Source organism: Sciurus vulgaris (assembly GCF_902686455.1).
Source record: "Sciurus vulgaris genome assembly, chromosome: 5".
NCBI lineage: Eukaryota > Metazoa > Chordata > Mammalia > Rodentia > Sciuridae > Sciurus > Sciurus vulgaris.
The window spans coordinates 123,441,155-123,585,333 of record NC_136465.1 but is presented as its reverse complement, the minus strand read 5'-3'; the positions used below and the strand labels follow the sequence as shown (position 1 = coordinate 123,585,333).

Below are 144,179 nucleotides of genomic sequence, written 5' to 3'. Positions count from 1 at the left end.
CTTCAGTGCTGAGCTTCTATAGTGTAGACAGCCTCTCCACTCCATGTCTTGCATTGTGCATGTGACTTGTCAAATCACATATTCTTGTAGTACAGGTGCTTTCTTCAGCAACCAGTTCCTGCAGTGTATGGACCTCAGCAGTGCATGCTGGCCAGCATCTTTCCCTAGTTCGCATCTTGGATAATTGCCTAGGTTTATAGTGATAAGACACTTCCAGAGTATAGTGTGGAATAAGAGTGGTAAAAATGATCATTGGAAGCTAAAAAGAAGTTTATTTCCTAGAGACTCCAGAGAAACCCTAATTTTAGACTTCAAGTCTTCAGAATTGTGACAGAATAAATTTTTGTTATTTAAGCCACCCATTTTGATAATTTATTACAACCATCTTAGGAAACTAACTCAGAGGAGAGCCTCCTCAATTGATAAAAATTATCTACTGAAACCTACAGATAACAGCATACTTAATGATAAATATAAGAAGAAAAACATAAATAGATTTGAATAAAAAGATTTTAAATTAAGTCAGAGTCAAAAGATAAACAAGAGAAGGCAAAAGGATTTTAAAACTAATAAGAAGAGATCTATGCTTATATTATATAGATAATCCAGAAATTCATAAAATAAGTAAAAACTTGAATAGGTTTTTCTTGTTATTGTTTAAGTGATAAAAGTCAAATGTTAATGTTAATGTGGGGCAAAAGATTTCAAAAATCTCTGATGCGCATGTGAAATTGTAGAGCTTTCTGAGGAAGTAAACTGGAAAACCAATTAAAATATGAGCATATGTCTCTAGAAATTGTCAATGTCTTTGGTAGTTTCTATTTTGTTGGAATACAGATTTTCAAAGTAGCTTCTCATTATGTTCTGTATCTCAGTGGTGTCTGTCATGATATTTCCTTTTTCATCATGAATTTTAGTAATTTGAGCTTTCTCTCTCCTTCTATTTGCTAGTGTGGCTAAGGGTTTGTCTATTTTGTTTACTTTCTCAAAGAACCAACTTTTTGTTTTGTCAATTTTTTGAATTGTTTCTTTTGTTTCAATTTCATTGATTCCAGCTCTGATTTTAATTATTTCCTGTCTTCTACTACTTTTGCTGTTATTCTGTTCTTCTTTTTCTAGGGCTTTGAGCTGTAATGTTAGGTCATTTAGTTGTTGATTTTTCATTCTTTTCTTGAATGCCCTCCATGCAATAAATTTTCCTCTTAGTACCACTTTCATAGTGTCTCAGAGATTTTGATATGTTGTATTGTCGTTCTCATTGACCTCTAAGAATTTTTTTTATCTCCACCCTGATGTTTTCTGTTATCCATGTTTCATTCAATAGCATATTATTTAGTCTCCAGGTGTTGGAATAATTTCTGTTTTTTATTTTGTCATTGATTTCTACTCTCAGTCCATTATGATCTGATAGAACACAAGGCAATATCTCTATTTTTTTGCATTTCCTAAGGGCTGCTTTGTGGAATAACATATGGTCTATTTTCGAGAAGGTTCCATGTGCTGCTGAGAAGAAAGTGAATCTGCTCATTGATGGATGGAATATTCTGTATATGTCTATTAAGTCTAGGTTATTGATTGTGTTATTGAGTTCTATGGTTTCTTTGTTTGGTTTTTGATTGGAAGATCTATCTAGTGATGACAGCAATGTGTTAAAGTCATGCAGAATTATTGTGTTGTGGTCTATGTGATTCCTGAAATTGAGAAGGATTTGTTTGATGTACAGGCATGGACCATTGATTGGGGCATAAATATTTACTATCATTATGTCTTCCTGATTTATGGTTCCCTTAAGCAGTATGAAATGTCCTTCTTTATCCCTTCTGACTAACTTTGGCTTGAAGTCCACTTTATCTGATATAAGGATGCAAACCCCCACTTTTTTACTGAGTCCATGTGTGTGGTAGTTTTTTTCCCATCCTTTCACCTTTAGTCTGTGGATGTCTTTTTCCATGAGATGAGTCTCTTGCAGGCAGCATACTGTTGGGTCTTTCTTTTTAATCCATTCTGCCAGTCTGTGTCTTTTGATTGATGAGTTTAGGCCATTAAAGTTCAGGGTTATTATTGAGATATGATTAGTATTCCCAGTCATTTGGCTTATTTTTGGTTTTTAAGTTGGCTTGGTTTCTCCTTTGAGTGGTTTTCTCTCTAAGGTAGTTCCTCCCTTTGCTGACCTCCATTGTTGTTTTTCATTTCCTCCTCATGGAATATTTTGTTGAGAACATTCTGTAGTGCAGGCTTTCTATTTGTAAATTGTTTTAACTTTTGTTTATCATGGAAGGATTTTATTTCATCTTCAAATCTGAAGGTTAGTTTTGCTGGGTATAGGATTCTTGGTTGGCAACCATGTTCTTTCAGAGCTTGAAATATGTTATTTGTTTGGATCATTTTCTTCCCTTGTTTTTTCATGTTGTTCATGTATCTTCCCCTCTAGCAGTGCAGATCTGGGGTATTGCAGATTCCCCCCTGCAGGCTTATAGTGGCCCTATAGGTTTCCAAAACCTTTTCTTTAAGGGGAGATCAATATTAGAAGTGCCCAATTCAGACGCTATGCAATCCTAGACTAAATAGCCCCTATGAGGACATTAACAATATTGCCGTAATAAACAGAATGAGTTCAAATATTATCTTCAGTATAACAAACAGATTTGCAAGAAGGTCTGCAGTTTCTAATGGAGGACAAAGAGGATGCAGAGGAATGTAGGATGTAGCTGTTAATGGGATAAGAAAAGAATATACAGAAGTTCTAGAAAATAGAAAGGGTAAGAGTATAATCAGACGAAATGGGATGTTAGCACGTAGAAAGGGAGAAAGAGACTCTGAGGGAACAGGTATACAGAAGGAAAAGAAAGCAAGGAAAGTAAAGAAATAAAAACTTAAAATTTTTCAATAAGGAGAAAAAGAAAATCTACACTATAACAATCTTATAGTATTCAAACCTCCCCGTCTTTAGTACCCTGATGCATGAAAGGTAGTGATGGGAGAGAGGCAGTTTTCATGTCTACTTCTATCTTGATCCAGGAGGACATACACATTTTAAACAGATCAATATCAAGCAATGAAATAGAAGAAGCCATTAAAAACCTACCATCCAAGAAAAGCCCAGGACCAGATGGATTCTCAGCCAAGTTCTACAAGACCTTCAAAGAAGAACTCATTCAAATACTTCTCAAAGTGTTCCAGGAAATAGAAAAGGAGGATACACTACCAAACTCATTCTATGAAGCTAATATTGCCCTCATAACCAAACCAGGAAAAGACACATCAAGGAAAGAAAATTTTAGACCAATATCCTTGGTGAATATAGATGCAAAGATCCTTAACAAAATATTGGCAAACCGTATCCAAAAACATATTAAGAAAATTGTGCACCATGATCAAGTGGGGTTCATTCCTGGAATGCAAGGATGGTTCAACATCCATAAATCAATAAACGTAATCCATCATGTCAATAGATTTAAGAATAAGAATCATATGGTTATTTCAATTGATGCAGAAAAAGCGTTTGAAAAATACAACACCCCTTCATGCTCAAAACACTAGAAAAAATAGGGATAGTAGGAACATACCTGAACATTGTAAAGGCTATTTATGCTAAGCCCATGACCAACATCATTCTTAATGGAGAAAAAACTGAAACCATTCTCTTTAAAAATAGGAACAAGACAGGGATGTCCTCTTTCACCACTTCTATTCAACTTTGTCCTTGAAACTCTAGCCAGAGCAATTAGACAGACTAAAGAAATTAAAGGGATACAAATAGGAAAAGAGGAACTCAAGCTGTCACTATTTGCTGATGACTTGATTCTATATTTAGAGGATCCAAAAACCTCCTCCAGAAAACTTCTAGACCTCATCAATGAATTCAACAAAATTGCAGGCTATAAAATCAACACTCATAAATCTAAAGCCGTTTTTATACACAAGCAATGAAACAGCTGAAAGGGAAATGAGGAAAACAACTCCATTTGCAATCGCCTCAAAAAAAAAAAAAATACTTGGGAATCAATCTAACCAGAGTTGAATGAGCTCTACAGTGAAAACTACAAAACATGGAAGAAAGAAATTAAGAAAGACCTTAGAAGATGGAAAGATCTCCCATGTCCTTTGATAGGCAGAATTAATATTGTCAAATTGGCCATACTGCCAAAAGTGCTATACAGATTCAATGCAATTCCAATTAAGATCCCAATGATGTACCTTACAGAAATAGAGAAAGCAATCCTGAAATTCATCTGAAAGAATAAGAAACCCAGAAAAGCTAAAGCAATCCTTAGTAGGAAGAGTGAAGCAGAGGGTATCGCAATATCAGATCTTCAACTATACTACAAAGCAATAATAACAAAAACAGCATGGTATTGGCACCAAAATAGACAGGTAGATCAATGGTACAGAATAGAGGACATGGACACAAACCCAAATAAATACAATTTTCTCATACTAGACAATGGGGCCAAAAACATCCAATGGAGAAAAGATAGCCTATTCAACAAATGGTGCTGGGAAAACTGGAAATCGACAAGCAGCAGAATGAAACTAAACCCCTATCTCTCACCCTGCACAAAACTCAACTCAAAATGGATCAAGGACCTTAGAATCAGACCAGAGACCCTTCATCTTACAGAAGAAAAAATAAGTCCAAATCTTCAACATGTTGGCTTAGGATCAGACTTCCTTAACATAACTCCCATAGCACAAGAAATAAAAGCAAGAATCAATAACTGAGATAGATTCACACTAAAAAGCTTTCTCTCAACAAAGGAAACTATCAGCAATGTGAAAAGAGAACCTACAGAGTGGGAGAAAATCTTTGCCACTCATACTTCCGATAGAGCACTCATTTCTAGAATATATAATGACCTCAGAAAACTCTACACCAGAGTTGCAAATAATCCAATCAACAAATGGGCTAAGGATATGAACAGATACTCCACAGAAGATCTACAAGCAATCAACAAACATGAAAAAATGTTCAACATCACTAGTAATAATAGAAATGCAAATCAAAACTACCCTAAGATTCTATCCAATTCTAATCCACCCAATTAGAATGGCGATTATCAAGAATACAAGCAATGATAGGTGTTGGAGAGGATGTGGGGAAAAAAGTACACTCATACATTGCTGGTGGGGTTGCAAATTAGTGCAGCCACTCTGGAAAGCAGTATGGAGATTCCTTAGAAAACTTGGAATGGACCCAACATTTGACCCAGCTATCCCACTCCTTGGCCTATACCCAAAGGACTTAAAATCAGCATACTACAGAGATACAGCCACATCAATGTTCATAGCTGCTTAATTCACATTAGCCAGATTGTGGAACCAACCTAGATGCCCCTCAATTGATGAATGGATAAAGAATCTGTGGTATATATACACAATGGAATATTTCTCAGCCATAAAGAATAATAAAATTATGGCATTTGCAGGCAAATGGATGAAATTGGAGAATATCATGCTAAGTGAGTTAAGCCAATCTCAAAATACCAAAGGACAAATGATCTCAAAGATAAGCGGATGATGGTACATAATGGGGGATGGAAGGGGGGAATAATGGAGGAAGGAGGGACTGTTTAGAGGGAAAAGAGGGGAGGGAGGGTGGGGGGGGAGGGAAAAATAACAGAATGAATCAAATGCCATTACCTTGTATAGATGTATGATTGCACAAATGTTATGCTTTTACTTCATGTACAAACAGAAACAACATGTATCCCATTTGTTTACAATAAAAATAAATTAAAAAATAAAAAAAAATGCTAAAAAAAAATGAGTAAATGAGTTAATGTAGGCAAAACACCTACCATGATACAGGCTCACTGCTGACCCAAATGCTGAGTTCCTGTGAGTTAGAGGAAGGCTCTCCTTACTTGAGGGAAGACATTGCATGATCTAGAAAACCATCCACACCTGTCCCTTGATGGAGTGCTCGTCCTTGGGTGTGATAATAGTTCCCAGTTTAAATTCAAGGAATTGAGGTGGTTCTAGAAATCAAACTTTAAACTAGAGGTCAGAGCATGAGTCCCATGAGGAATCAGGAGAAGCTGCTGCTGCTGCTGCAGAACCCCTTGAAAAACAAAGACAAAAACGAAAAAATATGAAAAGCTACATCTCCTAAACTTATTCAACATACTACTCCATATTGTATGCAGTTTCAGATAATGGACATACATTTTGTGCAATCACAATACACTGTGTAAGCCTAAAAAACACATTCAAAATATAAATGTACCATGAAATAGTTAATTGCATACTAATATATGGTATTAAAATTAAAAGTAGGTAGCTTACCGAAATGAATGTGTCAGAGTAGTAACATAACATGGAAACAAATGAGCAAAAAAGAAGACCCTGAAATAACAATAAAATAAAACAAACAGTCCAATGTCATAGCATTTTTATTTGCTATATTGATTTTTTCCTTGATATATATAACTTTTTAGTTTGATGTGATCAAACTTTTTATTTATTTATTTATTTTTTGGTTCCTGTGTTTTTATTTTAGGTCATAGCAAAAATAATTTTTTTAACAAAAATATCATTTAGATCTTTTCCTACATTTTCTTCTATTGGTTTTTATGGCATCAGGTCTTACCTATAAATCTTTAATTCTTCTTTTTTTTTTGTTTGATACTGGGAATTGAACTGAGAGGTGCTTAACCACTGAGTCCACACTGCCAGCTTATTTTGTATTTTATTTTGAGACAGGGACTCACTGAGTTACTTTAGGGCCTCAACAAAGTTGCTGAGACTGACTTTGAACTCATGATCCTCCTACCTCAGCCTCTGGAAGCAGCTGGGATTACAGGTTGTGTGCCACTGTGCCCAAACTTTAATATCATTTTGAGTTGATTTTTGTATATAATGTGAGATAAGGGTCTACTTCATTCTCTAAATGTGGACTTTGAGTTTTTCCAACAGCAGTGTTATGGTTTGGATATGTAAGTTCCCTCAAAACTTCTGTTAATGCAGGAATATTCAGAGGTAAAATGATTACGTGATCTGTGACCAATTAGTCCATCCTAGTTTGAATGGACTAATGGGATGGTAACTATAGGGAGGTAGGGCTGGATAGAGGAAGCTGGTTACTAGAGATATGCCTTGAAGGGTTGTTCTTCCTGTGGCTCCTTTCCTCCACTCACTCTCTACTTCATTGCTACCATGAAGGAAACAGCTTTCCTCCACTGGGCCCTTACGCCATGATGTATTGCTTTGCCTTGGGCTAAGAGTAGTAGAGTTGGCCATCTATGGACCAAGACCTCTATAACTGTGAGTCCCAAATAAAATTTTCCTTCTTTAGTTATTCTTGTTGAATATTTTAGTCCACAGCAATGCAAATTTAACTAAAACAATCACTTAGTGAAGATACCAAAATTATTAGCATGAAGAAACAAACTATGGGATGGTAGAAAAGTATTTCCAAACCCTACACCTGACAAGAAATTAAACTCTCAAATATATAAAGAACTCAAACAATTTAACAGCAAGAAAATAAATAGCATAATTTAAAGAGATGAATAAAAGGTAACATGCACAAGGAAATGTGGATGAAAGGGACTCTTTGCATATTGTTGGTGTTAATATAAATTAGTACAACCTTTTTGGAAATCACTGACGAACTTCCTCAAAAAATTAAAAATAGAACTATTGTATGATCTAGCCAACCATTACTGGGTATATATCTAAGGATATAAAATCAGTACATTTTAGAACATCTGCTTTCCATACCCTATTGCGGTACTATTCACAAAATCAAGAAATGGAAACAACCTAAGTGTCCATCAACTAATGAATGAATAAAGAAAACATGGTACATATTCACAATGGCATACTATTCAGTCATTAAAAAAAAAAACCAAAAAACAAATACTGGCATTTTCAGGAACCAGAAGTTTTTATATTAAATGAAATTTAAAAAATAAATACTGAATGATCTTATTTATATGTGAAATCTAAAAATAGTTAATATCATTAAAGTTGAGTGTAGACTATTGTTACCAGAGGCATATATCTGTTGATTACTCGTACATTTTCTTCTGTGAAGTGTCTGCTCAATTCCTTAGCCCATTTATTGATTGGGTTATTTGTATTCTTGGTGTAAAGTTTTTTGAGTTCTTTATAAATTCTGGAGATTAGTATTCTATCTGAAGTGCGTGTGGTAAAGATTTTCTCCCACTCTGTATGTTCTCTCTTGACATTGTTGATTGTTTCCTTTGCTGAGAAAAATCTTTTTAGTTTGAATCTATCCTGTTTATTGATTCTTGCTTTTATTTCTTGTACTTTCAGTGTCTTGTTAAGGAAGTCTGGTCCTTAGTCAACATGATGAAGATTTGGACCTACTTTTACTTCTATTTGGTTCAGGGTCTCTGGTCTAATTTCTAGGTCCTTGATCCATTTTGAGTTGAGTTTTGTGCAGGGTGAGAAAGGGGTTTAATTTCATTTTGCTGCATGTGGATTTCCAGTTTTCCCAGCACCATTTGTTGAAGAGGATATCTTTTCTCCATTGTATGTTTTTTGTCAACTTTGTCTAGTATGAGATAGCTGTGTTTATATGAGTTTGTCTCTGTGTCTTCTAGTCTGAATTTTGCTCAGAATGTTCAGCAGTGCAGGCTTTCTATTTGTAAATTCTTCTAACTTTTGTTTATCATGGAAGGCTTTTATTTTGTCATCAAATCCAAAGATTAGTTTTGTTGGTTATAAAATTCTTGGTAGGCAAGCATGTTCTTTCAAAGCTTGAAATATGTTGTTCTAGGCCCTCCTAGTTTTAGGGTCTATGCTGAGAAATCTGTTATCTGCATTGATTTCCCCCTATATTTAATCTTATACTTTTTCCTCACAGCCTTTTTAAAATTCTATCTTTATTTTGTATGTTGGGGATTTTCATTATAATGGGCCTTGATGTGGATCTGTTGTAATTTGTACATTTGGTGTCTTGTAACCTTCTTGTACTTGATTTACCCATTCATTCTTCAGTTTGGGGAAATTTTTTGGTATTATTTCATTGAATAGATTTTGCATTCCTTTGGTTTGTATCTCTGTGCTTTACTTAATCCCAAAATTCTTAAATTTTTTTGATGTTTTCCTATAATTCTTGGGGTTTTTGTTGATGATTCTTATCTTCTCTGTGTGGTCAATTTCATTTTCAAGATTAAATATTTTGTATTCATTGTCTGAGGTTCTGTCTTCCAAATGATCTAGTCTGTTGGTGAAGCTTTCTATTGAGTTTTTAATTTAGTCGATTGTTTCCTTCGTTTCAAGGATTTCTGTTTATTTATTTATTTATTTATTTGTTTTCAGAATCTCTATCTCTTTACTGAAATTGTCTTTTGCTTCCTGCATTTGCTCTTATAACTATTTATTGAAGTGATCATCCATTACCTGCATTTACTGTCTTATATCATCTTTTACTTCATGGGTCATTTTGATTATGTACATTCCAAACTCCCTTTCTGACATTTCTTCTACCATGCTGTTGATGGATTCTATTCATACAGTATCTTGGTTGTTTTGGACCCTTTCTTCCCTTGTTTTTTCATGTTGTTCATGTATCTTCCCCTCTAGCAGTGCAGATCTGAGGTATTACAGTTTCCCCCTATAGCTCTATAGTGTCCCTGCAGGTTTCCAATACCTCACCTTAAAGTGGGAGATCAATATTAGCAGCACACAATACAAGTAATATGCAGTCTTAAACCAAATACCCCTACTAAGATGTTATCAGTATTGTCGTAATAAACAGAGATGATGAGTTTGATTATTATCTACGAAATAAACAAATAGGTTTGCAATAATGTCTACACTTTCTAATGGTGGACAAGAGAATGGGAGGGGTGTAGGATGTGATGTTAAGAAGAAGTGTATATAGAAGTACTAGATCATGAAAAGTGTTAGCAGAATCCAAAGAAGTTGGTTGTTAGCAGGAGAAAAGGGAGAAAGAGACTCTGAGGAAATAGATAAATAAGAGTAAAATAGAGCAAGAAAAATTTTTAAAATAACAAATTATAATAAAAAACTACAACACAACTGTAATATACTTTTCAAACCTCCCAGTCTTAAGTAGCCTGATGCATGACAGGTACTTGACACTGAGCTTTTAGTCTTCAGCAGGTGTCTCAGGATGGCAGTTACCCTAACTAAAGATGGTGGTGTTGGATTAGAGATGATTGAAGATGACAGCAGAAGCATCCCCATGCATTGGTAGATGGGGAGCTATAGGAAATGCTGAGTCCACATGGACAGGCTGGGCTGGGCTGGCACTGGAGTTCCCAGGAGCAGGCTAGGTTGCTCAATATTTTTTATCTAATTTAAACATTATACAATACATCTATTTACTGAAACATGGTACCACATAAAAATGTATATTTTTATGTTTTATATATCATTTAAATTAATTTAAATTTTAGAATATAAAAATATAAAAAGGGGGTAAAGACACAAATAGATATTTCTAAAAAATAAATACATGTGGTCAATAGGTATGTGAAAATATGTTTAAAGTTGTAACCACTAGGGAAATACATACAAATCAAAATAACTGTAAAATGTCACCTCAAACTTGTTAGAATAACTTTTATCAAAGGGTTCAAAGATAAATGTTGTCAAGGATGTAGAAAAAGTGAACCCTTGTACACTACTGATGGAAATGAAAATTGTGTTATTTTTATTATGGGAAAAAGAAATGGAAGTTCCTCCATGAATTAAAAATAGAATTAGCACATGATCTACAATCCCAATGCTAGGTCTTTATACAAAGAAAATAAATTCCTATATCAAGGAGCTATCCATACTCTCGCTCTCATTGTTGTAATATTTACAATAGTCAAGGTACCAAATCAACTAAATATCTATCAACAGAAGGAGTGAAAAAATGTGATATATATATTATATGTGATAAATTAATATGTGTGTGTGTGTGTATACATACATACAATGGAATGCTCTATAGCCAATAAAAATTAAATTTTTTCATTAGTGAAAACAATGATGAACCTGGAAAATGTTATTTAAACAAAATAACCTAAACACAGAAACACAAATACCATATGATCTCACTTACAAGTGTAGCCTAAAACAGTTGTTGAGCCAATTGAAGTAGAGAGTAGAATGGTTATTATAGCCTGAGGTATACTGGGGATATGTTGGTGAAAAATACAAAATTTCAAACAGGAAGAATAAGTTCAAGATACCTGTTGACTATAGTTATTAACAACAAGTACACTTGAAAATTGCCCAGAGTAGTTTTTAAGTGTTTTCAGTATAAATCAATAATAATTGCATGCGGTAATACATATTAAAATTAGCATGATTTTGTTGTTGCACATTGTACATATTTCAAAACATCATGTGGTATGCCATAAATCTATATAAATCTAATTTGTTGATTAAAAATAAAGACAGCAAAAAATGATAGATTTAATTGTAAATGTGCAATATAAATTTAAGAATATTCTGGAAAATAATCAGAACTAAAAATCCTAGGTAAAAGACTGATAAATAATATGATTAATTAATTTTGATTGATTAGTGGATTGTAAGTTACCTTTTCTTGACTATTTGAGGATATTCTTAACCGGTGGGAGAATTTTAATGTCAAATTTTTCTATTGTATTGCATTAAATTTAGAGTTTATAAAGGTTTATTTATGGTCAAATTCTTAAAATCTTTAGACAAAATGAATGAGAATTTTAACTATAAAAGAAGAAATTTAACCTTATATATAAACATTTATATACATGTAAATTTAGGTATAATATATAAATGATTAATATTAAGTAAAGAAAGATAATGTGGCCTTTTGTGGGAGACATGCTTAGCTCTGCAAAAGTTAAGTACTCTCTGCTGAGATATATCAAAGAGAAATAACATTGGATGGAGTTAGACTTTATTCAAGTCTTTTGCAATAGGGGAGAGAAATTGAACACAACCCCATATAGAAAAGAGTAGTTGAAGATTTAGGACCAATCTGCAGGGATAGAGAGTCAGTTGAAGAAAAATTGCTAAGAGGAATTTGGTTAGGTATCAAGTATGGGGATGGTTTTGATCAACTGGATTGGTAGGATTCTTGCTGAACTGAGTTCCTCACGACAATTTGGTAGGCTAAGGATGAGACCTGGTAAAGAAGGAGATTAGAAAAGCCTGACTAAGGTTAAAAAAACTACAACAAAAGGGAGGCCTGTCAGTCCCTCCTACTTTTTAAGCCAAGAGGAGACAACATTATTCTTTCTGAACATTGTAAGTTCATTTCTTGTTCAGTCACCTTTTATTCATTCAGGACCTGCTGAACCATCTGTTGGGACTTGGTGTCAGCATAGGGTACTTTGTGAATGGTGCAAGCAATCAGAAAATGAGAGGAATTTCTATCAGGATTAAAAAAAAAAATCAGAAAGATTAATAGGTGGATCATACTAAAAGTCAGTTTATGAGTTCTGAGAGCAATAATTTAAGATTTCTAGATGTTGAGATAAGATCACCATGAAGTGAAGACAGTAGAGATAATTTCACAGAATTCTCAACTTTTAGTTTGGATATTTTTGATAATGGCATAGACATCAGAGAGATTCCAGTGAGATTATTAATATTCACAGTTATGTCCTGATTCTGAATACAGAAAATGAAGGAATATCAGTGAAAGTTTTGAGTAGCTCATGCAGCAGAAGCTCTAGATACAAAGGTTGTCCATACATGGTCTTCTTTGATGAGGAGTCCATTGAAATTTATATTTTCATCCAACTTCAGCTCACAGAATGTTTTCCAATTCTGGGGAAAAAGACCAGTAACAAGACAATATAGAGTCCCAATAAGAATCTAGACAGTCAATTTTATCTTTCAGGGATGCCAAATCAGGAAAGCAGGAGAAAAACTGGTTTGGAAAGTTGCAGGCAGAAATTAAAGGGAATTAGAACAATTGAAAATTTAGTAAGGATTGACAAAACATGCATGACAAGAAGTTCCAGTCAATTCAAAGGTAGGTCATAAAAAAATATACAGAGAAGGTAAAGTAACTAAGAGAACGCAAAAACTGGAATCTGATAACAATTCAGAGTGTACTATAATTTTCTGCTGAAACACAAAATTTATTTCTACAGTCACTTTCATCATTATACTAAAAATAATGGAAGTGAGATTATTCTTGCTTACAAAATAAATCTTAGAACATTTTATTGACCTGCTCATACTCCTATGTTAAGAAAGAAAGGTAATTGACCACATAGGCCTTTTATAATTTTTCAAAAAGTTTTTTTTAAGTTTAAAATTAGTTATATATGACAGGGGAAGGCACTTTGAAACATCATATATAATGGAGTATAATTTCTCATTTTTCAGGTTATACATGATATGGAATCTCACTGGTCATATAGTTATATATGTACATGGGGTAATAATGTCTGATTCATTCTACTCTCCATCTTACCCCCATGCTCCCTCCCCTCCCTTCACTGACCTCCACCTAATCTAAAGTAACTCTATTCCTCCCTAGCCTGCTCCCTCCGCATTGTGAATTAGCATCCACATATCAGAGAAAACATTCAGCTTTTGGTCTTTTGGGATTGGCTTATTTTGCTTAGCATGATATTCTTTAGTTCCATCCATTTACTGGCAAATGCCATAATTTCATTCTTCTTTAAGGCTAAGTAATATTGCATCATTCACATACCTATCACATTTTTTTATCCATTCATCTGTTGAAGGACACCATGGTTGATTCCATAGTTTAGCTATTGTGAGTTAAGCTGCTATAAACATCGATGTGGTTGCATCACTGTCATATGTTTATTTTAAGTCCTTTGTGTATAAACCTAGGAGTGGGATAGCTGGGACAAATGGTGGGTCTATTCCAAGTTTTCTGAGGAAACTCTCTATTACTTTCCAGAGTGATTGCACCAATTTGCAATTCCACCAGCAATATATGAGTGTACCTTTTTTCCCACATCCTCACCAACAGTTATTGTTATTCTTGATAAGTGCCATTCTGACCAGAATCTTGATTTGCATTTCTCTAATTGCTAAAGATGTTGAGCATTTTTCATAAATTTGTTGATCAGTTGTATTTCTTTTGTGAAGTGTCTGTTCAGTTTCTTAGCCTTTTTATTGATTGGGTTGATTGTGTTTTTTGGTGTTTTTGGAATTCTTTATGCATCCTGGAGATTAATGCTCTATCTGATGTGGGTGTGGTAAAGATTTTCCTGTAGGCTCTCTTTACAATATGATTGTTTCTTTTGCTGAGAAGAAGCTTTTTAGTTTAAATCCACCCATAAAATTTTCATTGTAGACATGTTTTACCACTTTTGTTAGATCGATTCCTAAGTATTTTATGTTTTTTGAAGCTAATGTAAATGGAGTAGTTTTCCTAATTTCTTTTTCAATAGATTCATCACTGATGTGTAGGAACATGCTGATTTATGGGTGTTGATTTTATATCCTGCTACTTGGCTGACTTCATTTATAATTTTTAGAAGTTTTCTGATGGGATTTTTTGGCTCTTCTAAACAGAGAATGGTGTCACCAGCAAATGGCGATACTTTGAGTTCTTCTTTTTCTATTCATATCCCTTTAATTTATTTCTCCTGTCTAATTGCTCTACCTGGAGTTTCAAGGATGATGTTGAGTAAAAGTGGTGAAAAAGGACATCCTTGCCTTGTTCCAGTTTTTAGAGGGAATGCTTTCACTTTTTCTCCATTTAGAATGATGTTGGCCTTGAGTTTAGCATATATTGCTTTCTTGACGTTGAGGTAAGTTTGTACTATCCATAAATTTTCTAGTGTTTTGAACACGAAGCGGTGCTGCATTTTGTCAAATGCCTTTTCTGCATCTATTGAGGTGACCATATGATTCTTGTTTTTAAGTCTATTGATGTGATGAATTATGTTTATTGATTTCTGTGTATTGAACCAAACTCGCATCCCTTGGATGAACCCTACTTAATTATGGTTCACTATCTTTTTAATATGTTTTTGTATGTGATTTGCCAGAATTTCATTGAGAATTTTTGTGTCTATGTTCATCAGAGATATTGGCCTGAAGTTTTCTTTCTTCAATATGTCTTTGTCTGGTTTTACTATCAGGGTGATATTAGCTTCTTAGGATGGGTTTGGAAGGGTTCCCTCCTTTTCTAGTTCATGAAATACTTTGAGGAGATTTTGTGTTAATTTTTTTTTGAAGGTCTTGCAGAACTTGGTTGAGAATCTGTCTGGTCCTGGACTTTACTTGATTCATGTTTTCTATTTCATTACTTGAAATTGATCTGTTTAAATCATGTATGTCCTCCTGATTCAGTTTGCATAGAGCTTATGTCTCTAGAAATTGGTCAATGTCTTCAAGGTTTTCTATTTTTGGAATATAAATTTTCAATATAGCTTCTAACTATCTACTGTATTTCAGTCATGTCTGTTGTATTATTTTCATCACATATTAGTAATTTGAGTTTTCTCTCTTTTCCTCTTTGTTAGCGTGACTAGGGATTTTTCAATTTTATTTATTTTTTCAAAGAACCAACTTTTTATTTTGTTATTTTTTTGAATTCTTTGGTTCCAGTTTCATTGAGTTCAGCTCTGATTTTAATTCTGTCCTGTCTTCTGCTCTTTTGGTGTTGATTTGTTTTTCTTTTTCTAGAGCTTCGAGTCATAATGTTAGGTCTTTTGTTGACTTTTGATTCTTTTAATAAATGAGCTCAATGCAATTAACTTTCCTCTTAGCTCTACCTTCATTGTTTCCCAGAGATTTTGATATGTTGTAGCACTATTCTCATTTATCTTTAAGGATTTTTAAATTTTATCTCTAATTTCTTTCTATCCAGTCATCATTCAATAGCTTATTATTTAGTCTCCGTGTGTTACAGTAGCTTCTAGTTTTTTATTCTATTATTGATTTCTAATTTCATTCTCTTATGATCTGATAGGATGCAGGGTATTATATCTATTTTTTGTATTTGCTTTATGGCATAAGATGGTTTATCACAGAGAAAGATTCATGTGCTGCTAAGAAGAAAATGTATTTGATCATTGATGGATGAAATAGTCTATATATGTTTGTTAAGCCCAAATTATTGATCATATTATTTAGATCTGGATTTTCTTTGTTAGGTTTTATTTGGAAGGTCTATGCAGTGGTGAGAGAAATGTGTTAAAGTATCCCATATTATTGTGTTGTGATCTATTTGATTCTTGAAGTTGAGAAGGATTTGTTTGATGTACATAGATGCTAAATTGTTTAGGGAACAAATATTTATGGTTGTTTCGTCTTGTTGATGTATAATTCCCTTAAGTAGTAGGAAATGTCATTCTTTGTCCCTTCTGATTAGCTTTTGCTTGAAGTCTACTTTATGTAATATGAGGATAGAAACTCCTACTTGTTTACACAATTCATGTGGGTTATATATTTTATCCCCATCCTTCCACCATCAGTCTGAGAATGTCTTTGCCTATAAGATGAGTCTCTTGCAGAGAGCATATTGTTGGGTCTTGTTTTTTAATCCAATCTGCCAGTCTGTGTCTTATTGATGAGTTTAGGCTGTTAGCATTCAAAGTTATTATTGAGACAATGTTTGTGTTTCCAGTCATTTTTGTTTATTTCTGGTTTTTATTTGAATTAGTTTCTTATTTGATCAGCTATTCCTTTAGTGTTGCTCCTCTCTTTGCTGATTTTCACTTTTTTTCTCACTTAATCCTCATGGAATATTTTGCTAAGAATGTTCTGTAGTGCAGGCTTTCTAGTTGTGAATTCTTTTAACTTTTATTTACCATAGAAGTTTTTATTTCATTTTCAAATCTGAAACTTAATTTTGCTGGATATAAAATTCTTGGTTGGCATCCCTTTTCTTTCAGAGTTTGAAATATATTATTCTAGGAGCTCCTGGATTTGTGGGTCTTGGTTGAAAAATCTGTTGCTATTCAAATTGGTTTCCCTCTATATGTATTTTTTTCTTTTCTCTCACAGCCTTTAAGTTTTATCTTTATTTTCTGTGTTAGTCACTTTCATTATAATGTGTCTCGGTGTGGGTCTGCTGCAATTTTGCACATTTGGGGTTCTGTAAGTATCTTGTATTTGATTTTCAATTTTATTTTTTAGGTTGGGAAATTATCTGACATTATATCATTGAAAAAATTGTGCATTCCTTTGGTTTGTATTTCTGTTCCAACATCTATCCTCATAACTCTTAAATTTGATCTTTTTATTTTACCCCATAATTCTTGGATGTTCTGTTCATAGTTTTTTACCATCTTCTCTTCATGGTGGACTCTATTTTCAAGATTATATATTTTGTCTTCATTGCCTGAGGTTCTGTCTTCTAAGTGGTCTAGTCTGTTGGTGATGCTTTCTATTGATTTTATAATTTGGTTTATTGATTCCTTTATTTTGAGGATGTCTGCTTTTGTTTTTCAGAGTCTCTCCTTATTTAAGAGATCTTTTACTTCCTGTTTTTTCTTTCATTTCACTCCTTATACAACCTTTACTTTGCAGATCAGTTTAACCATATACATTCTAAACTACTTCTCAGACATTTTTCTACTGTGAACTCTGTCATTGGAACATCTTGATTTGTTTGGGGTACTTTATTCCCTTATTTTTTCATTTTGTTTGTGTGTTTTCCCATATAGAAGTATGGATCTAAATAAGTACAAATTCTACTGTGTAGACTTATAATGTCCCTGAAGGTTTGCAGCACTTTGCCTTTCGGGGGTGGGGACACCAACATCAACAGGACCCAATGCAAACAATACACAGCCCCAAACCTACTGCATCCTATCAAGATTTCCACTGTTTTCTTGCCATAAACAGAAACAATGAGTTCAATTACTGTCCACACTATACACAGTAAATTTTCTAAAAGAGTTCATGATTCCAAAAGTTGGACAAAGGGAGAGCAGAAGCAGTGCAGGAAATTATGTTTATGAGGGAGTAGGAGAGAAGCTAGAAGCAAGTCTATAATAAGTTCGGAAGAGGAATTGACAGAGTGGTAGAAAAGATAGAGAATCCATGAAAACAGATAAGCAAAAGGATAACTATATAAATAAAAAAATAAAAATATAAGAGTACACAAGAAAACTGCAAAATACCATTCACATACCACAGTCCTCAACAAACTGATGCATGAAAAATACCCAGGCCCTAAAAGGGTAGAGATGCTAGACAAGAGAAAAAAAAAAAATATTTAAAAACAAACAAAAAACTCAATGGAAAACTGAACAACTGTTTGCTTCAGAGTTCAAAGTTTTCTCAGTTCTGTCTCCAATTCTTCGTGGGATTGCTAGACCCAGACTGGCCCACACAGACCCAGTCACTATCACACGGATCTGGGTCAGATACATCAGGCTTGGCCACAAGATCTCAATGCTGTTCCAATTTGCAGACAGATGACCAGGGATGCACTCACATGGAAAAGAAGCTGCAAGATGGCAGTCACCCGCACTCCAACAGGAGTCACCAGTGCTCCCAACAGCACTCCCAGATGCAGCAAACTCTGCAGGCACTATGACACTGAAGCTCTAGGCCAGTGTCCCCAGACAGAGGTGGTTGTTCCCCAAGATGGCTGTGATGACAAACCAGCTGACACCCTGGTCCTCCAGGGGCTGGCCAGTGTCCCAAGATGGAGGCAGCCACGTGTAACCAAACCTGCCGGCACTCTGGCAGTGGACCTTTGGGCTGCAGCAGTAGAGGGTCAGCAGCAGCAGGCAATGGGTTGTCAGCAGTGACATCCAGAGAACCCACTGGCAACAATAGCACCAGTGGTAGTGGTATCAGGAAAGAAGACCTCCAGGTGATGGTGGGAATGACATCTGTCTGTGGTAACGGTGCAGGAAGCAACTGCTCCTGGAGAGAGGACCTCCAGGTGATGGTACCATTGGCATCAGGGGAACTTTAAATTTTTTTTCTTTTGATGTAAGTCTTTATAAGAGAGCTCAGATTTGATGTTTAAAAGTCTCTTGAGACTAGAAAGGAATACTCAAAGCTTACTACCAGACTTCACCTGCACTACTTATAAAGTTGGGTGAATTTCTCTTTTCTCAAGGTTCCTAAAATAGTCTGAGAATCTTCAGTCTGTCAAGAAGTGATCTTCCTTACTCATCTGTAATTCTGGGCACCATAACCTGGAAACTGGACTGGTTTCCCAAGATGGATTTGTAAGCATTAACTTCATATAACTAATGTTAGCTCCTTAAAATGATTTATCCATATCTGATTTCATGCATCATTATCAAATATGACATCCCAGTCAAGGTATTGATTAGTAATCATTTTCTCAGTTATCTCCTCTTATCAAGAGGATAGAGTCTTATTGATCCTATATAAATAAGAATACTCCATTTGAATTTTGGAGGGATTAAGCATGAAGGAGGCAAACACCTCCAACAAAGAAAAAGAGTTAAACTATGCTATAGGGCACATGGACTTAGCAGACATAGAATATTCATCCAACAACTGCAGAATGTACATTCTTTTCATCAACACATGAATAATTCTCTATAATAGACTGTATAGTAGGCTAAAAACAAATCTCAACCAATTAAAAAACTGAAATCACATCACAAATATTTTCTGACCACAATTGAATCAAACTGGAAATCAATGACAAAAGACACTTTTGAAATTATAAAATGCATGGAAGTTAAATAACATGCTACTGATTAAATGAGACATTGTAGAAAATAAAAAAAATAAAAGTTTTTGAAATAAATAATGGAAACAAAACATATTAAAACCTGTAAAATATAGAAGAAGCTGTAACAAGATTGAAGTTTATAAGTGCCTAATAGAAATAAAATGAATGAATGAATGATTTCAAACACACAAGTTAATGATGCATCTGAAGAACAAACTTAACCCAAAATTAGTAGAAGAAAAGAAGCAACAATGAGCAGAGCAGAAATAAATAAAATGGACACTAAAAGTGCATAGGACAAATAAAGAGTTCGTTTCTTGCAAAGATACATAATTTGACAAAACTTTAGATAGGAAAACCAAGGGAGGGAAGGAAAACCCAAATAAATAAAATTAGAGATAGAAAAGGGACCATTACAAAGAATACCACATAAATACATCCATTAAGGTTTATTGAGAAAAAATTATGCACCAAAAAATTGGAAATTTTAGAATAAATTGATGTATTTTTGGACACATAACTTACAAAAACTGAAAAGTGAGAACATTAAAAAAAAAGAACCCTGAAAAAAAAAAAAGTTATGTTAATGAATTAGTAATAAAAAAAAGTTTTCCAACAAAGAAAAACTCAGAATCTTGTGTTTTTATTGCAGAATCCTACCTAAATTTTAAGAAAGAATTAACCCAGTTCTTCTCAAACTATTGTAAACATCAGATGGGGAGAAATTCTTCCAAATCATTTTATAAAACCAGCATCACCCTGAAAACAAACCCAGAGAAAGATATGACAAAATTTACATAAGGGAATATAACAAAATAGAAAGATGTTACCCAATATCCTTGATGAATACAGATGCAAAAATCCCAACAAAAATAAAAATGAATCAAATTAAATGGTACATCAAAAAGATCATTGATCAAGAAAAATTGAGATTTATCCAAGAGATGCAAGGATGGTTCACCATGTGCAAATCAATAAATGTAATATACCACATCAAAAGAAAGGACAGGAATATATGTGTCAAAATCAAAAAAGAAAAGCATTCAATAAAATTCAACATTTCTTCATGATTAAAAAATGTGAACAAATTAGGTATAGATAGATTGTATCTCCACATAATAAAGACTCTATAAATAAATTCACATCCAACATCTTACTGAATGGGTAAAAACTGAAAGCATTTCTTCTAAGATCTGAAACAAGACAAGGTTGTCTACTCTTACCACTCTTATTCAACATAGTACTGAATGTGTTAGCCAGATTAAATTGTCAAAGGAAAAAAAATATCAAAGTCATACAGATAGAAAAGAAGTTCAATTGCTCATGTTTTCAGGTAATATGATTCTACATGTAAAAAACTAAATATTACACCAAAAGACATTTAGAACTGATGACTGAATTCAGTAAAGTTGTATGATAAATATCAACATACCAAAACCAGTGTCATTTTTATACACATATCATGAATCAGCTGAGAAAGAACTCATGAAAGCAATCCCATTCACAATAGATACAAATATAAATCTATAAAGTAAAATAAAATACCTAAGAATAAATTTAACTGAATAAGTAAAAATTTTACGATAAAAACTGTAAAACAATGAAGAGAAATTGAAGAAACAAAAATATGAAGACTTTGCATGCTAATGCATCGGAAAATTAATATTGCTAAATTGTCCATACTATACAAAGTGATTTACAGATGTAATGCAATCTCTACCAAAACTAGATAAAATAATCCTAATTTCATTTGTAAACACAAAAGATTCCAAATAACCAAAGCAATCTGGAGCAAAAAGAAAAAGCTAGAGGCATCGCGATTCTAGATCTCAAGACATGCTATATGACTATAGCATTGCAAACAGCATAAAATATGACACATAAACTCATAGAAAAAAAACAGAACCTCAAAAGTATACTTATGCATCTCTAGTCCTCCAGTCTACAGACATTTTTTATATTTTAGCACCAGGGATTGAATCCAGGGGCCTTTTACCATTGAGCCACATCCCTGGCCCTTTTCAGTATTTCATTTAGAGACAGGGCCTCACTGAGTTAATTAGGGTCTTGCTAAGTTGGTGCGCCTGGTTTTAAACTTGTGATTCTCCTGCCTCAGTCTCCTGGAATGACAGGTGTGCACCACTGGCACCTGGCTCCAGTCTACTGACTTAACAATGTGATCAAAAATATAGATTAGAGAAAGGACAGCCTCTTTAATAATGGTGATTCAATACTGAATGTCCACAAACTGAAGAACGAAACTTGACCTTATTACTCACACAATAAAAAATCAGCTCAAAATGGATCAAAGATCTAAACATAATACCTGAAACTACAAAACTATTAGAAGAAAATATATGGGAACATTTTAAGACATCAGTATTGGCAATTTTTTTTTATATAAGTCATCAAAAGTGCAAGTAACAGAAAAAAACAATTGACAATATATCAAAGTGGGAAATTTCTAACAGAACAGAAAATACAGAAAATAACAGAACAGAAAATAATCAACAGAGTTGAGAAAAGCAACAGAGTGGGATAAATGTTTTGCAAATTATTCATCTGAAAAAGGATTAATACTCAAAATACAATGGAAGTAAAAACTCAAAACTAAAATATTTCAATTAAAAATGTTCAATTGGGGCTGGGGATATAGCTCAGTTGGAAGAGTGCTTGCCTCACTTGTACAAGACCCTGGGTTCAATCCCCAGCAACACAAAGACGAAAAAAAAAAAAAAAATCAATTGATTGAATAGATATTTCTCAGAGAGGGATTAAAATACCTAACAAATTTAGGAAAAATGTTAAATGTTAATATTATTAGCTATTAGGAAAATGCAAATCAAATAACAATATTATCTCATCCCTTTTAGAAAGAATTTTATCAAAAAGACAAAAAAAGCATAGTTTTTGATAAAGATGTAGGAAAAAAGGGAAGGAACTCTTATACATCAATGGAGAGAAGATAAATATAGCCATTATGGTGAGACTATGTAAGTTTCTTTTCTTTTGGTGCTAGAGATTGCACTCAGGATTGCTTTACCATCATAATGTTCCCACCCCTTTTTATTTTTTTTTTATTTTGAGACAAAGTCTTGCTAAATTACTGAGGCTTACCTCAAATTTGTGATCTTCCTGGTTCAGCCTCCAAGTTTCACAAGTACAGGCTTCACCCTGTGAATTTTTTCAAACTACTAAAAGTATATCTACCATGTGTTTCAGCTATGCCACTTTTGGGTATTATATACAAAAGAAAGAAAATAACTAGTAAAGATACCTTTACTCTCATGTTTATTATAGCACCATTCACAATAACTAAAATATGAAATAAACCTAGAGGTCCATCAAAGAACAAGTGGATAAAAATATATTATATATGAACAATGGACTATTATTCAGTCATAAAAATATAATGATAGCCTATCATTTGCAACAAGATGGATGCAATTGTAGGAATATGTTAAAGAAAATAAGGCAGACAAAGAAAGATAAAATATAACATATTCTTTCTCATAAGTGTAACCTGCAGCATTGAATCTGAATGTATATTAGTGATTGCTAGAATCCCAAAAATGTAGAAGGAAGGGAAGATAGTGGGACTATCTATCTTGGTTATACAGAAGGAATAATTCTACAGCAAAATAACCGTAGTTCAAATAAACTATCATATATTGTATAATTAACTAAAAGAGAGGATCTCAAAGTTTTCAAACATAAGGTAAAGATGAGATGGAAAAATTAATTATCCTGATTTGATAAGCACACATTGTATTTGTGTATAGAAATAATTACACTGTATACCATAAACATGTAAAATTATCATGTGCAAATCAGAACTTAATTAAAATGTTTAATAAAAGAGCCAAATTATACAAATTTAAAAAGTGCTAATAAGCATGAATACTATTTAAGACCTTAACAATGAATGCAACTTAATAAAAATATTCTGTTTACAACAAAGTTATAGGTATTACTAATATTATTGCCTGTTTCCTCCATTCATAACTGAAGGAATGCTAAATTTTGGTAAGGGATTAGTAAAAATAAAGGTATTTTTTTTCCATCCAAAAAAGTAAATGTTCCACTTCTATTTAAAAAAGATTAATCTATTAAATTGTTGTAAATTATGAATGGCTTCAGAGCAAAGAGAATGGAACTATTCATATCCATAAAACAGACCAAAACCTCTGTTATATTCCAAACAAAAGCCATAATCATCCTTCATTAGTGCATTCACTCCTATGTGATTAATTCTTATGTTGCTGAATCTTGGGTTGTCAGTTTCGTGGGACTATCGGTTTCTCCACTAGAGTTCTGAAAATCACAATTCAGTTCAGTTGGTTTCATCAGAAGCCTATGCCCCAGCACGCCTGCCACAGCCATTTACATGATTCTCTGGGAAAGTGTCTTTTTTTTTTTTTTTTTTTGAGCGCTCTGGCCAATATCTAATTGTAAAAGCTTTCAGGGAAGCATTAGTGTAAAACAAGACAAAACAAAACCTATCTGTAGATGCCAAAAATTTAAAATGGCCATGATTAAAGATTTGGTGACAGTTCAGTATAGAAACAATGCAACTGAAAAGAGAATTTGACTGTTTGGCATATGTTATTTTTAAATAATAACTGGAATTATGACTGATCAATGCACTGTTTGTCTAGTGGATAAAGTGGCATGGGGACACATCATGGACAGTGAAGACGTGATATATTTCTAGAAGCTTCATACAATTTCTGAAATATTTACCTTTGTAACATTTGACCAACATGAACAAAGTGAAGGAATGGTTTGACATCTCTCTTTGATAACAGTTTTTATGCAATTAAGTATAGTGAGTGGACCTAATTTTAAACATTTCCCTTTAAGCTGAGAAAAATAAATCCTTTGAGATTTTCAAGTAAATTTGTTGTGACTTCAAAGACTTTTGCATTCTCGCTCTCTTTCCATCTTCCATTCCCTCTTGCTTGACTTTCCACCGTAACCATACATCACAAAAGCCCTCACCAGATGCTCTCGTACTTTGCAGCATTCAGAACCATGAGCCAAATAGGCTTCTGTAGGCTCTGAAAATTACCCCATCCCTGGTATTCTGTTCTAGCAGCAGAAAATGGACTAAAACAGGAAATATCACAAATTATTCCAATAAGATAAAGAATCTGTTCTCTAGGTAGGTTACTCAGAACATATTTTAAAAATTTTAAGTTTTTATTAAGAGCTGATCTACTAGTCTAAGAAAATTTTGTCTTTTTGTTGTTGTTGTTGTTGTTGTTGTTTTTATGTAACAGGGATTGAACTCAGGGGCACTCAACTACTGAGCCCATCCCCAAACCTTTTTGTATTTTATTTAGAGGCAGTCTCTCACTGAATTGCTTAGCCCCCTGCCATTGCTGAGGCTGGCTTTGGACCTCACAATCCTCCTGCCTCAGCCTCCCAAGCTGCTGAGATTACAGTCATGTGCCACCTTTCCCAGCGAAAATTTTGTCATTTTGATACAAGAAGAATCAAACTTCAGTTTTACTCAGTGTATTAGTGAAACCAAATCAAACTTCAGTTTTACTCAGTGTATTGGTGAAACCAAAGTTTTGAGATGAAACTCCATTCTCTGCTTCTGCTGGTAGGTGGGTCTGCACAAGCTGCAGGCCTCTGTAGATTAGAAGTGTTGAAACTCTAAATGGCAGACCATGTACTCTGTAGATGTTCAGAGACGGGTTTGCTGAGGGTGAGGACGAAGGATGCCAACCCTATCTAGCCTCACCCAGAGCGCTTACCCAGGCATCGGAGATGGAGCTCTGAAGGCACGGATCTAATTTTATTTAGGGTCTCTCAGGACATATATAGACACATTATCCAATCAGGTTAACATGCTTGTTAAAGTCTAACAGAGTCAGCCTATAGGTGAACTATAGGTCGACGGTCCAAGTAGTGTAAACAAACCAAGCATGCTAAGCAATTCTGCCCAGCAACAGGTCTGAGACAAAGCACTGGGGGAATGGGAAGCTCCAGTACACAGCATGAGGCAAGGCAGCTTGGGTGAGCTCACATCACAGCTTTCTGTGATGCATGTCAGAACAAAGCCTCCCCTCAGCTCAAACTCAGCCTCAACAGCTACAAAGACCTTCATTCCATGGTGAGTCTTTACCATTACCTCAGTTTCTCCATCCAGATTGTTTGGCTTACTTAGAACATGGTGTCAGTGACTGCTGTCAGATAAGCTTGAGGAATGTTCCCTGCATTACTCCAGTGTTGTAGCAGACCCCAGCAACTCAATTTGTTCTTTGAGGGTTCTTGTCTCACGAATTTGAGGAATGAAATCTACAGACGTGGATAAGTGAGTGTAGAAGGATTTGTTCAAGAGTAGAAACAGGAACAGAACTGTCTCAAGGCAAGAGGATCTTGTTAGCATGTTTTCTCCATTCACATGTCTAGGGGTTAATATAGCACTTGGGTCACTGTGATGGATACAAGCTTATGCTAATTAGTTTTGGAAACTACTAATGCTATTGGTCAACTCTCCAGTCCCGACATCCATTCAGATCTCCCCCACTTATTTTCTGGGAGCAGATCAGGAAGCACAAGGTTGAGGTTATGGGATGGGGCTGTGTGGAGGGGCTTCTGCAGCACGTGTCTGTACTGTGCATAGGCTTAGCCTCTTAAGGACGAAAGGTCATTGCACCTTGGTTCTGGCTCGCTGTGCCTGTATGGCAGGCTGTACATGGCTGCTGGCCGAACTTGCTGCCTGTACTCCTACCTACTCCAATGACCATTGGGTTGCTCCACCTTGCTCTGCTGCCATTTCTTGGCAGGGACCAGTAGGCTAGCTGGTGGTGCAGAAGGGCAGGGCGAGTCATGTCATTACTGACATGAAAGGTAATTTTTAAAAAAACATTATACATAAACCCCCCAGTTATTGAGTCTTAACTAATTTTGTCCTTGCAACCTAATCCTCCTTTTCCACCAATTTTCTATGTACATTCACCTTTCGATCTACATTTTTTTTCTTTCTCATTGTGAAAAAACCAGTCATTTTACGTAAGGACAAAATTATTTTCTTTAAAATATAAAACACGTCCTTGCATACCTTGTATAACTTTAATAATGGTTTAATTTTATTAAAATTAAATTACAATTTTTATGACTTCAAATGAGTAGCTATAATAGATGCTTATTTGATTAGTAAACCCCAGTAGATAAAAAGATAAATTTTATAATACTTAATACTAATAACTCAGAAAACATGCTTGTTTTTATTAAACCCACAATATTAAATTAGTGCTACTGCCAACTATTTACTGAAATTGTATTGTTATTTGAAAAATAGTTCTATTATTTATTATAAAAACACTTTTTTTCTATATTGGAAATATTATGAAGTTAATTCTTAAAAATTTCTGAGTTTTTTGCATATTTAATTTATGTAAGAATGTATTTATCTCTAAGCCAATGAACATAGAGTTCCCTTACAAAATAAAATATCTCATATTCTTATTGTGTTAGCTTCTCTTGCTGTGATGATGAATTACCTAAATTAAGTAACTTTAAGGAGGACAGTTTTATTATGGCTCTTAGTTTCAGAGATTTCAGCCCATAGTTGTCTCACTCTGTTGCTTTTGGGCTTATAAGGAGGCAGAACATCATGGTGGGCAGCCTGTGGTGAAGCAAACTGCTCAGCCCATGGTATCTATGAAACAAAGAGAGAGAAAAGAAGGAGTCAGAGTCTGAATGTCCACTTCAAAGGCACATTCTCAATGACCTAGCTTTCTTCCACTAGTATCCACCTCCTAAAGATTCCATTGCCTCCTACCAGCATCATGGTCATGCAACCATGTCTTTAGCCTGTGGGCCTTTGGATGATGTTTAAGATCAAACCATAAAACAAATGCTTAAACACATAGACACCAAAAACTTTCACTCTAAAACTTTAGCCCTGAGTCAGACATAAGCACAATAACATAAATAGCTCACTGGTTTATAAAAGAGTTAGTTCCACTTTATATTTTTATCCAAATTATGTTTTTGGAAGAAGTGGTGAGTTAAAGTTATCTGCTCATTATGAAGGCTAAAGCTCTCTATATTTGTGGAGGAGATTTTCAACTTTTCTGTTATGTAATCATATAGAGGCTATAGACTGCATGTTGAGTGAGGAATCAAGGTTTTAACAATTTGGCATCCAGGTGTCTCCAAAGCCCATGTGAATAGATAAAAAAACTCAGTCTATTTATAATTAGCCTTTTCATCCCCTGGCAGTTGCTTTTGAGATCCCTGAGTTCCTTGAAAGCCCCATATGGAACAGGAATATAAACTTAATTTAGTATAGGGAGCTGAGGGACTGAAGTGGGAAGGGAGAAGCGTCGGTGGATGGAGGAAAGGAATAGATAGAGACTTTGAGGGAGAACATATCAAAGAATTTCATGGACTGAAGGCAATATAGAAGATGGTTATTAGGGGGAGGAGAAGGAGGAAGAGCAAGAGGAAAAATGGAGATGATGGGAAAGCTGACATCTTAGATGAGCTAGTACAGGAAGATCTCAAATTTTTCAAAGAGACCATTGAAGCTCTATGTTATCTTTAGTAAAACCATAGCAGCAGGGGGAGGAAGCAGAGGGTTAGAGACAAAGTAGTTGACCTCATTGGAGGACCTTCCCCAATGCTCCTTTGGTCTGGACCTGCCCCTGACTTCCTCACTCAGCATCTTGCTCTGGCTGCCTATGGCCCTCTATGTCTTCCTCAACCTCCCCTCTCAGAGGATACCCTGATTACTGTTGGGAGTTAGGATGATGACTGCTCTTGCTAATTCAGACTGACAAGGGTGTCATAGGAGTAACTGGAATAATCTTCTGAGGAAAATCTAGTGCAGGTGGGGAACAGCAGGCTGATCCAGAGGCTAATACTGATAATATGTATCAGTGGGTCTGTCAATGGGTCCATGGTAGAAGCCTGAGGATTGTTCACTGGGAGTTCCATTTGTAACCCATCTGAAGTTTTATTGCTTCTATATGAGAGGATACAAAGCAAATAAGCAAAACCATAATGCAAGAACCAAAAAGGAGAATAAGCACCAATGCTTCTTCCAAGGGCCCAAGAAGAGGCAGAGGGGATTCATCCTTTAACCTGATTCCAAAAAGTCTGAGCTCATTCTCCTTTCAGAGAGTGGAGCTATATATATATAGCTTGCATATATATTTTGTTGATATCTTCTACCTGTGAGCTGGTATTAATATAAGTGCAACATGTTTTATTTATCACAGCACAAATTCCCCCTTGTTTTGCTAAGAGATCATCTAAGGTTAGTTAATGATCCATCACCACGTCTGCTAAGCTGTGGAGTGATTCATCAAGATTTTCTAAGGCTGCTTTAGTATGACTAGCTAAGTCAGTCAATTCATTGTAAGGTTAGCTAGTGTGGTCCCATGGTAAGTGAAGCCTTCCCATGGAGCTAAAATTCCTATTGCCCCTGTAACAGTAGCCAGAATAACTAGTGCTCTCTTGCATTGACAGGGAGCAGGAGACTAGGTTGGGGAATTATATATACTGAGATGAAAAGGAGCAACTTGCCCTAAGCCTCACTCTCCCTGACACCATACATTGTCCAGGTAATAAAATAAGTGGATTGTGTAGGAATTCCCAGGGTTTCCATACACCCAAACTGAGGAATGGGGAGCTTTGAGGGACAAGGGTTTGGTACCATTAAGTAACTGAATTCCAGAAACCCATCCTGCTGAGACAATTAGGACCAGTTTTTAGTTGGGAACATATGTGGATGACCAGGTAAATTTTTTATAAAATTTAGATTTACCTGCCTTTCATTTGACTGTGACTACATGCTTTTGCCACATAGCGTTGCAGTTATTAGGTGTGGCAACATGAGGTCCTGCAGGATCAGAAAGATTCCAGATGCATAAATGGGTTAGAGTGGCAGTACAATTTTTGGAGGAATAGCTCTAACTGTAGAATTCCCATACTGGTTTTAGTTTACCTCTAGAACAAGTCCAGCATTTGGTCTGGTTGCAAAAAAATTAGTTATGTGAATAAGGCATGTTGTGTCAATGATAAGGATTTACATTAACAGACAAAATTGGCTTTATTTGTCCCAGAAACCAGGTGCCCAACAAGGGTGTTTGTGTGTGTGTGTGTATGTGTGTGTGTGTGTGTGTTCTTAGTAATTGGACAGCAAGTGATGTCCAATTAACAATGAGGTGAGAGAGGTTTACAGGAGCAACTACAAAACATGTGTCCTCATAAGAGAGATTTTGGTATTATAGCTGACATGAGCTAAGATTTTCTACACTGCCTACAATTTGGGAGAAGGTGATTATCTTATTGTTTTCCCAGGTGGATTGTGGAACCAAAGGGAACAGCAACAACATCTAGTAAAACATGATTATAGCATTGAGGATAATATGTCCAGCAGCGTTGCCAGTAAATGACTAGGCCCACAGCACCCAAATAGTTAATAGCCAGGAAATCCTCCTTTATAATCTAAGGAACTGGTTACATTTAATCCAAGAGCAAGAAACAGGGCCATTGATAGTATAATGAAAAGACAAAAAGGATTAAACAAATCCCCTACTGTGCTTAAAGAGAAACTTGAGATCTTCTATAGGTTTGCAGATCTAGTGATCAGTAGGAGTCTCCATGGTGGTCTCAGTTGGAGGTCTCTAGGCCTTGAGGTGGGTATGTTGTATCCAAGAGTCTTGTCCTGCTATAGAAGCTGCTAGAGGAGTGGGCATGATTATACAATAGGGACCCTCCAGGTTGGGAATGTATAATCCCTTGTTTGGAGATCTTGTTTTTATTAAGACAAGATCTCCGGGACAAAACAGCACAGTTCCTTGACAGCCTTCTGCTTGGAGACTATCAGATCTCTGTGAGAATTTGTTAAAGTTTAGCCAAATTATTTACATGGGAAATCAAATGGGAAGTCTCAGAATTCAAAAGGAAATTGTTAGATAAAAATGGGTGTCATACAGGGAATCAGACGGAGTTAGACACGATTGGCCAGGAGTATTTCTAAGTCCCAGCAGAGTCAGGGGCAAGAGTTTAACCCATGAAATCCTAGTCTCCTGAAGAGTTTTTTTCTTGCCTAAGGAAAGAGGTCTCTGTGAACAATGTAGATGAAATTTAATTCCTACAGCTTGAGAGAGTTTCTGTGTTACTTCTGCTTTAAAAGCAGGTCCATTATCACTTTGAAGATCAAACTGAAGAATGATTTCCTAAAGTAGAACTTTCACAACTTTGATAGCCTTTTCAGATCTGCAAGGAAAGGCTTCTACCCATCTGGTGGATGTATCCACCAGAACAAGAAGATACTTTGAATTTGGTCTCCCAGGCACATGGGTAAAGTCTAACTGCCAGTCTTCTCTGCGATAACTACCTGTTCTTTAATGTCTGGGAGGGTGGGAACATTTATTAGGGAGATTAACCCCGTTGGTAGATTTCACAACTTTGGAAAATCTGTTGGACTGTGTCCTTTAAGCTTTTTTCTGAAAACAGTTTTTGCATTAAAAGTATTGTATCTTCCCCAACCGTAGAGGTGATGGAGATACTTTAAACCTTTCTTTGGGATGCTTGGGAAAGTAAAGAATATTCTCAGGAGAAACCCACCATTCTCTATGATCTAATTGGTATACTTGGGTTACAACCTGCTAAACTTCTTCCATTGAGTACTGGGGGTATTCAGAGGACAGAAACAAATTTTCCCATAGGAATGGGGTAATTATGGAACCCTATAAAAAGCTGCCTTGGCTGCTACATACATAGCCTTATTTTCTTTAGCTATTGTGTCTTCTCCTTTCTCATATCCAGGACAATGGATAACTGCTATCTGAGAGGGCAGGAAGATTGTCTCTAGGAGATGAACAATCTCCTTGGCATGCTTAACAGAAGTGTCTGTAGTAGTAAGCAATCCTTGGTCTTTCCAGATAGCTGCATGAGCATAAAGTAAATATGCTTTTCTTAAAAGCATATTTAGGATCAGTGTATATATTGACCCTCTTATTCTTGGAAAGTTTGAGTACCCAGATGAGGCCAACTGATTCTGTCAGAGGAGCACAGGTATTAGTAGAAAGTGGTCCTGATTCAAGAACCACAAAATCTGTCACTGTAACCAAAAGCTTGGTCCTTGTCCTTATGCCAATTAAATAAAGAGGACATGGTTTTGAGAAAAAGGAAAATGAAGTTTCATTGCTTTGCTAGCAAAGGACAAACACAGGGGACTCCTGTCCCACAGGCTGTGAGTCTGCCCATCAGGAGGAACAGGGGGCTTTTAAAGGAGCTCTTCAAGGTTCTAGGTGTGCCCTGACAGGGGGTCCCAGGGCACCCTGAGGGTGATTAACACTCACTTGTTAAATTTGACAGACATTCACTTCCTAGATTCTCTGGCAGATATATCCTTCCTGTGAAGCACAGATGACTCAAGGTAATCTTGTTCCCTGCCCCCAGGTTAGGGAGGGGGAGAGGGAGAACAGGAAGAGGAAAACATGTCCCTTTTAAAATTAAGCCTCGTTTCTTTTTTAAATTTTTTACTTAATTTTTTTTCTATTTTTACAGACTGCATTTTGATTCATTATACACAAATGGGGTACAACTTTTCATTCCTATGGTTGTACATACTGTAGATTCACACCATTCATGTAATCATACATATACATAGGGTAATACTGTCTGTCTCATTCTACTCTCCCTTCATTTTTCTCTCCACCGCTACCAACCAAGCTTTTTCTCAGCAAAGGAAACAATCAATAATGTGAAAAGAGACCCTACAGAATAGAAGAAAATCTTTTCCACATTCACTTCAGATAGAGCACTAATCTCCAAAATTTATAAAGAACTTGCAAAACGTACACCAAAAATACAAAGAACCCAATCAATAAATGGGCTAGAGAACTGGGCAGACACTTCACAGAAGAAGATATATAGGTGATCAACAAATATATGAAAAAGTGTTCAACATCTCTAATAATTAGAGAAATGCAAATTAAAACCACCCTAAGATTTCATCTATCTCCAATTAAAATGACTGTTATCAAGAACACAAGCAATAAGTGTTGGCGTGGATGTGGGGAAAAAGGTACACACATGCAGCTGGAGTTGAAAATTGGTGCAACCACTCTGGAAAGCTGTATGGAGATTCCTCAGAAAACTTGGAATGGACCCACCATTTGACCCAGCTATCCCACTCCTTGATTTATACCCAAAGGACTTAAAATCAGCATACTACAATGATGCAGCCACATCAATGTTCAGAGCAGCTCAATTCACAATAGCTAGACTGTGAAAACAACTGAGATGCCCTTCAACTGATGAATGGATAAAGAAACTGTGGTATGTATACACATGGAATATTATTTAGTCATAAAGAAGAATAAAATTATGGCATTTACTGGTAAATGGATGAAGTTGGAAAATATCATGCTAAGTGAAATAGGCCAAGCCTAAAAAAACCAAAGGCCAAATATTTTCTCTGATAAGTGGATGATGATACATAATGAGGCGGGTGGTGGAGGTGGGGGAAGAGAAGAATGAAGGAACTTTGGATGGTGTAGAGGAAAATGGGACAGGATGGGGTGGGGGAAGGAAAGAGAGTAGAATGAGACAGACTGTATTACCCTATACATATGTATGATTACATGAATGGTGTGAATCTACATTGTGTACAATCATGGAAATGAAAAGTTGTACCCTATTTGTGTGTAATGAATCAAAATGCAGTCTGTAAAAATAAAAAGATACAATAAAATAAAAACAAGCCTCAGAGCTATATTCAAAAGGTGAAGTGGACCACTGTTACATCACTACTTTATACCCACATCTCTGAATCTCATCAGTCACCCATGAAGTCCCATCAGTGTATAGAGTGAGATTGGGATTATCTATAGAATGATCAGATAAATCCATCCTGGCAGGGTAAGTTTCTATTAAAATGTGCTCACTGGAATGAAGAGGTTGTATCTGTAATTCTGGTAGAGAAGAGGTTGTGATACCGCTGTTCACCTGTGACGAATCCTGCTTCCTCAGATGTTGAAGTCTAACATCAGAGAAGCACACCAAGGCAAGCATTTTATGCAGGTTTTATTTAAAGGTAATAATACAGGCTTCTCCTGGGAGGGAGAAGGGGGTCATGGTTGATATTCTAGAATCCTCAGAAGTGAGCACTCCCTACATCTTTTATAGATTAGGGTCTTCTTTGTTCTGTTCTCTCCCCCACTTCTCTTCCTCCTTCCTGCCTATGTGACTAGGCCCAGGAGTTGCTGGTGACATGGCGGAAAAGGGTGAGAAGCAGATGGGCCTGGGGAGGGCCAAAGTGATTCAGGCAGGTAAGGGTCCAGGGGGCATTAGCAATTCCCTGACTGCAGCTCTTTTGGGAGGGGTAGTTAGGAAGGTAACCTTGGTGATCAAAAAGGCAGTGGAGACATTGACATTCCCAGGGGTGATCTCCAACTTCCCAGACTCAGATGGCCTTCATTCCTCGATTTGACCAGATTTCTTATTATACATTAACTGCCGGTCTTCAATTCTGGCTTCAGCTGGATTGAGGTTCTGACAAGTCTTTAAGGTGATTTCAGGTCCTTCTAGCAAAAGAACCTTACATTTGAGTATATGGCTATCTGTTAGAATTCTTCCAACATCATGGAAGTTAAGTATGGTCGGGGCCTTCCCAAAATAAGTTTTTGCTTGTTTGTTTTTGTGTCAGGGACCAATAGTCCTATTACAGTCACAGCTCTAAGGCATCCAGGTCACCCTTCACCACCTTGTCCAATTCTTTACTTGCCCCAGTGATTGGGTAATCACTGCATTCATTTCTGTAACATATAATTGAAAAGTTGACTGAGTGGCCAGGCCTAAAGCAGGGGCCTGAGTAACAGCTGCTTTCAGTGTATCTGAGGCATTCCTTGCCTCTAGTTAATAATTGCCTGTGAATGTCCCTGTGCTTCCTTAGGGCACTTCAGAGGGGCCTTGCCTTCTCAGAATATCCCGGGATCCAAATTGTACAATATCCAGATGCTCCGAGAAAGGCCCTGAGTTGTTTAACTGTCTGAGTAAGGAATATGAAAGTGTGGGCTGAATTCCTTCTGGACCAGTCTTTTGAAGTTTCACCTTTCCATTATTGCAGGGAGCCATCCATGGCCTGCAAATAAATCCAGCCTTGGGAGAGCTATTAGACATGGAAATCTGGATCTCAGGAACTGACAGTTATGAAAAATTGTTCCAGATTGCCTGGAGTACGTGGTTTCTGAGGAGTGGTTCACCACTGGAATTTGTAGGCCCTGGAAGTGGGAATGATCTGCTAGAGCCAAATGTCTTGCTTATCTCCATACCACATCCTGTTTCTCACAGAAGCAGCTCCTACCCATCCCTCTTTGATCTGTACCACTATAAATAGACCAAGAGGGGGTTCCTCCATTTTGTTAGAACCAGTCCCTTATGGACAGCTCAATCGGTCATAGGTAACCTGAGGTAGGTACAACTGAACCTTCACTTGGGAAACTTTATTTCCCTTATTGGTCAGGAAATTGAGAAGAGAGCCAGTGCCCTCAGAAATTAATTTTTTGAAGGTCCCCACAAAAGAAACTCATCTACATATTGAAGTAACCCTGTTTCAGGGTATGACCAGTCCATGAGGCCTCATGCCAATCCTTGTCCAAACAGATGGGATGTATCTCTAAATCCCTGGAGAAGGATTGTCCACGTAACTTGTCCCACCTTTTGAGTAGGATCCTCAAAGGCAAATAGAGGTTGACTTTTTGGATGTAAAGGGATGCAGAAAAAGACAACCTTTAAATCTAGGACAGTATAATATACAGGGTTCTTGGGACTTTTGTTGAGAAGAGTATATGAATTTAGAACCAGTAGATGCATAGGGACTACCACATCATTAATTACGTGAAGGTCCTGAACTAATCTCCCTTTGTTGGGGCCCTTTGGGATCCCCAATATGAGATTATTATAGGAGCTGGAGCATTCTACCAAAAGTCCCTGTCATTTCAAATTTAGTATAATAGGCATTAATCCCTTTTTGGCCTCTGGTATTAAGGAATATTGATTCTGATGGGGAAAATATGAGGGATCCTTAAGATATATTTTAACAGGGGTTACAGTTCATGCTTTTCCCACTGTATTATAGTTTGACCAAACTGTGGGAGCTATACTCATTTCCATCAAAGGCATGCAATTATATTTTCCAGTGGTAAGAATAATTTAACTTTAATTGAGATAACCCCTAAGATAAGGGTTGGGGTCTCTGGCATAATGAGAGACAGAAGTGGAAATCACCCCACAAACAAGCAAGAGGTCTAGTAAAATATGGCTTAAGAATCTCTCTTGATATACACTGAGTGGTTACTTTATATTTTCTCCTGAGGTCCAGGAGAAAAGGATAGAACTGAAAATCAAACTCCCATGTTGAGAAGAAAGTTTGTCTGGTGGTTAGCCTTGAGCAATGTCAGCCAGGGCTCTTCAAGTTGTACTTCTGTCATGGGAGCCATGAGAAAAGTCAGTGGGACCCATCAGTGGGAACTGGTAGGCAACGGCCTCAATCCCTAAAGGTTTTGAGGACTTCTAGCCTTCCAATGGTTACACCCCCGTAGTGGGCAAGGTCCAGGAGTAGTCTGGGAGGTTTGTACCTCAGGGGGCATTCCTTTCTAGAATGGCCTTTCCACAAGAGAAACAAGAAGTTGTGGTATCCCAGTGCCCTACCCACAGGGCTGCCACTAATTCTCCATGTTGTTTGTCATTCGTTTTTCCTCTTCTAGGTCCCTAGTACAAGACTATTGTAGCAGGCTGGATGAACTGGTCCAAGGTTTTGCCCACTTCTGGAATCAGTTTTTTGAGTTTTCTTTGTATGCCTCGGGCATATTGAGTCAAGAATTTGTCTTTAAGGACGATTTCCTCTGTCTGCCACTCTGGCTCAATATTAGTGTGTTCAGTAATAATCTCTCAGAGTCTCTGTAGGAAGGTCACTGGTGGCTCTCCTTCTCCCTGAACCACATTTGTTAATTAAGCATAATTGAAGGGTCCATACTTTGGGCCCTTCTCAATCCTTCTAACACAATAATATAATAAAGTTATATCTGTCTCACTCATCTCTGTCTTTGTCAGTATTTTAATTTGGTTCAGTGAGGGGAACTGCTTGGCTTCCTGTGGGAATGCTGCTGCTCCTTCCCTCCATGCTCACTGCTCCTGCTGTATAGGAATCATTTCCTCCATCATTGACCTTCTCTAAAATATTTTGTGATTTCTAGTGAGGTTAAATTCTGATTCAAATGTAACATAATGTCCTTCCATACTAAATCATGAAGGTTAGGTAATTGCTGGAAGGTCTGAAGGTATTGTCCTGAATTCTCAATGTACATCCTCCTTAATGTCCTTTAATTCAGTTAGTGATAAAGGGACATGTACTACCACAGGTTCAAATTCTCCCCTCTGGCATTGCCCTAATGAGAAATAGACCTTCCACATTGGACTGCTTTCCATTTTTCTTTGAACCTGTTGATATAATTCTTTAGATTAAGGAGGACATGGTGTTAGACCTTTTAGATCAGGATATAAGGAAACAATGATTAATATTCATTGTTTCCTTTGATGGAGCTGGAGGGCATCTCTTGTTTACTGGTTGAAGGTCTCTCTTCCACTGTCAGTATGTTTCCCTTCTCTGGGGACTTGTATTTGGTATAGAGCAGCAGATCACTGCTAAGATCTGAGTGTCAAGTTTGTGGTTCTTTGCTAGTTCAGGATGATCTTTTTGATGAAAAAACAATTTTAAATAAGAAACTTCACTATCTTTACAGAAAAGATATAATTGCTGAATGGTACTATAATTTAGGGTCTCCTCAAGTGGCCATTGTTCTCCATCTCCCAGTGAGTACTAAGGCCAGACTCAGAATCAAAGCAGACCAAATACCTTTTTTTTTTTTTTTTTTTTTTTTAAATTGGGAGTCCAATTTGCCCCTGTAGTTTAGTAGATAGAAGAGAGGTAAGCTCATGGAAGTTTGAATATTTGATCCTGTCCAGGAACAAAAAGAAAGAAGAGGTCTTTATGGAGGTCACCCAATCCCCATCTCACTATTTTGACCACCCAGAAGGGTGGCTGTGGCCTCTAATTGGTTAGATTGACTTGATCCAAATGTATTCAAGGGGAACCAGGGCCAAGTATGAATTTGACCAAGCTGACCCTTGGCCTGTGGACCTGGTCACCAAGATATCTATGATGCCTCCATCCATGGAAAGCGTGAAATTTCCACAATATTCCTGTCACAAAGGAATTCAGAATTCTCAGAACAAAAATCTGGAGCAGAGACAGCTGCCTGTAAAGTCTTTCATTTGGAGTTTCTGAGTTAATAATAGTCCCCTAAAATGTAAGTGTGATCTTTCTATCCAGGCATAGGGATCATCATCGCCTGAATGAGGAAATCCCCAACAGTTACAACATATTAATTTTAATAGAAATCTCATGAGGATCATGCTGATTTCCTCCTTTTTCTGTAAGGTCCTTGACCTTGTTAAGGGTCCATAAGGCCACAGAAGAAATTGATGAATGTTTTCCCAAATGTCTTAAAAAGTGCTCACACTTCTTGATCTGGGGGTAGTTATCCTGACAACAAGCAAAAAGTCTCTGCTTAAAACAAAGACTAATGAGGAGCAATCTAGTGTCAACTGATAAACTCCATTCCCATAAGAAGGAAAGGAAATATTGCCAATTCTGTTGTCAGCAGTGTGGTCTATTCCTCCTTGGTCTACTGGAGAGGAGGGTAAAGATAGTCAGTCTGCTAATTCAGTCATGCTAGTCATGGTTGGGGGCTTCCCCAGCCTCAGAGAGCTGCAGAAATGTCGGACGATCAATGGTCACTCTCCAGGTCTTGTCAACGGTTTAACATGGCTGTTACTGACCTTTCAGTTGATGGTTTTGATCTTGATCCTGAACTAGTCCTCAAGTTTGATACCACCTATGGGACTTGGGTTTGTTGTCTCTACTCAGCAAAAAATTGAAGCGCAGGACACAGAGGTAGATAGAAGGCTAACAGATTTATTTCAAGCAATAGCAACAGACTTCTCTAAAAAGAAGGGGCCTGAAGCCAGGAGTCTGTTATAGAAGTTTTGGATTTTTCTTTTTATGGTCTCTGGAATTCTTCTTTTTTTATCTTCGCTCCTGTCTATGTTCTCCTTTCTATTGTTCATTGGTGTTCTCCATGTCCACATATCTATTTTAGTTCGTTGGACCCACTTAGGTACAAAAATGTATAAGTTTCTACTCCCTTGCTTGTGTCCTTGAGTACAATTGTCATCTGGGAAGCTGACCTCATTGGAACACCTTCTCCATGTTCCTTTGTTCTGCACCTGCCCCTGACTTCCTCACTTACCATCTTCCCTTGGCTACCTACACCCTTCTACATCTCCCTCATAAATGTATTACATGTTTTCCTGTTGGCTACATTGATTTTCATGAATTAGAATGACAGAAATTTTCATCTAATAGATGCTGACACTCTGGATTGTCACTCATACTATTACCTCCCTTTAGTAGCTTTGTTTCTTTGCATATTGTACATTAATAATTGCATAAAAGTTGTATATAAATATACATCATGTGTTGATGACTGTAAGAATTATAACCATACCACTCCCTACCAGTATATACCCACTATTCAGCATTGACACTGAACAATGCAAGACTTTGCTATTCCACTGTCTTCTTTGGCATCCCTCTCCACTGAAGAGAGGATGGAGCATTCTTTAAGATCCTGTAATGAATGGTTAAGCCATTTCTTGGGCTAGGTCATCTTAGAAAATTAAAGTAATACAAAAGACATATTGAAGTGAGAGAGTCAAAGAATTTTAGGACATGACTTCAAAATTCTTACCTTGCACTTTGCACTAATCCCTTTGAAGATTCCAGGCAAATGCTCCCTGCTCCCTATATTGAAAGACCCTCCTTAAACAAAACTTCCAATTTTGGATACATTTAGATCTTGCTTTTATTCTGTCCAGTCACAGCTAATGCTTCCCAAAGACAGTGGTCTTCCTTAGCTTTATAAGTATTAAGCTTAGCTTTGTTTTATCAAGTGGTTATGGTGGTCATATTTGAAGAATCGGCATTCAACTTTCCAGCTTTCCTTCACCTACTTAATTACCTTTAGCTAAAGTAATCTTTGTGCCAAAGAGGTATATTTTTGGATTGTGTGCCTGATCTCCCACATCTCTAGACAGAATTAGAGACTTCACTAATTTTACAAAGGCCTGATTGTAAAATATTTAACAACTTGCCAGTAGCAAATATAGAAATGTTTGGAATATATATTAAAAAATTGGTAATATTGTTTGAATTAGTTCCAGATTTATTTTGCCAAAAAAAGTGCATCCATTAACTTAGATAAATTGCACTGTTTAACATTAACAATATGTGATAAACAAAATCTGAAACCTAATTGGGCAACTCCATATAAAATTTGAATCCCTCTCCCATATTCAGTTATTTCAAATCTCATGATACGTGAGATATCTTTGTTTTCTGACATTTTAATCACTAATTATAGCATATATATTGGCATTTTCATCAGAAAATTAATTAGAAAGTATTTGTTTTTTGAAATGGTCTGTCCCTGGGTGCTTAATTTTAAATGACTGGCCAACTAGATATTATATAAATAAGTATTTATACTTAACAAAAGTTTTCTTGTTTCTCACATTTGTTTCTTGTTTTGATTAGATCTATTTTTATAGGGAGAGGCATACAAAACAGCTATGCTACTTTCAGGAGTGCCTTTTTCATACAGGAAACAGAGTGAGTAAATTCACCAGTAGTATTCACAGAACTGTGGTAGGAGGTTTGGGGATAAAACGCAGGAGACTTACTTTTATCACTGGCAATTAGTAGGCATTGTGAATTGAGGATATCCAGTTAATGCCTATTTGTTCTCAGGAAATTGCAGCTCAGAAGGAATGCTGGCACCTTTGGTTTGCTAATCCGCATGGCTTTGTGTGCCCAGTCTCTCAGTCACAATCAAATACTTCTTTCCTCTTGTTTGTCTTCATTTACTTCCTGCCTCCTTTGATTCCACAAGTCAAATGTCCTTTGCTTTTGACCAGAGGCTTTTCAACAAATGCCCTATAGTTCCAGATGGTAATTATTCTTTGTAAAAAGAGATTACTTGGGTATTTGCTAACGTAAATAGTTTCTTTTTCTTGATGGGAAAACTAGTGTTCAGCTTATTATACTAGCATTTTGATATACTACATATCAAATTTCATTTCAATATAATATCATAAAGAGATTTTTGGGAAATAGGAACTATGATCCAAAGAAAACTGCTTTGTGAAGAGTTTGACCTTTCTTCAAACCTAAAATCTTCATTTGGCTTTAGATTTTTGTTTGTTTCAAAGCAACCTGTAGTTTATATTGTTGTGTGTAGTTAGATATAGATATGGATAGATATGTTTTTTGACTTATCTGTACTTATTTACTTAAATCTCTGTTATTTGAAATTACCAGTTTTATGTAAGAAGGTTTTTGTTTTACTAATATCCACTTCTTTTCAAGTCACAGTCCCTCCCAAGACAATAGCCTATAAAGCAGAAAGGGGTACATTTAAAAAGTGGTGTGTAGGTGGTATTAGCACAAATCCTGTTATACATGAACAGAATTTTTGCACATAACTCCCTCGCAGTTCTTTAAAAAATGTACCCTTTCATATAAAAATATCTACTTGGAAGCTAACAAATCAGAACAAACTTTTTTTTTTTTTGGCCTTTTTAGGTGTTGTCTTATCTGTGTGACTCAAATCAACGTTTTATATTATTCACACCTGAAAACTCTGCAGTAATCCAAGGATTATGTGTATGTGGGTTTATGTTTATGTTTTATTAGCTACAAAATTAAGAGCAGATTTTTTTGAAGGAAATGCAAATATATACTGTCTTTTATTCATATAGATATGTTGCCTTCCTATCTTCTTTTATTTTGTCTTGTAATATTTTCTAAAAATAAGTAAATAAAAATAAAAAAATACACTTTCACAATGATTCATAGTTTGACTATGAGGAAGCATTTATTTTCTTTCTCTTGAAATTCTAGAAATATTTTTCAAAAATATTTAAGTTTTTAGCAATAATAGAGATCATAATGTTGGATAACATTTATGGGATAGCCCACAAAGTCATGGTGGTTATGTCTACACAGTAGGTTTGGGGATTGGGAAAAATGTGATCCAGTCTTGATCTTAAGACTCTGGGTTATGTTATTAATGTAAATGAGTGACATAGCTGATAGTAACAGTAAATAAATAAGATTTTTACCAGGTAAATAATAGAAAAATATAGCAATACAACTAATGGTAGAGACCTATAATATGAGACATATCATGCACTAAAATTAACTGTGTTAAAATAAAGTGACTGATGTATGGAATATTTTAGAAACTAATGCTACTGAACGCTTGGTCCTTATCCCCCATAGCAATCCAATAAGAGGACCTCCCCTTTTGAGAAAAAGGAAAAAGAATGTTTATTGCTTTGTTAGCAAAGGAAAAAAGGCACTTCTGTCCCAGAGGCTGTGATTCTGCCTATCATTGGGAACAAGGAGGCTTTTAAACAGGTGACTGGAAGGCTACATTCTATGTGTTCTCTGTTGGAATTGTAATTCACTTGTTAATTTGGGAGATAGTGATTTCTGAGATCTTCTGGTGCCAAAGTCTGAATTACTTCCTTACTCTGGTGGGTTTGTGTTTAAGGACAGATAACTCTGCCTAGGATGGGGAAGAAAGGTAACCCTGTTTCCTCTGAGATTAGGGACAGGGAGAGGTTAGGGAGGAGGAGGGAGAAAGGAAGAGAAAAAACATGTCCTTTTAAAAATTAGTCACAGTGGCAGGACAGCAAGGGCTACCTTCAAAGCAAAAAGTGGACCACTGTTATACCTAAAATCAAAGCAAAATCTTAAATAATCAATGTGGTTAGGTGGAAAAAAATTACTCTTCAAAGACATCTGGAATCTGTGAGTATTTCTTTTTGCAAAAAGGGTATTTGGAAATATAATTAAATTGAAGATCTTGAAATAAAAACATCTTTCATTATCAGAGGGCCCTAAATCCAATAAGCATCCCTATAAGAGACCTCACAGAGAACAAATACACAAAAAAATATTACAAGAAGACAGAGCAGAGATTAGAGTCATGTTGAGGTAGGATAGAAGAAAGAAAGATATGTAGAAAGAAAATAAAAAGGAAGGTAAAGGGGACTAGTTGTAAATCTAAAAGCCTCATGATTAGATTTGCTCCACAGATCTGTTTTTGCCTCTGGGCCTGTCACTCCCAAATTCTTGGGAAATCTACAAATTTTAGAGTTACTGTAAATTCCCTCATCTATAAAAATTACCTTATTTTGATTAAAGCTTAAGTGCACTGTTGGCCTATACAATGTATTATTGGATTAGTTAAAGCAAAGGGAAATATATTTTAAGAATCCTATAATACAGACACATAACAAATGTCATCTAGATAACGGAGACAATGTCAACCAGAAGGTCCTGGAAGAAAACCAAACTACCATTAATGCCTTGCAATCCATAATCAAAGAAATAGTTCTCTGGACTTACGTTATTCTTGCCCACCTCTCAGTTTCCTTTAAAAGAAAAACCTGAGAATCCCAGAGTGTCACTCACTCTGGACATCTTGTATACTCCCTCCTTCTCTGAGATATATGCTGCCCTATTACTTTCTTTCACTGAATAAGTCTCTGTCAGTGATTTGCCATCTCACATGCCTTAAAATTCTTTTCTGTGGCAAAAGTCAAGAACCTGTCATGCCAAGTTGGAGTCCTCTTCGTCAGAATTGTGGAGAAAGACCTCCCATGGGGCCAAAGTGACCAGCAGAGATTCTCAGCTACCAGTTCTTGCAATCTCATTGGAATAATTTCAACAAGTTACACACAGTAGCACTCAAGTTGCACATAGTAGTAGTAGAGTGATGGAGAATACGGACTTTTCAGACAGACTGAAAGGGTCACCTCAGAGATGCTGAAGTAGACCTTACAGAGTTGAAGTTGAATTGAAAGCTCTCCCCCTCTGAAATTAGAAGATATAGATGCTGAAGTCAGGAATCGTGTTCCCTTTGACATGATAATGAAGGAGTTAAAAACATGGGCATTTTCAGTAAGTGAAAACCTGTTTGAAATCTGTGAAATTTTGTCTTTTGTCCTAATGCATCCCTCCCACAAGCTCTTTTCCTCCCAGAGCTTTAGTAGATAGAAATTTTGAAACAATGAAATTTTTTTCCATCTTTCCCCAAAATTGACTTTAAATAAAAACCACTTTCCTACAAATTTGATTTTGAATATCTCTGGAGCAGAGAGCTTTATGACTTAACTTCTTTCCTAGTAACTTCTTTTCCTGGCCTAGTATTAGAGTTGCTGGGCCAGTATTAGAATGGCTTGGTAACAGATTTCTTTTTTTATTCTTGCCTGCTTTGATAAAGTTCTCTATTATCCCTAGTCCTGTGACCTATGAACTCTCTTTGATGCACATGTCTGATTTCTTCTCTGAAAGTTATGGCCCTTTACAGTCCCTCCCTACTCACCAGTTCATGACTGACTAAACTACCAAACTGATGGCTCTCCTTGGACCCCCTTTTTGTGCCAAGATGGGCTTGAGTCAGAAAAAGGAGTACTGATAGCCATCAGAAGTTAGAAGAGGTGACTAAAGGTTCTTCACAGAACCTCCAGAGGAAGAGGAGTTCTACTAACATCTTAATTTCAGACTTCTGGGGTACAGGATGATGAAAGGATAAATTTCTTATGTTTTAAACTACCCAATTCTGTTTATTTGCTATGGTAGCCATGGGAAACTAATATAATCAGGAAAGACAGTTTAGAATTATAAGGATGATTGAAATTATCCATTTAAAAACATTCTGAGGGTATTTCTGGTAAGATTTATTAGTCTTCTGGGATCCTCCATCCTAAGATTTCTTGTCTGAAAATGATACACTTAATAATTTTTACTAGTAAATATGATAATGAATAAATATTAGCTGTAATATAGAAATTCATGGTTCTAAGGACACATGTATTATTATTATGTTATTTCTATTAAAGTTGACATTTGAATAAGAAATAGGATACAGACGTGTTTTCTACAGATAGAAAAGGTGCTTACTCCGTCTTCACCAGAAGGTCACAAATGCTGACAAGAAGATATGAGGAAGCATTTATCAGGTCATGAAAGGCCTTTCACATAAATACTTGTCTGACCCACACTGAGGTGCTGGTTCTGAACTTCCCAACCTCAATCAGGAGCAACGAAATGGGTAGTATATATTTTGTGTCTCTTTGCACACAATATACACTTTTTTCCTTTAAAGCCAGAAAGAGGTAGAGGATGCTCTGAGGGACAATATGAAAAGTGGTTGCTGAAGCTGTTTTTCAATTTTTCCAAAATATTGCAAATTAAATGCAGTGAGCCAGGGCTTCTCAAGTTTGACACTGTTGGCACAGATCAGATGTCATGTCAATTTGGACTAGGCAGCTCTCTGTGTAGGAGTTGCCTTGCATTGCAGCATGTTTAGAAGCATTTGTTTTCTCTAACCACTTGATGCTATAAGCCTCTGCCCCTCAAGTGTGATCATGGAAAAATGTCTCTATAATTGCTAATTCTCCCCTAGAGGAATATTCTCAGTAAAAACAAAACAATGTCACCCTATTTATAAATCTACATTGTTGGGACTAATGACATGTTAACTAACTCCGGCCGACTCCTTACTCCCTGGCCAGTGAGTGAGATAAGGCCTCAAAGGCGGTTTCAATAGTTAATGACGATAAATCGGACCACCGTCAGGGATTGGTTAACTACAGTTCCACCGTGATCAACTCCTGCTTGCCATATAGTCGTATGGGACTCTCACCTGCGTGAACCCCCCATGCCTTGCTGACCTTTAAGTTGATTGGTTCCCGCCTAGCCTCCACCCTACATAAAAGCTGTGTGATTTCCTCAATAAACGAGTTCCTGCTGTGCCTCACGTGCTGACAGACCTCGGCTCTGGTGTGTTTCCTTTGCCACGGACACTCATCATACTGCTCGCTGGTATTCTCCTCATGTGGGCCCTGAGGAGGTACACGGACCTTGTTGCCTGACAGAGAGCAACACCACATGATCAGTTCAAAGTCTACTCTTTCTTTTACAATACATCTTATGGATTGGTTGCTTGTTTCTATATTTTTATCTTTACATTTCACCCAGTGACAATAATGGGCTTTTGCTCTGATGCATTCCAAGTCTTGCGGATAAAATGCATGTAGAAAACACTGACAATTTTATTACTATTCGGGAGCTGAGTATACTTCTTATTTCTGTAGATTGCTTTATTATGTGGTATTGACAAAAAGTAAATTCTAGTAAATGAAGTAAATAAAGTCATATACGTCAGGGAGTTACAAATTATTTTTTGTAAGAATTTGAATCAAGAGTGTTATAATATTTTTCAATTAATAATTTTAGAATTCTTTAATGACATGTTCAGTGGTCAAAATGCAAAAATTGTGCCTTGAGAATGATCTACTGGTTCTTTTCTTGCTGCCTAAAATTTTTGTTTTCTGTGTTCTGAGCCTAGTTCTCTAAGTTTCTGATAATTCTGTGATTCACCTAATATACTTCTAGTGAAGCTTAAGTTAGAGTTTGGATATCACAACAATTTTGAATCAGAGTCCTACTGAAGCCTAGGGCAAAATGAAACTTAGTAATACTGATAATGCTTATATTTGATTTTTTTGTTCATTATGGGTTCTTCACATTAATTTCATTTATAATTTTTTTCATTTAAAATATTTATTTTGATTATTTTAGTTATTTGGTGAACTCTTACATTTTATTCCCACAATGAAAAATATTTCACTTGTTAGCCAAATCTCAGACCAGATGAATTAGTTAAGCACCAATAACACAGCATGCAAGAGGATCGAGGATATTGAATGAACACACCAGAGCAAGATATACTATGATTTGAGTGTAGATGTAGAACCTTGAATCATTACATACCAAAATGGGGGAAGTGCAAAATACTGAATATCCTTTAAGCATATATTGTTATGCCAAATCCCATTTCTTATTCCGTATTCCTTATAAATTCAATCACATTAGAAACTAAGGTCTACAACTATGTAATAGTTTCTGTCATTTAGAGACAATATATTTGTAGTGGTCCCTGGACAACATATCACAAAATCATTTTATTGCCCTAACTTATGATAATAACAAGAAGTATCTTAATATCATAATATTCTTGACAGAATTTTAATTAAAGGTTATAAAAGGTTTCCCAGGCTTCTTTAGTAAAAACAGACTACAATTTCATTGTTAGCATAAATGTAGCATAGATTTATACAGTGTAGTCATTTTGGTGACACTTACTGAAACAGAGGTCAACATGAAAGAAATTGTCACAGGACAGTAGGGTGTGGCCTTGTCAGGAGAGGAGTCTCCCAAGAGAACTCAAAGACTTGTGTATACGCACAGGCATGCACACACATACACCCAAACAGTCTTACGTACAGAATGCTCGTATTTACTTTCAAAGAGAAATACTATTGTCATGGGAACTGGCTCTATTGCCAGATGTACACTTGACAGATGAATCAGAATGAGAATCTTCACTGCTACCTTGCCAAGGACAGTGTTTATCAGTGGGTTTTAACACACAGAACTAAGGCTCTCTTTTCTTGGGTTAGTGATTAAATGAATACAATCGACATTTGATTCTGATTATTTTTATTTCGTACGTAAAAGACCGACCAGTCTCTTGTCCGATCCACGCCATCTTTTCTCCCATCAGATGGCATGTTCATTGTGGTTTCAGGCAAGTTTTGCTTGCTAGGCTGAATTAGGCCTCTCTAAATTAATTTCATTTAGTTCTAACTATATGTAAGAAGAAATCTTATGCCTTGAGAGAAAAAAAAAATAAAACGATTTTAATCCTGTGTTTTGAAAAGATAAAACAAGTCTAACAATGCTTAGCTTCTACAACTTTAGAAATTAATCTGCAATGAGGTGAGCCTAAAATCATGTATTTGCATGCAAAACTAACTAAAAGTCATTCCTCGACTTATGATGGGTTGTATTCGGATAAACCTACTGTAAATTGAAATCACCATAAATCAAAAATACATTTAATATATCTAGCCTACAGAACATCAGGTCTTAGCCTAGGCTACCTTAAGTGTGCTCAGAACACATTTATATTAGCCTACATTGGGCAAAATCCTCTCACACAAACCCTACTTTAAAATAAAGTGTTGAGTAGCTCATGCAACTTATTGATATATCTGTAGCCAAAAACACTGGCCACACAGTACACAGTATAGTGTTGTTTACTCACTCTTGTGATGACTGGAAGCTGTGGCTCACTTTTGCTGCCCAGCACGGTGAGTAGAATTTTGCATATTGCTAGCCTGGGCCAAGATAAGAAATGGAAAATTTGAAATACAGTTTTTATTAAATGTATAAGGCTTTTGCATCACTGAAAAGCAAAAAAAAAAAAAAAGTATTATTTCAAACAATTGTGTGTTTGGTCTCCCTTTTAGTGATTAACAAGAAAATATTAGTTTAAAAAGTTTTATATGTGCCATCACTTCAGGGAAATTCCTTTCATTTATTGATCTATAACTTAACTTTTTTCTTTTTAACTGACAAATAATAATTACAATGATTATATGCATTTATTGGATGCAATGTGGTATTTTGATATACAAATACATTGTGGAAGATTGAGTAAAGTTAATTAGCATAGTCAGCACCTCACATATTGTCTTTTATGGTGAGAACATTCTAAATTTATACTACTAGTAATTTTGAAATATGCAATATGTTGTTATCACTGTTTAAAGCTGGTTCTGTTTTCCCTTGTCAAAGTGCAAAATTTCAACAAGTTGAATTTAAAAATATAATTGGATTTTGTTACTAATAAATGAATTTGCTGCAGCCCATCTATAAAAGGATGAAGAAAGCAAAGTCAAGGAACAAAAGTGTATTGGTTAATTCAAAGTTACATTCCTTTTAAGAGGAAAAGCATACACCAGCTCAGGGTGATTGCCTCTTTCATGATTGACTGCTGTGAATCTCTTGCATTTTTGGAAAAACTGGTCCAAATCTAAGTTCACTTTGGTTACATTGACACCTAGCAACAAGTGACTCTATTACAGATGTTTATTTCTTTTTTTGGTCTCTTGGGTCCTAGTGCGGGAGCTCAGTTAAAAACCATATCCTCCCAATAATTTTATTTAACATTCTTAAAGATACAGCTTTCCCTAAAATTGAATTGTTTCCTGTTATGCAATATCTATTTTCAGCATTTTAGAAACATGTTCTTAAAACATCTGTAATTTCCCTGTGTTAAGGTTCTTTAGTACATAGCTGGAAGGAAGGCATGCATTCTTGAGGTACATATTTCTCCCTCCCTCCCTTCCTTCCTCCCTCCCTCTCTTTCCTTTTTTTTTTTTTTTTTGGCTCTACAATATACATTTACAATTCATTTATCTCCTATCTATAGAAATTTGTCGTTGTTGTGTTTGGGTTTTTTTTTTTTTTTTTTACTTTTACTATGTAGTTACTTGGATTAAGATTGTTAAATATCCTTAAGTATGATATTTTTCTTTTAAAAATAGATTTTTAAGCAAAATTTGGTCTGAATATAATGTAAATACAATAGCCTTGTTTAAGCTATACCTAGTAAATTGCATTTATTATCATGCCACTTGGTAAATATTAAAACAAAATCTATATTCGTTTAAAAACTTTTTTCTTTTGTTTGTCTCATTCATATGTACTTTTATTATTTCCTGCTTACTGTGGGTCTATTTTTCTGTACTTTCTCTAGCTTCTTAAGGTAAAATCCTATACTCTTATCTAAATGCCACTTTATGACTTAGAAAAGTAAAACTTGGTATGCTTATCATTTCACAGCTGAAGAAAAGATATCAAAGCTTAGGATCAGGGCACTGGTCAATGATTTTGTCTTCTTTCTCCAGGTAAAACAAAAATTACAGTTTCGATTTCATTTTTTAGCTTCAATCACTCTAGTAAGTTTTCTAACTTAGAATTTTGATTAAGTAAAATAATTCCTAATCATTTCATAGAATATTATGTTTTTAAAAACGAGATTTCTTGACGAATGATCTCTCTGATGAGTGGATGATGACACATAATGGGGGTGGGAGGGGTTAGTATAGGGTTAGAGTTAGGGTTAGGGAGGGGGGCAAGAATGGAGGAAGGAAGGACTGTATAGAGGGAAAAGAGGGGTGGGAGGGGAGGGGGGAAGGGAAAAAATAACAGAATGAATCAAACAACATTACCCTATGTAAATTTATGATTACACAAATGGTACGCCTTTACTCCATGTACAAACAGAGAAACAACATGTATCCCATTTGTTTACAATAAAAGAAAAATGAGATTTCTGGAGGTTCTCTAAATATAGTTTAACATAGTAAAAAGTTATATTCTCTGAAGCAAAGTGTAACCTTTAAAGTAAATTCTGCTACAGTTTGAAATTGAAATGTCCCTAAAGCCCATGTGTTAAAGGTTTCATCCCCATCCTATGTCACTACTGGGGATGGTTGCAATATAGGAAGTGAGGCCCTGCTGGGAGGAAGTTGGTTATTAAGAACATGGCCTTGAGGAGACGTTGGGACCCTGGTCTCTTCCTTTCTCTCTTTGCTTCTTGTCATGAGGTGAACAGGCCTCCTCTGCCAAACACGCCTGTCTCAATGTACTGTGGTACCACAGACCCAAAGCAATTGACCATCAACTGAAACCTCTGAAATCATAAATAATCGTAAACATTACATCTTTTTAAGATTTTTTTTTTAGACATTTGTTATGGCAATAGAAAGCTAACTAAAACAGACTCCTTCTCCAACAATATAGTGATGAACAATGATGAACAATGATCAGGGGAATGTATGTAACAATATCCATCTCATAACTAAGGTTTGTTACGTTCAAGAAAACAATAGCTATCACTTACTAATAATATATTTAGTAATGTGATTAGTTATCTGTATATAATATTTAATTTAAATTCATTTTATTTTTCTTGTAAGATGATAGAATATTACTTATTATTATCTCCATTTTCCTTTGGAATCCCAGTGACTTAGTACTTAACACTCAATGTAGAAAAAAGAAAAACTTCATTTACTGTCTTTTTGAGAATATGAAATTTGGTAATATGCTTAACTCTGTCTTCTTTGGAGTGAGAGAAATTTTATAATGGATGATATTCATATTATTCTGCTTGATGAGTTTGACTTCCTAATAATAGACTATCTTCCTTTAAACTAGGATAGAATGCTACTGGATGAAGCCCTGATTAATAAATTATAATCTATTAGTTTTATTAATAAATTATAATCTATTATAATAAATTATAATCTATTAGTTATCATTCATTCCCTTGTCCAAAATTGTCCCAAGGTAACTGCTCCACTAATGGGACACACAGTTTTTCTAAACTAAGAAAAACATGGTTTGAAGTCATAGAAAAGATCTTTTGGGATTAGTTTATTGAAAAATAATTTTGGTTCATTAGTTTTACTAACTGTGGTCAATTGAGCGATCCTAACACTTAAGGTAAGGGAAAGGATATGAGTGCTCTGAACATTTTTTTATCCATTCAAATATACACTAGAATATATATATATATATGGCATATATATGTATTTTATAATTGAATAATTACAGATGATATAATTAATAATCACACATTTACTTACAACATCTAATTAGTTTCTTAGTTCACTTTTGAATATTACCTAATGTTTGCTACCATCTTTTAATAAATAGGCTTGAATTTAATAAATGCATAAAATGTAACCCAATTTGGATATTATAATGCACACAGTGAAGATGCCACCTCATACCTGGGAAGTCCTCACCTGTCATCCTTCCTCCTTTACACTATCCCAAACCTAAATGTTATCCGTTTGAGGGACATTACTCTTTGGATGAATATCTTTGCTTCCAGTTTCTTTACTCCATCTATTTTAATGAACTTTCCTTCTAATTTATCTCCAACCTACATATATTGTTAAATATTGGATCACAGAATCCAAACAACAGTTAAAAAACCCAACTCACCCCTCACAGTGTTCCATCCTTTGAACTAAATTATCCTAACAACCTTTAATCCATTGCAACTATAAAATTCTTATTATCAGCTTACCTGTAGTCCCTTTCTGGGTGATTTTGATTTGGCCAGTAATATAATGTTGCTATTACATTCACTCTGTTCATTGGTATATGATGGGTTCCTTTCCCCATCTTCTCTCCACCCTATCATCCTAGCTAAATCAACCCCTGGAAGAATGAACAGTTTTTTCATATTCATAGTAGAGAAACTGATTATTTTTGGAGAAAAAAATCACATTGATAGTTTTTTATTCTTCTTAAGTCACTTTCAGATTTTCAGTTCTCTTCTACGTTGTTTGCTTTTTTTTTTTTTTTTTTAAATTTTATCTTGTCTTCTCTTTTTCAATTTTCATATTCATGCTATCCCAATGGGACTTCTGCTCCTATAATACTAGTTCTTTATCAAGAACTCAGAGACTTTAAACTGGCAGATCTCTATTTTTAACTCCTTACAACTTATCTGCATTAATCTTTCTCTGTCTCTTAGAACAGAATTCAACCTGATTTCCTTGGAATTTAAGACCCACATAAGCAAAGTACTACTCATTCAGCATTGTTCCTTATTCCTCAACTCCATTATTCAACCATATTGATCTTCCTTTCTTCCTCTTCCCCAAAAACAGACAACTAAAAACAAAGGAGTCTTTCCCATCTGAGTGGTTGATTTCTTCTCATCACTCAGCTCACACCTTAAATATTATCTTCTCAGGAAGAGATCATCAAACCTGAAATGTCTAATCAGTCACTGATTGTAATATATATTAGTTTTGTTTTTTCCATTACTGTTAAAAAAACACCTGAGATAAAAAGCTTAAAAATCAAGAAAGGTTAATTTTGGCTCTTTATCTTTACTTATTTATATTTATTCATGTCATCCTACATACATTTCTATCAAAGCAATGTCCCTCAAACTCAATTTTTTCATTATTAGTTCTGATAAAAAACATGTAACTTAAGGCTGAGTAATATTCCATTGTGTACATATACCACATTTTCTTTATCCATTTATCTGTTGAAGAGCACCTGGGTTGGTTCCATAATTTAGCTATTGTGAATTAAGCTGTTATAAACACCAATGTGGCTGTGTCACTGTAGTATGCTGATTTTAAGTCCTTTGGGTATAAACCCAGGAGTGGAATAACTGGGTGAAATGGTGGAACCATTCCAAGTTTTCTGAGGAATCTTCATACTAATTTCCATAATGTTTGCACCAATTTTCAGTCCCACCAGCAATGTATGAGTGTACCTTCTTCCCCACATCCTTGTCAACACTCATTTTTGCCTGTTTTCTTGATAATTGCCATTGTGACTAGAGTGAGATGAAATCTTGGGTAGTTTTGGTTTGAATTTCTCTAATTGCTAGAGATGTTGAACATTTTTTCCTATATTTGTTGATGAATTATATTTGTTCATTTGTGAAGTATCTGTTCAGTTCCTTAGCCCATTTATTGATTGGATTATTTTTTTAAATATTTGACATATTTGTATTTATTTTACTTAAACTCTATTATTTTAAATTTAAGTTTTTCGAGTTCTTTATATATCCTGGAATTTAATGCTCTATCTGAGCTACAGGTAGAAAAGAATGTCTAGAATTCTGGAATCTTTTTTATCCATTCTTTCTACACTGTTGCCGGGCAGTGAGTTGTTTAAAATAAAATTGCTGAAAGTGTGATTAAAATGTTTTGCAATTAGACTACACTCTTGTCTATTTTTAAATTCATGATAGTTTGTAGGCCTCAACCTCAATTCTATGAACTCACTCAAAATATTAGATAAGTCAGTTTTTATAACCACTTTTATACCTTTGAATCTATTGCCTACCTCTTTCTGCATAAAAAATTCCTTGTATCCTATTTCTCTCTCTCTTTTTTCCCCCTAGATCACCCTTATAGACTTTTACAAGTCAAAACAGGTTTTATATGTGTTATTTTCCATCAATGTGTTATTTTCTATCACTTAAAAACATTCTTCCAGGATTAGATTCATTTTTGTCGTATGTGCTTCAAAATTTGTTTGAACCCAAGTAGAGAAAAGAAAATCATAGTACTTTTTATGATTGTTTTCTAAGAGCCATTTCATAGTCTATAACCTTATAAGGTGGGTACTATTAATTCAGTCATCGATCCAATGCATATATGTTGATCATCTATTATGTGGCTGATTATGGGTATGTATTACTGAGTGAGATACAGCACTCAAAAATAAGAACAGTTATTCCTATTTTCTCTGAAAGCAGAAAAGTAAAAGTAATTCTGTAGAGATGTGGAATACTTTGTTTTAAAAACTAAAAATAGTGCTACACTGAAGTACATAAGAGAAAGATTTATGAGTGTCATCACTGTTACAGATGAGGGAACTGAGGCTCAGAGAGGTTATACAGCATGGCAAATATATTTAAAAATTCTGAAAGATGGAAAAGCCAGAATTTAAATCTTATTCTGACTCCATAATTTAATTTTTAATTGCATCATATCATCTTCTCATTTATATCAAGTGCCTGTTTCAGATCACATATTCTCCATACATTATCTAATTCTCACATAACTTGTTGAATTAGGGATTGTTTTGTTTTTGTCAACTTTTATATGAGATAATTACCTTTATTGAAAACAAAGTTGCTCAAATTGCTAAAGGTCTGGGATAACTGTTTCACAGATTTTACTAACTTTAAAGAAAATGATTTAAAAATTTTGCTATTAAGGCAAAAGTTTCACAATACTGGTATCTCAAGCTCAGTTACAATACTAATTCAGGATGTGCTGAAATTCAATGACTTTTTTTTGGAATCTGTGGTAAAAATATGCACTCAACATGGGGTTAATATTCAGAAGTTGTACACATTCTATATTTGTACATTTATTTACACTCATTCATTTTGCTTATGTAGTAAGTGGCATTTTTTTCTTATTCTCCCACTTAATTGAAGATTTTCTTAATGCTCAAAAATAGATCATACTTGTTCATCTTTCTTTTCTTTCCATTTCTCGGTATGACATTTTATATTGGCAGATGTTCTAGAATGAGGGCCAAAGTAAATTGTGTGTGTGTGTGTGTGTGTGTGTGTATGTGTGTGTGTTTGCATGTGCGTGTGCACTTATCATGTAATATTCAAGGACACTGAAGTTGTTTGTGGAAATGGACTTAATTTGGGCAGGAAATTCAGGTTGCATGTTAATTCTCTAGTCTAATATCAAGAAATTTTGCTCAAAAACATTTGTTGAGAGATCCTGTGCATTTTTCTCTTTCATTTATATTTTCTACCACATGCATTACTGGATATCTGTCCTGGACCAGTCTCAGTTTCTTTGGGATCAATATGAAGAAATGTCAACTTAATACAGTAAGAGATGAAAAGAGTGTTGCTTCCTATGAACTGCTAATCATAGTATGCTTTTATTAGCTGAGGCATATAGCCATACTCTTGGAACAGGACACTAATGAGACTGAGTACCTCCAAACCTGTGGCAGTGTTTGTTATCTTTCCTCAGAAAAAAGAGGATATATTTTTATTCTTAATGTGAAGGGGAAAAAATCTCAAGAGAGGGAAAAAACTATGCTGGAATAGCAATGAAGAAGTAGTTGCTCTACATGACATTTTATTTCTGGATGGCTAGAAAGATCAATGTAGTTGCCTGCAGCTCATGAATTAATATCTTCAGCTATCAAAGAAGGAGACATTGTGCACAGCAACTTGTTCTTCATTGCTGACTTCTTGTCATAAGTAAAGCAATAATAAGGCAGCTTCAGAATAGGTGTTGCCCTTGGGATACAGTGTTACTGTATCTTAAAACTCACTAATAACTCTAATGCATGAACTTGACTTAAATTTTCTGTAGCAAAGAGATGATTTCTATTAGGCACATGGAAAGCAGAGATTCTGAGAAATTCAGTCTTTTAGAAATGTATTTTTTTTTTTTAATTTCCAGAAGCCATCATCTTTCCATCTGGTTCAGTGAGAACTCAACTGAGTTGTTGAATCTGAATTTTACTGATATCTTGTTCTAACAAACAATAACCTAAGTTTGTCATAAAATATTCACAAAATATCAATATCAATGTCTTTCACAACTATAAAAATACTTTGTAAGGGTTAAATTATTTAATGATGTATTTGTTTATTAAAAATATTTATTAAATGTTTATTAAGAGTCAAATTTTGCTGAATGTTATGTATGTAACTATCATTTTATTTTAGGTAGTAGATGTGGTGGTAATAAAAAGATTGCTGTGTCACAGAGTCATTAGAAAACATGAGTAATGAATTGGAAAAAGCAGATAATTTTTTTTTTTTTTTTTTTTTTGTGATACTAAGGAATGAACCCAGGGTCTTGTGGATGCTAGGAAAGTGCTTTACCACTGAGCTATAGCCACAAGTCCTTTTTATTTTTATTTTGAGACAGAATTGCACTAAGTTGCTGAGGCTGGACTGGGATTTGTGATTCTCCTGCCTCAGCCTCCTGAATAACTGGCCGGGTATGTGCTACCTCCCCTGGCAAAAGTGGAGATTTTTATCCATGTAGGTAAAACTAGATCTATAGAACATAAGTTGCCAAAGGTGAGTATATACAATTTGTAATTCAGTAATATATTAGAAGTCTAAAGTTTGTGAAACTTCAAATAAAGGATGGTACTCTAGGTATGTGAATTGGTTTCAAAATCCCTTTATAATCCCAATCCTAAAATGATATAAAATAAAATAAATTCACAAAAGTAAAATGAATGGGGTCAGTGTTCTTAGGAGCAGTGGAGATATAAAAGATTATGAAATATTTCAACAACATTTTAAAAAAGCTAATGAAAAAAGGTTGAAGGAAACAGAATAATAACAGCCTTGGATGTTATATAAAGGTACCTTAGGGCATCCTCTAAATTATTTCTTTGTTATTTTCAGAATAATGTACCCTTTGAATAGTTTTCTAAAGGTGAATTGGTTTCTCATTATTAACATCTTACCTGTAAGATGAGTAGAATTGCATTTACTTTAAAGGTGGGGAACCTGAGGATCTGAAAGTTAAGGGCATCCAAGTGAACAAGGAGAGCTTAATGATGAGTGGAAACTCTTTCACTGATTGAATGTTTTTTTTTTTTTTTTCATTCAATATGGGTTTATCAAACACTTAAACTCATTCATGGACACTGTTCTGCATAGTGTAGATGCTATGGTAGGATAATGATGATTTCTGTCATTGCATCTCTAATTTTCTGACTTTTATATACATGCACATTTATATACAGGTATCTTTAAATATATATATATCTTAGGTACAAATATGATATATATCTTTATATATATCTTAGTTGCACATCTAACATATGAAAACATAATGAATTATACATGCAAATGATATATAAATTGATAAATATAAGCATTGATGGTACAAGTCACAAATATTCCTGAAAAGATTGGCTAAGTGATATATACTGTGATATCATGGAGTTATTTCACTCTATCTATCCAGATTATTTTTTAGTGTTGCTCAGAAAAAATGAAAAAAAAAAACACTGTGACTAATACATAATGAATTTATATCATATCTTGCTTTTTTAAAAGGCATTATGAACAACACATATGCATAACTGATTTTATTTGTTCATGGTTATCAACATGCGTGGTACCATTATAGCATTTTCAATTACAGATTGGATTAAACTTACTAAAGTGAGGAGATCCACATAACTTTAAGTCATTAAGATTTGTTGACCATATTCATGCTTTTATTTCTTTCTTTCCATTTTTTTTTTCTTGAACTCAGTCCCATCAGTTATCTGCTCCCACCCTTCCACCAAAACAAATCTTAAAACATGTATCAGTTACTCTAGTGGAGCTCTTCCTTGCCTCTTCCAACTTCTGGTGACAGCTAGCACCATTTGGCTTGTGGTGCATTACTTGAGTCTGCCTCTGTTGTTATGTTTCTTTCTCCTCTTTTGTTTATGAATAAAAATCTCTCTGCCTATCCCTAAGAAGACACGTGAGGGAAAGCAGTTCTTTCCACAGCGGGATTTTGGTCCAGTGATACTGGTTTCAGACTTCTGTCCTCTAGAACTATATGGAAATACATTTGTTGTTGTTGTTTCTTAACCAATGAGTTTGTGGTAATTTGGCGAATCAGCCATCAAGAATTAAAACATGAGGTGAGGATGCAAGTCACATACATCTTAGGGCAGGTTTCAAAGGAAAATATTGGGATTTACCCTTTGAACATGGTTATTTTTTTGGGAAATCTAGACATTCAAGTTAGAATCTAAAGGAAGTGGTCAGGAGATCTGAGGAGAGCTCTGGGACGTCTAGATACGATTGAGATTACAAGCATGTAGATAGGAAGTCAGCCTTGGGACCAGGTGAGCTGGACAAAGAAAGAGGTCAAATGACTGAGTCCAGGACCCCTCTAACATTAGAGAATGGAGTGATTGTAACGTTAATAGGAAAACCAGGCAAGTGTAATGCTCTAGAATTGAATGAAGAAAGTACTTCAAGGATGATTATATGGTCAACCACATCAAACTTCTGTGGTGAGCTTAAGATCCCATCTCTAACTGCATCTGTAAATTCTTTCTTCCCTATTTTCTTCATTCACTTTTTTCTCTTCCTCTTTCCCTCTCCCCCTCCTCCTCCTCCCCCTCCTCCTCCTCCCCCTCCTCCCCCTCCTCCTCCTCCTCCTCCTCTTCCTCCTCCTCCCCCTCCTCCTCCTCCCCCCTCCTCCCCCTCCTCCTCCTCCTCCTCCTCCTCCTCTTCCTCCTCTTCCTCCTCCTCCTCCTCCTCCTCCTCCTCCTCCTCCTCCTCCTCCTCCTCCTCCTCCTCCTCTTCTTCTTCTTCTTCTTCTTCTTCTTCTTCTTCTCTCTGCCACATAAGGCAATATTCATGCTCATCTCTTGTACTGTAACATTCTTCAGACTAAATGTCAATGTTTCTGCAGTTCCTTTACTGACCATGTTATTTAAAATCTCCTCCTCACTTCACTATTGCCCCTGTACTTAATATATCCCCCTTTTCTATCTTTTATCCTTATGTGTTTCAGTATCTAAAAGAATTCTTTGTAGAATTTTAATTCTTTGATTTTTCTTTTTATTTTCTTACTACAGTTGTAAGCTCAATGAATATACTCATTGTTATTAATTATTTTGTATCCCTTTGATTAATACCTATACACTACAGCTCAATAAATATTCAGAAAACTAATTTGATAAATAATCACTATTACCAACTCGTCCATACAAACATGTTTCTGTACTATTCTCAATTCCTATGAATGGCATTTTTAGTCTTTTTTTTTCAGATTAATGAAAACAACTCCCCAATAGTAGTAGAACATACTTGTACTTTGTAATAGCTGAAACAGTATTCTTACCTAAAGTACCTATCTCAATAATAGTTGGGAATTACTATTTATTTTTAGTGTTTTTCTGGTTTATCTTTAAATAATCATAATATGAGGAATGAGGAATATATTTCTCATAAAGGGCATGGCTGACACTTCTGAGAAAAATATTATTTTACTATAATTATTCTAACTGACTACATTATAGTGAGCTAGAAAAAAATTTCAGGGCTTTATAAAATGCAAAGTTTTAGAAACTATACTAAGATAACTTCTTTAAGCAATACATGTGAACAAATTTGCAGGTTAAATTACAACTTTTATACATATAATAATTTTGCCTTCTGTCAATCTTTGTTTGTTTGTTTTTTTGTGGTGCTGGGAATTGAACCCAGGGCCTTTGTGCTTGTGAGGCAGGCACTCTACCAACTGAGCCATATCCCCAGCCCACTTTTTGTCAATCTTAATTGTATACATATATGTCTAACCCCAGATTTATCCTCAGATTTGTCAATATTGGTTTTCAGTCAACAAGTTTTAAGATTTGTATTTAAAAATTTAATTGTTTCTTCCAGACTATTTTCCCAGAAGTCTGTATCAAAATACATTCGCACCTGCTGGGCATGTATTCCCAGCAGCTCAGGAGGCTGGAGGCAGAAGGATCATGAATTCAAGCCAGCCTCAGCCACTGAGTGAGGGACTTAGCAACTTAGTTTGATCCTGTCTCTAAATAAAATACAAAAAAAGGACTGGCAATGTGGCTCAGTGGTTAAGCATCCCTGGGTTTAATCCCCCAGACGTGCCCCCCATCCCACCAAAAAATCCTCAATAGTATTGTGTGAAAATAAACTTTTATCTATATTATTGTTACATATTACTATACTCTTCCCTTTTCCACTGGAGTCAAACTAATATTTTCATCTGTGTTCCTTTTTGAAAATCCTCACAAGGAAACTGCAGTATTTTGCATGATTAACTACAACCAGACATAACAAATCTGTCAGTTGCAGCCACTTTGGTGTCTATTATTGCTTATCATTAACCTATCCAGTTAACAGAATTTATTCTATACATTCTTACAACAATCTAAGTGATGAGAATATGTGTAGGTGGAAAGTGTGGAATATAAATGTAGAGATGAAACTATATGCCAGATTTAAAATTTCCTTTAAGGAAAAGAAAATTAAGATGAATCTAAGAAGAACTAAGAAAATTCTTACCCAAAATTTTCAAAATTCTATGTTCTATATTACTAGGTTTAGAGCACTTGCATGAGTCTAAATCAATGGAAAATTTGACCTTGCCATCTCTTACAAAGCAGAACCTTTTATAATTTAGTTGTATGCTTTCTTTGTTTTGATACTGATTTTATTTTTGAACAAATAACTGGTTAATAAAATCCCTCTGATTGATAAATATAGAGAAAATCTCATGTTGAAATAATAAAATTTAAGAAAGAATTTGCATCCACAGAGAACAAATAGGAGAATGCTTTTGCTGGATCATAGCTTTTATATAAACGTGGAAAGAGCATTATCAGTCACCATATTCCTTTGTATGCACTAAAAAAAGACTGTGAGTTGAATTAAGGCAAATTCAGATGTGTAAAGGATGTTGTTTTTTAATCTTTACAATCTGTTTGCCATCCATCAAGATACAATCACATACATGCATTAAATTATATTCTTTTGTACGTTTTGTACTACATTTTTGAATGAACACTATAAGTCCCGAGTTTTCAGTGTTGGAATTTGCATATTTTGTCTATAGCATTATAAGAAGTTTAGTAGCAATCTGGGCTTCTACATATGCTCTAGACATTGCAAAAGTCCCTTGGGCAGTGACAAGGGGTTTATCACCAATTGAAATCCACTGCCATAAGTTAAGAAATATTGCTAGGTAATATTATTGTGTAATATAATGCCTAAAGACATTATAAATAGATTTTTTTTCTAGTGCTGAGGATTAAACTTAGGGTCTTATGCATGCTATATGTGCTCTACCACTGAACCATACCCACAACTCCTAGATTAGATTTAAATTATCTAAGGTTGATATAGCTTCTTATGTACCACTAGAACATTCAGGCCACATCATTTGTTAACACACTCTACCTCATTTTAACTGCCACAGATAGGGATAAGTACATTTGTAATAGGATAATCCTGTCAAACAATATTTAATATGAATTATTTCACTTACATGTTTTCATACAGAAAAGTTTGCCTCTTATTTGAATATAAATGGAATTAAAGTAATAGAATATTTCTGCAATGGTTGGTCACTCATTATTGCTTCTAAATATTTAATAAGTCCAAAATCTATGTTATGTAGATTTCATGACTCGTCACATGGGAAAATGAGTATGCTGCTCTCCAAAAACACTTCACTACTCTACATCTGCAGATTTATTAAACAGGAAGGGGTATCTTCTCTGCTGTGTTCATTTTAAATTTGAGTATTTTCCTCTTCAACAGTGTTCTATTTTAATATCTTTTTAATTAAAAATTTAAATAATGTTGCCTGTGGGTACACAGTGTAGATGAAGAGCTAAGTTAATCTACAGTGAAAAAAAATAGTGCAAACTTTAGCAAAAAAAATCGCAAAGTGTTATATATAAGTAAATTGTAGCTTTTTTGATGTGGAATAAGTGAACAAATCATAGTGGAACACAATTGTAATTTAATATTAACTTCATGTTCTTATTTTTTTCTATATCAGGTTCTCCTCAAATTGAAAAGAACTGCTGCCTTTTTATTACTTTACTTCTAAAACGTTTTGCTTCACCCACTTCCTTCTTTATTAAAATCCATTCCATTCTGACCAAAGCAATTGCCCTTAAGTACATACTATTTGATATGTTGTGCTGTTTAGTAGAAAATCCTCAGAAGTTCCAAGGTACCTACAAGATTGACTTTCACACTTGATCATTTAGAACACCCAGTGAACTTAGTAGAATGTGGAGAAATATTGATGTCATATTTTGTAATAGTTTAATAATAGGGCATCTTGTATGAGATTTGAGTATGGTTTGTGAAAGCAAACACCAGAAGAATAGAATTTTTAAGAAAGAATTGAGACAATCTAATTCCTTTATACTTTGTAGAGAGAGCTGATCAAATATCTGTACTGTTCTCTCCAAGTGATTAAGCACATCAGTCTCATTTTATTTGGAAACACAGAACTTTCAATATGAAGCAAAAACTGCTCCATCTTAGCTTTTCATACATAATTCATCTTACTCTTCTTTGCAAATGTATCATATCCTAAAGCCAAATATCTATAATTTCTGGGAAATTTCCCATTAGCTTTGCACACTTTGCTCTTGATCTCCCTGACAACCCACCTTCACCTGTTGCTTCATCCCAACCTGTTGAATCTCACAGGATGAATTCAGGTCCTATATTAGAGCTGCACTAGCTAGTTATAAGGAGACATTTCCCCACTGTGCTCTGGCCTGATAGTTTTTACCAGCTCCCTGAGAATACTATGCACAGCTTTTACCATATGATAAATGTTTTTATGTACCATCTAGATAGTAACCTTGTGCAAAGCATTTGTTCACGTTTTCATCCTTTCCTTATTACCTCGCATATAGTATTTGTTCAATAAATCATTTTTGTCTACAGAAACAAACATAACAACTGGATGATTTATTTAATGAATAATAAAAATATATTTTTAAATTATATTGTTTCTAATATGTCCATTTTTATATAAAAAGGTCTGACAAAGCTTTTAAATGTGTCTAACTAAATGCTATAAAAAGGTCTTTATTAAAAAATAACATTATATGAAGTTACAGTCGTTTTAGAAGTTCCTAAGCTCAATATTTCTTTTTTATATTATTAAAACTTTTTTCTTAAGAAATTAAATATAATCTCTAAGTTTTTCTCTGGTGAAGACAAATACATGTTAAAAAGTATTTATTGTTAGTTATGCTTTAAAGCTTTATTATCTCATCTTCAAATCTGAGACAATTTTGCTGGATATCAAATTCTTGGTTGGCATCCATTTTCTTTCAGAGTTTGAAATATGTTATTCCAGGACCTCCTAGTTTTAAGTGTCTGGGTTGAGAAATCAGTTGATATCCAAATTGGTTTCCTCCTATATGTAATTTTTTTTTCTCTCATGGCCTTTAAGATTTTATCCTTATTCTGTATTTGAGTCATTTTCATTATAATGTGTCTTGGCGTGGGTCTACTATAATTTTGTCCACTCAGGCTCCTGTAAACCTCCTATATTTGATTTTCCATTTCATTCTTTAGGTTTGAGAAAATTTCTGATATTATGTCATTGAAAAGATTATTCATTCCTTTGGTTTGTATCTTTGCTCCTTCATCCATCCTGATAACTATTAAATTTGATCTTTTCATGTTATCCATAGTTCTTGGAAGTTCTGTTCTTGGGTTCTTACCGTCTTCTCTGCATGATCAAATTTATTTTCAAATTATTTATTTTGTCTTCATTGTCTGAGGTTCTGTCTTCCAAGTAGTCTAGTCTCTTGGTAATGCTTTCTATTGAATTTATAATTTGGTTTATTGATTCCTTCATTTTGAGGATTTCTGCTTTTTTTTTTTCAGAATCTCTATTGAAGTGATCTTTAACTTCCTGTGTTTCTCTTTATACCATCCTTTGCACCATCCTTTATTTCAAAGATCAGTCTAAATACATATGTTCTAAACTCCTTCTCAGACACTTTTTCTACAGTATCGTCTGTGAATTCTCTTATTGGAACATCTTGGTTTGTTTGGAGCACTTTGTTCTCTCATTTTTTCATGTCATTTGTGTGTTTTCTCATCTAGCAATATAGATCCAAGGCAGTACAGATTCTACCTTGTAGACTTATATTGTCCCTGAATGTTTCCAGTACCTTGCCTTTACAGGGGAGACCAATATCAACAGGATCCAGTGTAAATAATATACAGCCCTAAAACTAATAGCTCTCACTAAGAAATCAACCGTTTTCTTGCATTGAAGGAAAATGATGAGTTCAATCACTGTCTACAATATAAACAGAAAATTTGCTGAAAGGGTTTACAGTTTCAAATAGTGGATTAAGAGAGAATAGAAGTAGCATAGGACATGATGATCATGAGGGAGGAAGAGAGAAGCTATAGGTAAAAATCCACAAGAAGAGTGAAGAGGAACCAACAGAGACAGACTGTTAACTGGGAAAAAAAGGTAGATAGAGAATCCAGAAAAACAGACAAGTGAGAGGGAGAATATATGCAAAGAAAAAAGCTAAAAAATACAAGAATACACAACAAAACTGCAAAACACTATTCATATATCACCATCATTAACAAACTGATGCATGAAAAATAACTTGCTCCAAATATGAGAGAGATGTTATAAAAGAAAAAAAAAAAATAAAGCAAAATCAAATGCTTGATGGAAAGTTGAACAACTAACTACATTGGTGTTCAAAGGTTTCTCAGTCCTGTCTCTGACTTCTCAAGAGATTGCCAGGCCCAGATAGGACCTCGCAGACCCAGTCACTATCCTTCAGATCTGGGCTTCAGATACCCCAGGCTCAACCACATCACAGTACCAAGATCTCAATGAGCTCCAATTTGTAGAGAGACCACCAAGGATATGCTTACAGAGGAGAGAAGCAGCAGCAAGATGGCAGCCACCAGCACTCCTAGCAGGAAGATCACAGGTGCACCCAAACCTGCAGGTACCATGACATTGAACTTCCAGGTCCTGGCCAATGTCCCCAGAGGCATCTGTGCTGCAAGATGGCAGTGACAGCAAATCCATTGGCACCCCAGGCCCTGACCTGCATCCCAAGATAGATGCATACAGGAGCAACCAAACCTGGAGACTCCCTGGTGGTGGTCCTCCAGGCAGTGGTGGCAGGTAGTAGTAGGAGATGGTGACAATGGGCAGTGGGTTGATGGCATTGGCAGAAGGTTGTAGGTCAGTGGCAGCAGCAGTAGCTGCACCAAAAAACAGTAGAAGACAGGAAATAATTAAAGTCAGAGCTGAACTCAATGAATGAAACAAAAGAAACACCTGAAAAAATTGACAAAATGAAAAGTTGGTTCTTTGAAAAAATAAATAAGATAGATAAACTCCTAGTCATGGTAATGAAGAGAAAAAGAGAGAAAACTCAAGTTACTAAAATATGTGATGAAAAAGGGAATATCACAACAGACAAGACAGGAATACAGAAGATATTTAGAAACTATTTTAAAATTTATACTACAATAAAATAGAAAATATCGAAGACATGGACAAATTTCTAGAGACATATGACCTACCCAAACTTAATCATGAGGTCATACATTATTTAAACAGATGAATTTCAAGTAATGAAATGAAAATACCAACAAAAGCCTATGAATCAAGAGAAACCCAGGACCAGACAGATTCTCAGTCAAGTTCTACAAGTTCTTCAAAGAAGAATTAACACTAATACTCCTCAAGGTATCCCATGAAATAGAAAAGGAGGGAACCCTTCCAAACTCATTCTATGAGACTAGCGTCACCCTGATGCCAAAACCAGACAAAGACACATCAAGGAAAGAAAACTTCAGGTCAATATCCCTGATGAACATTGACACCAAAATTCTCAATAAAACTCTGGCAAATCACATACAAAAAATATTAAAATGATAGTGCACATGATCAAGTGGGGTTCATCCCAGGGATGGAGGGAGGTTCAACATATGGAAATCAATAAATGTAATTCAACATATCAATAGACGTAAATATAAGAATCATATTATCCTTTCAATAGATGCAGTAAAAGCATTTGACAAAATATAGCACCTCTTTATTTTCAAAACACTAGAAAACTAGGGATAGTAGGAACAAAACTCAACATTGAAAAAGTGATATGCTAAATCCAAGGTCAACATAATTCTAAATGGAGAAAAAAATGAAAATATTCCCTCTAAAAACCAGAATAAGACAGGGGTGCTCTCTTTCACTAATTCTACTCAAGATTGTCCTCAAAACTCTAGCCACAGCAATCAGAGAGGAGGAAGAAATTAAAGGGATATGAATAGGAAAAGAAGAACTCAAACTATCACTATTTGCTGATGACATGATTCTATATGTAGAGGATCCAAAAAATTCCATGAAAACGTTTCTAGAACTCATAAATGAATTCAGCAAAGTAGCAGGATATAAAATCAACACTCATAAATCAAACATGTTCTTATACATCAGAGATGAATCCACTGAAAAAGAAATTAGGAAAACTACCCCATTCACAATATACCCAAAAGAACAGAAAATACTTGGGAATCAATCTAACAAAAAAGGTGAAAGGCCTCTACAATGAAAACTATAGAACAATAAAGAAAGAAATTGAAGAGGATCTTAGAAGATGAAAAGACCTCCCATGATCCTGGATAGGCAGAATTAATGTTGTCAAAATGACAGTACTACCAAAAGCATTTATACAGATTTAATGCAATTCCAATTAAAATCCCAACAGCATTCTTTAGCAGAAACAATCATGAAATTCATCTGGAAAAATAAGAGACCCAGAATAGCCAAAACAATTTTTAGCAAGAAAAGTGAAGCAGGAGGTGTCATGATACCAGACCTTAAACTATTCTACAGAGCTATAGTAACAAAAACAACATGGAATTCATACCAAAACAGACACATGGACCAATGGTACATAACAGAAGACACAGAGACAAACTCACCTTAATACAATGATCTTATATTAGACAATGGTGCCAAAAACATTCACTGGAGAAATGATAGTCTGTTCAATAAATGGTGCTGGGAAAAACTGAAAGCCACAAGTAACAAGATGAAATTAAACCTTTATCTCTCTCTCACCTTGCACAAAATGCAATGCAAAGTGGATCAAAGACTCAGGTATCAGAACAGAGACCCTGCAACTACTGGAAGAAAAAGTAGGCCCATATCTTCACCATGTCAGCCTAGGATCTGACTTCCTTAACAAGACCCCTAAAGTGCAAGAAGTAAAATCAAGAATCAATAAATGGAAAAAAAAAAAGTTTATACTCAAGCAAACAATCAATAATATGAAGAGAGAGCCTACAGTTGGGAGAATATCTTCCTACCACATGCACCTCAGACAAAACGTTAATCTCTAAGATATATAAAAACTCAAAAAACTTAAAAGAAAAAAACAGACAACCCAATCAATAAATTGACTAAGAAACCGAACAGAAACTTCACAGAAGAAGCAATCAATAAACATATGAAAAAATGTTCAACATCTCCACCAATTAGAGAAATTCAAATCAAAACTAAGATTTTATCTCACTCCTGTCAGAATGGCAATCATCAAAAATAGAAGCAACAATAAATGTTGTCAAGGAAAAATGTATACTCATACATTGCTGGTGGAAATGTTAATTGGTGCAACCATTATGGAAATCACTATGGAGATTTCTCATAAAACTTGGACTGGAACAATCATTTGACTCAATGTTATGGTTTGGATGTGAGGTGTCCCCCAAAAGTTCATGTGTGAGACAATACAAGAAGGTTTAGAGGAGAAATGATTGGGTTGTGAGAGTCTTAACCCAATGAGTGATTTAATCCCCTGATAGGGATTAACTGAGTGGTAACTGAAGTAGTAGGGTGTGGCCGGAGGAGGTGGGAATTGGGGCATGGCTTTGGGTATATAATTGTATTTGGCCAGTGTCATCCCTCTCTCTCTGCTTCCTGATTACCATGATGTGAGCTGTTTCCTTCTGCCACCCTCTTTGGCCATGATGTTCTGCCCCACCTCGAGCCCCAAGGAGTGGAGCCAACCTTCTATGGACTAAGACCTCTGAAACTGTGAGCCCTCAAGTAAACTTTCCTCCCCTAAAATTTTTCTGGTTGGGTCTTTTAATCACAACAACAAAAAAGCTGACTAAAACACCCAGCTATCCCACTCCTCAGTTTATTCCCAAAGAATTTGAAATCAGCATATTACCGTGATGCATCCACATCAATGTTTACAACAGCTTAATTCACAATAGCTAAACTACGGAACCAACCTTGGTGCCCTTCAACAGATAAATGGATAAAGGAAATGTGGTATATATATATATATGTATATATATATATATATATATATATACATACAATGGAATATTACTTAGTCTTAAAGAAGAATGAAATTATGGCATTTGCCTATAAATAGATGGAGTTGCAAAATAAGTCAATTCCAAAAAAACCGAAGTCTAAATGTTTTCTCTGATATGCAGATGCTAATTCGCAAGAAAAGGGGAGGAGCTAGGGAAGAATAGTTACTCTAGATTAGGTAGAGAGGAGTGAAGGGAAGGGAGAGGGTATGAGTTAAGAAGGATAGTAGAATGAAATGGACATTATTACCTTATGTACATATATGACTACATGACAATGTGATTCTGCAACATGTATAATCAGAAAAATGAGAAATTATATCCCATTTATGCATGTTATATCGAAGTGCATTGTTATTCTACTGTCATGTATAACTAATTAGAACAAATAAAAAATTAAGAAATAGCTTTATTAGCATCATAGTGGACCATTTCCTTCAAAAGAAGGAATTATAATGTTAGAAAAAGTACATAAAACAAGGAAATAGAGCTAAGGATGCCTGAGTATCCCATCTCATTCTAGAACATTGTTTAATGGGCCCACTCAAAGAAGAGCTAATTGTTCAGTGAAACTTAGCTTTGCTTGTTTGGTATTTACTGTTGACTAGGGGCAAGAGAGTATACTGTTGTCAAGTTTTGTCTGGTGAAGATTCAGGTGAATTCCATTTGGTAGAAATAAATAACCCCCATAAGTAACGGTTCTATGTTCCTGCTTTATTAACTGATTCTTTATCTAGTGAGTGAATTCCTTCCAACATTCTTTCTTGAGAGACTAAATATTCCTGTTTGGAATCTTTAGTGATCTTTGACCACATTCTCCCGTTCTTTTAATCTCAACTTTAAAAATTATAGTTTCATAATAGCTACCTTTGTCTTAAGATTTTACAATATTTCAATGACACGAACATCCCCAATTGTACTGAACTGAAAATAGGGCTGATGCTAGGTTAACAGTTGTAAATGATATTCTTGAAGAAAGCACTAAAAGACCATTATAAAAGGGTATTTGGTTCCTGAGAGGAATGTGGGTCAATGAATATTGATTGGAATCAGGAGAGGGGAAAAAGAGGATGTGCAGGAGGGGGAAGAGAACAGAGACTAGAGTTTATGTTATACACTTAACAGGGATGGGATCTGATAAAATGAAATTTAAAGAAAACAAAATGGAAACCACTAAATCTGTGTGGCTTTAATTTGCTCATGCATTATAGATCAAACTTTAGAAAAAATAGCAAATATTCAAGAAATATAAAAACCCTCTTGCATGTTTCCTGTTACTAGAAACTCCTTTTAAGGGTAATAATAATGATTAAAGTATTCATATTTAGAACATTTATTTATTCACAGCTGTTGCTTTTGGGAGTATCTCACTTAAACAAAAGAAAATATTTGTACCTGTTTAAGAGTTAAAGATTTCGATTTTGCTTCACATTTGTAAAAGACATGTTATTCTCAAGTAGTGGTGAATGCAAACCAAGTTCAGCACTTTAATACACAATAATCTAGATTGTGAAAGCAAATTACTGGAAAAAAGAAATCTAGAAGTAAGACATATCTAGCTGACAATTTCTCCCTTGTGCCACGGTGTCTGGACAGTATAAAGAACTTATAATGGCTTAATAAAGTGTTCAAAAATAACCTTTGGGCTTAAGAATCAAAATCTTACATGTTATTTTTGGAGAGTTATTTATGAATGAAAAACTACCTGATTTTGTTAGTAGTATGTGTGAAATGACCTATATTTAACCAACTAAATGACCAACTAATTCAGGGTCTGGGTAGGGCATGCATGTAAGGAAATTGAAATTAGAAGTAATCAGAAAAGTCATATTCTTCTGAATCTATAGGCTTTACATTAAACTGGTTCTTGTGGATAGGGTCCTTGAGAAAATTAGTAGAGGATGCAAGTATTAATTGTCACTGGTTGTGGCAACAATCCCGCAGATATTTGTTACCTCCTGCAGCAACCACAGGTATTTATCAGAGGGGACTGGAAATAAACTACTTCTATTTCTGTGTTGCTTCCTTGCTTGCTTGCTTTTTTAGAGGAAGAGAGGCTTCTTTGAGAGGAAGAGAGACTTTGCTTAGAGGAAGAGAGACTTTGCTTTTAGAGGAAGTTTTTAGAGAAAGAGAGGCTTGCTATGCTTATCAGAGATCTATTTCTTTTTAGAGTTCTGCTGCTTCTTCTTAGAGGTAGGTCCTGCATCCTGTGAACTAGGTGCTATCTATCTGAGGTGCTTCTTAGTGGTGCATCCCGCGTACTGCGATCTGAGCTGCTTCTTCTCTCTGCTAGCTGCTTCTTTTTGCCTTGTGCCTACTGCCTGCTTATATTCCTTCCAGGAGGCGGAGGGCGGGGCCACACCAGTTGAGATCAGGCGAGGAGCCAGCTGCCCTAAAACGAGCAGGCCCCATCAAGAGCACTTGGGAACACCTGTGCATGCGTTGTGCACGTGGACCTAATTGAACACGGCCAATGATAAATCACCTGAGTGTGCTTATATTAATCAACCTCCTCATTGCTGATGTGATCGAAACAACCTCTGGCTGGCCTTCAGGTGCCATCCCAGCACAACCTACATGGCACAGCCCCCAACAATTAATCATGTATTTAACCGGGTCTAGAACCACAGTCATGGTGCATGATGGTTAATGCTGAAGCAAGTCATTGGCTTGTATTTCCCCTTTTCCACTTTATGCCTCAAAAATAGTGCTGAAATTCTTGAGGATTATGTCTTTTCCATTTTTTTGTGTGGTTAGGTTCTTCCTGTGGGATTTTCAGGTGTGATAGATGTGGACCTCCATTAAAATTCCTAAGAGATGTGGACACCAATTACTATCCTTTGAACACTATGGTTGCTGGTCAGGGCAATGCTGTTGCATTCATAGATGTCTTCCACTTGGAAATAATAGCAGAACACTTCCAGAACTGCATAATTTAGGTTCCTTAGTGATCACCAGGATAGAGTTACATGAGGGCTACTGGCACAATGCTAAATATTCAGGGCTTTTGATGATACACCAAACTAGTAAGTACATTTGTTCCACTTAGAGTCCAAAGAGTACATCTGTTTGAAGAAAATGTCTTTATAGTGTTGATAAGCAGAATCTGCCATAAAAGATATACCGTGTATGATAATTTTATAAGTTGAGACAAATCATATTGAATTCTGAAATCCAATAATGCTGAAATATCACACCATGTACATACTGGAGTTAAGATGGTGTAGTGCAATGGAGATGTGGATGAGATAAGTCTTTTCTCTTATTATTGCTTCCATAATGTAAAAAAATAAGATATTTATCAAAAACTTAAATCCTTATTTCTCCACCTTTTCTAACAATGCCACTGTTAGTTTATATCTCAGTATAGTCAAACATTAAAAGAGGATCCGATTAAGTAATAGAACATCAACTCATGGAAAAATGGACATGGAGAAATAACATAGCAAGATACAGAGAAGCATGAATGACAGACAGAGCTGTAGAGCCTGTTTCAGCATTCCACGTCCTCAGTTTACTAGAGTGTGCCTCTGCAAAAGTCAGTGAATTCCTGCTTCAGTTCTGTCATTTGTAATGTGGTGATGGTAACAGGATCATGACATAGATTGTGAGAATAACTAAGTTAGTGCATGTATGCAAAGTACTTAAACAGTGTGTAGCATAGACTCAGTCCTGTAAAAGTGTTTATGTAATTATGAATACAATTATACAATTTGGTTTATGTACTGAGGGACACTGTGTTTCAGTGAAAACAGGTCTTTTATTTTTCTTTCTCTCTTTTTGTTTCTCTTTCTCTTTACCTTTATCTCTAAAAAGAGGTAGGATAAAAGAGTTTTCATTTTCCTCTTATACAGTTGACAGAAAACACTTTTGACTCAAGACGAGTGAAGATATTTCTACATATACCAAGAAATTCTCCAGTGGACGCCAGCTGGATCCTTGAATTCAACTCAATTCTGATACTATGTATCTGGAGATAGTGCTGGATCCCACAGGTTGAGGGATCAGACATTAGTTGCAAGCAACAGTTGTGAGCTGAGCTTCTGACTGATCAACTATAAATTGGGTTCTCATGATTCCCACCTCAGGTTAGATTAATTTGCTAGAGCAGATCACAGAACTCAGGGAAGCACTTCAGTTACATTCATAAGTTTATTAAAAAATGATATAATAGGGCTGGGGAGATAGCTCAGTCGGTAGAGTGCTTGCCCTGCAAGCATGAGGCCCTGGGTTCGAACCCCAGCATCCCCCCCCCCAAAAAAAAAGTATATTTATATAGTAAAGATACTGGGATACATAGGATAAGATCTGAAAGTGTCCCCCATGGAGTTGGGGTGTGGCCCCCTGGCATGTGGATGTATTTTATAGCCCAGAAATTCTCTGAGATTCATAATTCAGGGATTTATATGGGGCCTTCGTAACAGACATGATTCATTAGTAACTCCACTGCTAGTCCCCTCCTCTCCCTCTGAGATGGGGGGGGGGGTGGATCTGAAAGATCCACATTTATAATCTTGACTTAGTCTTTTTGGTGATCAGTCCCTATCCAGAGGCCCAACAAGAGTCACCTCATAGGAACAAATGACAACCCTATGCTCCACAAAATCCCAGGCATTTAGAAAAATCTATGTAAGGAAACAGGGTCAAAGACCAAATATTAAGACTATGATTCTCCTAACATTCTATCTACAAGGGGATTAGGAGCTCTGTCACTTAGGAAATTATAATTTTTATAGGAGCTGCAAGACAGAAACTGGACAAAAAATAAATACATATTTCATAATGTCATATTTTCTTTTTCTTTTTTGGTGGGGACTGAAAATTCCCTGATATCAAAAGAGAATATGTAAGAAAACTGTTCATCATAGAACCTGTTGTGTTACTTTTCTGAATGTAAGAAACATATTATCATTAGATTATTTGAATATTTCTGTATATAACATATTTTGCATAAAAGCTTTCACTTCTTTTGGCTTTTAAGTCTTTCAGAAAAGAATCCCCAAAACAGGATAAAAATTTTGTTGAGTATATGATTAATAAAGTAATATTGCATGGATTTTAAAGATCATTTTATTTATTTCTCATAAAAAATTCCTAAAAATTTTTGGCCCACGAGCTTAGGAAAAGGAAATTTTTTAAACACTTTGCCTCACTTCTATTCTTTTGAAATTTTACCTGGACTCTTCTAAAAAGAATACTGCTTTACTGGTTGACCCATTATATGCCAAAGATAATACTTGACCTATGAACACCTTTTCCTATTGTAACACAAATGAATACCACACAGGATGGTATTACAAGGCACATAGTTTAAGATACAATCTAGCTCAATGGATATTTAGAAATGTGTAAACACTTCATTTTTCCATTTCTCACAATAACCATGTAATTGCAATGACATTTAGTAAGTGAGAATCAGGAAATCTTAACAGATTGCAAGAACATTCCCTCAGGAGTCCCCTTCCGCTCCTGCACCACTATTATCAATATTGTATTCAATGAGAAGCATGAATTTATTTTCCCCTTCTCTTCGAAAAGTTGTGGATATCTACAGGGTATCTTATTGATGAAGGAAATGTGTTGAACCTTGAGCTTGAATGCTAATAGGACTCTCTTGGATTTCCTGAATTAAATGTCATGATGATAAGTACTATAAACATGAGATATTCAAAGAATCCCCATGATATGTATTCATATTTTCAAAAATTAAAATACCCCCTCTTAGGATTTTTCCTTAGTTTTGTTGATATGTAACATCAAAGACTAATATTAAGTAAAAGTGGGATTGAAGTTGAAGGAAGCAAAAAAATTTAACTTTTGGTCAATTGTTCATTGCTGGAGATGTTGTGAAGCAAAATAATTCTGAATATTTGAATATTTGTATTTTCTTTTTTATTTTAATTTTTCAGGTAGCTGAGTTCTAATGCCTAATTTATCTAAGGACTGTAAGAAATTGCATTTTTATTGCTTGATAAATATGATAGAAATTTATCATTCTTGAAGTGCAGGATTGAGGGTCACAAAGTCTATAAGGCCCAACGACTCAGTGCTTAGGGTCGTGCTAAATATCTCATAGTACCGAGACTGAAAAGTGATGATAAGAACTTGGACTCTCTCAATGCAGAACAAAGGTGGCAGCAAAAAAAGAAAAAAAAAATGAAGTCTGCTATTTACTGTTCTGTCTACCTTGAATGTGTCTCTTTAGTGTTTGCTGATGTATCATTCAGATTTCAGCTAAATATTACATTGAAAAGGTCTTTCACAAACACAGTTCCATGGACACATTATCCTCATCACCCACTTTCTATGTCAGGATCTTATTTTACTTCTTTTTCAATGCACTTAACTCTAGCTATAATATATTTGATGAATGTATTACTAAATGTGTTTTTGTTATTATCTATTATTCTGTGATGTTAGAGAGCAATCTTGCCCCTAGTCCTTTCCCCCAAAGTAAACAATCTCTTCAGTACATAGTTTTGAATGAATAAATATCTCACATGGTAAATTTGCTTATAATATCCATAAATTGATAAAAGTTTTTATAACATTCAAACTAATAGAATCTTAGTGGAATCTTTTCTCATTTCTTGCTTGTTCAGGGGCTTTGCCCGTCAAGGTATTTGAAAAATGCTATGTAAATATTCTAATACCTGTAATTCCATATCCTGCAATTTCTATATTCTAATTCTTTGTTATTGTTATGTTCCTAAGGTAGAAATTTTGAATACGACCGAGGGGTTATGGAAAGGGTTGGATTGGAGAAGAGGGAGTAGAAAATATGTTCTGTGTAGGTGTAAAAATTGTCATCAAACAGCAGTGATGTCAAGTAACAAAAAGTTTAAACATAATATCTCTAATTTTGTAGAAAAAATTCAAATTTATGTACACATCCATTTTTTAAAAAATGTGACAAAAATATTTTAAGTATTTCTATCTAAATTTCCCTTGAATGATGTGATAACGTAAAGTGATATTAACATTTCTATGTAAAGTAGTTTCACAAAACCTAGGGTGGCAAATGATAAATTTGCTATAATTCCTCAGACTGCCATGATTTTACTATGACTCAGTGACAAAATGAAATGACTTGTCTGATGAAGCATCATAGATTCTTTACCTACAATAAGGTTTTGAGTGTCTACAAGCTTGGTTTACCCCATCATCCTCCCCTCTATAACATAAAGCCCACTGACAAGTTAAAGATATGATGCACCCATAAAATGTCCTCAAATCCTGCTTACCATTATTACTAGCAAATGATTCCTTTATGAAATAAAAGGGAACGTCAGGCTATTATTGTCTATCCTTAACTCTTTTCAGTTCTTTTCCAGAAAGATGGTCTTCCAGGGCAGGTTATTAATTAAAGGACTTGCATTTTCTCCCTTTCATAAAACATATCAGAGAATATTTCTATGGGTTATACTCTCTAAAATTATGAATTTGTGACACTTTTACACTGCTATCATTTATAAATCACAATTCCAGGTAATAAGGTAATATCGTAATCTTAAGTAAGAATTAAACATTAGTAATGAGGCCTATAAAGTGCTAACATTAATAGAGACTGTTCTTTTGACCTGGGGCCTCAAGCTATTCCAAAGTCAAAGTGTGAATTGGTTTTCTCTTCAGTAATTCGAATAAAAACATTTTCTTATCGAAAGCAGAATGTTGGCCTTGCTTCCTTTGCTATATAATTTCATTCCCAGTGAGGTCCTACTTTGCCTTAAAATAACATTCCCAAAGTAAACATCACAGTTGTAAATATTGACGGATGCACACCACTTGACCTTCATCTATCATTGCCACAACTCTTGGCACATTTACTTTCAATGTTCTCATTCTAATCATTTGCCTGTCTCAATTTGGCTATTGGGTTCAAGATTATTATACATTATCTACTATACGACATCTTAATTGCTCATTAGGTGAAAAACACTGACTTTTATCAAACATAGAAAGGACAGTACAATTGGGCAGATGTAAGAATAATAACTAAATAACCCATTTCTCAGACTAAGAAGTTTAGTATTATCCAAAACCACAATCTTCCTTTTTTGTGTTCCTCAGACGTCTGTCATGGTAGAAGGAAAATTAAATACTTATAGGTTCCCTTATTATTATTTCATTGCAGAACTTCATGAGAGAATGAAAAAAAGTTACAAAAAAATAAAGATTTAACTATGATTAAGAGAATTAAAAAGGAAAATTTGCTTCATCTACTTTATCTTATTATGGCCATTTATTCTCATGCCTTCTTTCTTCATAATTTGTCATGTTGGATAGATGCCTCTAAATGACACACCAAGAACTATTATAAAACTGACAGCATTGGAAGAAATAAATCCCATCCAACAAAATACAGCTATTAAAGGATAGCTGTATTCCTTAATAAAGGATGTTAAATGGTGTTCAACTAAATATGAGTGTACAATATATTATATTCCAGTGAATAAAACTGCAATGTGTATACCAAGCATAAGTGCCTATAAATTTCCTCAGTTCAGAAAGCTAAAATATTAAAAATACTTTTTATAAAGCTGTGTTTTTCTTGTATTCATGTATCATAAACCATTTGGTTTTTTTTCCCCCTCAGTTGGATATGTTAGACATTGGAATAAAAAAGCAGGAAGAACAGTATAAATGGAAAAGTTTGATTATATAAATGGTTTATGAGCTGGTCAATACATGACTAAATGGTTTATTTAAATCATTATAGGATTGGTATAGTGTTGAAAGGTTCTGAATAAGCCTACAATAAGGAAGTTAAACAGCATGAAAAGTCTTCTACTGTAAGACAGATTTTAATACAAAGCTTTATGACAGAGGTCAGTAATGGAGGAACTGAAGAATTCTGTGCTTTACTGCTTTGAATAACGGGAGCATGTATGGTTAGTAAAAATGTCATATTCAGATTAGATGTAGTGCCAATTGTTACCAAAACCGTTTGGTAAAAACACATTCATTTATTCATAAAAATATTTAAAAGTGGAATACAAGTAAAGAAATCATTTGTAGGAAAACCACAGTACAATAAAGTTATGCTTCATAATTTTAAAATTCCACTGAACAATTCCATTTAAAATTTATAGTCATACATGACTATAATATACATGCAAACATATCGATGTATATTTCCACCCATAATTTAAATCTCAACATAACCTGTGACTAACTTTGAAAACTTTCATTTTATACTTCCAAAGGCATGAATTATCGACTTACGTTTTTCATATGTGATGTTCAGGATAGATGTTCAGTGTTCCAAGGTGACAACTGGAGGAAGTTATTTTGGTCATGGAGATGTTCACCTCTCTTCACAGCTGGTTGAAGCTATGGCTCTATCTCATTATTTCATTACCTTGACCATAGGCCTCATAACAAACCAGGTCTTCTGACACCTTGATCCTGGGCTTCTATCTCCTAGAACAGTGAGAAAATAAAATTTCTGTTGTTTAAGTCACCCATGGCACATTGTCATGGCATTTATAGTAGTGTAACATAGAAGGGAAAGCTCATTACGTGAAGAAGTGACAGTTTAAGCAATGGTACATGCTTCTGAAATTTAGAAGTCACCTGTAAATCATATTAAAATGCAGATTTTGAATCGGCACATCATAGGTAGACCCTAAAAATCTCCATTACTTGCAGGAAATGCCAAAGTTGCTGCTTTAATGACCACTTTGAGTAGCAAGTGTCAAGTTCATTATTAATAAGGTAATCACTAACTGCAGGTGACTAATGAGTACTTTAATAATGGTGAGTCTGAATTCAGATGTAATGTGAGTATAAAATACACTCCAGATTTCACAGACTATATATAAAAAAGTAAAACATTTCATTTATACATTATTTATCATTTATAATTTTATTTAATTTAAGAAAAATTTCTTCCGAAAAGCATACACATACACATACATACATACACACATACACATACATATATACATGCATAATATATTCAACAGATAACATTCTTAGTTGTGTTGAACTAAACAAAAACATTATTCACATTAATTTCAATTTTTTTTCTTCCAAATTTAATGTGGCTACTAGAAAACTTTACAGTGCATTCGGGCTCATATAGTATTCCTCTTGGATAATATGTTAATCCAAGTAAACAAACTTTCTATTTTTGTTGGCTTTATTATTACTTCTTAGCATTTTGTAATGCTGTTTATCTCGGTCCATTGCTTCACTTTAAAAATATAAATATAATTTGATTCTTTTGGAAAGTACTGTTTTATTTCCTTTTCAGTCTCCTTAGTCCATTCACCATGCTGCTGTGCAATCTTCCTTATTTTGTGCACCACGAGGTGGTTCAGACATTTTATTGTGTGAAAGAGAGGTGCATACTAAGACAGGTTCTTATTTTTCCCAACCAGTTTTCTTTACCTTCTGAGGTAGTTTAAATATTTTCTTTGCCGTTTTCCCCTGTCAGAAGATGGATCGTAATTGCTTCTTTATCATGTTAACCTTAGTGACTTGCTTGATCTATGGAATAAAGCAGCAGTGAATTTCTTGGATATTTGCCACTAGATCATAAGGAATCCTGCAACTCACTATTGAATCTCTAGAACCACTTGGCTTGGATCCTGAGGCTTGCTAGTAAGGTGTAGACGCCCTATGGATACCATGTACCAATTGTGGATAGGCCGCAAGGGGAAGAAGTTCTCAGCTCAGCCAAACATTCCAAATATTTCTTCTGAAAAGTATACACATACATACATACATGCATGCATATATACATACATACATCCTAGATGCCTGACTAGGTCAGCTACTACTTGAATACCATGAAATGACTTCTAGTTGACATCAATGAAGCCAAAGAATCACCATGCCAAAAACTTTTGGAAATATTGATCTACGTATTATATAATTAAATGGCTATTATTTTAACAAGTAACTATTAGAGTTTACTCATATAACAATAGCAAAACTAGAACCTTATTTTCTAAGGAGACTGTTCTACTCAGCTAGTAGGTTTTTATTTCACAGAACAGCATAGTTTGTGAATAAACAGAATTCCAGTAGGTGAGAGATGTTGTCTTTTTATATAGGAGAAAAGATGAAAGAGAAATTCAGGGAGAGTCATTGAAGGAACAAGTAGATCCTAAAGAAAGGGCAAGAAAATATGTGGTTGAGTGCACAGGGAAGATAGGGATGGGAGGAAGATTTAAGAGGCTGTCATGATGAGTGGAACTTGGATGAGAAAAAGAAATGTTTAATGATATATCTGAAGAAGTTATGCTGTGTATTGTGCTATGTCATTAAATCCTTAGTATCTAACAAAATACCAGTAAAGATTTCTAGAGCTTTTCAGTGATTTTTGACTTCAGTGCTATACTAATGTGAAGATATGCTCAGACTATATTTAACATATGTGTGAAGAGATGATTTTATTTGGGTTGTATTTAACATTGTAAATCAGGGACATAAATAATCAGAAACACTCTCTTATGGAACACAGAATTGTAAAGTTATACTAGAACTTAGGGTTCTAAATTAGGGGTGGAATTTAATGATCTTAAAACAACAGTTACTTACCGTTCCTTGATTCACCTGAAGTTCTTATCCTACTGCCTTACATATATGGGAAATGAATGTAGAACATATTTATCCATTATATGCATATAATTTATATGTTTATGTTTGTACATTACAGAAACACACACCTTTCATGTTTTTTGTGAATTTTTTAATTTATGTTCCTACTGAGATTTTCTTATAAATTTAAACAGAATAATAACTATAAATATTATATGGAAATAGCTTTATGTTTTAAGATTCATCTTTAGCTTGAAAATGTCTGTGTCTTTTTCTATATTTTTAGTGCCACTCTTGCTTTACTTTAGACCTGGTTTACTTCTGGCCGACGTTTTCTTCTTATCATGGACACATAAAGCTCATCATGGCATTTGAGCAGGGGGAAATAGATTCCTCCTACTATTGCACTGGTTAAAATGCTGCTCATGTCCCCTGTTCAGCTGTCGCAGCCCATCCTTCTCCTAACATGCATTCATCTGCTGCCAACTTATCTCCCAGAGCACCTTAACCCTCCTTATCTCACCTACAAACCTTGTCTTTGAACTCTCCTCTCTCACCTATCCCATTTAGCTAGAAGTCTAATTATCAGGTAGACTACAGATTTAAACTATTTTTTTAATGAATAAGTAAATCATGCACACACCAAATCTACAGTTAGCTTTATCCATAGGAATCATGAAGAGAAACACACACACACACACACACACACACACACACACACACACACACACACACAGAGTAGTGTACATTTCCTGCACATTGTTTTTTTTTTTTTTTTTAATTTACAATTTTCTGGACTGTAGCCTCCTCCAGTTTTAAAACTTGGATGTCTGTGTGGATAGCCTTTATCTCAATCTTGTTATCCATCAAAATAGGAAGTAGAGTGCTTCTTAAGTAGTGGCTCTTCACTGCCTTGGTCGGTGTGAATAGATTAAGACATACTTTAAGGATAAGAGGATTTGTTCAGAATTTCTGTAGGAATAAAAGTCTATACAAAAATATTTATGAGATTACTTAGAAAAATCATAATTTATGAAGTCTGATAACCACCATGTCATATATTACTGAATATTTCCCTGGCAAGAAGATTATTCATGCATATCTCAAATATATGTAAAATCCTGTACCAGAAAATTATCTTGAGAGTCTATTTCCTTAGGGTGCTCCTGGTACCAACAACTGTTTCAATCAAGATCCAGGCGGCTTCAACAGTGGAAAAGACTGCTTGGCAGAGGTGTAGGTAAGGTGAAGAGAACAGCAAGAATATGAAAGGCATTGTAATGCCTAGGATTAAAAGAACAAGAGGAGAAAACTATACAGAAGTGCACTGAGAGCTGAAGGAATGGAAAGGGGTCTGCCTGGTGGAAATTGAAGTTCTTATAGAAAATAGCTATATTTAGAAAAAGCACTTAAACAGTTGTGTTAAGATTTTAGAAGATTGTATTTTTCATTCCATCCCTCTTAAATTGAGTTGCAAGGTCAATGGAGGTATATTTGTAACTAACTGGATTTAAAATATATAATTTATTGAGTTATATGACATAGCTGGATTGGAGTCAGCTATTGATTTTGGCTTCACTAATCATTATTTCATGTAACTCATGAGCGGATCTATAAAAACACAAATTAGTAAGGGATTTTTTGTCTTGTATTTTTTTTTTATTTTGTTTTCCCTTTCCTGGAAAATATTGGTAAAAAGAATTTTTAAGTATTCATTTTTTAGGGTATAATGGGATTGTCCTAATTTTATCAAAACATTTGAAAAGAGAACAGCATAATATTTTTACATTTCAAAAGAATACAATTTGCAGAGATTGTCCTTGTATTCTTGTATTGATTCCCCAAAACCATTAATGGGTAAGAAGGGCATGATTATTCTTTCATTCCCTTGAAACAGAAGACTTTACAATGAAGATCAACATAGCTGTCCCTATCACCCTTTTTTCTTCCTTTGAACACTGTAGATGCTGAAAGGAGAAATAATAAACACTTCGAGGAGGTCAAATGAACATTTGGAATTTGCCTTGCCTTTCGAAATGCAAACACTATAATAATAATACTTTTGATATTTTCCTCATAATTTTTAAAAATGTGAGTGCCTATAAACGTGTTCATTAGACAAATCAAAAGAGAAAAGTTTTTCTTTCAAACTGTGAAATAAATATATCATATGGTCTAGGAAAATAGTATTGATATTGGAAAAGGCTAAACTGAATTTTAGTTCACCTAACTTACTTAACTCAGTTAAAGATGAGAAGAAAAAGCACAACTATTTTAGTCAATAAGCAGACTTGCTTAATTTATACCCACCCAATCTTAAAAATTAATTTTCTTATTCATACACACACACAAACCTTTTTTTTTTTTTTGTACCAGAGATTAAGCCCTGGGATGCCTAACCACTGAGCACAACCCCACTCCTTTTTATTTTGAAACAGAGTCTCACTAAGTTGCTTAGGGACTTACTAAATTGTTGTGGCTGGCTTTGAACTTGTGATCCTCCTACCTTAGCCTCCAGAATTTCAGGGATTACAGGCGTGTGCCACCATGCCCAGCCATGCACACAAATTTTATCTCATATTTTATTAATTACATTCATGTTAAATAAATACTTGGTGATGTGTTTAATATTTCACATTGAAGACAAAGATTATACTGATTTTACTAACAAATATTTTATATCCCAAGAACTAAGGACTGGACTGGTTGCCAAGAGAAAAATTCTATCAGCTAGAATTTAGCAGAATTATCATAAAATTAAGATGAGTTTGTGTATATACCATCTCTAGAACATTAAAATTTGTGAAATCATCATTTTCTTATGTGCTCTTGTTCTTCTGCTAATCCATCTAGATTTCTAGAAATTCATCTGTATGTCAAGGTACCTAATTGATACTCAGGTTTATCTCATAGAAATGCTTCTGGACAAATACAGAGCTTTCCGTTCAGTACACTTCTGTAAGAAACTTCCTTATACCAGCATCTTAGCAAGCCTGAGAGTCAGGAGTGAAATCGTGTTGATTTCTCATTTTCTCCTTTGACTTTGACATTCAGAACATCACTCTATGCCACTTTGCCCTTTGGGACATTGCAGAGGTGCACTCATCATTCACACTGCCACAGTCTTTATCAAGGACTCACTTACCTGGTGCCAGGCCTTCTGGGACAGCCTTCAAGGTAGAGCCCTGTCTTCAACCTCTCCAATTTATTCAACCCTCAGCACCAAGAATCATTTCCCTCAAAACAAAACAACTTTCGTTCTCATTATCCTCAGGACATTGACAGTCATGTGTCTCCTCCAGTCTAATATTTTGATCCTTGGTCATTAAGTCCACTCTCACTTTTTCACACTTAGAGCTCTGTTAGCACAGACTGATGTGCCAACATCTGGGCTCCCACTCTACTTAGTAAGGTATTTGGTGTTCTTCTTTAGGAATTAGTTCTTGACAAACTTTGTCATCTCTTTTTCTTTCAAAATCCTTCTCTGGGTTTGGCTTCTTCATGTTGTTTCTCCCTCAAAAGGCTTCCATGGTTTAATAACTTATTTTTTGTTCTAATTTTTATTTCAGGTATCTTGAAGATTACTGAGTTCCATTTACATTTGTATACACTGAAGAAATATTTCAATTAGTGGAGTTAAAACCAGCATGGAAGATCTAAACAGCTTTGTTCAATTCTGAACAGTTACTCACCTTGCCCACAAATGATTATAAGGTCCTCTCTACCTCTAAACTGGGTCTGTACCCTAATAACATTTCACTACTTAATCTGAGCTTTCTCCTTCTATCCATTGCTTGCCAGGCTTTAATTTTAGAACTTCACTCTTACCATATTACCTAGAAATATTTACATACATTGATGGTTATGGCATTCTGAACTTCTTCACTTGGGTACTAAGCTCCAGACATAAAATCTGCATTTTAGATGTAAGCATATGAAATAGCATCTTTCAAGAACACTCATCCATGTAGTGGTGTTTTTCAAGGATGGCATATGTACAGAAGATTACACAGAGCTTCCTCAGCCTACTTTGTCTGCCTATTTTTATGTGCCAATTTTTATGTGCTGGGCTAGATTCAAATCCTCTAAAACTGCTATGATTCAGGTTAGATGTTGAAGGAAACGTTTGCACGAGCTTGAAGTTCTTATTTGGCAACCCATCATTCCCTCACCTTGACCTCTGATGTTATGTTTCTAAAGCAGTCTAGAAATTGAATAAGAACCTTTCATTTTCTCTGTAGTTTAAGGTGATCATGTGGTATGAAGCAAAACCTGAGAAATGTTCTTGTGGAATTGTATATTACATCTGGCTGCGTGTAGCTGAGCAGGGTGTTTTAAATAATAATGATGCTAGAGATAAGAATAACTACCACTGATCACTCACTTTCTGTACAAGGCTGACCTCCCGTAGACAGTTTTACAATGAAGATTTCTGGCATTGCACTATTTACTTTGCACAGATTATAACATTTAATCCTTATGAAATCCCTAATGAAACCATTTAACAGGCGAAAAAACAGAAGTGCTGAAAGGTTAAGTAACTTAGAAAAGAAGGCAATATAAGGGCTTAAACCAGTATTATCTGATTTCAAACCCTGGTTCATAATAGGTATACTAGAAAACCAAAATATTGCACTTCTAGGGACATGATGATTTATGTGGAGAACAAAGAAAATTATTAGAATTTTTTTGCTACTAGAAATTCTAAGCACTTGGTAACAGTATCTGAAGAGCATGCAATAAATATTCAACATGGAGATGTTAAAAGATAAATTTATAACAAATCTAGTTTTGTAGATTTAAATTACCATTATTTGCAATTCTAGAATTAGACAGCACTCCAGACCAAAAATGGTTCATCATGCTTTGAGCCCACTAAATGGACATGCTATATATATATATATATATAACAGGAGAAAAGGAAAGACAAAAATTGAAAGTTAGATACAGAGACATCTCTACTGGTTACAGCTTGCAAATCTGTCTTATTGGAACATGGTTGAACAGTTGGATGTTTGCGATTGGCTAAGATCCAGGTACTTGTTATGAGAGCAGGTTACAGTCTGTCTACACATCATGTTAGTTTATAGTTTACTACATACAGAGAAACCTTTAGGCTAAAATTAAACTACAAATGGAAGCAGCTATAGGCCAGATTTAATCTAATTTAACAGAGAATAATTGCAAGTTTGACAGGGGGAGAATATAGCAGAACAAAATAAAACTAAGTGTAAAAGCTCATCTTTTTAAAAATGAAACTTTTACTCTATTTATAGGAATATGTCCAACAAAATTTATGAGTTTTCTGTAATAAAGAATGTGTGTTACTTTCATGAATGTTGCAATGTGTATTACTTCTTTGAAACAATGGATATTATTTCAACAACATAATGAATATTCTGCAAATATTTGACTGATATCTAAAAACAAATCAGAATGTTAGAATTTTCTATATCCATATGAGCATTTTGCTAAATATTTGCTGCCAACAGTTACTGATGGAATAATCTATGTTCTGAATTATTTAGAAGACTGCCTGTTAAGATTATTACTAAAACCACCATACAAAATAAGCCTCTCCCAGGAAGGACTTAGTGGAGTTAAAGAAAAAAAAAATGAGTAAAAATATTTACCCCAGCGATACTTTTTATATCCTGTAATGAGAAATGAAACTAACCATTAAATTTAATTAGCAGTCACTCTAATGTACTCTACAAGAGTTAATTATGATGTGACCTATGTACAAGTAGAGCACAACTTCTATGTTTCATTCTCTTATGACAAACTTTTTAAATGAACCAAAACCCATAAACGCAGAATCAGTGATTCTGTGTTCTTTGACTCTGAAGCTCAGAGGTGATGTCGGGCACAATTATTCACAAGCTTGAAATGGTAATCACTGCTCTGTGAGTACTCACTCCTACATGGATGTAAAGCATTGCCAGATATTCAAAGCATATCTCATGTGTTATAGTAATAGAACTTGAATGAGTTTTACATTGCTTAGTGGGTCATTTCTGGCTAACTGAATAAGTTCTCGAAGTTTTGTTTTTCTGGGTTTTTTTTTTTTTTTTTTTTTTTTTTTTGGTTTCTTTTGTGACCAGGGATTGAACTCAGGGACGTTTAACCACTGAACCACATCCCCAGCCCTTTTTCTTTTCTATTTTGTTTTGAGACAGGGTCATGCTAAGTTGCTTAGGGCCTTGCTAAGTTGGTGGGGCTGGCTTTGAATTTGTTATGCTTTTGCCTTAGCCTCCCAAGCCACTGGATTACAGGCGTGAGCCACTATGATGGGCTAAGTTCTCAAGTTGTAATGGATATACCTCCTTTTTTATTCCTGGATAAAATAAACATATCCATTACAATAAAAAAAATCTCCCCTATGTTTCTAGCACTTTTTCTTTCTGTTCATGTCTTTCTCTATGTTTGTGTCTGTGTATATGTATTTGTATCTGTGTTTTCCAATTATAACAAATATCTATTCCATTACTTTTAAAAGGTATTTAAGTAATTTTTGAAATCTCACAATATGAACTGGGGTAAGATCAAGAACCATGGAGGAGCCAACTGAAAAAGTCAAAGAGAATGATTTGAGTCAAAAAATAATTGTAGTAGTATTGAATTATAAGGTGTAATATAAAATAAACACTGTAAATTTATACCCATATACATGTCATTGAATAGATTAATAAAAGGTGGACAAAAGAAAATCTCTAATATAAATTAATTCTAAATAAATTATGTAGATATTACACCTTAATTGAGTAGGAGTATAACTCTTCACTTCTTAAGTGTGGGGCATACATAATGACATAATTGCAAAGAGTACAAAATGGAAAGGTAGGGGAAGTAACTTTAAAGTGGAAATGGACAGCCACTACTTCAGCCAGATATCAAGGTCAACCTTAACAGTCATAAATCTTGATAGTACATGCACCCTTGAAGTGATGTGACAAAAATGGTACTTTACCTCTGTGATGTTCTTATCCCACACCCATATTTCTAGTCCAATAATAATAAAAAAATTGTCAGACAAATTCTAATAAGGGGTCTTGTATACTATAACCCAACCCCTCTCAAAATAATAAAGGTCATCAAAAAACAATGAAAGTCTGAGAAATTATGACAGTCAAGAGCATAAAGCAATATAATTAAATGTGATATACTCTGTACTGAAGCCTGGCTTTTTAAAGTAATTATGAATAAGCTATGAACTTCAGTTAATATATAAATATTGTTTAAATAATGATAAAAATGCATCATATTTACATAACCTGGTATTAATAAGGGAAAGTGGATATAGGAAAGAGAATATTTAGAAATTCCACACTTTGTGCCCAATTTTTCTGTAAATATTAAACTGATCTAAAAAACAAAAAAATTATTAATGACTTGATGTTGCTTTTAATTACAATTTTATTCACACTTTCACTTTTATAATTCTACATTTTGTCACAAAAGTAAGAAAAAATGCATTTTTTAAACAACGTGAAGTTTATGTAATTCTATCTAACAGCATTAAAGTTTGAATATGTTTATTCATATGGACCAAAGATATTCAAGTTCATGCTACATGTCCATACCTGTCATCAAAGTTTTAAAAGATTTTCTTGATCCATAAACTGTTTTAAACTATTTAGGTAACAAATATCCTATCATATGTTTTAATATGTTTTAATATTTTTCTTAAATGAGTAACTAACTTGAGCTTGAATAAAAGCACTGAATATCCCAAGGTAAATCATAGAATTTATGATTAGAGTGGAAATAATATTCTTTTGAAAATGAAGCCACTATTCTCTTATTTAGAAGACACTTAGTGGTAGTAAATATCATTGATGAGCCTCTTTTGGATTGGATGAAGGTATGAAAAATTAGATTCCTTTACTCCCTCTAGGGATGATGACTTGAAGGAAGTAAAGAACCAAAGATAGAAAACTCCTCTGAATAACTGATTGACTGAAATATTGGAGTTGAGAAATTAAACAGCAAAATGGGAAAAATGAGAAAGTCACATAAGAGCAAAAACGAGATCAAAAGTAAGAAAGAAACCAACATCCTGGGCTACCTTTGATGCTGGACAACAAATTTTCTGAGCAAAAGTAATAAAAGAATCAAGAAAAGCACGAAAGTAATACTATTTGAAATGCCCTGGAAAATACCTTCTAATTTCATGAATCTTTAGTTAAAGTCAGTCATTTCAGCAAATGAAGACACTGAAATTTTTGTCAAGGAGCAGAAAATCTGTAATGACAAATTACACAAACCATATTCTCCAACTGTAATTACCCAATGGTATGTAGCTTATTGTACCTATTAGACATTCTTTTAAAATTCATCTCATTTTAATACTATGTATGGAAGATAAGTACACAAATCTACAAATTCAAATGTGTTTATATATATGTATATATATGTGTATGTGTGTGTGTGTGCGCGTGTATTTGTCAGTAGATGTTTTATTGAAATCAAGTTGCAATCTTTCACCAGAATATCATATGATCCCAAAGGTGTATGTATTTTTAGAGCTTTCACATGTCTAGATTATATAACTTCAATTAGTTATATGACTTTTTCTCTGCATTAAGAAAACTGTAAATTTTGTCAAATTGACAGTGCAATGCTGTTTAAATTTAGACTTCTCTTGATTTAACTGCATCATTTATATGTTAAGTTCACTTTTGTTTTTTATCAATCAATTAAATAACAATTAAAACCACTTATTACATGGTGTTCTTATAGTTATTTTTTTTCAGGATCATTATCAAAGTGATTAAAAAAGAATAAAGAAAAATTAAAATAGAACTAACCAAACCTATGAAAATAATCTTTAGAAAATCTGTCCCTTTCTCTCAATTTGAGTGAAGACACTACTTATATAATTAATGAGTTTTTTCCCTCACTCTTCTTGATCATATTTAACTAACAAATTATGTTTTTGACTATGTTAGTATATTTTGACTTAGTATTAATATATTACTTTAACTTTGAACACCACTAGTCTTCAGTTTAAAAACCACTAATTAGGTAATACATGAAGAAAAACTTCTTCATTGACTTCAGTTTTGTTCAGATTTGTCTTTTTACAAATGCAGTGGGCTAGTAATACTTTAAGTAAGTACTATTTTGTAAAAAGTAATTGAAATCACTTCTATGAAATATAAGATTGAGAAAAAGTATAATTTTCTTTACATAATTTAATTTTGATCCCACAAAACAATGGAGATACAGTGATTAAAAATCTTATTTTTCAAGACACAGTTATATTCTACAAACATAATCATGCAATGGGATACAATATACTTGTATTTGTTAGACATTCTTTTAAAATTTGATACATTTGAATAATATATATTAAAGATAACTATAGGAATTTTCAGAGTACATATTATTAATTCTTTCTCATGGAGTAGATTAATGTGTTTTCCCATATATAATTAAACCCCATGATATTTGTTATTATGTTGGTTTTCTCATCCACAGTTCAGTTGTGGCAGGACAGTGGGGTATGTTGTGGGGAAGCCAAAGAAAGTGCCTGAGGATGGCATGTGAGACCTATGGTTTATTGGGGAAAGTGCTCTATGACTGCTTCCAGCAGTGTTCAGTGGTGATGGACAGACCAATAGCACCTCCATCACTCATTCTGTTTTGTCCAGTATCAGTCAGCTGGATGAGTGACACATGTCCTCTCCATAGTGCCCTCAGTTCATGCTCATTCTCCCTCAGAAGGGGTTTTATATGTTAGGCTGCAGAAGCAGGGACATCATCAGTATTATCTTCCTGAGTTTGCTGTTTGAGCAGTAACCCAAGGAGCATGTCTATGCAAGTACCTTTCAACAGGAAACACTAACCTGCTTTATTTCCCAGTGTGCACAAGGGAAAGTTGGTGTCCTTTATAATAATATGTACTGGACTTTCTGGCCCAGACTTGCTCTAAATTAAGGGAAATGTTCCCTTAACTTAGATGGTGTTTTGGGAACAGAAAGGGGACATTCAGGGGGACATGATGTTTTACTGTTTCCCTTTTCTTTAGGGATGATACCTATGCTATTGCTTAAGGCTTAAGTTTCTTGTTTTTAATACACTGGAGATTTTTTAAAATTAAAAATGCTTGTAACAAGAGCAAATGTTATCTTTTTTTTCTGATTCTGTTCTGATACTTTTTAGAATTGTACATGACATTCTGAAACTCAGAGAGTGGGAAATCATAAAAAGGGCAAGGGGACACCCTGATTCTCCTTTCTCAGATTTTTCTCTCATTTTGACCTTTTCATAAAAGAACATGGAACACTCTCTAATGATGTATTCATTTCAAATGCTGTAACTCTGTGATCAGGATCTGTTGTAAAAATATAGGTAGTCCAGCATGCTCTTTATGGGAGAAGAAAATGCATGCTACTGTTAGGTATCCTTGACTTAGACTGTAATTTTTTTTTCCTACCAGAATCTAAATTATTATTGTAAAATTGTGAATTTGTGTACATTTAGTTTATATTTAATTGATTAAAATAACTATATTTTCTTTTTGATGAATCCTCTGTAATAAATTAATAGAAAACAGGAGTAATATAACTTTCAATGAAGTAACTTTTGATTTATACCCAAAGAGCTTGTCTGTGCAAGAAAGTACCTTTCAACAGGAAACACTAACTTACCTTATTTCCCAGTGTGCATATGAGAAAATAAGTATCAAAATTCCATTCAGCATCTCTGGATCATGACAGGACAAAAAGTGTAAGTTTCTAGTAAGCCTTTTTCTGAAGGCATATACAAAGGTATACAGGCTTAGGCAGAAATCTCATAAAGTTGCTGAATGGCAAAAATTCATAAGCCTTTATTATTCCTTTAGTTATGACACAAGCAAGTCTTGTCTAATGTCTTTAATAAAATTGTTTAACAACCTAGAATCTGATGTCTTACAAAATTCTGATGCAATATTTAACTTGCTGAGTAAACGATGTGTTTTCCTTGTATATTTCCTGCATTTTTCATTTCTGCAAATTTAATTTATTTGAAATTTAATTTTTTTAAACAGTGGTAAGTTACATAAAGTGCATAGTTAATAAACACAGAGTTTGGTGAATGTTCTTAAGTCAAATGCGTAGGCATAACAAAAATCAATTCAATACATCAAACAGCCAGCCCCCGGAACATTGATCTGAAGATATTTACTAAATCTTCAAGTGTTGAATATTGGGAAACAAACAAAAATGTACAGGTAGCATCAAATAATAAAGTGTAAGATAATTATTTGTACTATTTTTGTAAATCTGGAAGTATGAAAATACCTTGAAATAAGTATAAAATGAAATAGAGCAAAAAGAGATCATTAATCATTCCACAAGTCAAAAATTCCCAGGAATGCATCCATCTTAATAAACACACTCCAGGTGACATAAAAATTAGACACAGCAAAGAAAGAAAACAGAGTGAATAATGCTGTAGAAAAAAAAGTCTTCTATTCCACTGATGATAAGGCCGTTGAACTAAATTACTCAGAATTTAATTCAAATTTTGGGGAAATATAATTGAGATGAAAATAAAATGACTATTTTGCTGCTTACATAATCCTCTTAATTATTTAAGACACAAGTCTTTATTACAACTGAATAATACATTTAAAAAATTAAATATTGAGCTTTTTTTATTTGAATAGAATTTTTATCATAGAAAACTTAATGATTCTGAAAGTGGCATACATACTCAGAAGCAGAAAACATGACTTTTATTATTAAGAAAAATAAGCTGTCTTCATAATATTTTATTTTTTCATTTTCAAAATGACTTCAATGTAGGAACCCTTTTCTCTTTGTAAGAGGCCAGAATGTCACATTTTGGTATGTATGATAATCTTTGTGTCCTCTCTGGGATCTTTTTGCACACACATGCACATATAATATGGCTCTATAAAAATTATAATAGCATAATACTTGTCAGGTAGGAATCAGCTAATCCAAATGACTTATCAATTATACTTTATCTATAATTAAACTACCAGATATACACAGATACACTACTCAAATTCCAGGGTACTTTGAAGAAAGAAGAGAATAGTTCCCATGTTAAAACTAAATTTGTAGAAAGAGGTCATACATTACCAGCTACTCAGCATTCTATTCAATTTTATACCTGAAATAAAAAGTATGTAACAGAGCTGGGGAGATAACTCAGTTGGTAGAGTGCTTGCCTCATAAGCATAAGGCCCTGGGTTCAATCCCCAGCACCACAAAAAAAAAAAAAAAAAAAAAAAAAAAAAAGTATCTAACAAATACTATCTACCAATTTGATTTCTTAGAACAACAATTTTTATTTATTTATTTATTTGTTTTTTGGTGTTACTGAGGGTTGAACCCAAAGTATTCTACCACTGAGCTATATCTTCAGCCCTTTTTATTTTTTGTTTTGAGACAGAGTTTTGCTAAGTAGCCCAGACTGGCCTGGTCTCAGATTTGCAATCATTCTGCCTCAGTCTCCTGAATTTCTGGAATTACAGGTGTGTATTACCATTCCTGGACCAAGAACCAGTTCATGTTATTTGGCAACAGGAAAGACATAAAGTTAATTCATTTATAGACATAATAGACAGATCTCGATAGTAACCACTTTATTTTTAGTGTAAGTAGCAAGTTAATAACAGAAGTAATTTTAAGGATTCAAAATACTGACAATATTTTCTTAAAAATATAAATAACCTCAAATTCTATGTATTCCCTAATCCCCTTCTTACCCAAAACGAGTGTTTTTAATCATACACACCAATATTTCTAAGGCAAATAGAAAGCATTATGATTAAAATAACAGAATAACAATCACAACATAACACACAAATAATCTCACAACAACAACAATCAATAATGTGTGGGAACTCTAATTTTCTGTGTTATTGAGGAAGTTATCATCTCAATTTGTGCTTTTTCTTCTCCCTACTCATATATCCCTAATTACCAATCCTTACCATTTCCATCTCCTACATGATTTTTGTTTCATAGCATTGTCAGAGAGTCCCTTCAGAGGTAAACTGACCACGGTACATTATTGTCTAAATTTCCTCAGTAGTTTCACAAACTCTATGGATTAAATTCCAGCTCTTTTAATGTTATGTACAGGACTATCCATAATTTGTAAGAAAGCATCCTCTACCAGAGTAATTTTCCCCTAAAATTACAGTCTTTGGTCCCCTAAACACAGGTAAATTCACAGGTAAATTCTTAGAAGTCCCCAAGTTCTATGCAAGTTATGAATTTTCTAGATGACAGCTTAACACTATGAATGAACTAGAAAAATACAGTGCTCCTATCTGTGAGCTAGGGAATACAGCAACTGAATAAATGAAAGTTGATGAAAGTATTTTGGGAGCACAGTCTTTGAATTGATATTTGTTTAGATTTCAGAGGTCAAAATACTTTTGGAACAATTATATTTAAACTGTAATCAAAAAATATGTAGGAACTAGTTAGGAATAGAAGGGAAATGGTGATATGATGGAGCATGTTCTAAGAAACATAAAACATTTTTCATGACTAAGAATTTACTATTTACATATGTTCACAGATTGTTTTTATACTTGCCTTTGTAAACTTTTTACCTTATAATAATTCATACTACTGTTACATAATTACCGATTAAAAGCTCAAACTTTTGAACATTGGTTAGAGAATGAATATTCAAATTCTACCTCAAGTTCAAGCATGCTGTTTGTAAATGAGAGTAATATTATTTAAGACTGCCTACAATGTCATTTCGTGAGGTCTATTTTGAACTACAATATTTCAATTCAAATATTTTAAATTGAAAGTATTTAAATTAAAATTTAAAATTATATTGAATATGATAATGACATTTAAGAATATGCAAAACTGAAAGTATTTCCAACTTTAGTAAGAGAAAATTCGCATTTTCTAGATTTTTTTTTTTTTTTTTTTTTTTTTTTTTTTTTTTTGCTGTTTTGCAGTGCTGAGGATTGAATACAGGGCCTTGTACTTGTGAGGCAAGCACGCTATCAAACTGAGGTATATCCCCCGTCCCTCTGGTTGGTTATTATAGAAACAGTTAACTTTGATTTTCATGCTCGTATCTTGATACCTCTATGACTATCAGAACTTAAAGAGTTGTCGAATTGTGAAGACATAAGTAAATAGAAAGAAAGACAGCCTTGGGAAAACAAATGTTAAATGTAAAAATGGTGGTGATAAGATATGTTCTAAAGTGGAAGATGGAAAAATAAACAGTTAAAATGGACGATCTTTGGAGGAAAAGAGAGTTTGATGAAGACAGCAAACAGAGAAGTGCAAATGGAAAGGGAAAAAAAAAGAAAAGAGATTTGTAAATCAACTAATTTACTTTTCAAATGGAAACTAATTTATTTTATTTAAAGTTCTGAGGCACCTTTCTTCTACTGGTATTTGTTTTTCCAGCTCATTAAGTTTCTGAATGATTAATCTTTGCTCTCTAAGGAAAGAGAATGAGATTATTTAGTGAAGTGTGGGAGAGCTGAACCCCTCAGGACAAGCTTAATCCAGTAAGAGGGAACTCAGAGCTAAGGTTGTCATGACATTCTTTATAACAAAACCCATGACAATGTTTCTCACTTATTTTTAGTACAGTATAAACATAGACTGAGACATGCCCATTTATCTAGTGGTCTGATATATATGTATCTATTTTTTCAACATAATATGCTCTATTGACTCATTTAATAATGGAAAACCAAGGCAAACTTCTGTAAGAAAAAACTCTAGAATTAAGATAACTTATTATAGTTATGCCTCATTTGTAGGAAAAAATTAAAAAGTTAGCTTCTTCCCATAAGGGACATATTCATGTAATTTAGGCATAAACTTATAAGTGCAATATAAAACATAAGTTTTAAAAAGAATTATTTCCAATAAGATTATAAATTAATGTGCCTTCTTTGGAAAATAATAATCACAAGTTCAAAATATAGTGAACTATCTGAAGTCAATGTCTCCCTGACTGTTGTAAAGCCCACTTATTCTTAGTTGTTTTCTTACTACTAAAGTTATGAGGATACAAAAATGGAAGAACCCTCAGTTAAATGCACATTTTACAGGGCTCAAATGGAGCACTTTTTCCTTGCTTTAGTAGTTCTTTATACAATGAAATTCTTTAAGGTTTCTCTGGTTCTTTTTCTCCTCCAACGACTGTGTCCATTTGTCTTTCAGTCTATTTGTCTCATGAACACAATGTTCATTCTCCCTCTTCCCCTCTCCCTCTCTTTCCTTCTCTCTTTCCTTTTCTAATAGCAACAAATTATGAAATAGTCATGAGGAGCTTTTCTTGGTTCCTTTTCTCTGAACTCTGTAATGACTGCTACTTTTTTAAGCGACAGGCATTTCTCAAATATTGAATCTACTGTATACAAAATTTTCTACTTAAATTGTTTGTCTCTCCAGCACCTAGGAACCACAGGAACCAACTAGTCTTTAAACCAAAATAACCAAGATGAAACTCAATTTCTTGAGAGCTATAGAAGATTAGATTTTTAAATATCATTAAATGCCAGAAGTTGAATCAGTTGTCTGATATCAATTAACTCATTTATTAAGCACAAAACCTTATTATGTATATGTCTTTATTATGTATACTTTCCACAACAATTAAACCTGATGAAAATATTAAGAATGGTAAGGAAAGGTACAACATTTTTGTCAATATTAGGAAGCATCCAAGAACAAGAAGAGAGCATTAAACTCAAGAAGTTACCTTGGGGCACCTGGTAACTTCTCTTAGTGTAGAGAACTTTGCAGGCTCCTCTCGGCTCTGACAGTTTTTTAGACTCCTTGCTTTTTATGACCTTCACAGTTTTGAAGAGATATGGTGAGATATTCTGTAGAATACCTTTTAATGGGGCATGGTCTGATGCTTTTCTCATTGGATTATAGGGTTTTAAGGCAGTACATTTTCTCACATAACAAGGCCATTTTCCTCACAAAATAAGAATGTACCATTGAGATGGTACCTTACTATTGAGGTGAACCTTACCACTTGGTTTGATGCCTCTAGGTAGGATTTATCAGACTTCTTTAGTGTAACATTACTACATTTCTCCTTTTCCATAGTGGACCTTTTAGAAGGAAGTCACTGTGGAAGGAATCCCATACTCAATGAGGAGGGGTGGGCTGCTATCCACTCACCTTGGACCTGGTATCAACATCATTTATTTGGAGTATTTCAGTATGAAATATTTGTCTTCTCTCCTTCCTTTTAAAATTTATTCCCCATCATTTATATCAGTTTGACTGCAAGGCAATTTACTTTAAACTTTGGCTTATTTCAGTATCATCTATGCTTGTTCTGTAATTGTTCTACTTTGGTCATTGGAAATTTAATTGGTAAGTATGTCCCTTCAATATACTCCCACTGTGAGGCTTTTTTGTTTCTGTTTTTGGTGTTGGTTTATTTATCTTAATTTTCTGGCACCAAATATGACGTAGGCGTGTGTATTTCCTGCCCAAATCTAAAATCAGCCATTTGAACAAAGGACCCTGGTTTCTTCTATTGGAGTATTATTTGAAGCCAAAATCTAAACCTCATTGCTCCTGGGTTGCCCTTCCTTCTAAGTTCTCTCAGATAACAGAGAGGGGAAATGTGTAAACTAACCTGTGTGCATGTCCATTTCTATAAATGTTTATGTATGTAACTACATCCATATAAAAATAAATGAGTTCAAACTGATGTCTCTCTCCATGATCCATTTCTATCACCATATTATTATAAACTTCTCCTTTTACTTATATGTAGATCCCAATTCCAAAAGTGAGAAACCTGATTTTAGCCATCCTTTGTTCACTTGCTTAGTTGACTAATTCCAATATAAGTATATAAGGGTTACAGAATTGATAACTCCTATTCCCATGGAGTAAAATATGATAAACTAGAGTGTAGTACTTATATACCATTTATTTTGTATTTAGTCTTGTAGACTGTTCATTCAAAAGTTAAATTTTTAACCTCTTGCCTCAGATTGTTTTGCACATTTGTATAACAGTTTGTTTTGTTATCTTCTACACTCCTTTCTGGGATATCCTAATCTATTAAAAGATTTTAAAAATGATTGCATACAATAAGATTCACTCTTTCTGCTATAAAGTTCTATAGAGTTTTTGGCATGTCATGAATCCACCATTATAGTGTTCTACAAAATAGTTTTGGTAACCTAAATAATCATCGACACTTCATGAATTCAACCTCCACTGACCCTGGAACCTTCCAATCCTGTCTACATAGAATGAGTTAGGGTGTGATGTTGTGATTCAGTGGTTAACAAACAACAACAAAACCAAAACCCAAAAAACACCCCAAAACAGAATAAGTATGTTTCTTGAACCCTGAAGTGATTGTTAGAATTTACTAGTGAACTTATCTGTGCCTTCTGCTTTCTTTACAAGATTGTTTAGTATTGATTCAATTTATTTGATTTCTTGGCCTATTGATTACTATTTCTCTTGGTGAATTCTGAAAGTTTGTATCTTTTAGGTTGTACTCCATGTATGTATGTCAAAATATACTCTACCGTCCTGCATATCTAAAAAAAAAAAATTGATCTATAGTTCTTTTTTAATGTCTTTGTTTCATATGTTAAGGTAATACTGGCCTCCTGCAATGGGTTTGGAAGTATTTTGTTACTTCTATTTTCTGAGAGATATTGTAGAGTACTTGTATTATTATTTTTTTAAACATTCAGAAGAATTCATCAGTAAATTCAGCTGAGGTTGGTGCTCTGTGTTTTGGAAAATTAACAATTACTGAAAAAAAAATCCTATTCAATTTACCTAGCTTTTCATGTTTGTTTTGGTAAATTGTGTCTTTAAAAATTGATCCATGTTAGTTAAGTCATCAAATTTGCAGGCATTAAGTTGCTTATAATATCTGAAACCCAATATCCATTTCATCATAATACCGATAATGATAGGTCCCCTTTTACACAATGCATTCTTTAAAAAAAAAAAAAAAAGGAAATCCTGACATTTGTGACAATATAGATGAACCTGGAGTGAAAGAAGTCAAGTAAGTCAAGCACTGAAAGACAAATACTCCACAATATAACTCATATAGAATTTATAATAGCCAAACTCATGGAAACAGTAGATTCATGGTTATCAGAGATCTGGAATATGGGAAGTAGGAAAGATTTTATATAAACATACACATATAAGATGCATAAGTTCTAGAGATCTAATGTGCAACATGGCAGCTATAGTTATTATGCTTGAGATTTTCAGACTAGATCTTAAGTATTCTTACCATACACACACACACACACACACACACACACACACTAGCTTATGTGAAGGGATATATGTTAATTAGCATGATCGTGGTAATCAGTGCACAATGTGTATCACATGGTATAACCTTGTATATATATAGTTTTTATTTGTCAAGTATGCCTGAAGAAAATAAAAGTCTTAATTCCCATATAGAACAGGAACCTTTGGAGAACACACAATTCTTGTGAATAATTCATAAACTAATATAAAAGATTTATCGGTGTATTTCATTTATCACAGTGTCTTCCACTTTTAACCATGTTATTTCAAATGACAGAATTTCCTCATTTTGTAAAGTAGAACAATATTCCAATTTATGAATGTACCACATTTTATTATCTTCTTTTTCTTTTATTTCCATTCAGTTATTGATGAACACTTGTCTCTATGTTTTGATTATTGTTAATATGCCTCAATATACATGGGATCTTGATTTCAAATACCCAGAAATTATATTAATGGATCAAAGGATAATTCTATTTTAATCTTTTGGAAAAACTCCTGTACTATTTTTTTCACAATAACTGCATCGTTTTCTCACCAGTAGTAAATGAGAGTTTCTTCAAGTTGTCCACTTCCTGACCAACACTTATTTTTTTAACAGTAGCCATTCTAACAAGTTTGCAAACATATGACTTTGTAGTTTTTATTTGCATTTTCCTGATAATCAGTATGTTCAGAATTTTTTTTTTTAATGTGTAATAGCCATTTTTATATCCTCCTTGAAGAAATATCTGCTAAGGAAATTAAGCTAGTCAGCGAAGGACAAATAGTGTGTGATTACATTTAACTGAAGTATCCATAATAGTTAAACTTATAAAAGTGGAGAGACCAGATTAGTTACCTGTGTGTATGTGGGCCTTGTCCCCTGGAAGGAGGCCTATGTGGCCTTTCAGGTCACTTGGGGACTAGGGCCATCCTCCTTCCTGTATTCTGTGAATAGGATGCTTTTCTGTGGTCTGTAAGACCATTCTTCAGTGTCTGTGAATCTGACACCATCTGTGTTCACATGGCTCTTTCTTACTTTCTGTTACCAACCTATAATCTGCCAAATAGGCTAGTAACTGCTTATGCAAGGCTTGCCCTTTAAGATGTATAAATCCTTTAAGATACATGCAAGCATATAAAAGACAGTGTTATACACAGTAAAGACAGAAGCAGCTTCCTCTGTGATAAGAGCTCCATCTCTCCCAAACAAAGCTCTTCTCCTGGAATCTGGGTGACTTGATCCCAGTCCCAAAGTCCTTGAGAGGTTGCTATCCAGGTAAAGGCCTTTGGTGTTACAGCCCCATGCAATCAATAACCCCCTTGTTGCTGTCCAGTGCAACATGTGTACAGCATGGGGAACATGAAGAGTTGTTTATGCAATATAAAGTTTCAAATATACAAAATGATTAAGTTCTAGAAATGTGCTCTACAATTGGTTGATGTTATTGCTTTGACCTTAAGTGGTTCTCAGATGGCCATATGCCAAACACTTGGTTGAGTTAGGCTGTGGTGGAATTTTGGAAGTGGAGTCTAAGGGATGCAAGATAGGTCACTGTTACCTTGAAAGAATGTTTTGAATGTTTGGATGTTTCCTTGAAAGAAGTATTGAGATCCAGACCTTTCTTGTCTTTCCTTTGTTACTTCCCAGTTCTCAGGAGATGAACATCTTTATTACACTACCTATTCTCCACCAGAAGTTCTGCCTTGCCACAGGAACAAAAGCAGTGAGACCAAACAACTACTGGCAAACCTCTGGAACCATGACCTCCCCCAAAAACATTTTCTCCTTTTAAATTGTTTATCTCAAGAATATTTGTCACAGCAATGGAAAGCTGACTAACATAGTTAACAACACAATATTACACATTTCAAAATTTGTTTGGATTTTATATAACACAGTAAGTGATTACCACCAAAATAAAACAAAAAATAAAAAATGAAAGGAACACAGAAAAAATTGAGTGGTGTAGGATATGTATTACTTTGATTATGGTGAGAATATCACAGTGTTAGCATATGACCAAACTTATCAAATTGTACATATTAAATATGGGTAATCTTTGCAAGTTAATTTTACCTCAATACAGCTGTTAAAAATGTTGGAGTATGTTTTTAGGTTGGAGACAAGGTGGATACCCTACTTGTGTAGCCTGATTAATATAGTCTCCTTCCTATTTACTCTTTTTTTGGAAAGAAGTAAGAAGAGAAATGACTTACATTTGTTTTCACTGGGTGGTTCTGTTGAATAAGTTTTCTTATTTAGGTTGTAATGCTAAGAATAGGGTAAAAGGGGAAAGAGGATCTACTCTCTATAGCCCTCAGATATTAGAGCTAGGAAAAACCAACCTAAAATATCAAACAAATATAAGTGTAATATATTTTACTTATATATTATCTTTAGTTTTTACAGTGTTTCTGTAGATATTGGAAAACAGAGGTCATCAATTATCTCATTCTGTGACAGTTCAAGTATAATTTTTTATGTGTTTTTTTTTTTTAAGCGGGTAGCACTGATGACTGCTAATTCAGGAAATAGCAAAATTATTTGAGTTTCTTCATAAGTGTCTTTTACACTTACTCACCTAGAATTTATGGGTGCTGTATTTTGGGGGAAGAGTGGGCTTATGAGCACCAGTATTTGTATAAGTAGTTGTGCACCTAGGGCAATCATATTAACAGAGAATCTTGTGGTATAGATAAGTGTCTTTATTACCGGTAATTGGAGGTGACAGTTTATGAACAGTGAATGTCCTTCATATTCACTGGTGGATGACTGGATTGGTAATATGCAACAAACCTTACACTCCATATAAAGGTATCATTTCTTTCTCCTTGGTAAAGCCATTTATCTGGTTAATCCTGAACCATAGGCTACAATATTCCTTGGAGCATTTTACTGGTGTCTTAGTCCATCTCCCATGGCTATAGCCATGGAATAGGAACCACAGAACAAATAATTAGTAAACAATAGAAGAGATGTTTATTTGGCTCATGATCTGGAATCTGTGAAGCTCAGGAGCCTGGTGCTGGCATCTAACCAAGGTCATTGTTCGGCATCCTCCCATGGCAGACATCAGAAAAGGCAAAGAAGCACATGACAAAGGAAGGGGGGAAAATTTAATTTTTTTTTTTTTTTTACCAGGAATCCACTCCCGCAATAATGGCATCAAACTATCACACTCAAAAGCTCCACTTCTTAATACTACTACAATGGCAAATAAATTTCAGCTTGAGTGTTGAAGACATTCACATCATAGTACACAGGGACTGCTCAAAATTCCAGTAAGTCTACAAGTAACAGAATTACAACTGAAAAACTTCTACATTCTTAAAGATTGTTGAAAGACCTAATCTTTAAAACCTCCTTTGTGTATATGGAAAATACTTGTGCTTGATTTTACTGATGCAAGAAAGTAAAGAAAAATAAAAAATTGTTAAGTTTTCATATTAAGACACTCATATTTCATCACATACTCATATTACTAACTATAAATCTTAGAGTATTTTTCCCAAAGAATAAAACAACTATAGATATTAATTTTTTAAAGTGCATATTACTTTTTCAAAGCTAAAAAAACCTGATTGTAGTCTCCATACATTGTGCCCTTAAAATATGAAGCAATGATATTTTATTATTTTTCCCAGACATTTTTGAAAGCATAGAGATCATTTTTTTACAATTTAGTATATTTTAGGAAATGATTTTCTGTTTTACATAAATTCCTTCTATGATTAGAAATACAAAAATTCTTATCTGGTACTAACAAATTAAAGATCTTTAATTGCAAAAATATTTTATGAGATTATCACAGATTCAAAAAAACAGCATATACTGTCTCTACATGCAAATGCAAAAAAATAAAATTACAGAGAGGATACTTAGTATACCTATTCTGTTGAAATAGATTTTAATGGCTATTTATAAATTAAAGAAATATAATAAACTCAAAATTATGAATGTGCATCATTTGGATTTACATAAGGAAAGCAGCTACCAGGACAGTAGTACAGACTTAATTGACTGTTTTTATGCCTTTTTGTATGGATATTTACTTCTCCATTGAAAAGAATTAGTAGATACTGAAGAAGGTTATCAATAATTTAACTGGGAATGGCCTTGTTTATATGTTTGTGGATAGACTGTGAAGCTAATAAAGTCAATTTGAGTTATTTTGATATGTGATGGCTTGCATATTTATTTTGAACAGGAGCACCTACAGGAATTGAGAACAATCTTCCTAGTAAATATAACTATATTAGTTTCAAACTTGAAACCAGGGAATTTTTATTTAGGCATGCCACATCACTTTTAAAAGTCGGGCAATTTGCAATGGTAGGTATATAAATAATAGAAGACCATTTTTTTCACCCAAAGTATGAAGAGAATCATCTATTATCTTTTGAAATTTTGTTCCATTTTAAAACTGTTTTATCTTTTAAATTTACATGTGACACTATATTTTATAATTGATTTGGGGGTATTTTATATAAAATAATTGGGTTATAATGATAATTGTTTCTCCTCTTAGTGTCACTGGATATCCTTGTCACTAAAGTCTGTACAGAATGTATACAAGTTACAATAGCCATATTTGAAATATGAAGTATATATGTGTGTGTCAGATGCTGTGGGTAAACTGCACATAACAAGACCAGATATATGTGACATATAATCAAGGGATCAGTACCGTCTGCACACCTCAATTAAAATAAAATTTTAAAAGGAGGGAAAGTTAAAAATGATTCTTATTATAATAACTGATCTGATTTTTGTAAACATAAATTCTTGAGAACAAAAAGTAGTAAAATGGCAAAATTATGACTATCACAACAATGAAAAATAAATGTATGTGAGAGATATTATTCATCTCATTACTTTATATAGGGTTTCAACTGAGGTTACAGAATCAAAGGAGAATTAAAATGTCACATACATGTATACACAGAAAAGAAATGCTGAAGTAAGTATTTAAACAGATGAAAACAGGTTGTACACAGGGCAATTACTAGTACACTAGACACAACTAATTTGCTTCCCTGTAAACATAACTAATTTGCATTATTTTCAAATTTCTATTATTTACAGTATTGTAAACAGATCAAAGACAATGAAGTTGGTCATGAAATAGTACCCCAGAAAACACTTAATTTTCCAATGGAAGATACTAAATAAGATTTTGGACTCTTCCAAAGTCTTTCACTATTCTTTCTGATAATAATAAAAAAATTATTCCTTTATCAAATACCATGGTTTTATAGAATAATCTAGCACTAAACAGCATCTTTTTTTTTCTCAAAACATTTTTATTCTTAGACTTCCCAACAATCCAAGTTTTCCACCAATTTCTCATACATCTGGGTTTGAATCTCTACATCATTTTGCCATATTATTCTGATATTATTTGGTTTTAAAATTCTCACAAACCCAACTTTAGCAGATACCTTGAGTAATAAACAAAAAGACACCTTCCTCTTATAGATAAAACATGTAAAATGAAAGAATATAATTGGGTGGCATTTGATTAAGTGTGTGGGAATCAAAAATTTCTTTAATTCTGTGGGTCAAAGTTTACATCAATAAACTTTTCTATGAAATTTATTTCCTTGAGCTGTTTGTTTGATTAGTAATTTTGAAAAATCAAAAGAAAAGTTTATTTAAATTTTGTGCAAGAAATTCATTTAAAATCTAAAACCCATTTGAGGCAGAGATTTTCTCAAGTTATTTCACAATTTTACTCCGACACTTAGAAAATTGCCTACGACATGATAAGTGCTTAATAAAATTTTGTTGAATTGAGAACAATATTTTCAATGGATTTGAAAAGTCAATTGACTTACTCTCAACCTCAATTTCTTTGTCTCCACACTATAATGGTTACAATACATTATATTTTGCAAAACATTATTGAGAAATCTGAGAGAATATAAAATATTTTGATTCCTCAAATTAAAAGCAATACATGAACACAATACCTGAGAGTATTATTATGAAATCTTTCAGTGTTATTATACTCTGTTAAGAAATTGATTAAAAATTTCAAATTGGGGTTATTTGATGTAGAAAAACTGTCATGATATTTTAACCTATTTTCTTTAAACAAAGTAAGAACTTTCTATGTTAGTATTTCTTCTGGAAATATGGTGAATATCCCTCTAAAATACAACAAACATTTTGTTAGAATGTGGCAAGCACCAGCCTCATAATATGATGGGGGACAAGAAGTTCAATCACCCCCATTGCCTCCAACAAAGCAGCATTATGACAAAATACAGAATAGCTGTGGTTGTCAGAATAAGCAGATTTTCTGGAGAAGCCTAAACCAGAAAAGAGATTCTGGGAGCTACTGACCATTGATAGATCTGAATGATTTCAGTTGGGAAACAAGGAGAGAAAAGGTCACGTCATTCAGTACTAAGCTTCATCTTTTTTAAAAAATATATAAACAATAAAATCCTGAGATTCATTTGAGAAAATATAGTGTAAAAATCTTATTCAATTATTATTCAAGGACTTTTTTCTACTAAAAAGGAAGACATTTTCAGAAATAAAAGTCTAGCAATCTAGTGTTCTCTAAACAGAAAAAAAAATCTTGATTAAATTAACTATTTTACTAATTAGTGGGGACTGGTTTACATATATGTTGTAAAATTGCATACATATATTTATTCTAATTAAACTTAATCATATATGTTAATGACAAGAAAGATGAAAACACTGAATATCATCTAAATATCATATCTAATCCCTCCATAACCAATTTCTACTTTTAAACAGATGGACACATACATTTATAGTTTGTCTATGGATAATTTATTACATAATAAAACTTTTATTATATTGTGTGTACTGCTTCATTTTTCACTTTGTAGTATGACATGAGTATATCGCATTTTCTAAAATGATATTTTTAACTGGTCACACTGTGTTCCATTTTGGATAAGTTCAGAATATCACACAATATATGATAGAAAATATACATTAACCCACTATTGGGGGAAACCAAGCTTTTTCTAATTTTCACAGATTAGAAGATCAATCCTTCTGCCATCCATATATTACTCCCCTACAAAACACTCCTAACCCCTGGTGGATAATTGGGGATTTGAGCAGTAAATCCCCCATATTAACTCACTTGAGACTCTGCTCTCAGGTCTAGTCATACACATAGCATAAAATTTAGATAATCAAAATCTAGACCCAGACATTTTGTCTTGTAATTTCAAAAATACTATGTGAATTGGGACAAATAAATTAAGCTGTCTGTGTCTTCATTTCCTTGAAAGCATAATGAGGACAATTTTATTTCTAACCTTATGTGTTTTAATGTGAGAATTTAAAAAGTTAACATCTTCAAAACACTTAAATAATAACTGATATACTAAACAAAAACAACCATTGCTATGCAATTTTAAACTATTAAAGAATATATGGATATTTTGTTTGGCAAAACTTCTTGAAGTGTGTCTCCTATCTTCTGTACTTTAATAGGGTATATTCTGCGTAATGGAGGAAAAAGTCGAAATTGCCCTTTTTCATAACAGAGTAACATTGCCTTTAGGTAGATTATGAACACCATATAGGTTACATCACTTTGTGCATTGTTTATTCTATTGTTCTGATACAGGAATCTGAAAGTTATAGTGTAAATCAGAAGAAAAAGTGAAAAACTGAAGTATTGGCTGCTCAAAAGATAAAATCAAATAAAACTTCTCATGGGGAAAATTTAAAAAGGAAAAAGTCTACAGTGGGTGGGTGTTGCACCTTAAAATCTGATGCATGAGGAAATCAGCTCCGACAGTCTCCTCTAGAAACATTAAAATCAAAAGCAAGCATTGATTTAAAAATCTTCTACCTATGTTTGTATTATTTATCTTTCTACCATCTTACTATGTCTTATATTAAGTTACTAAGGTCAAACATTTGTCAAGAAGAATCATTAAAATTATCCTTGCCAAATTTAGAATATAGTATGTAATGGAAATTAACTTATTAAACTACATCTGATAAAACAAAAAAATAAGCAGAATATTTTTTAAAAATATAGAATTTGCCAATCATGGTGGTGCACATCAGTGGCTTAGGAGGCTGAGACAGGAGGATCACAAGTTCAAAGCCAGCCTCAGCAAAAGCGAGGCACTAAGCAACTCAGTGAGACCCTGTCTGAATTACAAATACAAAATAGGGCTGGGGATGTGGCTCAGTGGATGGGTGCCTCTGAGTTCAATCCCTAGTACCCCTAAAATAAAATAAAATAAAATAAAATAAAATAAAATAAAATAAAATAAAATAAAATAAAATAAAATAAAATAAAATAAAATAAAATAAAATAAAATAAAATAAAATAAAAAATAGTGAATTATATAATAAAAATTAATGAAATAGTAATTTTCCTCAGATAGTGTAAAGGTTTCCCTTTTATATAGTAAAAGGGGGGACAATAGGAAGATGTCCATTTCCTCTAGATTATCAAACTTGCTGGCATGCACTTGTTCACAATAGAGCTGCTATGGTTTTAACATGACCTCCAAAGCTCTCGTGTTGTAAATGTAATCCCCAGTGTATTAGAGTTAAGGGGGATCCTCCAAGAGATGATTAGAATGTCAGGCTTATGGTCACATGAAGGAGAGTGGGTTCATTATTGTGAGAGTGGTTCTGTTTTGAAAGCAATTTTGCCTGTCTCTTCCTCTCCCTATCATGCATATTCTCAGGTGCTTCTATCCTTCTGTCTTATGCCATGAGATGACACATTAAGAAAAACTTCACCAGATTTCCCTTCACCTTGAACTTTCCAGCCTCAGGTACTGTATGAAAGAAGTCTCTATCAAATATAATTTACTCTGTATTTGTTCTGTTTTCATGGCACAAAAAGGATTAAGACAAGTGCTTTATGCTTCCTTTATTTCTGCAGAATATGTTGTTTTAATTTCTCTCACTTTCTCTTTTTATTTGATTCTCTTTTCTTTTTTGTTTAGACTACCTGTTTGTTGATTGTATATTTTTTTCACAAAATCTTAGTTTTATTGATTCTTCTTTTTTTTTAATAAGATTTATTTCTGCCCTGCTCTTTATTACCTCTTATGTTGTCCAACTTTAGATTTAGTGGGTGTTTTAGTCAGCTGTTTCACTGCTGTGATGAAAATACCAGACAAGAAAAATTATAGAGGAGGAAAAATTTTTTGAGGGCTCACAGTTTTGGAGGTCTCAGTCCATAGACAGTTGACTCCATTCGTTGGGGCTCCAGGTGAGGCAGAACATCATGGAGGAAAAGTGTGATAAAGGAAAACAGTTCACATTATGATCAGAGATCAGAGAGAGAGGGACACTACTTACCAGATACAAAATATATAATACCCCAAAGGCATGCCCCCAGTGACCCGTCTCCTCCAGCCACATCCTACCTGCTTTCACTGATTCATTTCTCCTCTAAACCTTCTTGCATTATCTCACACATGAGATTTTATAGCAATCACTTCTTCATTTGCCAGTTCTCTGAAGTGTAATATTAGGATACTCTTTTGAGATCATCCTTTTTTTGGATGTCATGTTTCATCACTATAAATTTAACTCTTAGAACTGCTTTTGGCTGTGTCCCATAGGTTTGGTATATATGTTTCTTATCATTTGCCTTAGTGTAATTTTTGAATGAATCAAGAAGTCAAAACTCAAAATTACCAATAACAAAAAATGAGATTAAAAGAGTAAGTAAATCTCCCAATGAAGAAAAGTCCAGGGCCAAAGGGTTCCACAGCTAAATTCTATGAAATCTTTTAAAGAAAAATTCATAGTGATACTTCTTAAAATGTTCTAAAAAATACATTTTAACAAACATTTGTATCATTTTGATACCAAAGACAAAGACAAGAAAACCTCAGGCCAATATCACTGAAGAATATTGATGAAAAATATCCTCAATTAAATATTAGCAAACTAAATTTAATAGCATATCAAAATAATTACATATCATGAACAGTACAATTAATCCCTGGCATGTAAAGCTGGTTTAATATAAACAAATAAATTAATATGATTTATTATACTAAAAAAATCAAACATAAAAACTGCATGATCATGTCAATTTACCAGGAAAAGCATTTGACAAATTCAACATTCTTTCTTGATAAAATTGCTCAATAGTTTAATTATAGAGGAAAGATCTTCATTATTATAATGACCATCTATGAAAAATTCATAGCTAACATCCCCATCAATGGGGAAAAACTTAGAATCTTTTATTCTTAGATTCCATATAAGGATGCCCACTTGTGCCACTTCTATTCAACAGTATTTGAAATACGAGCAAGAACAATCAGAGAAGAAAAAAAAATAAAAGCCATTCAGATCAGAAAGAAAGAAGTAAAATTATCCCTATGTACAGGTGACATCTCATACTAAAAACCTCAAACTCCGCAAGGAAACAAAACAAACAAAAAACTGTTAGCACTCATAAACACATTCAGTAAGGTTGCAGGATATGAAATCAGCATGTAAAAGTCAGTAGCATTGTATACATACATGATAATACAGCTAAAAAAATTAAGAAAACAATCGCACTTACAATAGCCTCAAAATATACTTAAGAATAAACCTAAAGGAGGTAAAAGATTTGTACATGGAAAGCTATAAAACAATGATGAAAGAAAGCTTTTCACTTATTTGTGTCTTCTGAGAAAAATAAAATTGAAGGTACCTTACTTCTTAATTTAAAATTATATTTGAAGCACTATAAGTAAATAGCAGAAAGATCAGTATAGTAGAGGGAAGGGAACAGGAGGAGGGGGAAGGCAAGGAAAAAGGGAAGGCTTAGGGACTGAATTAGAACAGATTATAATTCTTGCATTTATTATTTTGTCAAAATGAGACCTAACATTATGTATAGCTAAAGAGAACCAATAAAAATAGTACAAATTGATGTTTTCTTAAAAAAGAAAATTATATTATATTACCACCTGTGGTAATCAAAACTGTATGCAACTGACATAGAAATAGACATATATATATCAGTGGAAAAGAATAGAGTGCCCAGAACTAAATCCAAACAAATAGAACCAGGTATAACCAATTATTGAAGACTTCTCTCCTACAGTAACTGACAAGGTCACCAAGAGAATATAATGGAAAAAAGATAGCATCTTCAATTAGAAATTAATTTCTATAAACAAAATATTAATTATTTTACTATACATAAAATTCATAATTTCAGAAAGGAAGCAAGATGGAATATAAGGCTTGAAACCATAAAGCTCTTGGAAGAAAACATAGTAGAAAAGGTCCTACATATTAACTTAGCAAGGATTTTTTTGGACATTACATGAAAAACTCAAACTACAAAAGTGAAAATAAAGAAATGTGATGATTAAATAAAATGTTTCTCCACAGCAAAGGACAACAATTAAGAAAGAAAAGGCAGCCTATGGATTGGAAAAAAATATTTTTAAACTATATATCTAATAATTTGTTAGTATCCAAGATTCACAAAACTCATACAACTGCTCTTAGTGGAGAAACACATCATTCAAATTAAAAAAAAAAAAAAAAAAATTGACTAAGGACCTGAATAGATGTTTCTCAACGGAAGATATAAAAATGGCCAAGAAGTATAAAAAGGCACTCATCACTAGTCATCCAAAAATGCCAATACAAACGACTAGGAGATAGCACCTTATACCCTTTAGGAGGACTATTGTTAAAAAATCAAAAGATAATAAATGTTAGGAAAGGTGTGGAGAAAAGGAAAACTTACACTGTTGGTGGGATTGTGGATAGTAGCAACCATATGGAAAATGGTATGGAGGTCCCCAAAGAAATAAAAACAAAACTTCTATAAGATCTAGCATTCTCTTTTTTGAGTATATACCCAGAGTGAAAGAAAACAAAACAAACAAATAACAACAACAAAAGTCACCATTCCATAATGCTGTTTGCACTTTGGTGTTCATTAAAATGTTATTTGATGTAGCTAAGATATGAAAACTACCTAAATTTTGTTCAGTGGACAAATGGATAAGGAAATTGTGATTATATATACACATATATGTATATATGTATATTAATATTAAATTATATCAAATATATGAATATTATTCAGCCTCATAAAAGAAGACCTTGACATTTACCATAGCACAGATAAACCTAGAAGACATTTTGCTGAGTGAAATAAGCCAGACACAGAAAGATAGAAGATTAAATGATCTAATTTATTCATGTGAACCTTTTTTCAAAAGAACAAATATACAGACCTGGAGAACAAAATGGTGGTTATTAGTGGTGTGGTAGAAAAGGAAGAGTTGGGGAGAGGTAGGTCATAGGATACAAAGCAGTAAATATGTTGGAAGAACAAGTCTAGAAGTCTAATGTGCAACAACCTGAGGACTATAGTAAAGACTGGATTCAGGATGTTTTCTGAAAGAATGGATTTGGGCTGCTTTTGCCACACTAGAAAATGGGTAATTGTATGAGATTATGAATATATTAATTGATTTCATGAGAGCAACCATTTTTTCCATCTATATGTATGTACCTGTTAATATATCTTGTCTACTTAAATATACACAATAAAGTTTTTTAAAAAAGGGGCGAAGCCCTCAGAAACTTAGAAAGAACCTATCTCAGAATAAAATATGAAAAAGGTCTGGGGATGTGGCTCAAAGGTGAAGCATATCTGGGTTCAATTCCCAGTAAACCCACCCCCGAAAAAAAGGGTAAAATAAAATAAAGTTTTTAGAATATGTTATTAAGTTAAATTGCACAGGAGTTTACTTTCTTGTTTAAATATGTATCACATTCCCTTTTGAACTGCTATTCTAAGTACAATAGAACAATCACACATAGTTTATGGGGATGCTTTCAAAAAATGCCTCATTAGGTAATTTTGTCACATAAACATCATGGAGTGTACTTATACAAACCTAGACAGTGTAGCGCATTACATACCTAGGTTATATCTTATGATCTGTTGCTTCTTGGCCACAAATCAACATAGTAAGGTATTGTGCTGCATACTATAGACTTTCATAACACAATGGTATTTCCATTTCTAAACATAGAGAAGTTAATGTAAAAATGGTGGATGGTAGAATTTTTTCAGTCCCATTATAATTTCATGGTACCACCATCATATCTGTGGTCTCTTCTTGACAAGAATATCATTATACTGGCATGACCACATTTTTCTTAAGAAAATGAAGAGAGGGATAGTACAAAAGCAGAGAGAGAACAGAGGTAGTTATGAAACATGACATTTAAGTGAACAATATTTAACCCTGAGAATAGGACATTTGCCAGAGTTAAATACAGGACAATGTATTATGTGAAAAGCAAGTATTCAGCTAAAATATCATAAAAGCTAACCTCTGGGGTGTGAACATAAAGGACAACAGAATTACAAAATCAAACAAACGAATTTGAATAAACTTATTCTTCAGTCAAATTAAAAACGCAAAACTTTGTATATCCTTATTCCACACAATGATATACATGAATTTACCTACACAAGAACACATAAAACACTGGAATGTTCATATGTATACATATTTTATTTTTTAGTCAAAACTTTCAAACATATCTGTATTCTCTTCAATGGCAAATATTCCTGCCTTCGTTAGAAACACTTGCTCTGCGGTCACAGATTTCTGCCCCTTACTTAAGGATATTGTATTAGAACTCTGTGCATGCATTTAAACAGGAAAATAAGAACAAGTTAGAATATCAGTGGTAGCATGATATTCAAGAAAAGAAATGATGCACTTATGAGTTCATAAATTGAAGAGAAAAATTGTTAGAAGCAAAGTAATAAATGTCAAAAGTTGCTATTAAACAAAGGCTGCCCTTTATGGGTCCCATAAGATTTTTTAAAAAGTCAGTGGTGTGTCTACTAGCGTCCCTGGAATGATTACTGCAAAGTAATTTTTATCTACAGACTTCATTATATTTTGTTGGATACCTACATTTATTCCTGTAATGGAATTCGAGGTAACAGAATACTAGAAAAGTAGATAAAACAAGAAATTCAGCTCTGAGCAGTCAGCAAAACTGTTGCCAATAACATATTCGTCCTTCTCACCACCTATTTTTTTCTTTAGAAAATTCCGTTATAAGATTTAATCTGGAATGGATATACAAACTACACATTTATATAACAATTTCTTTGTCATCAAAATACATAGTCAATATTCTTTTTTGGAAATATGAAATTTTTGTGATTATGGTTTTTTTAATAAATGAGTAAGCTACTTAAGCTATATGCATATGTATCTCCCTTCAATGAAAATTAGATTCAACTGATTTCCTTCTACTCACACATTTTTCTAAGTGTAAAAGTAGATGTAAGGAAAGAGAATTGAATTCCACATTGGTAAGTTCTTTAAGGAAAATATGTATGAGGGTGTATGTTTCTTTTCTAACTTAGGCATATTAATAAGAGCAGTTTATAAAGATATTAATATTTTCACCGGTTTTTTACCTAGTTTTAATTTGTATATCTAAAAATTTCATCAAAATTATTGACAATAAATTTATCATTAATCATTTTAAATTTCTCAGGAATATTTGCATGAATACTTAATCTTTGAATTTTTATTTTATTCATCCAGGTTCATGATTACAATGTTACTTCAATTCTTATCTAGATTTGATATATAGATTTATTTTTTATATTTTTCTAAGTATTATACTTATGAATAATTGTTAAAATTTTGGTCAATATAAAATTAATAATTCCATTTTGTATGTAGTCTCAAATTGTTTTAGAGTGGACATTCTGTCTTAGCAAGGTCATTGTTTTCTCTCAGTTTCTCCATTTTGCTCTTGAACCACTCATTTCTGTTGGGCCAGTGGAGTAAAGTAATAAAACACATCTGCAATTTACATATATTAAAATATTATTAATGAAGTGATAGCTTTATAGCATCTGCCTGCCTGTAAATTTGCAAGTTTGTGTTCAAGGTAAGTAGCAATAATTTGAGAGTTTTATAAAAAAATTTTCCAACTTATTTTTTAATCTTAATTGAGGCATATATAATTGACACATGGAATTCTTCATATGTTAATATATACTTTCTCATGAATTTGGACATATGTGTATACTTATCCAATCAATATACTAATAATATCCATCATCCCCCCAAATTTCCTTGTGCTTTCTGTTTGGTGTTTATATTAAGTACTTTTCCCATGAGTTTTAGTCTTTTAACTTAATTTAAAGTGCACAGTGCTGTATTGTTAACTATCGGCATTAAATTGTACTACAGATCTGTAGAACTTACTCATCTTACATAACCGAATGAAACTTTATATCTATTAAGCAACAATCCCCATTTCCTCCTCCCAGTCTCTGACAACTACCTTTCTGTTCTCTGCTTCTATGAGTTTGACTATTTTAAATAACTCACATAAGCAGACTCATGAATTATATGTCTTCCCTTGACAGGCTTACTTGAGTTAGTCTCTTATTTCATTAGACAAAATCATTATCCTCTAGGTTCATCTATGCCATTGCAAGTGGTAGAATTTCCTTCTTTTCTCAGACTAATATTTAATTTTATGAATATGCCACATTTTCTTAGTCCTTTCATAATATGTTCATGGACATTTGGGTTGTTTCTATATCTTGGTGAATGTGAATACTGTTGTAATAAATGTGGGTGGGCAGTTAGCTCTTCAAATCCTGACTTTAGCTGGGCATGGTTGTGCACGGCTGTAACCTCAGCGGCTTGGGAGGTTGAGTAAGGAGGACCCTGAGTTCAAAGCCAGCCTCAGCAACTCAGTGAGGCTCTCAGCAACGCTGTGAGACCCTGTCTCTAAATAAGATATTTTAAAAAGGGCTGGATAATATATGGCTCAGTTGTAAAGCACCCCTGGATTCAATTCCCAGTACGAAAAAAAAAAAAAAAAATCTGACTTCAATTATTTTGGATGCGTGTCTAGAAGTGGGATTGTTACATCATATATTTGCTCTATTTTTAATTTTTTCAGTAACTTCCATACTGTTTTGATAGTGGCTGCCCCATCAAACATTCCATAAAACAGTGTATATTGATTTCAATTTCTCCACATTCTTTCCAACACATATTTTTTTTAAATAATAGCCGTCCTAACAGTTATGACTTATATCTCATTGTGGTTCTGATCTATAGTCTCTGATATTTAGTGATGTTGAATACTCTTTCCTATACCTAGTGAACATTTGTATATCCTCTTTATATATCTATTCAAGTCCTGTACTCATATTTTAATCAGAAATTTTGTTTGTTTTGCTGTTGAGTTGTAGGATATTCTTATGTAGTTTTTTAAAAAAATCAACTCTTAAGGGATATAAGTTTTGTTTGTTCAAAGCAAAGAAGTTTCGTATTTTCAAAGCAAAAAAAAAAAAAAAACATAAAAACTGAGACAAAAACATAATGAGGAAAGGCTCATTTTAGTTCACAGTTTCAGAAGTTTTCATCCATAGTATCGTGGTTCTGTTGCTTTGACACAGTACATCATGGTGGGAGTGTGGGAAAGAGGAGGACTGTTCATGGTCAAAGGGATGAAAGGAGAGAATAAGGGACAGGGGTGACAATGACCTCTTCAAGAATATGCCTCAGTGACATAAGTCCTTCTCCTAGATCCCCCTTCTAGAGGTTCCACAACTCCCAATAGCACCACAGGATGGAGATTGGCTTTCAGACCACGTGAATCTTTAGGGAATATTCAAATTTCAAATTAAAACAGTGTATGGTTTAGATATTAGGTGCCCCCTAAAACTCATGTGTGAGAGACAATGCAAGAAATTTGCATTGAGGCAAAACGATTGGGTTATGAAAGCCTTAACCTCATTAGTGTATTAGTCCTCTGAAGAGTATGAGTTGAGTGGTAACTGTAGGCAGGTAGGGTCTGCTGGAGGAGGAGGTCACTGGTGTACCTTTGGGGCATATACTTTTTCCCTGGAGAGCAGAGTCTGTCCCTCTGTCTCTCTCTGCTTCCTGGTGCCATGTTCCCAGATTCTTTCCTCTTCCACAGCCTTCTTCAATGATGTTCTGCCTCATCTGAGGAACTGAGGAATGAATTTGGCCACCTGTGGACTGAGATCTGAAACCATGAGCTCCAAAATAAACTTTTCCTCCTTTAATTTTCTTGTCAGATCTTTTGGTCAATGGCAGTGAAAAAGCTGACTAAAACAAGTGCTTTGTAAACATTTTCTACAATTACATAGGTAGCCTTTTTAAAAAATTTTGTTGATTGTTTCCATTGTTGTAGAGAAGCTTTTTGGTTTGATGTAGTCCCACATGTCTATTTTTGGTTTCCTTACTGGTGCACTGCAATCGATGTCAATCCAAGAAATCATTGCCAATTCCAATGTTAAGAAGTTTTACCTGCGTGTTGTTTTTCTTTTTTTTCTTTAATGAGTTTTATAATGTTATGTCATATATTTGAGTCTTTCTTAAATATATTTTTTAGTTGTAGGTAGACACAATACTCTTATTTTATTTTGTGTGGTGCTCAGGATAGACCTGAACCCAGGGCCTCACTCATGCTAGGTAAGTGCACTACCACTGAGCCACAACCTCAGCCTTATATTTAAGTCCCAAATCCAATTTGAGCTTACTTTTTTGCATGGTATAAGGCAATGGTCCTAGTTTTTCCTGTTTGATGTGATAACTTTTTGTTTATGTAATATTAAATATACATTATTTTTATTTGAATTCTTAGGAAGAAGTATTAATTTTTTAAAAAATAATAATACTATAAAATGCTTATAGAATTCTGGTACTTCATACAACATAATCATAGAAATCTGCAATGAAGCCAGTTGATTTACTTTCCTTTATTAAATATTATGTATAAACACAGTGTGAATCAGCATCTAAACACAAATAATGGAAATTGCTAAGAAAAAATGAACTGAGGATGACTTACTGGTATACGTAAATGAATTAGATACTGCACATGCTTTTAAGAGGTCTTTAAAATATGGTTAAAGACTAACAGAGACTGTGAGAGCCAAAATTATAGTTGTAAAATTATGCAACAAATGGGAATAATTTTTAAAACTGATAAGACACGTGTCACAGAAGTCAGCTCTGTCTCTGTTTTTACTCTCTGAATCTTCATGCATTTAGCAATTTTTAAATCATTTTGAATAGCAAAGTTTTTATTTAGAATAGTTTCAAATTTAAAGAAAAGTTGTGAAAAGAGTACAACAGTACAGTTTTTCTACACTCATATTCAGTTTTCTATATAATTAACTAATATGGCATATATGTTAATAACCCAATATTGATACATTATTATTAAGTGAAGTGTTAATTTATTAAATTAAATTTTTTTTTTTAGTTTTCTTTCTATTGTCTTTTTTTTTCCAAGCAACACATAGTAGGACATCATACTATATTTAGTTACCGTATTTCATATTAGACTGGCACTATATACTTTTGAGAAGAAGACCTTAGAGGTAAAATGTGATTTTCAGCATATTGTATCAAAAAAGTTTAATTGACATGACTTATCATTTTTTCAAAATAGTTTTCAGTTGTTGATGGTCCTTTATTTTGTTTATCTTTATGTGGTGCTGAGGATGGAACCCAGTGCCTCACATACTCAAAGAAAGTGCTCTACCACTGACCTACAGACCCGGTCCAAAGACTTATCATTTTTTTGATGTCACCTTGATCATAAGATTCTTTTTGTCTTTTTTCTCCACTGTATAATTTTTGGCTGCTTATCCCATATTGTAATCTTTGGAAGGATGTTACTATATGCAGCCTACATTTAAGAAATGAAAGAGTTAGTTTCTTCCTTCTTGAGGGCAGAATACTATGAAAATTACTTGAAATATTCTGCATGAGAAATTTGTTTATTCTCTTCATTCATTTCCTTGTTCAATTAGACATTGTGTCTGATAGAATCATTGATATTTACTTTAAACTTTGTTTTTAATTCTAAAACTTAATGAATTAATTAGCTCTACCTTTCACCCTTGGTAGCCCTTATGGTTTATCTCTGTGTTCTTTTGGTATTCTCCATCATTGTGAATCATTGTTTTATTATTTCTTTGAGTGCTTTCTTATATTGTGGAATTAAAACATGTTCCAGATCATCTGTCATATTCTGTTCAGCAGTCAGTCCTAGAGTCAGCCATTTGTCCAAGGAGCCCTGGTTTCTTTTACTGGAAAATAATATCTGAAGTTAAATTAAAATATCTCTCTTTAATTAAAAAAAGTAGATCCTTAAAGAATAATTCGAAAGTAGCCTAACAAGTCAAAGCTTTAACATAATTATTTGAAAAACAAAACTGAAATTAACTGAAGGGAAAGTATCTCACCCCCACACACATCTTAGGAATTCTCCATTATGCTTGCCCTAAGGTATCAGTTTTCTTATATAAACATTTGAAATCTCCTTCAAATAATTTTTATAAAAACTATTACTTTGTCATTTTATTATTGAACTACTTTTTGGTGATGGGTTGGTCAAAGATATTTTCATAGTAGTGATGTCATATTTAACACAGCAAAATAATTTCTGTTGTTTTCAAGCCAGAGTTTGGTAAGTAAAATTTACTCTAATTATGCTTAAAAGTTTTAATTAAGATACACATGACAATAAAATGACATGAGTACATTATTCTTAAATGCACAAATGCATTTTTCCACAGGTGTATATTGGTAAAATTATATCTGAGAACAAAATGTAGATTAGTTCCTATTTCTCCAAAATATGGCCTCCTGTGCCAAGTCAGTACTTAACTCTCTTCCATAAACACTATCTGCATATCTATTACTATTGATATGTTTCACTCGTTTTTACATGCCGCATAAATGAAATCATACCATGTGGACTCTTTTGTGCCTGGATCCTATTGAAAAATAACATTTTGGTGAGATGCATTCATGTTGTTGAATTTGTCAGTAATTTAATATTTATACTCAAATATTTATAGCTGTATTGTATCCATTGTATGGTTATACTGTGATAATTTCTTAAGGTCTTCTTCTTTTATTAGATGTTGTGTTTTCTTCTAGATATTGGTCTTTAAAATATAACTATGACCATTTTTTTTTACCTAGCTTTTGCTAGACATAGGCATTGTGAAGAACTGTGAATTTCTGAAATGTTACCCTTTATACAAGTTAACATGTTATACTACCAAACTTGCATGAATTAGAGATGAAAGGCTGTTTATTACAATAAGAACGGTAACCAGAACGTTAACATTTTTGTAAGGATTCCCTGAGCCTAAATTCTCATGTGCTGTGAAGAGGAATAGTTAGGTCATTATAGGAGAGGAGCCTTGAGGTTGGAAAACTCAACTCTTGTAATGGGTAAGAAGCTTGCAGGTACTTTGCTTCAGAAGTCTTTATATTATTCTCTTATACTGTGCAGTAAGAGTGTCTTTATTTTTGAAGAAGATACGACCTGTATTTACTCAGAATGCTTGCAATACAAAAGACTCTCTGAAGATACTCTAAGACAAAAGGATATCAGTGCCTCTATCTGCAATACATACAGCAGTGCAAGAAACATTTGTAAGAATTTTTTCCATCAACTGTGTTAATCTCTGTTTCTATACCATTTTGGCCTACCATGTGTTTTCTGGTGTTTAACCTGAATAAGAGAGACTGGCACCAAATCCAGCATTTCAAATCTACCATTTATACAATGAACAACAGAATGAGACCAGTGAACAATTTCTTTTTTTTTTTGAGAAAGTTTTTTAGCATTAACCAGCATACCACTGAATCTAGTCCACAGTGATAGAAATCACATATTGATATGAAGGTGACAGGTGAGATTAAATAGTAAGGGACACAAGAGAACTTTTGGGCCTCATGGAAAGTCCTTAATCTTGATGGGCAAGTGAATAAGTGGTTACATACATTTTTCAAAACTGATCAGAACAAGGAGGGGGTAGACGAGAGTGGTGATAAAATAAGACAAAAAAAAGTCTCTAATTTGTACAACTTCTTAGAGTTACTACTGGAAGAATTAAATAAAATAAAATGCTTGAAGTACTTAAAAATGACAAGGGAAATGTGGGCTTTTGGGGATTTTCCCAGATATGCTTACAACTGATTCTGAAAGTGCAGCCAGTTTTAACAAGGTGAACATCCAGGAAACGCATAAATATGGATCATGGTCTTTAATGATTGTGACTAGTCAGATTCCTAATTAGGAATAGGATTCCCCCTCCCCAGATTTGGCTGAAATACATAAACCTATATGTTGCCTGAATTTTGCTATGAATGTCACTAATGCAATTATATATTCCTGTTGATAGATATTTACAGAGGTGAACAGCTAGGCAACTAGATTTAGGTTCTCAATTAGGTTTGCGTCCAAGAGAGAAAAAGTGTTTTGATATAATCTGATAAAACATCAGAAAAAAGAGTAAAGCCAAAATTCTAGTATTAGTATACCTATCACTATAGGCATATAGTACTGAAAAAGTAAGTATACAGTACAGAATATATTAAAAAACAATTTACCCAAGACTATAGGTAGTATTTCAATATTTTCTTCATTTTCATTTATACTTTAGAAGAGAAAATATTGACTTTGAGAGCAAACACTGCACAATTTCCTACAAGCATTTCTACAAGCAAAAATACATTGAGTATAATAACAAGCATTGCACCATTTCCTATGGGCTTAAATATAGTTTTCTTTAAAGGCTCTGACAACAATAAATGTTCTTTGGTTGGAAGAAACATTTGTTATGCATTAGTCTTTGGCTTATGAAAAGTTGCAAACATTTAAGAAACAAGGTTCACTTGTTGCTTACTATCTTTGAGACATTTGGCGCTACGACCACTGGTTTAATGTTGGTTCCACTAATCTGAGTGACCTTAAATTACACATCTTCTTCATGCCTTAGTTTTCTGATCTGTAAAATGGAATTAAGAATAAACTGCTTAAAACAATAAACACATGATATGTGCTATGTGTTATCATTTATATGTTAGTGTTACATTTTTTAAAAATTATAATTGTAAGACACTCATTTTGATGATTAAATGCTTAGTCAGGATCAGATGTTGAAACTGACTCATTTAAAGGCCCAATTGTCCATTAGGAAATTAGGAAAGAAACCGTTCTTAAATATAAGAAAATTAATGAAAGGCCTCATATGCAATAATATTAATTTCATCTGAATTTAAAATGCCAATATTCTGATCAACCATCAGTCGTTAAATAATTTAGTGTCCTTTTTAATGATTCATTATATTCAATCTATAGAAATAGATTTTTTTAAATCACAAAGCAAGTTATTGGTTAGTTTCTATTTCTTAAAATGTGAGTTCTCAAGTAAAAATAATTTTAGAAAAATTTGGTTTTCAGCATATCCACATTTAGTATTTGGAATTACTAGTTTTGATTTCACTTTACTGCCAACTTTTTTTTTCCCTCTGGGCAAATTTCTTCAGATTGTCTTTGACAGGTATATAGTATCACCCCAAACAACTGGAAAAAAAAGTTGATTAAAATATAAAATTATACATGATACATGTACATGTTTATATAAAAAAATTGATAATAAAATTTCAGATATAATTTTCATGGAAAGAGTTATTTGATTAAGCATTAGGTTAAAGTCCACTTACTGTTGTCTAAAACCAGAAAAACAAACCTGTATTCAAGAAAAATAAAAACATACTTCCTTTGTAGAATTATTTCCTTGAACATCTGGCTTTTTAAATTCAGAAGAATACCCCTTGAATTATTACATGTACCTCTCAGGGTTTTGTCTTTTTTCATATATACAGACAAAATATTAGGTAACAGTTGGAAATGATGGAAGCAGAAAACAGAAACCAGAGATGGAACAACCCATTAAAGTTAGTGCTTTGTTCTGCTACCACTGCAGGGAGTGTAACTGATCAAGAATGAAGAGCAGAAAGAGAAGCAGGATGGGGTAGAGATAATAAAGGCTTACAGAAAACCCAGTCAGTTGGTAAAGTATTCAAGATGGCACACTCCAGAGCTAAAACCCATGTTCATACAGGTTGATTGGCATAACAGACTTTAGGGATCTAAGCCACCACTTTAGTCAAAATCAGAGAGCATTTTAGCTTTAGGTTTAAGGCATGCTGGTTTCACTTGCAGACACAAATAAACCCTGTGAAACTCTACTAAAGGAAATGACCAGTGTGTTAATTCATTCCAATAGCCCCATGTACTTATTTTCAAACATCCAAAGAAAGCAGTGAGAAAAATCACTGTCTTTATTGTTTAGATATATGTTTTTTGAAATCGAGGTAGGTTACCAATCATCTATTCTCTTTTTTTATTCTTTACCAGTAATCAAATTGTATGCATTTTAAAGGATCACCACAGAATTTATTAATACCATCTAATTATATTCTATAAATTAAAATTCATAAAAAGAATGCTAAATTTTAAATACTAACCTAAACTTCCCTTTATTATATAGCTCAATAATTCCTTTCAAATATGTATTATGAGGACAACAATGTATTATGAACTGGGAACATAGGAAGATTGGAAAAGATATTGAACAAACAATGTACTTAAAATGCAGGGGTAAAAGACATAATAATAACAAAGTGTCCTGAATATAATGAAATATAGGGAAAGAGGAAACAAACTAGAGGACCTTGTCAAATCAAGAGTAATCTCCATGAACGAGTCATGAACCATCACATAGGCTTATTTTTAATATTAAATTTGATAATACAACCCAAAACAAAGTACTTAAAATAGTTTCTGACACATAAGTTCTTAATAAATGTCCTTTCTGTGGGTATTATTGTTAGTGTGACTCTTATAAAGACGAAAATTTGAGTGGGGTACATTAGAAAAATGTTAGGAAGGAGAAACTAATCTGATATTTTCACTTGGTTCCCAGAAGTATTATTTAAGAATTCATGTGATACCTTCATTTATAAAGTAGGAATAATATATACATCTTTTGTTTCCAAACTAATCACTTTTTAATATATAGGTATATCACATATTCCTCAGCACAAATATATTGTCAGAGTTTCTGAGTCAAACTTTTTAGTGGGAAGCTTTAATATATCTTTGGTCACTCCTTACTGGTCTCTTAACTCTCTGAAGCCTTTCCTAGGCCTCTTACTACTCTTTTTTGGTAAATTAATTAAGCATTTCATATCACAGAACATCACTAAAACCTCCAATTACGTTGAATTTGGTCTTACAACTTCTAATGACAGTCCTGCCTTAATTTCAGGAGTCTGACCATTCCACACAAAAATCTCTTAAATTGGTAGAATTTAGCAGAAACCATAATATATTTTAGAAATTAAATTTGAATTTGTCATATTTTTGGAAAGCTGTAAACTGATCTTATTATTAAAATGTCTATGAGAAGATAAATATATCTTTTTTTCTTCTTTTCATATCAACTGAATCCCCAAATGCATACAGAGCTACAGTCTCCAGAAATGCCAGAGGCAAAATTTGTATTACATGAAGAGATCAGTAATTAAAATTAAGGATGGGTTCTATTGGGTTTGATCTCAGGGATAAATGGAGACTAGTGCTTAAGTTCCACTGTAGTTCTATTTCTAATATTGAATTCAGAGGCTTATCCTATGAAAATAAAACAACTATGTTTTTAAAAGACAAAAATGATAAATTAAACAGGATAGGTCCAATTATGGTAATGAGCCAATTAAATCTCATATCTTACTAGAGCCCAATCATGTTTGTTATCTAAGGCTAATTATAGTAATGAGACTGTTAAAACACAATTTAAATAATCAAAATATACTCTGATGATTTAATTAAATTATTATTTTATGATTTCATGAAATGTTTAGCAATGAACCATAAAATTCTATTGCTCTGTACCTCACACACACAAAATCTCCACAAATATCGAAGTGGATATTGATACAAAAATATCAGTGTGGAAGAAAATCATTCAACTTAATCTGCTTGCAATGTTGCACATTTCCTTTTAACATGAAAATATAAAAATGAGTTTCCATTTTACATGTGTGAATGATTAAACATGGAGTATAAATAGGTTTTGTTCTTTAGATTAAATGATAGGTATGGAAAAAATATTAAAAGGAATACATTGTAGAAGTTTTATATTTTAAATGTTTTGTCCAATATTCTTTGCTCATTATAAATTTCTGGTGTCACAAAATTGCATTCAATTCATAACATTAAATTATATTTAAAATATTCTGAATTATAATTTTTAGATCAAGGAAATTAATTCAATCTCCTTTTGATAATCAATCTCCTGCAAGGGATCCTATAAAGTATATGGTTTAACCTTAGTCTTCTACTTTGTAGTTTACCTTCTCAGAAACCTCGCTAAGGTTGTCACTTGTTCTTTGGGGGTACTTAATAAGCACTGTCTAGTGTTCGGGCATCCTATTATTTAGAAGCATGTTTTTTTTGCTCCACAGATTTGGTTATCAGGTGTCATCGGTGTAGGGACCACCTTTGCATGATGGGTATTCTGTTATGAAACTGGCAGTTATTTAGTGGTGAATCTAAATGAGTGGAGGGTGTGGAGAGAAGCAGCCATTTCTCTATATAAGGTAGAGAATGTTTTACTTGGACAGACTGCTTTCTTGAGCAAAGGAGAGGAATGGAAAGTGTTTCAGAGTGTTCCAGAAATCAGAATATAGGTTATCTAAAATCCGTCTACATTTTATTTGAGAGATAGATATCATGTTCTACTAATTTTTGTCCTTGTTTAACAATTGCTTTTTTCCCCCTTTTTTAATAGACCAGGATTTCCTTGCCTCTTTCTTTTTCCTTAACTTGACTTTTTACAGGAGAACTTTAGTCCTTTTACAAATACAACTCTGGAGCCTCCAGAAATTTGTCCAGTAACATTCATATTGGATTTCCTTAAGCACACATGATAGAAGGCTTCGCATTACTTGCTTCCTGTTTATGTGTCTGATTTATTTACTATAATCCCCATCTTAACATTCTATAGTTCAGAAATCCCATGTAAGTTATACTTCACAATTGTGCTTATCTTTCCTTTTCCTTAGCAATTCATACTTTATGATTATAATACCTTTCTATCTTTGCCCATGTTCTAAAACTCTGATTAATTCTCAAGAAATTCCTCAAGAAAGTTTCTCAACGAACTTTTTGTGAAGTTCTCTCTGAATTCCCTATTAATACAATGTGATGTTGCTTCTGTGCTCTTTAATAGATACATATGATTTTGTTTTTAAAATTTTACTGTTTCCCATTGCTTTCATTATGTCTGTGTCTTTATTAGATTTGAATTTTTCAAACTTGGGGGAAGGGAATGGATTTTGTATTTTTATCTTTTCCATAAGCAAATTATCTGCACGTTAGTACCTGCCATTCATATTTTGTTGAATGAAAAAAGTGAGTATAGGAGTAAAATGTGCCAACATATATTCTCCCAAGTTTCATTATCTTTTCTTTAATTTGTCTTTGAAAGCCCTCTTAATAAATTCATTGTTATGGTCTTATCTCCATCATCGTGACAACTCCACTTACTACATATATGTGTATACTATTTTACTACATATCTTTGACCACTGTTAGGTACTTTGATCCATTATATTCACTAGGACGTGCCTGAGTGACTCCTATATAGAAATTAGTTCAACTCTTGGCAGAGAAGGTATGGCAACACTTGAGATTACCTGAAGCAGCTTGAAATCTTTAGTGCATCTCCAGTTACTATAGACATATCTAACTTTCTACCAGCCTAGTAACATAGTAAGTGATCTCATTTTCATCTTTAGGAGGAAGGATGCATCCACCATATTTGGTTTACAAATTTAAATGCATTTTTTTCTATGTGAATTTAATGAGCAAGTAATAGTCATTAACAAGGGAATCTTGTTATGACAAATAATATTAAGACATAATTATGGCCAATGTCGACATTACATGCCATTTACTGTTCTTGTTATTTAAAATATTGCAATGTATATAAACATTTTATTTCTACAGGAAACAAATGATCAATACACATCCATGAATGGGAACAATATTGAGGAAATTCAGAAAATTAGCAAATACTGCCAAAAAATTTGTTTACATTTTATCTTCTCAATTTGATACCATGTTCTTTACTTTAGAATAAATTTCTGTCCAATATTTCACTCTTTTGAATGCAGAACTCATTTTCCCACATCCTAAGAACATATATGATTAGATGTCCTAACCATTAATATTTTAAAATTCTGACTTTCATGCATAAGTCTTTCTCCTGGCTAGACAATGAATTATATGTAGAAAGAGATTAAATTTTGGTGATTTTATTATTTATCACTAAAAATTTTATTTTGTACTGGGAATTGAGCCTGGGGGTGCTTAACCACTGATCCGCATCCCCAGCCTTTTCTTATATTTTGAGGCAGTGTCTCCCTAAGTTTTTGGGGGCCTTGCTAAGTTGCTGAGGCTGGCTTTGAACTTGTGATCCTTCTGCCTCAGCCTTCCGAGCTGCTGGGATTATAGGAATGTGCCATCACACCAGGCCTATTTCCCAAAATGTATAAACCTGCAAGGGATCAAACACTTTAAAAAATTCACTCTGCCATATTGCTCTTCCTTTTCTTTCCATATGTTCCTTCTTTTATCCATGTGATTTCAAAGCATATTTCTATTTGAAGAATCTAATTAGCTTATTAGTTTGTTCCTTCTATTAATAAATTTCATAAAAAATGGGTAATTTACCAAAAGATTCCTTACCTCAAAACCTACCGAGGTTACCCTTCACTTTATCTTTCCTGCCTGGGCTTACTCCTATTTCAGTGCCATTTGACAACTATCAAAACACTTATTTGCTGAATCTCTTATCTCTTTGCCTCAACCAATTCTTCTCATTAGATTTTTTTCAAAAGCTGGTTTATCTAAATTCTTGGTTCTAGGTTCTTGAGGAGATACTATTGCAAAATGGTCAGGACTGTGTAGGGATGAAAAGTAGTATCCTTTTGTTAAAACCCCTTTCAATGTTTAAACTGCTACCTCTAGAACAGTATATATTAACCTGAGAAGAATTTTTTAAAAATGTTGAAAAAAAGTTTTACACTATGTGAGAACTTTAAATAATGAAGGCCCACAGACCCAGGGACAAATGAATATTTCTATGCTTAGCTTTGAGGTTAACATATGACTGTGCAAAAGGAGTTTGATCTAATGGGAATAAACTGGGAGTGCAGAGCAAGTCCTATTTCTTAAGAATACTTATGGCATCTCTGTTATCCTTTCTTTCCTTCAAGTATAGGGCAAGAGACCTACCACATGAGAGTCTTTTGACATACTTTCAGAGGAGGTAGGTTAGCAGCAGGTAGGTGTCTCTCTCTCTCACACACACACACACACACAAACACACACATACAAACACATATGCAAACACAACTAAAATCTGAATAGCAAAAGCATTTTTGAACAAAACGAACAAAGCAGGAAGCTTTATTCTACCCTATTAAAACACACTACAAGGCTATAGTAAGCAAAACAACATGATATTGTTATTAACAGACATATAGACCAGTGGAATAGAGTCCTAAAAGTAATTCATGCATCTGAAGCTGATTGATCTTCATCAAAGGTGCTAAGAACATACAATGGAGAAAAAAAGGGAAAGGGTCTTTTCAGTAAATGTTTCTGAGAAAATTGGATATCCACATATAGAGGAAGGAATTCTTATGGCCATGACTGACATAGAAAGCTTGAAGTCAGTGATTTTTCTGTTGTCTATGTTTCACAATTTTCTTCAACTTGAAATATTCAGAATGCCTACATGCCACATTTGGTGTATAGTATTCTGTGTCCCAACAACTCTAATCTCTAGATTCAATTGCCTGTACTTAAGTTCTAGCTTCACCACTGGCAATATGACCTGCAAAAGTTTCTTAATGTATCCAATCCTCAACTTCCTCATAAGGACATTGCTGCTAATAGTATATACTTTATAGGTTGATGTAATTGAATGGTATCATGCATGTAAACAGTTAAAATTATTCCTGGAATGCATAGATTCTTTGTTAGTTTAGAAAATTATTTTTGTCAAATGATTCATTGCTCTAAAAACTTTGCCTAAGGCATTCAAAATTAGTAAATATTCCTTTATACCATACTTTTCTTCACACAATTAGACTATAAATATCCAAGACCTCAAATGTCTGTTTTTATGATATATTTCTTATACCTCTATTGCAGATGTTTCCAGGTGATGGTATATACCTTTGTTTTTTCCTTCATTGCCCACATTTTAGGTACTGACAATATTCTAAAGTTCATAATAGTATCATATGCTAGAATTGTGGTCTAATTCTAAAGAGAAATAATCTCATAACATAAGAAATGTACTTAATATTTTCCCTTCTTTTCTTTACAGATAAGAAAAAAAATTCTAAAATTTGTATGAAACACCCTTTTCCCCTCTGCACCACACACAGAAAATTAAAATATGAAGAGACAAAACATTGTTGAATACAAAGAACAAAGCAGGAAGCATTATTCTACCTTATGTTGGAGATGATCTATCTATTGATTAGAGATGTGTGATGACATCATCTAGCATTATTGTATTGGATTCTAAGTGAATGTCATTGCAAGTAAGGTGAACAGCATGTTGTTAGATCTTGCTTTTTAATGCACTCTGCCAGTCTATGTCTTTTCACTGGATGGTTATTATTTCCTGACATTTTAATTTATTTATAATGTTCATTCAGACTGGATTCTCCTCTTGTTAGCTATTCTTCTAATGAGATTTGTTCATTCCCTGGCACTGAAATTTGTTTTCAACTTCTTCTGCTTGAAATATTTCTTTAAGTCTATTTTGTAGTTTTGGCTTCATAGTCATGAATTCTTTTAGTTGATGTTTATCTCAAATGTTTTTTATTTCTTCTTCAATTACGAAGATAATTTTGCTGGATTTAGCAGGTTTTGCTAGCAATTATTATGTTTCAGGCTTGACATATATTGTTCCACATTCTCCTGGATTTTAGAGTTTATACTGGGAAATCAGTGGTAATTTATATTGGTTTATTGCTATATTAGACCTACTGCTTTACTACTGAGGTTTTAAAATTCTATTCTAGTTCTGTATATTAGACATTTTAATTATAATGTATCTTGGAGTGGATCTATTTTAGTCTTGTCTATTTGGGGTTTTGAATGTCTCCTGTATTTGGATTTTAATCTCATTCCCAAGATTTAGAAAATATTGTGATATTATCTCACTGAAAAATTGTAGAGTCCCTTAGTTTGTATGGGGGTGTCCTCCTCAATACCAATGATCCTCAAATTTGATCTCTTAATACTTCCCCACATTTCCTAAACATGATGATCATGGTCTTTTATCATCTTTTCTTTATTGCTGACTATGTATCTATGATCTCAAGGTTATATTCTGCCCCTTGTCTTCAAGGCATAAAAACCTTTATTCTATGTAGTCTAATCTTTTGGTGATACTTTCAACTGAATTTTTAATTTTATTTATTGTGTCTGTCATTTCCATTATTTCTGTTTGGTTCTTTTTCAGAATCATTAAAAGGATGTTCAAACTATCATTCATTATAAGAAAAGAAGATGGTATAGGAAAGCAAAAGACAAAATGTAGAAAGAGAGAAAGCAGGAGAGGAGTAGTACATGAAGACCCTAAAGAGGGAGGAAAAGAAGGAGAATAAGGAAATGAGAGAGGCAGGGAAGGTGGGGGAGGGCAAAATCATTTGACTACTAATGGGAGAGGAGAGTAACAAATCAAACAAGTAAAACAAAACAAAAAAACCCAAAACAATAACAAAACAACCACTATTCTTTTTAGAAACAAAAAAGTGAAAGGATAATAAAAAGAAGTGATAAAAAGTTAAAAATGTATAAAACTGTGTATATATGTCAGTACATGAACCAATCAGTAAATACAATCAAAACAGCTTTTTTACTTGTTTTTTTTTTTTTTTTTTTAAATACTGAAAGAATTTTCTCCCCGAGGTGACTGAAATTGTGGGCAGGACTGGACATTCACTACCTGTTTATGTGTCCCTCTTTCCTTTTCTTCTTGCTCTGAATACCTTTAAGAGGGAGGAAGCACTGGCTGGTGTTATAAAACCTATGCTCCTTTCATTTGTTCACCAATCTGCCTGCTGGAAGTGTAGCTGGTTGAAATGACTGTTAGCTTTCCTGCTTACCAGTACAAGGTAGCATGTAACTGGAAATACCTTCAATTTTAGTTTTGTCCAGACATGTAAGATTGTTGTACTATGAGTCTCAGGGTGAGAATGTTGTGAAGTTTTACTTGGGAAGTTCCAGTGGTTGGCCTCTAGTTCTAAATAGAACTTTGGAACTTTGTTGGATGGTTTCTACTCCAGCAGGAATAAATGATAACCCTAGGGCAGGGTGGATCCTGATCTCTGCCATACTTTTGGGTCTTGAGTGTATCCCAAGAATTTTACTCATAGTATGTGGTACCAACCACTCTCAATGGAGGGGAAATGGCAGTTTTCATGTAGCTCACTGTCTCCAAATATAAACTTCCAAGGTCCAATTCCTAAATATAATCATGACCATCTATTCATTTTCCTACTCCTTTTCAGCTGGTCCTATGAATCATAGGACTCAAAGGGAGAGTGAGTTTCATTCCATTCTAATTCTCTGTCCTGAATCCCCCTGGATCCATTCTTCTCTATGCCTGTCTGTCTTAAAAACGGATATGCCAGGTGCACTCTAGGTTACATAGTAGGTCGTGGCCAGGACAGACTGGCAATGTTTGCTATGATCTCTTGGGTTCCCACAGTAGCAAGATGCAGTATAACCTCCTCAAGTTGGATCTCAACCTCAGGTCTTCACTTACGAGTTCATAAGCACAGAACGCCTCTCAAACATCATCAGTTCACTGTGCAACCTTGGTATCAGTTAAGCCTAGACTGCCTTTTACATGTGCTATAGGCTAAATTTCTCCACTGTGTCTCCTCTCCCCTTTGTGTTGTCCCTTTCCTTTGTAGTGACACAACACTGCTGCTGCCAGTAACCTTATTACAGGTTCCAGCTTGACTCTTATCCATTCCTTCTTATCGTCTGTTCACGACACCAGCATTTCTGTGTCTTTCTAAGACTCTGACCGTCTAACACTGAGTTATAATGGATTTATTCAGATTTCCACCTTGTTAAGAAGCACTATTCCCGTTGCTTCAATTCTGAACAGCAGAATAAAATGGAAATACAGGCTTTCTCTACTTTGCCATCATTTCTTCTCTCTTCCTGACTTTATTTCTGAATTGTCAATTCAGTCATCCAATAAAGATACATTATAACCACTGAAACTCAAAGTCTTATTTCTCATATTTCTCAGCGAAAGTTATATTTCAACATTCTTAATTTTTCTGTTATTTTGCTGATTTTAGGTAACTTTTAGAGCTTAAAGTGAATTGTTGTGTACAAATGGGACAGGTACAATCAATTCAAACATTTAAAGTAAAAACTAGAACATAAGTCAGTTTAATATTTGAAGTAGAAAAATAAAATGGGGGACTCTGGATGGAGGCTTAAATCTTAGAGTCATCCTTTTGCTGTCTTCTTGCCAGTCCTACTTGGTGCCAAAGTAATATTGTGGGTTTAAATGTAAATTCTAAAGACATTTCTTTTTCACTCATTTATTGTATATTAACAGTTGTGTATTCTTCCCCGAACTAAACTTTCCTAATAGTTTAATCACCATAAACCCTGAGATCTAGAATTAATTTCAAAATCAACGTTGCCAATACATTTACATCACCTAGTAAGCTAGGCTTGTGAGCAGCAAGGACCAAATTGTACATGAATATGCAGTTTCTAAATGCACAGGATTTTGAATACTCAGAAAGTTCTGAACAAAAACATTCTATTTGCAAGGGACCTCAAAATGCCTTATAGCCAGCATTACATTAATCCATACAATGAATAAGCTGTGTAACAAGGACAGGCAAAAATTAGTATTCCCTAGGAACTAAAGCTAACAGTGTCAAGTTGGTTTGCTAATAATAGATTTATCTAGAGACTAGGGCAAAATATCAATTTTTTTTACTGTTATTAGTGTATTTCTATAGGTAAAACTTACTTTTTTTTCCAGGATGGTTATTAGGTCAGCCTTAGAAAATTTAAAATTGTCACATAGTTGTAATTATTTTAGAAACTTTCAAAATTGGTCTTATTAAATTAGAATACTGCTGGTAAATATTTTAAGTACACTTATTATTTTATTAGTATGAGTCAGCTTCTTCTTAAATTCCACATTGAATAAAGAAATCAGTATTTTTATGTATTTTGTTGTTTATCCTGTTAATTTTAACTTAATATTTAATACGTAGATTTCCATAGAATAATATTTTAAACTTGGTATTATGACTTTGCTTCTGTAAATGAAAAAATAATAGATATCAATATAAAGTGATTAAATTTTCATTATATATCAAGTCAGTAGAAGACAAAAATAATCTAGTTTTTATAATCCAGTTCTTTTCAATAGATGTTGCTATAACCTACTATACTTGAATTACTTCTGTTATCAACTTAAACTACAATAATATTTTAACTTTAAAGAGTACAATTACATGAACATTACTATTTTCATGTGATTCTTTATATTATAACATTTTTAGAAAATGTTCACGGTCTCTACACTAAACATAGGTAAGTAGGTGATAGAGATCAGACTGTTAGATGTTTAAAAATTCTTATGGTAGTTTGCTTGGCTAACTTAAGAATTTTTATTATTTTTGCACTCTAAATAGGTTAGCATAATAGCAATACAGTAGCATGGGAACAATGCTTTCAAATGTTTTAAGCATTTGAAAACAGTTGAGACCAAATTGGAACTTTACCACGCAGTGTTGTAACAAGAGGGCAATTGTCACTTAAAGATTTTAAACACCCACATACATTCACACACACATAACATAAATTTTGTAGTGCCTTATTTGCTCTACAAATTGGTTTGCAGAATTTCATGGAAAAACATGACTAACATTTAGTAAAGTAAAAAGTAAATAAATTCAAGGTTAAAATTATTGAATTTATTTGGACCCTGCACCTCAATTTGCTCTTTTAAAACAATTACATTAGTTTTGATACTTCAACATTGCTTGTTTTAGCACTCATAATTTGAGTGAGATAATGAGTTGAGTCATTAAACAAACAAATATAAGCAAATTCATAGTTTTCATCCAGTCAAACCTGGACTTTGAAATATAATCTTGGTTTTCAGATGTGGATTAAAATAGATTCATTTCCTTAAGGCTATGGATCCGTCATTTTATTCCTGTTTGAAAATAAGTTATATTTAAAATATAAGTTCTCACACACAGCTAATAGTGGTAATTTATACGTACATATTTAAATGGACAAAATTTGCTTCACATCTTTTCCCCAGTTGCTCATTATTTTCATTTCTACTTGGAATACCAATTCTAGTATCTATACAAATCTGCTTACTTCATACTTTGCTAAGACAGAATACTTTTATGGACTTGACTGGATCAATGCTGCTACCCTCTTTTTGTCTAGCTCAGGACTCAGTGTATCTATGGCAACTATTGCTCATCTCATATCGATTTTTCTTTTCCACATTGCATTTGTGATACTTGATATTTTCTGTGGTATTCATGTTTAAAACAAAAGTTAATTTAAAATATAAATAAATATCAAGTAATGTTATACATAGCTTATAAAAACATTATAAGTTCTTTATGGTTAGTCTGTGAAATTTGTAACTTTACACCATTTGTTTCATTTATTCCAAATTTCAGAAATGAGTGTTTGTGATGAAAATCATTCTCATTCCAGTTTTATCATATGCCTGATAAAAATTAAGTTGTGACCTAAAAAGTTCACTAATTGGAAATCAATATAAAGTTTCATTTTCAAACTTTTTAAGACTTAATTTAGTTATAATTTACACAAAACATGTTTCTACTATAAAGTTTAATGGCTTTTGACAAAAATATACCCCAAAGTAAACATTTACTTATCAATTGGTAAAATAATTTCACATTATCCTTAAAATTACCTTTGCCCCTGTATAGTCAAAAACCTATAGACCAGATGCTGTTTGTTTTCACAACGTATTAGTTGGCCTGTTTGAGAATTTTAGGTTATTCAGGATATAACATTAACATTTTGTTAAAGAACAGTTTTCTATTGTGTGGAGTAACTATAATTTGTTTAGTTGTTAGTGCACATTTTAATTGTTTCTAATTTGGGGTTATGATGAATAACACTTCTATCAATATTTATATAGAAGTGCTTCTGTAAATATATGCTTTCATTTTTCTTTGCTAAATACCAAGATGTGGTAATGGTGGGTTATGGTATAATTTATAACTTTTTAAAAAATACTAGCAAAATATTTTCAAATAATTGTGTCAATCTAAATTAACAATAATGACATATTAAAATTTTAATTGACACACATTCTTGCCAGAAAATTTTAATGCTAATCATTTGAAATTAGGTAATTCAGTGGGTATGTATCTATGTGCTTTTTTATTTGAATTTCCTTAATAACTACATGCTGGGCAAGGTGGTACATGAATCATCTCAGCATCTTGGGAGGCTGAGGCAGGAGGATTATGAGTTCAAAGCCAGCCTCAGCAACTTAGCAAGGCACTGAGCAACTCAGAGAGACCCTATCTCTAGATAAAATATTTAAAAAGGACTGGGATGTGACTCTGTGGTTAAGCACTCCTGGGTTCAATCCTTGGTACCAAAAAACAAAAACAATTATATTGAATAAAGTTTAATTTGCTTACTGGCAAATAATACTTTTAAAATATTTTGCACATTTTTTTAAATGAGTGTTTGAATTGTGAATGAGTTGTAAAAGGCCTTGTTATATCCTGATAAAAGTCTTTTGTAGATTTTTGTATTATATGTATGTTGTCTAAGTCTGAAGTTTGTTCCTTCACTTTTAAATTAGTATATTTGAATGACAGAGGTATTTTATTGGATTAAGTTCAACTTAATCATTTTCATTTATATTTTAATTTAAGTTTATTTCTAACTGATGCAAAAATTGTGCACATAAATTCTTTCTTGAAGATTACCTTTACTTTAATCTTGTTTGTGAAATCTCTTCTGTTCCAAGATGATGAAAATATCTCATATTATTTTTCAATATATTTTACAGATTTAATTACTTTTGCAGGTCTGTGAAAACTTTCAAAGTATTTTTTTTTTTTTTTTTATGTTTGGACAGAACCAGACTTCTTTTTTCTCTCTTTTACAAATAGCTAGTTGATTCAGCACTACTTGATTAAAAGAAAATTATTCTCTCTTCCCATGAATTATCTTGGTGTGTTTGCAAAAAAGAAATGAAAAAATGAAGCATATTTATATGAGTCAGTTTCTTGGAATTTATATTCTGTTCCACAGATCTGTATACATGACTTTATTCTAATAACATACTGTCTTGATCAGTGTTGCATTATTATAATGGTGGAAATCAAGAAAATATTCTGTTATTCTTTTCATAATCACTTTAGCCTTTCTAAGGCTTTCATATTTCCTCATAAACTTTAGAAACAGCTTATTAATTTCTGCAATAAAATAAAACTACTAGGATTTTCATTAAAATTGTATTGAATATATAGGTCAGTTTGGAGACAAGTGACATCTTCATATTGAATTTTCCAGTTCATAAAAATAGAATATTTCTTCATATATTTAGGTCTTCTTTATTCTCTTGGTGATATTATAATTTTAGTGTACAGATCTTCATATTTTCTGAAATGAATTCCTAAGCATTTTTTTTAGCTTTTCTAATACCTACTGAAATGGATATTTTATAATATTTTTCCAATTATTGTTGATTTATGGGCATACAGCTAAATTCAATCATTAGTTCTAGTAGTTTTCATTCCCTTACAATATTCAATATACTTAAAGTGTTACTACATACAATTTTGCTACTTTCTTTCAATCTATGTTGATCTCATTGCCTTTTCTTGACTTCATAGACCTTTTTAGTCTGCTAGTGCAATGTTGACTACAAACAGAATACATATCTTGTTTCTGATCTTAGCAGAAAAGCACTTTCTATTCATTCATCATTTATTTTACTGGTATATTGTAAATATATATAATAGTAGGATTTGTTGTTACATATTTGTACAGGAAAAAAGCATTTTAGCTTCCATCCCTGATGAAGTTAAATTTGCATGTCTTTCTGTAGATGCTCACCCTCAGATTGAGGAAGTTTCTCTGAACTGGGTGCTGAATTGTGATTGAAATACTTGCTCTGCATCTATTGAGATAATCATATGATTTTTTTTCTTCTTTATTCTGTTAATATAAGATATTAAATTAATTAATTGTTGAATATTAGGCCTTAAATTCTCTTTCTCTTAATGATCACAACCCAAGCATCTTTCAGGTCCCAGGGAGCTCTGGAAATTGTTCCTCTTAATGATTGCTTTTTGCCCAGTCTTTTGAAATTCAACCAATTCATATGTACTTTAACATCTAACTGAAAATTGGAATTGACCCCAATCCAGTGTTCTTTCTTGTGGCTTCCTCTTTTGCAATACTCCACCAAGTGAATTTCAGTTTCCTTAGTTAAGCTCTTCAAGTCATGATCTCTGTCTTCTCAGTTCAGTAAAGCATCATACTGAGCTTGGGTCTTCTTTCTCTGAAAGAAGGTAAACCACATTTGTTTTCTTTTTCTCAAGATAATGATCTCGTTCCTCTTTTGGGCAATGTAAGAAATATGTTGTTTACTTATTTGATTCACTTTTAGTAGGATGTAATGAGAAGGCAAATTGAGCAGTAGTTATGCCACCATGCTTAGAAGACTAATTTCATCTTAAATTTGAGGAAGTTACATGTGTCAATACAAATGCATTTTTATTGGAGATACCTTTTTCCATTCTATAGGAAAATGAATAAATGATTTTTCAGAATTCCTATTCTGACCCATCAAAGTCTATTCTTCAAATTTTTATAGGAAATATAGGATTTACATATGCACAACTGGCTTCCAAAATCTTTGACTTTCATTTTGAAAGTGTTCCATCTATGTTTGACTAAAACAAGACCAAAATTTACCATAAAAAATGACTAAAATGTCTTGTCAAAAACACTTTTATTTTTAAATATAATTTACCATATGTATATTTACTAGTTTATTTCCTTCATGGTCTATATGTGTACATCAAGACATGTCATTCATAAGAGATAAATATTATGAGGAAAACACACACACACACACACACACAAAGTTATGTCATTCACACAGCACATGTTTTTATCTATCCTATTGAAAAAGACTTGCAAACACATCTTGACTAAATGTGTTCACTGGTAGAAAATCGGAGTCAGGTTTATTTCTCAGAAAACTAAGCGTCTTTACTTTTTGTAGAAATAACTAATTTCAATAGCACAAAAGAAAATTTCATGTTTTTAACTTTTATTTTATGAGGAAAAATGACTTCATTTTACCAATGAAAAAATAACCACATGGAAAAGAAAATGAATTATTCAGGCAATCCATTTTCAAAATGGTATGCCATTTGAAAAGTAATATGTTTTAGGAGAATTAGTCATAATTGAGCAAAGAAAGTACTTATGTTTTGTTGCAATTGGTAAATCTAACAAATATTTGTGATTTCCATTCAAGAAGACTTCATTATACCTAACAAAAGATTCCACATCTAAATGTGGTTATTTCTAATTTTAAGAAAATAACAAATGAACATAATACATTTCTTTTGAGGATAAAAGTAATTTTGTTTAACATAAAATGTCACACAAATTTATAAGCTGGTATGTATAATGATGTTCATATTAGAATTGTTAGAAAATGTGAAAATTTGCAGACCATCTAAATATCTTTTGTTAGACAATAATTAAGTGAAATGTGCTACATTACACAGCAATGAAAATGGATGCATGTCTAAGAATAGACTTTCAAAAAATGATATTAAATTTAAAAATTGGTTTCAGAAATATAATTGCAGTATTATATAATTATAGAATTTATCATATAACCAGGCATGTGCACACATGTATGCACACACACACGCACACACACACATACACACATTGGTTGTTTATAACATTAACCGTAGTAGTTTCCTTTTGAGAAAAATAGGGGTATTTGCATTAATATAAAGGTGGAAAAATCACTTTGTCAATTCCATTTCATTTTTAAAAATTTAAGATAAATTATTAAACATCTGCTAAAATTATGGTAATGAATTTATAAATGTTTATTCTATACGTTTTTACTTTTCTGGTTTTGTGAAAATGTTCTCCTAATAAGGAACTAATATATAAATGTTTTTGGACTCAGGGTGTAGTTCAGTGATAGAGTACTTATCCAGTATGCATAACTCCTGGGTTCAATCCCCCGCACCAATAAATGAAGAGATAAGTAAATTTATTTAATTCACTAAATAAATAATTTTTTCAAAAATTCTTTGAATTAAAACGACACTGATATTACCTTGATATATTTTTAATCCATTAAAATTGTTAATAATTATTGTCATTGTTATATCTCTTAGAATATTATGAAAATTTTTTCTAAGATATTTGAATTCTGTATAACACATATGGAGATTGATTACTGAGCTTCTAGAATATACTTCTATTTTTTTTTCACACCCACTATTTTCTTTCTTTATTTTTTTATTATAAACAAATGGGATACATGTTGTTTCTCTGTTTGTACATGGCGTAAAGGCATACCATTTGTGTAGTCATAAATTTACATAAGGTAATGTTGTTTGATTCATTCTGTTATTTTTTCCCTTCCCCCCACCCCTCCCACCCCTTTTTTCCCTCTATACAGTGCTTCCTTCCTCCATACTTGCCCCCCTCCCTAACCCTAACTCTAACCCTAACACTAACCCTTCCCTCCCCCCATTATGAGTCATCATCCACTTATTAGCGATATCATTCGTCCTTTGGCTTTTTGAGATTGGCTTAACTCATTTAGCATGATATTCTCCAATTTCATCCATTTGCCTGCAAATGCCATAATTTTATCGTTCTTTATGGCTGAGTAATATTCCATTGTATATATATATATAACACATTTTCTTTATCCATTCATCAATTGAAGGTCATCTAGGTTGGTTCCACAGTCTGGCTATTGTGAATTGAGCAGCTATGAACATTGATGTGGCTGTATCTCTGTAGTATGCTGATTTTAAGTCCTTTGGGTATAGGCCAAGGAGTGGGATATCTGCGTCAAATGGTGGTTCCATTCCAAGTTTTCTAAGGAATCTCCACACTGCTTTCCAGAGTGGCTGCACTAATTTGCAGCCCCACCAGCAATGTATGAGTGTACCTTTCTCCCCACATCCTCGCCAACACCTGTTGTTGCTTGTATTCTTGATAATTGCCATTCTAATTGGGGTGAGATGGAATCTTAGGGTGGTTTTGATTTGCATTTCTCTTATTACTAGAGACGTTGAACATTTTTCCATATGTTTGTTGATTGCTTGTAGATCTTCTGTGAAGTGTCTATTCATTTCCTTAGCCCATTTGTCTACTGGATTATTTGTATTCTTGGAGTAGAGTTTTTTGAGTTCTTTATAGATTCTGGAGACTAGTGCTGTATCTGAAGTATGATTGGCAAAGATATTCTCCCACTCTGTAGGCTCTTTCTTTGCATTGCTGATAGTTTCCTTTGCTGAGAGAAAGCTATTTAGTTTGAATCTATCCCAGTTATTGATTCTTGCTTTTATTTCTTGTGCTATGGGAGTCCTGTTAAGGAAGTCTGGTCCTAAGCCAACATGTTGAAACCAAATCATATCTCAATAATAACCCTGAATGTTAATGGCCTGAATTCATCAATCGAAAGACATAGACTGGCAGATTGGATTAAAAAGAAAGATCCAACAATATGTTGCCTACAAGAGACTCACCTCCTAGAATATACTTCTTGATGGGGAAGCATTCTGTGTAACTTAAGAAAGATTTTAATTCCCCATTATTCCCTCATTATATTCAATTTTTCCTTCAAATATTTGAATATGTTCTTAGTGTTTTAAAGACCTGTTAATTCTAAAATATGTAACATTTCTAGTCTAGTCATTCATTTTTTAAATTTTTTTTGTATTGGTTATGACTAACTTTTTTTTTGTTTCTTCCATTGTCTACAATTCTTTTATGGAGTTTCTGAATGCTATGATTTTATATTTCAAGATTTTGCTTTAGAAATTAATTTACTTACGGATTAGCTAGATCTTTATAATATTATTTTCAAATTTTGTTAGGATGAGTCTAGAGAACATTTTTTTTTCTCTGCCTAGATTCACTCTACCCTTAAATAGTGATTTCCTGGAGTATATGCATAATAATGGAGGTGTTAAAAAAATAACTCTCATCTCATTAGTTGAACATCTGATGTCTCACAATCTCACTAAGCTTTAGTAGTTGTCTTGCTTGCAGTTTTTCTGTAGTTGCTTCTCCTGTAGTAGATGTTGGTTTTAAAGTAAATTGTCCTTTCCTTGGCTTCTTGAAGTCTTGCTCATGGTCTTGGAAAATTGAAGGGAACCTCTGTGAGATTTCTGCAGTTTTTTTTTTTTTTACAAAATACCTTCTTTTTCTCTGGAATTCTGTTGCACAAATTCCAGTTGATTGAGTAGCTACAAATTCTAATTCATCTCTATCTCTGTCTTTCAGTAAAAACACCATCGTTTGAGCTGACCTTCCTCGTACCCACAGTCTGGATAGGACTTCAAGAGAGAGCCAAACCAATTGTCTGAATCACTGTCCAAAAAAAAAAAAAAAAAAAAAAAAAAAAAAAAAAAAAAAAAAAAATAATAAGAAAAAGAAATGGGTTTGAGTTTCATTATACTTGCAAGCTCACTGGTTAGCCTGCCATTGTTTCATAGTTACGGGCAAAAGACACTCGACACCTGGATCAGAGACAGAACACTTCTTAATGGTTCAGCAGGCACAGTGAACAATGTTCATGTGAGTTTTCCTTGTCATTCGAGTTTTTGGGTGTGATCCACAGGCAGGCCAATAAAAATGCTACACATGCACTTAGTGTGTGTGTGTTATAGCTTAAGAAACCAGAGACTACTACTGAGTATACAGTCAAAAGAAATGATATGAGTTTGCTAAAGAGTCATCTTCATTCCCATGTTCATTTCAGCATTGATTACAACAAAAAGAAAATGGAAATAAGCCCAGTATCCATAAATTGATTAATAGATAAAACATGGTACATATTCAAAATGGATTACTATTCAGCCATTAAAAAGTGAAACGCTGTTATTTTTATGACAGCATGAATGGAACTGAAGATCATTATGTTAAGTGTATAAACCAGACACAGAAAGCCAGCTTCCAAATAATTTCACTCTAACGTGGAATCTAAAAAATTCATCTTATCGAGGTGAGAGTAAAATGGTAGTGACCAGAGGCTTGGGAGAAGAAGGGGGCCATAGGGGAGATAGATCAATGGATACTCTGTTACAGTTAGGAGCAGGAAGTTTAGATGTGCTATTTCATAGCAGGGTGAATATAGATAATAATAATAGACCAAACTATTTTAAAAAGCTTCAAGAAAGGATTTTGAAATTTTTCAATGAAAAAGATTTGATAAATAGTCGAGAGATATATACACTTAAGCTAATTTAAACATTACACAATGCATAAATGTAACATAGCATTATAGGTAGCATACTAATTTTTTTCTGATTTTATGTATTAGTTAAAAAATTAAACTGGAAAAAAATATCCAGAGCCTAGCAAAATCTAATCTTTTATATATGGTTTGCTAGTAAACCTGCTGAACTTTTGACTAGGAGGAAATGGTCTCTCTTTAAGCTTATCTGTTATACAAGTACACTTGAGAGGAAGGATTGGAACAAAAACAGTCAATATTTATGCTGACATGTGCAGCAATGTGAAACACCCTTGAAGGATCGCCTTCTATGTGCTCATTGCCTCATTTGCTTACCTTCTATTAGGGATCACTGTCCTGTGCTGCATAATATTCAAAATTTGAAAACAGTTATTTCATAGCTCATGATTGATCCATCTTTCAAGGTATTTGCATGGGGAAAATGAGTCAGGTGACAGTCATATCAAGAAGTCACAGTTGATATTTTCTTAATTAACCTGTTCAAAATAAGGTGACATATAATTAAGACAATGATAAAGTTATGAAAAGTATAACCAATTGCAAGCTGTTCTTAAGTGTAATTAGTATCCTTGCATGAGATAAAGTTTAAGTATTTTCTTTCAACTTCTCAGATAGAGTTTGTGAATTAAGTTGCTTTATTCTTACCCAAATAAAGCATGCATTTTATAGGCATTCATTCATTGCAGTGGTGCTAAAGATCGTTAATTAATCTTCTTAATGCTGCCCATTGAAAATTTCTAGAAATTTTAGTTAGTGTATATGAAATCATGAGAAACCAGCATACAAGCAAGCTCTTAAAATACTAGATGGTTGAATATAATTTTCAGTAAGTTAAACATTTCAGTAAGCTAAAATTTATATTATTGCTATTCTCCTTAAAACCACCCTCCATATTGTGTTTCAAATATCATAAAAACAAATACAATATTTCTAGTTATTCCAATTTTTGTCAAATTATCCATTGTCCCTTAAACCTGGCATACAACGTAAACTACCTGAAGCTAGTGATTTTCAAGAATTTTCAACCAAAAGTTTCAATGTTAATTCATATGTGAATAAAGTCTTATATGAATGTTCAAAACACAAAATATGAGGTATGTAAATTGTGCTAATCAGCTCCCCTCTCCACCCCCTATGGCCAAAATACCTGAAAAGGCTAATTTAGAGGACGAAATGTTCTTTGTGGCTCAGTTTCAGAGATTCAATGCATGTCGGGACAACTTTATTGTTCTGGACACAAACTGAGGAAGAACATCATGGCGGAAAGGTATAGTGGAGAAGACTGCTCCATTCATGGTGGCTGAGAGGCATAGAGAGTGAGAGAGGAGTCAGGAGGTAAGATAAAATTCCAAGTGCATGACCCCAGGGACCTGCTTCCTCAAACCATACCTTATATGCCTGTAGTTCCCATACAGTCCATTCATTCAAAGTAGGATGTGCGGATTAGGTATGGTTCTTATAATCTAATCATTTCACCTCTGAATATTACTGCATTAAACAGATTTGGGGAAAACTTTACGTCCAAATCTAACATTCCACCTAGGCCCCCAAATCTCAAGTCCATCATACAATGCAAAAATCATTTAGTCCACCTCTAAAAATCCCCATAGTCTCTTAATAGTTCTAGCATTTCCCAAAAGTCCAAATTCAGAGTCTCATTTAAGACTCAGGCAAGTTTTGACTGCAAGCCCCTGTAAAAATCAATGCAGGCTACATATATCCAATATAGAATGACAAGGAGTAAACATTCCCATTCCAAAAGAGCGAAATAGGGGCTTAAAAAGAAGGAATGGGACTGAAACAAGATCTAAACTCAACAAGGTGAACATTTTCTGTAGCTTCAACACTAATATCTGGGATACATGGTGGCAAGATGTGACCTCCAAAAGTCTTGGGCAGTTCTGCTTCTTCAGCCTTGCCAGTGTGGTTCTCATGGCCTCTTTCTTTATCTGGTTCTTTCCATGGACAGGAGCTTTCCTCAATAGGTAGTACATGTTACTGGCATGTCTTAATTCCCCAGGTCTCCATTACAGCTTCAACATACCACCCTCTCTCAGGCAACCTAGGAATATTTTAACATGCATTCATTTTGCTTGATCTACCAGACTTTCTTTGAAATCTCAATGAAAGTCTTGCTGCAGTTGCCTCCTAGTGCATGGGTTGATGAACACAGTAAAACAACTTTGTAGGCCCCTCTTTGCAAGTAAGGTACCCACAGAGTCTCAGAGAAATTTTTACTTTTATATCCTTGAACTTGGAATGGATATAGTCTAGCAATTCCTAAGATACCCTCAAATTATCTTTCCCATTGTGTCTATGCAAAACACTTAGTATCTCTTTATTGTCAGTAATCTCTTCACCAACAGCTCCTTCCTTGGTACCAGTTTTATATGTACTTTTCTGACCCAATGTAAAGTTTTTAAAATCCTTCCCCTATGCCATTTGATCACAATTCTCAGTATAAACAGGGATAAAAGTTTCCAGCAAAATCCATGCCACTATTTGAATGCTGTGTTGCCTCCAAATTTTTATCATCAGATTAATTGATCCATCTTTTTAAAATTTGGTTTCACACAAAATCTCAGAACGTGGGTAAAATGCAGACAAGTTCAGAAAATAATATGAATGGCCACGTACAGAGTAACAATGTGTATCCCATTTGTTCACAATAAAAAAAAAAAAAAAGAAAATTGCCATTCTGACTGGAGCAAGATAGAATCCCAATGTAGTTTTAATTTACATTTCTCTAATTGCTAGAGATGTTGAACAGGTTTTCATATATTTGTTAACCATGCATATTTTTCTGTGACATTTCTGTTTAGTTCCTTTGCCCATTTTTTGGGTTGTGTGTGTAAGTTTGTGTGTTTGGAGTTAAATTTTGAATTCTTTATATATCCCGGAGATTAATACTTTATCTGAGGTACAGGTGGCAAAGATATTCTTCCACTCTGCAGACTCTCTCTTTGTGTCCTTGTTTCCTTAGCTGTGAAGGAGTTTTTAGATCAATACCATCCCATTTATTGATTCTCAATTTTTTTTCTTGCACCTTAGGAGTCTTCTGGAGGAAGTTGGTTCCTAAGCCAACATGATGGAGTATGGGACCTATCTTTTCTGCTAGTAGGTGTGGTGTTTCTGGTCAACAATCTAGTCCTTGATCCATTTTGAGTTGAGTTTTGTGCAGGGTGAGAGATAGGGGTGCAACTGCATTCTGCAACGTATGTATTTCTTGTTTTCCAAGCACCATTTGTTGAAGAGGTTATCTTTTCTTTAATGTATTTTTATGGTGCCTTTGTCCAGTATAAGATAACTGTATTTATGTAGGTTTGTCCCTGTTTCTTCTATACTCTGTACCTTTGGTCTACATGTCTGTTTTGGTACCTATACCATGTTTTTGTTGTTGTTGTTGTTGTTATTGTTGTTACTATAGCTCCGTAGTATAATTTAAATTCTGGTATTTTAATGCCTCTTGTATCATTTTCCTTGCTAATGGTTGTTTTGGCTACTTTGAGCCCCTTATTTTTTCAAATGAATTTCATTACTGCTTTTTCTATTTCTATGAAGAACATTGTTGGAATTTTATTAGAAATTGCATTAATCTTTACAGCACTTTTGGTAGTATGGCCATTTTGACAATATTAATTCTGCCTACCCAGAA

The 144,179-nt window shown here is 33.8% G+C and overlaps 1 long non-coding RNA gene across 1 annotated transcript; it reads right to left on the bottom strand.

Annotated features, from left to right (window-relative positions):
• Positions 1-47,928: 47,928 nt before the first annotated feature.
• Positions 47,929-98,955, bottom strand: LOC306660952. Its single transcript, XR_013763799.1, has 3 exons — positions 98,818-98,955; positions 77,495-77,556; positions 47,929-48,004 (listed from the first exon to the last, which is right to left on the bottom strand). It is a non-coding gene; the product is annotated as an uncharacterized lncRNA (long non-coding RNA).
• Between the last annotated feature and the right edge of the window lie 45,224 nt (positions 98,956-144,179).